The sequence below is a fragment of the Oryctolagus cuniculus genome, chromosome 4 (assembly GCF_964237555.1).
Source record: "Oryctolagus cuniculus chromosome 4, mOryCun1.1, whole genome shotgun sequence".
NCBI lineage: Eukaryota > Metazoa > Chordata > Mammalia > Lagomorpha > Leporidae > Oryctolagus > Oryctolagus cuniculus.
In genome coordinates this window covers 16,842,452-16,986,630 of record NC_091435.1, presented here as the reverse complement: position 1 = coordinate 16,986,630, position 144,179 = coordinate 16,842,452, and the positions used below count along the sequence as shown (strand labels likewise).

The window sequence follows — 144,179 nt, the reverse complement described above, 5'->3', positions numbered from 1 at the left end:
TATTTCAGGCATGGAAAGTCAAGACACTCTGGCAAAAAAAAAAAAAAAAAAAAAAAAAAAAAAGAAAGAAAAAAAAAAAAAACACCTAAATGAAAGATCTCCACGAGTGAGATCCTAGTGGAAAGAACAGGTCTTCAAAGAAGGAGGTACCTTTCTCTGAAGGGAGGAGAGAACTTCCACTTTGACTATGACCTTGTCTAAACAAGATAAGACTCGGAGAACTCAAAAGGCTTCCATAGCCTTGGGAACTCATGACTGGAGCATAGGGAGATTACTGATGCCATAGACAGGAGTGTCAATTTGTAAAGTCAACAACAGGAGTCACTGTGCACTTACTCCTCATGTGAGATCTCTGTCCTTAATGTGCTGTACATTGAAATTTAATGCTATAACGAGTACTCAAACAGTATTTTTCACTTTGTGTTTCTATGTGGGTGCAAACTGTTGAAATCTTAATGTATACTAAACTGATCTTCTGTATATATAGAAAATTGAAAATGAATCTTGATATGAATGGAAGGGGAGAGGAAGTGGGAAAGGGAAGGGTTGCAGGTGGGAGGGAAGTCATGGGGGGGGGAGCCAATAAGCTGTATTTTGGAAATCTATATTCATTAAATAAAAGTTAAAAAAAAAAAAGAAACATACCAGGGGATTCCAATTCAATCCCATCAAGGTGGCATGTACCAATGCCATCTCACTAGTCCCAGTGATCAAGTTCTGTTCACAATTGATCATAATGATAGGACTAAGAACCTAAGGGATCACATAAACAAGAATAGTGTCTGAAAATACTAGCTGATAGAACAAAAAAGGGAGAGAACGATCCAACATGGGAAGTGAGATACACAGCAGACCCATAGAATGGCAAATGTCCTAAACAGCACTCTGGCCTCAGAATCAGCCCTTAAGGCATGCGGATCCAGCTGAAAAGCCCATGAGAGTATTTCAGGTATGGAAAGCCAAGACACTCTGGGGGAAAAAAAAACCTAAATGAAAGATCTCCGCAAGTGAGATCCCAGTGGAAAGAACGGGTCATAAAAGAAGGAGGTACATTTCTCTGAAGGGAGAAGAGAACTTCCACTTTGACCATGGCCTTGTCTAAAAATGATCAGAGTCAGTGAACTCAGGGGGCTTCCATAGCCTTGGCAGCTCATGACAAGAGCCTAGGGTGATAGTAATAGATGCCATAAACAAGAGTGTCAATTTGTTAAGTCAACAACAGGAGTCACTGTGCACTTACTCCTCATGTAGGATCTCTGTCCTTAGTGTGCTGTACATTGAGATTTAATGCTATAACTAGTACTCAAACAGTATTTTTCACTTTATGTTTCTGTGTGGGAGCAAACTGTTGAAATCTTTACTTAATGTATGCTAAACTGATCTTCTGTATATAAAGATAATCGAAAATGAATCCTGATGTGAATGGAAGGGGAGAGGGAGTGGGAAAGGGGAGGGTTGCAGGTGGGAGGGACGTTATGGGGGGGGAAGCCATTGTAATCCATAAGCTGTACTTTGGAAATTTATATTCATTAAATAAAAGATAAAAGTAAAAAAATACTTAAGAAAAAAAATCAAAAAAATAAAATATAAATAACTAGAAATAAATCATCAGTTGCAATAAAGAAGCAAACACAGGGTCTGGCCTTGTGGCGTAGGGGGTTAGGCCTCCGCCTGCAACATTGGCATCCCTTAGGGGTGCTGTTTCAGGACCCAGCTGCTCTGCTTCTGATCCAGCTCCCTGCCAGTGTGCGTGGGAAAGAAGTGGAAGATGGTCCAAGTACCTATGCCCCTGCACCCACAGGGAGACCGGATGACACTCCAAGCTCCTGGCTTCAGCCTGGCCCAGTCATGGCAGCCCTGGATGTTGAGTTGTCACTTGTGGAGTAAACCAGCAGATAAAAGATCTCTCTCTCCTCTCCCTCCTCCCTCCTTTCTCCTTTCTCCTCTCCCCTCTTTGCTCTCGCTCGCTTGTTCTTTCTCTCTCTCGCTGTCTCTCCTCTCTCTGTGGCTCTACCTTTTAAATAAAAGAAAAAACAGAACCAAGTGATGCCTTTGAGCAGCATGAGCATCAGTAAGGGGAAGGTCCATCCAGAAGATGAAAGACTGCTGTGGCCGTGGCCATGGAGTGTAGAGTGTGCACATGTGGCTGATGCTTCCAATGAGAAAGAAGGGGAAAACCAAAGTCAAGGCAATGCCCAGATATTGGGGGTTCCTAGGACCTGGGGGAGAAAGTGTAAGGGGGAAAGGGGCCCAGCTTAGAGTTGTTCTCCAGGTCCCAGGTCAGGGCACCCACTTCATCCCCTTCTGATTCTTGGACTGCAGTCCAGGGGCTGAACCACACCAAACCCAACATACTCATCTGTGAGCATGTAGAATATAGCCCCACCTGCCCCATCAGCTTCTTTGAGTCTAGGAGGAATTTAATTGTGGTTTGCACATAAAGACTTTAAAACTTTCCAAGCAATGGGTGGTAATAGAAATACATATTAAAGTTGCTTTGCATGATCCTGTGTGGAGAAAACAAATAGCTGTATTCAGTCCTCAAAGAAAACATCCACAGGTGAACATTAAGTTAGCTTCTCCAGCCACAATACCCCCACACCATTAATGGTTTAAAATGGATTCTCATGTTATATCATTGTGAAAATTTTGGAGCCAAAATTCCCCTAGGTAACAGAAGTATAAGCCTGCTTGTGGACACACACACACACACAGGGAATTCAAACTTTTCATGGAAATGCTGTACATATTATGGGAAAAGCTATTCATGGATTTCCATTTTTTTTTTTGCAGTAAAATAATCTTAATTCCATTGGCCACTAACTTCTTTAAGTACCTTAATATATGCCTATATAAATGAGCTTTGAATATTGAAGTAAGTTCTTTATTTGACAGTTATGCTGTTCTTAAACCAAGTTCCTTCAAGTATTAGACCACGTGGGCTCAACTCTTAAGTTATTTTTAGAGGATTTTGTGAGGTTCAAGGATTATTGCTGCAATATATGACTTCTTAAAAGAAAATTCTGGGAAATCAAAAGGATTATGGGCACAAAATTCATGAACTGGAAACATAAAAATGGAAAGAAATATTCCATCTTCTGAGAAAACATGCAGAATTATCAAATATAGGACACAAACCTACATTTAAAAAGCAATTCCTTATTCTGTTGTCAGAGACAGACTGTGATTGTTTGAAATACTACTGCTTTGTTCCCTAGCAATTTTACAAAATTTCCATTTTATAGTTTGCTTTCTCCAAAAACTTGAAGAACAGCTGAATTGTTCATATTACTGAAACTATTAAAATGTGTATCCCACTAAATGATCTATATTGAAGAAAATTGATCTGTATTTTTGATAAATCTTGTATCATAGACATGATACACATGGTGATATTATCAGACCAGAGATGTGGTATTTTAAATTCCTGAAGCAGGTCATTCAGCTAACCCATGATGGGCTACAACTGGCTCTCTAAATTTGCTCTACTTCCTAACATAGCTATTGTAACAGATTCAGGCATTGGCCAAGAAGTTAGACTAACAACCCTTAAAGATTGCTTGAGAGGTAAGCATTTGACATAGTAATTAAGATGCAGCTTGAAATGCCCCATCTCATATGGGAATGCCTGGGTGCAAGTCCCACCCTGGAAGGCAGCAGGTGATGGCTCAAGTAGGTAGGTCCCTGCCACCCATGTCAGAGGCCCTGATGCAGTTCCCTTCTCTTGGCTTTTGCCCTAGTCTAGCCCCGAGCTATTGAGGGGATTTGGGGAGGGAACCAGTAGATGGGAGTCTCTCTCTCTCTCTCTCTCTCTCTCTCTCTCTCTCTCTCTCCTCATTCAAATAAAATAAAATTGTAAGGAACTTTTGAAAATAGTCCTTGGAACTTTAAGACCCTATAAGTCTATGCCTCCATTACAAACAAGATGATTTTCTTCTCAACAATAAAAATAATGATCATTATATTGTAATTATAATAGCACAATCTTTGTATGTTGTGAACATTGTGCCACATTCATATTAACTCATTCAATTCTCACAAGAATGTATGGGGTAGGATCTGGTGCTGTGGCGCAGTGGATTAAAGCCCTGGGCTGCAGGACTGGCATCCCATATGGGCACCACTTTGAGTCTTGGCTGCTTCACATTGATCCAGCTCCCTGATAATGTACCTGGGAAAGCAGCAGAGGATGACCCAAGTTCTTGGCCCCCTGTACCCACATGGGAGACTCAGAAGAAGCTCCTGGTTCTAGACATGGATCAGCTCAGCTCTGGCATGTGTGGCCATTTGGGGAGTGAACCAGGAAATGGAAGGCGCTCTCTCTCTCTCTCTCTCTTTCTCTTTCTCTTTCTCTCTTTCAAACAAGTAAGTAAAATAAAAATCTTTAAAAAAGAATATATGAGGTAGATATAATTGTTAACCCATGTTTTGGGAGGAGGAAGCTGAGATACAGAAAGTTGAAATAATTTCAAGTTTGGAGGATCCATGAGGCTCCCCTCCAGAGTCCACTGAAAGATCACTCGATAGCACAAGTCTGTTTTGTGGCATATAAGACACATCCAAAATTCCACACAAAATTCCTCACAGCCATGTCATCTTTTTAAAAGTTTAAGAATCCATTCAAAAAGTCTTTGGTCACCTTGAACTTGATCTTCAGAACATGACCCACTAAAGATGCAATCTTGCCATGACATGTACCTTGATGCCAGCACAAGAGGATCGTAATTTCAGGAGCAAAATGAACATTTAAATTGAAGCCTAAGAAAATATGGCTGTCAGCCAACATACTTTAACTGATCAACCTACTAAGAAATTAGTGAATAGAACCAGAGAGAGATACTATGTCTCACAAGAATTGCAATGGTGCTTCTATGGCTGTGTAACACTGTAATTCTCTTCCAAATACTGGTATAATCTCTAAAAGGACAGCAAATCATTTATTTACACACCAAAACAATCATTTGAGAAATAAAAATAAAAGTAATTGGTTGTGAAGTCATTTGTTGTATCACCGCTATTAACTACTCTTGATCATTGTTTTGCCAGAAAGTAGATAGCCCATGCTCACCTTAAGGTATAAAGGACTACTAGCCAAACAAACATTTCAGAAATACACAATGTATTTTGAACCACAGTTTTCATAACACTGTGAAAAAATATAATTATTATTGCACACAATGCAGCACATTAAGATGCCACTGGCAATGTGAGTATCCCATATCAGAGGGTTGCTTCAAGTCTCAGGTGCTCTACTTCTGATGTAGCTTCCTGCTAATGTGCTTGGAAAAGCAGCCAAAATGGCCCAAATACTTGGCCCTGCCACCCACATGGGAGACTCCATTGGAGTTCCTGGCTCCTGGCTTCAACGAGGACAACCCACAGCTGCTGAAGTCATTTGGGGAATGAACCAGCAAATGGAAGGTCTCTTTCAAATCGAAAATGAATCTTGATGTGAATGGAAGGGGAGAGGGAGTGGGAGAGGGGAGGGTTGCGGGTGGGAGGGACGTTATGGGGGGGGAAGCCATTGTAATCCATAAGCTGTACTTTGGAAATTTATATTCATTAAATAAAAGTTAAAAAAAAAAGGAAGGTCTCTTTCTCTCTCTGACTCTCCCTTTCTCTGTGCCACTCTATTTTCAAATAAATAAGTAATTTCTTTTTAGGGAAAAAAAGAAATAAAATTATGTATTTAGGAATTAACAAGAAAGAAGCACATGAAAATCTTACAGAATGAGCTTGAGAAAAAGTAAAACATCTAAGTATGTATGAAATTAGTTTCCCTTGAAAAATTTAATCTTTGGCTGCAAGGTCAAGTTAATCTATCATATTATCTATCACATGGTCATTGTGTGGAACATCACAGTATAGGGGCTGGCATTGTGGTGTAGTGGGTTAAGCTGCCACCCATGATGCCATCATCCCATACATACACCAATTTGAGTTACAGCTGCTCCTCTTCTGAGCCAGTTCCCTGTTGATGTGCCTGGGAAAAGCAGCAGAAGATGATCCAAGTACTTGGGCAGCTGCCATCTATGTAGGAGACCCAGAAAAAGCTCCTGGCTTCTGGCTCCTGGCTTTGGCCTGGTCCAGACCCAGCCATTACAGCCATTTGGAGAGTGAACCAGTAGATGGACTATCTACCTCTCATCTCTCTCTCTTTCTCTCTCTTTCTCTCTCTCTCTCTCTCTCTGCGTGTGTGTGTGTGTTTCTCCTTCCCTCCCTCTCTCTGTAATTCTGCCTTTCAAATACAAATTTTTTTAAAAATTCACAATGTAAACAGCTTAATAGAATAACTCAATAACTATGGAAATGGCCATAGATATTTACTAGGCCAAAGTCTTTTTTTTTTGTTGTTTGGAAACAAAGTCTTACAGAAGATAAGTGACGCTCCTAGCTCCACACAGATCATTGGTGTCAGATTGTGAACAAAAACAAGTCCCTCTTAAGAAAAGTTAAAGAATTTTTGCCAAAGAAATACACCCTAGCCTAAAATATTAGGTTAAAAACAACCCTTCAGCTGATTTTTTCGAATTCACTGTGCTTAGAGACTTCAAGGAATATTAAGATCTATTGTTCATCATGACGTAGGGAAATCCTGATGCAGTCATTACTTAGAACTTCTAAGAGCTGTTGGCTTCCTGTAAAATCTATGTAATCGTCTTAAGTGATTCTGAAAATGCCATCATCATGGCTGTTGCTAGTAAAAAATATCTATTGTTCAAAATGACATTGTTGAGCTTAGAATGACTGCCTTAGAAGATTGATATAGGAATATGTACCATATAATAATTAAAAATACTACTGTGGATTATTTTAGAAGTAGAAAACTAAATTTTTCTTTTCCTTTTTAAATTGGGAGTCTGAAAGCTGCAGTTGATTAAGAACAAAATTGATGTTATAAATTAAGACTTATTTAGATAAAATTAAAAGTCTACTTTTAACCTCCATGTATTTTTTCAGGACCACCGTATGCAAAATATTTAAGAAAAGCTTAGTTCATAACTGGTAGAATAAAAAATGGAGAGAATGATCCAATACGGGAAGCAGGATACACAGCAGACTCATAGAATGGCAGATGTCCTAAACAGCACTCTGGCCTCAGAATCAGCCTTTAAGGCACTCAGATCTGGCTGAAGAGCCCATGAGAGTATTTTAGGCATGGAAAGCCAAGGCACTCTGACAAAAAAAAAAGACCTATATGAAAAATCTCTGCAAGTCAGATCCCAGTGGAAAGAACAGGTCATCAAAGAAGGAGGTTCCTTTCTCTGAAGGGAGGAGAGAACTTCCACTTTGACTATGACCTTGTCTAAATAAGATCAGAGTCTCAAAAGCTCTCCATAGCCTTGGCAACTCATGACAAGAGCCTAGGGTGATTACTGACTCCATAAACAAGAGTGTCAATTTGTTAAGTCAACAACAACAATAAGGAGTCACTGTGCACTTACTCCTCATGTAGGATCTCTGTCCTTAATGTGTTGTACATTGTGAAATAATGCTATAATTAGTACTCAAACAGTATTTTACACTTTATGTTTCTGTGTGGGAGCAAACTGTTGAAATCTTTATTTAATATATGCTAAATTGATCTTCTAAGAGAATTGAAAATGAATCTTGATGTGAATGGAAGGGTAAAGGGAGCGGGAGAGGGGAGGGTTGTAGGTGGGAGGGAAGTTATGGGGGAGGAAAAGCTATTGCAATCCAAAAGCTGTACTTTGGAAATTTATATTCATTGAATAAAAGTTAAAAAAGTAAAGTTGATGGTAAAATTAAAAAAAAAAAAAATTTCCCGGATGACCGGGGTTCTATGTGGTGGGCTGTCATTCACTGAAGCTGTGTTATCAAGTACATAACTGAATGTAGTGTTTTCTGAGTAGTGAAATATTAAAAGTTTAATGTGCTACCAAAATAAAAAAAGAAAAGCTTAGTTCACAGACAAGAAATTGGAAAATAAAAAAGAACAGAAAATAAAACTCACCATGAGTAAAAACAACTGACTTAGTCTCTGGTTGCCACTCAATTTTTTAAAATCTCTAATGGGTATTTTTGAGCCCTGAAACCAACTTTTTTATTTGACAGGCAGAGTGGATAGTGAGAGAGAGACAGAGAGAAAAGTCTTCCTTTTGCCGTTGGTTCACCCTCCAATGGCTGCCACGGCTGGCACACTGCGGCCGGTGCACCGCGCTGATCCAAAGGCAGGAGCCAGGTGCTTCTCCTGGTCTCCCATGGGGTGCAGGGCCCAAGCACTTGGGCCATCCTCCACTGCACTCCCGGGCCACAGCAGAGAGCTGGCCTGGAAGAGGGGCAACTGGGACAGGATCCGGCGCCCTGACCGGGACTGGAACCTGGTGTGCCGGCGCCGCTAGGTGGAGAATTAGCCTATTGAGCCATGGCGCCGGCCCCCAACTTTTAATCTATTATTTCTCAGTGCCTGCTTGTCAGTAAATAGACTAGTTGTCCCAAAGCAAAATCACTCCCTTCTTACAAAGCTAAACAAACAGAAAATCAAAATAACTGGAAGTAGCACCATTAGTCTACTTATCTGGTCAACCTAGCATTAAGAGAGTGAATTATCAACCCTCATGAGAGCTCAAAAACAAATAAACACCTGTTATTTCAGTAAAGTGTGTTTTACTAGACTGAGACTTATCTGGATTGCAATGTCCTTACAACATATTTCTCATTTATGTGTGTAAGCCTGGTTTTCAACATATCTTAGAAACTTAGAAATGCCATACAATAGTCTTGAAGCTTCTTCTATTGTCATTTCTTGGAAATTCTCCCTCTTGCAATGTAAGTATGTGTTTTCCTTCCTCTCTCCAAAGGAAAAAAAATAGAAAAGAAAGAAAACAAAACACAAGCATTTTCTATTAGACTCATGGCTTACAGGTGTGCAGCCATATAGAGACAGACCTTACCTGGTTTGGGTACTCAGTACCCACACACAGAGCCCAGAACACAAAAATTAGCTGTCAGTGTCGCTCCCCCTCTTCGTGGAGGAACGACACTAAACCCTGCGCTGTTCTTTCGTCTGCTCGGCCCTCCCCGGGTTTGCTGCTGGTTCTTCCCGGGGTTGGCTACTATCCCTTCCACCTCCGTGGAAGGGCAGTTCCCCCTGGCCACATTCCCCACTTCCGCAGGGGAGCGGCACACCGCCGGCCGGCTTTCTCGGGGGCTGCACAGGTGTTCCTTCAGCTAGATGTTCCCCTTAGATGTTCCTGGTGCATGCCGTCTCTCTCCTCCTTTATAGTCCTCCTCCGCCAATCCTAACTCGGCTGCCCACACGCCGAGCACACCGCTCTCCAATCAGGAGCAAGTCCTACAGTTTATTGGTTGAACTGGAGGCAGCTGTGCGGAAGCTGTTTACTTCTCTCCCAGCGCCATATTGTGGGAGAGCAGATGCATAGAATAAGTCTTAATTCCAGTAACAGTCTAGTCCGAGCTGCTCCCCACAGTCAGTAATATGGGGACCTCTCTCAACCCTGTCTTTTGCTGGCCCTATGTTCTTGGGCAAATATCTCCACTACATGTAATTCTTTGATGGGGAACAAAGAGAGATAAGAGATACACACAAATCTGCATGCTTTATGGAGTTATTTTTAAAGACAATGAGTATGAGACAAAGAAAGAACGTAGAAGACACTATAAAATGGAAGGCTGTGTTGTTGCAATGTGACCTGTGCAGCCATGATTGTCCCAATGTCTTAGCAAAAGGAGCCACAGCAGAGACCAGGAGATGTGGTGCAGGTATGAGCAAGTGTGCCCTGTGCACAATGAGCCCATCTTTCTCCATTGGTGGTTGGCAGCTAAATGGGATTATTACAGCCTCAGTGGCACAGCAGTGACTTCTGAACTTAGCAATAGTGGTTCTTATGGTTCAGAGGTAGAAGGTTACTCAAATGTTTCCAGAATCCTTAGTGCCTACATTCTTAAAGTATGTGCTTCCCTCACTGTTCCAGGTGATCAGTTTCAGTTCACAGTTGGTCATGGTGGAGGGACTGGGAGTCAAAGGGAGCACATAGACAAGTCTAGTACCTGCTAACGCTAACTGATGGAGTAAATAAAGGGGAGAGTGATCCAACATGGGAAGTGAGATACTCAGCAGACTCATAGAATGGCAGATGTCCTAAATAGCACTCTGGCCTCAGAATCAGCCCTAAAGGCATTCGGAGCTGGCTGAAAAGCCCATGAGAGTATTTCAGGCATGGAAAGCCAAGACACTCTGGCAAAAGATCTCTGTGAGTGAGATCCCAGTGGAAAGAACAGGTCTTCAAAGAAGGAGGTACCTTTCTCTGAAGGGAGGAGAGAACCTCCACTTTGACTATGACCTTGTCTAAACAAGATAAGAGTCGGAGAACTCAGAGGGCTTCCATAGCCTTGGAAACTCATGACTGGAGCATAGGGAGATTACTGATGCCATAGACAGGAGTGTCAATTGGTAAAGTCAACAACAGGAGTCACTGTGCACTTACTCCTCATGTAGGATCTCTATCCTTAATGTGCTGTACATTGAGATTTAATGCTATAACGAGTACTCAAACAATATATTTCACTTTGTGTTTCTATGGGGGTGCAAACTGTTGAAATCCTTACTTAATGCATACTAAACTGATCCTCTGTAAAAAAAAAAAAAAAAAAAAAAAAAAGAAATTATCAATTCCCAACTTGACTCTCACTGGGATTAAACATGACAATAGGTCTGCTCTGATTTCATCATCATTTAAAAAAAAATCATCTATTATTTTTCACTTTATGTTTCTGTGTGGGAGCAAACTGTTGAAATCCATACTTAATGTATACTAAGCTGATCTTCTGTATATTAAGATAATCAAAAATGAATCTTGATGTGAATGGAAGGGCAGAGGGAGTGGGAAAGGGGAGGGTTGTGGGTGGGAGGGACGGTATGGGGGGGAAGCCATTGTAATCCATAAGTCGTACTTTGGAAATTTATATGCATTAAATAAAAGTTTAAAAAAAAAAAAAGTATGTGCTTCCCTGCATATGCCCAGAATAAATCACTCAGCATCTCCTAGGTTCACACCAACTCCAGGCCCATATGGGAGCAGAAACATTAACATGCTCAGCAACATTGATGAAAGGGTGCAATTGGTGCTATTGTGGCATCTGAAGGGAGAACAGTACCCAGTAACTTGTAAATCTCATATCAACCTTGAAGTAGATGGAGTGAATTCTCAGCAGTGACTTCATCTCCAGGGGTGACTACTCACAAACCTCACAGAATTAACTCCATAATGTTAAAAGACACTCTTATAAAACAACACTCTTTTGGAAATAGAATTTGGTCTGTTATTCTATTTATTGTTTATAAGCCTTTATTTTAACCATTATTATCTAGAAAAATGGTCAGTCTTTCAAACACATTCATACACACACACACACACACACACACGCACACAGAGAACCCTAATTTCTACTTTTAGGTTATGTTTCTCCATCTGAAAGGCATTGAAATTCCAGGAGTTACTAAATAGAAGCTCATGTTTTATGAAGCGCAAAAATAAAATAGTACTTTCTTTTCATCCTTTTTTATTTTCCATTTATATAAAATGAGCAAATTTTATATATTTCATATATACAGCTTTAAGAGCATAATGATATTTCCCACTCTACCCTCTTTACTTACTCCCCCTCTCCTCCTCCCTTTCTTAATTTTCTTTTGATTTTTACAATGACATACTTTCAATTTACTTTATAATCATAAGTCTAGCCCTTCACTAAAAAAAGAATTCAACAGGTAGTACATATTAAAACCACTGTTCCTCAAAAGTACAGACAAGGGCTATAAACAATAATCAAATCTGAAAATGTCAATTTCACTCATGTGCATTGTATTTTTTGTACTCTGCATATTAGTTACCACAAATCAGAGAAAACATATGATATTTGTCTTTCAGGAACTGGCTTATTTCACTAAGCATAATGGTTTACAACTGCATTCATTTTGTTGCAAAAGATAGGATTTCATTCTGTTTTACAGCTGAGTAGTATTCTATCATGTATGTACCACAATTTTTTTATCCAGCCATCAGCTGCTGGGACATCTAGGCTGATTCCGTATCTTAGCTACTGATAACTTTCATGTCCTGATTTCACTTCCTTTGGGTAGATTCCCGGGAGTAGAATGGCTGGATCATATGGTAGATCTATTTTCAGATTTCTGAGAAATCTCCATGCTATGTTCCATAATGGTTGTACTAGCTTTCATTCCCACCAACAATGGATTTTTATCTTTTTTAAGTGAAAGATAGTATGTTTCAGAAATAAAACAGGAAGCCTATTGGATTTTTTCATCTAGAACTTTCTAAAATCTTTCAGAACACTTTTGGAGTTGAAGCCTGTTTGCCTTCATTCCTGTAGTCTCACACCAGAGAGTTTAAAAAAAAAGATTTCATTTCTTTATTTGAGTGGTAAAGTTACAAACAGTGCAGAAAGAGAGAGACAAAGAGAAAGGACTTCCATCCACTGGTTCACTCCCCAAATGGCCACAATGGCCAGAAATGTACTGATCTGGAGCCAGGAGGCAGGAGCTTCTTCTGGGTTGCCCACGTGGGTGTAGGAGGCCAAGAACTTGGTCCATCTTCTACTGCTTTTCCAAGCCATAGCAGAGAGCTGATTCAGAAGTGGAACAGCCGGGTCTCAAACTGGCACTCATATGGGATGTCAGCATTGCAGACAGCAGCTTTACCCACTACACCACAGCACCAGCCTCCAGAGAGTTTTAATAAAACACTAGTCCCATATGTAACTTTTCTAGTTCCAATTCAGAAAAGCCCAGGGCCCCCTCACAAAGTTGATTACTTAACCTCAAAATGCCTAATATCCAAGAATAGCCACCACTTGTATACTGATGCATTCCTCCAAGAGAAGAAAAGAGTGGAAAGTAGAGAAAAGAACACAACATCATAGTCTCACTCATATGTCTAATCTTAAAAAGTCTTATGCAGGGAATCAGAAAGTGGAAATGTGGTTACCAGAGGCTGAAGCCAGGAATGAGGGGTCACAGGGAAAGAGAGGAAAGAGGAAAAAGAAGAGGCTGATTGTTGATTAGAATATACAGTTTTAGTTGAATTGTAGGAATATTTTTAGTGCTCTATTACATGTCATGGTGACCATGATTAATAATAAAGTATTATGTATTTCAAAAATACATTTTTTATATTTTCATCACACCAAGAAAATGATAAATTGATGAGGCCATGGATGTGTTCATTAGCTTGATTGAAAATTTCTATATTGTATTTATTTTTCAAATTCTTTTATATTTGAATTTTAATTAGTTTTTAACAAATTAAATGTGCTTTGCAGATACAATTCTAAGAATACAATGGTATTCTATTCCTCACTCCCTTCCCTTTTCTCCTTCCCACCCTTCTTTCTTCTCTCTTTTTTTTAGTTTTTGAGATAATATATTTCAAAATTACATTACAGTAAAAAGGCTTTACACTTCACCAAATAAGAAGTTTAACAAGTAGAAATCAAAAAGTATTTGTCAATTTTTAACAAAAAGAAGAAAGAAAGAAATCCAGACAGCATCAGCAGCCCATCAGCTCCTCCGGTAGCAAACAATAAATGCATCTGAGGAAGTTCTGATGAACCAATCAAAAAGGGAATTTGTTTCTGCACTTGGCCGAGCCCATCTCGTGCCTTGTAAATGTCAGTGTGTGTACGTGTTAGCGTCTGACATTACTCAGCAGCACATACCAATGGCCAAGAATTTGGCAAAGCCAGGCTGATTACAATGCCTAAAAATATTCTGTTTTATCAAAATCTATTCTGATGCCTTTTAGCTTGTGGACAAAATGCTAGAACAGCAGGATGTTTGGGAAGCGGAAATTCTGAGAGGCTTTCCAAAAACCCCAAGTGATACAACCTCATTGTGTAAGAAGGAGCCCTTCAGCCTCGGTTCTACTTCTGTGTCTATTTTTATCTCAACAGAATTTTTTCTTGCAAGCCATGTAAGGCAATGCTTTTTCATTTGTGAACATTTATAAAATATAACAATTCAGAAAATAGTTATTGAGGACAAACAGGCAGTTTGTTGGGAACAGTGGAGAGGATGAGGTCAAACAGTATTTTTACGTTCAATGTGCTTGCAATGAGAAAAGACTAGAAACCTTTTCTGAGAATATGTTCTGGGTTAGATAAACCATGATCCATGAATTAGACAAGGCAATCTTCCCTTCTAGGGAAGAAGAAGCAAGGAAGAAATTAATTTTGCTGCTAAAGATTGAGAAAGTCTTCTTCAGTGTAGTAGCATTTGATCTAGGCCTTTAAGAGTAGGTAGAGTAGCAAGACAGAGATGGGAAAGTGCTCCAGGCAGAGGAGTAGCACATGGTAGACATGGAAAGTGCAAGACATCACAAAAAAACAATGTGAGATCTTAAAAGGTCTTCATTATCACAGGTAATAAGCTTTTTCCAAAACAAGAAGGCAAATAACACCAAAAAAATGCACCACAGTGCAGTATACTCAAAATAAAAGGGAGAACATTGTAACTTAAACGTTTCCACAAGAATGATGATTTATGCTGGAGGTAGGCAAGTGTTCCTAATTTGTGACATGTTAGAGAGCTGTCCATCAAATATGTGTATGTATAAACTCCCCTGAGGCACTATACCACAGAGTCACTCTTTCTATTTCAGCAACTCAATTTCTCTCGGCCCTGGGTTTGGATTTAAATACCTCACATCCATTACAGTTTTACAATGAAGTTGCAACTCAGGGTTTCAACTGTTTCCAAAATAGGGTTTACATGGAGTAAATTCAAGAGATATTGTATCTTAGGTGGTAAAAGAGTTGATATACTTACTTAAGAAACCAACTTAATTTTTTCCTGTAAAATGATAGCTACTGAAGAATTATCTAGTACTTCCAAAGAAGATGAATTGTAACATTTTGACACTAGCAGATAAAGCCACTAGACATAGTCATTCCTCCAGCCATTAATCAATGCCCACTGTCTATACAGACATATGGTGATGGAGATTATGGCTGTGAGATATCTAACAAGTCTGAAATAAAGAGAAATGCCTTTTTTGAGAATAAAGGGTTGTCAGCCTGTTAATGGATTTGATAAGAGAAGGAACAGAAAGAAAATAGGGGGCCAGCACTGGGGCGTAGTAGGTAAAGCCGCTGCCTACAGTGCCAGCATCCCATATGGGCACCAGTTCAAGTCCCAGCTGCTCCACCTCCAATCCTGCTTTCTGCTGTGGCCTAGGAGAGCAGTGAAGGATGACCCAAGTCCTTGGGCCCCTGCACCTGAGTAGGAGATCCAGAAGAAGCTCCTGGCTCCTGGCTCCTGGCTTCAGATTGGCCCAACTCTGGCCATTGCATTGCTTTCCATGCCTGAAATACTCTCATGGGCTTTTCAGCCAGATCCGAATGCCTTAAGGGCTGATTCTGAGGCCAGAGTGCTGTTCAGGACATCTGCCATTCTATGAGTCTGCTGTGTATCCCACTTCCCATGTTGGATCGTTCTCTCCCTTTTTTATTCTATTGGTTAGTATTAGCAGACACTAGTCTTGTTTATGTGATCCCTTTGACTCTTAGTCCTATCATTATGATCACTTGTGAACAGAAATTGATCACTCGGACTAGTGAGATGGCATTCGTACATGCCACCTCGATGGGATTGAATTGGAATCCCCTGGTATGTTTCTAACTCTACCGTTTGAGGTAAGTCAGCTTGAGCATGTCCCGAATTGCACATCTCTTCCCTCTCTTACTCCCACTCTTATATTTAACAGTGATCACTTTTCAGTTAAGTTTCAACACCTGAGAATAACTGTGTATTGATTACAGTATTCAACCAAAAGTATTAAGTAGAACACACATTTCTAAGACCTGAATTGTGGCAACTGTAAGTCAAGGAACTTTAATGATTAGCATAGTTTTTTTTTGACAGATTATTTGTTTTATTTTGTATTCATTGTTGCACAGCATCAGAAGATGTTCCACACTGCAGTTCATTATTAATATCACTTCTTCTTTATTCTCCTGGCAAATCTGATGACATGCTTGATATTGGCATGTGGTGGAATGGTACTAAGCAGTCTGTTAATGAAGGCAAAATAGCAGTAGGATCAACCGGGCACTCTTACAGGTGGCTGATACAGTAGAACCCCTTTGGTTGGGTTACTTTGTGTTTCTGACATAAAGATGCATTTCCTTCTGGCAGGAGGGTCTTCCTCCTCATCAGAACTTTCTATTGTTAGGTCAGTAACATCACTTTCTTTTTGCTTACCTCACTGGCTACAATCAATGGACAAGGCTTACTGAGAACACTTGACCATTCTGTTTTTGTACTGGATACTTTCATAGTTTCTTTCTTCAGTCTCATTGGACACCAAAAGCCATCTCCTTGGAATCTGATTTCATCCACAAAGAACCGTCATTGGTAATTTCCATACAAAGCCCATCTAATATTAGGCTTTCATAGGCAGCTTTCTTGCCACACACAGGACAAATCCAGGTAGGCTTCTTTTCATTCATTTGTAGACAAAGGGCAGCATCAAAACACTGCAGATGTGAACAGGTCATTGCCCAGCATTGGATTTTCACCCACATTTTCCCGAAAGATCATATCAAGGACACCCGAGGGCTAGTTGTAGCAATTTCACTATCAAAATCTGCAGTAAGTTTTTCTTTAATTAGTGCTCTGGAATGATCAGGGTTTCTAATACCTTTCTTTTTTTCTTTTCAACTTTTATTTAATGAATAAAAATTCTAAAGTATAACTTATGGATTATAGCAGCTTTCACCCCATAATCTCCCTCCTATCTGCAACCATCCCACCTCCCACTCCCTCTCCCATCCCATTCTTCATCATGATTCATTTTCAATTATCTTTATATACAAAAGATCAACTTAGTATATACTAAGTAAAGATTTCAACGGACTGCACCCACAAAGACACATAAAGTATAGAGTACTATTTGAGTAGTAGTTTTACCATTAATTCTCATAGTACAACACATTAAGGGCAGAGCAGGTGCACAGTGACTCCCATTGTTGATTTAACAATTGACACTCTTATTTATGACGTCAGTAATCACCCAAGGCTCTTGTCATGAGCTGCCAAGGCTATGGCAACTCCAATCTTGTTTACACAAGGCCATAGTCAAAGTGGAAGTTCTCTCCTCCCTTCAGAGAAAGGTACTGCCTTCTTTGATGGCCCGTTCTTTCCATTGGGATCTCACTCACAGAGATCTTTCATTTAGGTCATTTTTTTTGCCACAGTGTCTTGGTTTTCCATGCCTGCGAAACTCTCATGGGCTTTTTAGCCTGCTGCAAATGGCTTAAGGGCTGATTCTGAGGCCAGAGTGCTGTTTAGGGCTTTTGCCATTCTATGAGTCTGCTGTGTATCCTGCTTCCCATATAGGATCATTCTCTCCTTTTTAATCTATCAATTATTTGCAGACACCGGTCTTATTTATGTAACCCCTTTGACACTTAATCCTATATTTTTGATCAATTATGAACTTAAACTGATCACTTAGACAAGTAATATGGCATTGGTACACGCCACCTGGATGGGATTGAATTGGAATCCCCTGGCACATTTCTAGCTCTACCATTAGGGGCAAGTCTGAGTGAGCATGTGCCGAACTGTACATCTCCTCCCTCTCTTATTCCCATTCTTATATTTAACAGGATCACTTTTCAGTTAAATTTAAACACCTAAGAATAATTGTGTGTTAATTAAAGAGTTCAACCAATGAATAGCTTTCATTTTTAATCTCTGTAATGCCAAGGCTGCAGTGATATATGGACATGGAGTAATTCTTTCCAATTTCTGATGCCCAAGAGATGGAAATCTGATTAGGCACAGCTGAAGATAACCTAACTAAAGACATAATATTCAAGGGCCATCCAGGGAGCTTCTGTTCCATTCCATTTTTAGGTGGTGGTATGTAACCAAACAAAGGAAACAGCTCCCCATTTACTTTTATACACAGACTATTGGGATAGTTTTCTTCTTGAGGACAGTTAGCCTCTTCCAGGCAAAGTCTCAGCTGAACTTGGACTGTATAATCTCTCCTGGCACCTGGCAAAAAAAAATCTCTGGATATGCACATCTGTCTAACTTGTTGAGGTGTCAAAGCAAAAATAAAAAGCTTCTCTTGAAATCATTGAATACGGCTTTGAACTAAACTTGGGGGCTTGACGAGAACATCAAGGACATCATAAAAGGGCAAGTTTTTTAGCTGCACATCAGGATGTGCAGAATTGGGGGAAATGGTTGCTGCATCTCAAATGCAGGCTTAGTGGCTGGCAGCAGCATAGAACCAGCAGGAGAAGATGGTGACTAAGAAGTAATGGAAATGAAAGGTAATGTGTGGATTCCAGCCGCAGCCAAGTCAGGCTCCATAGGAGAGGAGCCACCATCCATGCTGAAAATCAAGGATTTGACTGTGGATAAATCAGAAAGTCCTTCAAGAGTGCATGGATATCAGTGTGTGTGCAATTCTCGGATTTTAATCTGAACCGCAGGGCTACAGCCACTCTACAACAAATGCAGTGCCCTCATCAGGAAGCCATGCTTGCATCCACTTTTATTCCATCCAGCAAAGCCTAGTAACACTTGTAGTTCAGAAACCTTTAAACAGACTGGCGCTGTGGTGTAGTGGGTAAAGCCTCCGCCTGCAGTGTCAGCATCCCTTATGGGCACCGAGTCAAGTCCCAGCTGTTCCACTTCCAATCCAGCACTCTGCTATGGCTTGGGAAAGCAGAAGATAGCCCAAGTCCTTGGGCCCCTGAACCCACATGGGAGACTCTTCTGGCTTCTCATTGGTGCAGCCAATTGGGGAGGGAACCAGCAGATGGAAGATCTCTCTCTCTCTCCCTCCCCCACTTCCCTAACTCTGACTTTCAAATAAGTAAATAAAATCTTTAAAAAGGAAAAAAAAAAAAAACTAAAACTAGAAACCACATTCAGAATAGCTAAATTGAAAAACATTACTAAAGACATAATATTCAAGGCCACACCAATATTCAATATTCAATATTCAATTGCACACCAAATGCCAGCCAGGACCCAGAGAAACTGGAGCACTGGAGCACTCCATACATTGCTGGTAGGGATGTAATAGGGCATAGCCACTTTAACCGTGAAACTCTGAAAGCATTCCCTTTAAAATCAGGAACAAGATCAGGATGCCCCATCAGCTTCTATTCAACACTGTACTGGCGATCCCTCAACTCCTCGAAATCTGCCATTTTATACCACCTGCGGGCTCTGCTGCCGCTGCCACCAAAGACACTGCTGCCGCCTCTGAGGCGGCCACCGCCTCCACTACCATCCTGCGCTGGGCACCTGTGAAGATGATGCGGCCACCACCATCGCTACCTCCGGGCCCGCCGGCACTGTTTTAATGAGTATTACCCATAACTAAAGAGGCTGTAAGACAATTACTGGCATTTTATTCATTATCAGTGCCTACACATACACTTTCTTGTTCGGAGAAAGGAGTGAGTTCTTTAACCACGCATTCCCCATGAGCTGTGTATCTGCCCTCTCTGAGGGAGCCTAATGTCACAATCAATCTGACCTTAACTAGAACCACCACCTGGTAGTTAAGTTTATTGCTTATCTCTTCCTCACTGCACCTTTGTACACAGGCAAATGATTCATTCATCTTTTTCCCTGTCTTCCACCACCCTCTAGCCATTGGTGTCCAATGAAAGCAAATTTTTTAAACTTTTTTTCTATATTTCATCCTATGTGTTGCAAAAAAACTTTATCACCCCCATGATAAATCAAAATTCTATTTATTGTTTACCTCATATTTGAATATCAATGTGACATTATGAAACACCATAAATATTCATCATTGCATTTGATTTTTTCAGATCCTTGTGGGAAAGATATCACTTAGAACAATTTTATAGAGGAGAAATGTGCATTGTACCATATAGTTTAGCTAGTAAGTGGAAAAATAGGTATGCAACTCTAGACCTTCTGATTCCAAAATACTTTGTCCTTCTAGGACAAACAATGGTACTAATAATCTATATATGATAAAGAAAAAAGAAAATTTCTACATTTTGACATGCAGTTAACAGAATATGAAAACAGAACTTCCAACAGCAAAATCCTTTGCAACAATTCAGAGGTCTACTTCAGATATGGACATTTTGATTTGCACAGCTTTTCCTCAAGAAAAGTGATTAAGATAAGTAAATGTAATCAATGACATTTACGTACGTTAAAAAATGTATGTCCACTTCAAAAATCATGCTACTACCTTGACAAAATGCTGCAGGCTAGACACTGCTGACATTGATTATAGCTGAAGAACTCAGAGGTTATACTTCTGGGCTCAACCAGAACCAAAGTCAAAGCAACTATACAACTGACATAGAACATTCCATCTAAACAGAAAAGTCTTTTCCAATGAAATCTACTCCAGACGGAAAGACCTGTTACACCAGACATGCAGACATCAACTTAGGGACACAGGAAACATGAAGAAACAAGGAAATGTGACACCTCCAAAATATAGAATCAAAAAATGGATGTGTTGGAATAAAGTTGACATTTTAAGACTTGATTATTTTTATAGACCTTTCTATACTGCTGTGAAATAGTGGTCTTTCTACTTTCTACTTGTTGAATTCTTTATTTATAGTGGTGGATTAAGATTATGATTGCAGGGGCCAGAGCTTTGGTGCAGCAGGTTAAAGCCCTGGCCTGAGGCGCCGGTATCCCACATGGGCACTGGTTCTAGTGCCTGCTGCTCCTCTTCCAATTCAGCTCTCTGCTATGGCCTGGGATAGCAGTAGAAGATGGCCCAAGTCCTTGGGCCCCTGAACCCATGTGGGAGACCTGGAAGAAGCTCCTGGCTCCTGGCTTCAGATCAGTGCAGCTCTGGCCATTGCGGCATCTGGGGAGTGAACCAGCGAATGGAAGACCTCTCTCTCTGTCTCTACCTCTCTCTGTAATTCTGTCTTTCAAATAAATAAAATAAATCTTTTAAAAAAAGATTATGATTACAAAGTAACTTGAAAGTATATTTTGCCAAAAATTAAAGGAAAAAAGGAAGGGAAAAGAAGAGAGGGAGAATATGATGTATTATAAATTGATGTATTATAAATTGTATATATGAAAAACATGAAATCTGTTCTCTTGAAATAAATTAATAATATACATGTTACCTGCTAAGGCAGGTACCCTATGCTCTGCTTACATAGATTAATATTAGATTCATGTAAAGTACTTGACTTGTTTGTGTGTAAATTTCATATTGTTATATTTGGTTTGTTGTTTCAACCATATGAGAATTTGTTGAATTCTAATCTTATAATTCATTTGTAATCCTAATCTTATAATCTAATCTTATGATTCTAATCTTATATAATCTATAATTCAAATATAATTATAATCTTATATAATCTATAATTCTAATCTTATAATTCTAATCTTATAATTCATCCTTTCATTTATCAGTGTATACAGATATCAGCATAATAGCTGTAGTGAAAATGATTAATAATTTAGTGCTGAGGGAATGCTTTCTAAATTATTTCTCCTGGAAACTTTCTTCTACAATTATAAAAGTTCTTACCAAGCATTATTTGGATTATTTAACTAATTAAAATCCTCCTATCTGTGGCACCAGCCTACAGTTCTTGCATGAGGATGTCATGAGATTCTGGTCAGACTGACATCCTGTATCTTTAGTCTACTAGAGCTCCTTTGATTTCCAGTACACAGCACTTGAGGAAAAGGAAAGTGCAGTTATAGTTGTGTTATTCCGACTTAACTAATGTTATTCCAAGATAACACTATTTACTATGGAAACTGATTTTTAAAAATCTTTCAAATCAAAAAAGCTGATTGGAGATGTTAATGCTCTTTGAATATTTTACAACATAAAGAATTGCTGTTTTATTTTAAAATAAATAAGTAAATAAACAGCAAAAAGAATATCACAATAGTGCTCCTGCTAAATACTGATTTCAAGGAAAACTATGAAATGCCTGACAGAGAATTCAAAATAATTATTCTATGGAAAAAATGAGATGCAAGAAAATACAGGCAGCGCTCAGCCCTCTGCCTCTCTGCTGAGCTGCCCGCCTGGTCTGGCCAGGTGTACTCTCTCCACTCAACCATGTAACCTCGCTTCTTTCCCCCGCCCCCAGTACCAGTGACTGGGCACTCTCTCTCAGGTCCTGTCTGGAGAGGTGCCCATCCGTTCTTTGGGATGTCCCTTCCCTAATAAACTTTGCTACTTTTACTTTCCATTACTCTGCCTCACACCTGAATTCTTTCTTGCGCAAAGAACCCTCTAAATTTCTCCGGTAACATTTTGGCAACCACGAAGGGATTTTGAGAAGACATCAGAAGTCAGTATTCCTTCCCTCAAGTGGGACCGGATCTGTGGAAGTGACCGTTGAGTGTCCAGCACCCCACAGCTCTCCGAGAATGCGGAGTCTCCCGGCCATAGCTTAGCTAAGGCAGAAACTCCAGAGGGATTGTAAGGAATGGGAGGGAAAATAGGAAGGGCAGTTGGGTGAGAGCCTGGAGACCCCCTGAGCTCACTTTGGCTTCCCGGTGGCCGGACTGTGACCCGAGGACCTGGTCTCTCTCTTGGAGGGACGCCTGGTCATACTGCCTACTGCTACGTGAGCAGGGCTTAGCTTCGGTCGAGGCTAATATTGGCCCTCCAGGTAAACTCGGACAAGTAGGTAGTGGGCAATCTTGAGCGATAGGAGATTTCAAATCCCACTCAGCCCCCAGACATCAGGGCCTTTCCCTATGCTCTCCTCCAGCTGAGATTCGTAGGGGAAAGTGAGGGCAGTCGCTCACAACTTGTCCTCTGTGGCTTTCCGCCTTCCTCCTCCTCCCGGGACTCCCTCCCCCACACTCTTTTGGTCTCCATTCCTATACCACTGGCCTGGAGAAAGGGAGAGGGAAATTCCACAGGTCTCACCACCTAAAGGAAAAAGCTGTTACCAGTTAACCCTTTCCAACCTGGTAGAAGATTTTCCGTCTTTGCAACTTATGGTAGCTCTGGTGCGTCTTGAAGTTTTTGTGCGCTGTTACTATTGCTAAGCTTTGATTGTCTGAGGATTGAATCTGGAAAGGAGCTAAAGTTAACTATCTGTTTTAATTGACTGAGTGATTGCAGTAGTCCTGATTAGATCTGGTTTTGGTTGAAGTATTCGAGCAGTGTGGATTAAGATCTCACCTTGATGGCTGTTTTGATTATTCTAGATAGTTTGAACTTCTTTATTGCATTATAAAGGTTTTGCTAGCTTATATTGTGCCTACCAAGGGTCTGGTTCCTTATGTGCTGTTAATGGGATGCAGCTTCAGAGCTGACTTCATTCCCCCGTGGGTTTTTGTGTCAGGTCTGGCTTGCTCTGCGTGTTGAATTGTGCGACAGCAAGGGCAGTGTGCCCTCCCTCCTGGTGTCTGACCAGGGCCCGGTTGGCACCAGGACAGGGAGCTGGCTACCTCTCCCTGCTGCACTTCTGTCCTTACTAGTGGCCCTCCCCTGTTCCCCCTAGGCATAGGTCTGGACAGGGAGCCATCTGATAGACTTTGCTACCAGGCCGCACTCTTCCAAGTAAAAAGAGCACTTTAGTATAGTCCAAGCAGTTTTGCAGGCCCGGATTCTGTTGATTCAGAAGAAGGGCTGACTGGCTTAGCCAAATTAACATTAAAAATAGCCAGAGGCCATCAGGCCACGTCTGACTAAGGGATAGTACTGAGAATAGGATCCCAAAAGGGAGAGATTTAGAGACGTTTTGAGGCAGTTATGTGGCAGATACCAGATTACTGGGTTCCAGGAACCCCAACAGTGTTTGCAGGTTACATGGTAATACTAGTTAAGCCCGGCAACCCAGGCCCATAACCCACTGGCTACATAGTGAGCCAAGGAGTGATTTGGACATTTGTGGGGATGCCTGCTCCCTCCCTAGCATGGCAGATACCTCTGCCATGATTTCTCCTCTATTCTCTTTCAGATGGGAAACCAGCTCTCCTCACCACCACGTGACTCACCACTAGGATGCATTCTCAGGAATTGGTCTCGGTTCGAAAGGGTCTTAAAGAAGAAATTGCTAGTTTGTCTATGTAACAACATGTGGCCACAATACAAACTAAATGATCAGAGAGTGTGGCCAGGAAACGGGACTTTAGATTCTAATACCATTTCTTGTTTATACCTATACTGCCGTGAGCATGGTAAATGGACAGAAATCCCTTATGTACAGGTCTTTATGGCACTCAGGAAAGATCATGAGCTCTGTCAAAGTTGCAGACTGGACTCAGCAATGCTAACTTCATTTGAGTTATTATCAGGAGTCCACTGTAAAGTTAAGTCAAAGGAGCTGCCATCTAGTGCTCGCCTAGATGCCCCAGAGCCACCACACCCTCAGCCTCCTATGGAGCCAACCGCCCCACCTTGCCCAGCCCCAGCCCGAGGCCAGGCCGAGCACAAGCAGGAGCCCGAGCACAGGTGTGAGCTCGGGTGCTAGGGCAAAGGGTGCAGGAATGTTTCCCTTACGGGAAGTGATAGGACCCAATGGCCCCACCAAAATACGAGTCCCCTTTAAAATGCAGGATTTAAATAAGATGAAAGTAGAAATGGGAAGTTTCACTGAGGACCCCAACAGGTGGCTAGAGGGATGGTATAAGATTACCAGCATGTTTGAGCTTACTTGGAAGGACATAGTATTCCTTCTAAACACTACCCTAACTCATGGGGAAAAGCAAATGGTGTTGCAGCATGCCAATGATTATGCAAACGCCTTGCATAGGCAGGATGAGGGACACCCAATCGCAGAGGCAGCAATCCCAATTAAGGAACCTTCATGGAACTATAATACCCCTGAGAGAAGAAAAAGTAGGGACCACATGCTGGCTTGTCTTTTAGCAGGTCTAAGGGCAGCCAGTAAGGCAAGACCAAAGAACTTTAATAAGCTATCAATGATAGAACAGGGACCACAGGAAAATCCAGCTGCCTTTCTAGAAAGGCTCAAAGAGGGTCTTGATAAGTATACTGATTTAGATCCTGACTCTGCTGGAGGAAATACCATATTAGGGGATAGGCTCCTAACTCAAGCCACCTTTATATTAGAAGAAAGCTTCAGAAATTAGGGATGGGACCAAGCACCCCCTTGGCTGACATTATCAAGGCTGCTTCTGCTGTTTAGTTTAACAGAGACCAGGAGGAGAAGGAGTGAGACAAGCAGAAGGAACAGCGTAAGGATAGGCAGCAGGCCCAGTTGATAGCTGCTTTGTGCGGTAATCTGCCATCAAAGGGACCCAACAAGGCCAGCCCACCTCCAAGTAGTAACTGCTTTCACTGCGGGAAGCCAGGGCACTGGGCTAGAGGCTGCCGTAGCAGCGGTCAGCTTCCAAAGAAGCCCTGTCCGCTTTGCAAAAAGCCTGGCCACTGGAGGCGAGACTGCCCCGAGAGTCAAAGGACCCGCAGATCAGAATCACAAAACCTGCTGGCCTTAAACTGAAGGAGCCCTTCGCTCTGTCGAGCTCCCAAAGCAACCATCGCCATCGAGGGGGCAGAGCCTAGGGCCACAGTTGATGTCGCAGGTAGAACCATAAATTTTCTCTTAGACACGGGGGCCACCTACTCTGTACTTGTCTCATATTCTGGGCAACTCTCCTCACAGTCCAGCCAAGTAATGGGAGTCAACGGGGTGCCTTCCCTAAGAAGATTCACACCCCCTTTATGTCGCCTTTGGGGGAAGACCATATTTTCCCACCAGTCTTAGTAATGGCTGAGTGTCCCACACCCTTATTGGGAAGGGACCTCCTAAGTAAGCTGAGAACTCGAGTGACTTTCTTTGCACATGAGGATGGCCAGATTCCTATTATTGCCATGTGCCATCCCCTGTCTTCTGACATACCATGTGAAGAGATAGAGCTACAAGTTAACCCACAGGTATGGGCCTCAGACATACCTGGCCGGGCCTTGAAGGCCCGCCCAATTGTTATTAGACTTAAAGACCCTAATAATTTTCCAAATCGGAAGCAATATCCTATAAAGCCAGAAGCTAGAGAAGGCCTTCAGCCACTGATTGACAAGTTCCTAAAGCATGGGTTGTTGACACCCTGCAATTCCCCTTGCAATATGCCCAACTTGCCAGTTAGAAAGAAAGATGGGGAGTACAGATTAGTTCAAGACTTGCGGGTCATTAATGAGGCAGTCATACCCATTCACCCTATTGTGCCTAATCCCTATACAATACTGGGAGAAATACCTCCAGGGACTAAATGGTTCTCAGTCTTAGACCTTAAGGATGCTTTTTTCTGTATCCCTATAGACCCCTCTTGTCAGTTTTTGTTTGCCTTTGAATGGGTCAATAGACAGAACTTAAAGCAACAGCTAACCTGGACCGTATTACCACAGGGGTTCCGGGATGCACCATACCTATTTGGGCAGGCCCTTTTAGAGGACCTCAAGGATCTATCTCTTGAGGGGGGTGGGAGAATACTCCAATATGTAGATGACTTGCTTATCTGTTCTCCCACTCGAGACTCTGGCCTTAAGCATTTAGTCAAAACCCTTAACTTCCTGGCAGAACGTGGCTACCGAGTATCCAAGAAAAAGGCACAGCTAGTCCACCAGGAAGTTAACTATTTAGGGCTCATCCTCACTCCTGGGGAGAGGAGACTAGCCCCAGAGAGAATACAGGCCATACAGCAAATCCCCACCCCTACCACTTTAAGGCAACTCCAAGCAGTCCTCGGACTGACTGGGTATGGCAGGTTATGGATTCCAAAATATGGAGAAGTAGCAAGGCCTCTATACCAGGCTCTAAAAGATACCCTAGAACAAGGCCCTCTACTCTGGGAAAAAGAGCAAACTACAGACTTTGCTCAGATAAAGGATGCTAGGACTGAAGCCCCTGCGCTAGGACTGCCAAACCCAGAGAAACCCTACCAGCTGTATGTCACGGAGAGGCAGGGAGTCGCCTTAGGAGTACTAACTCAGGATCTGGGACCCGTTAAGCAACCGTAGGCTACCTTTCTAAAACCTTAGACATGGTTGCACAAGGATGGCCTCACTGCCTAAGGGTAATAGCAGCAGCCTTGCTGACAGAGGAGGCGTCTAAAATTACATTAGGACAAGATATTGCCCTTTATACCTCACATCAAATAAATTCTCTATTAGAGCAAAAGGGCTCTCACTGGCTCACAAATAGTAGAATACTAAAATATCAGGTCCTCCTTCTGGAAAACCCTCAGGTAAAAATAAGGCATTGCTCTACCCTAAACCCAGCTACTTTAATGCCAGTTCCAGGGGAAAGTGGTACCCTCCACTCCTGTACTGAGACTATAGACTTGATCTATGCCAGCAGAAGGGACCTAAAAGATAGCCCCCTGACTAACACAGATGAAATTTGGTTCACAGATGGAAGCAGCTTTGTGAGGGATGGAACCCATTTCTCAGGGTATGCGATCGTCACGGCACGGCACGTTATTGAAGCTCGTGCTCTGCACCTAGGAACTTCTGCTCAGTTAGCAGAACTGATCGCCTTAACCAGAGCTCTAGAACTAGGTAAGGCCAAGAAAATTAATGTATATACAGATTCAAAATATGCCTTTTTAGTCTTGCATGCTCATGCAGCAATATGGAAAGAAAGGGGGTACCTGACAGCTAGAGACACCCCCATCAAATATGGACCTCAGATCCTCAAGCTCCTTGAGGCTGTAAATCTGCCCAGAGAGATTGCAGTCACGCACTGCAAAGGCCACCAAAGAGGCTCTGACGAGATTTCCCGAGGTAACTCTTTTGCAGACTCAGAAGCTAAAAAGGCTGCCACTGCTCAGCCTGACCTCCTAGGTCCTATAATCCCGGCAGTCTCCAGAGAGGCCCTGACTCCCTATTACACCCCAGAGGAAGAGGCCAGGGCCAAAGAGCAGGGATATGCCAGGACAATAGAAGGATGGTACCAGCGAGAAGAAATAACATATCTTCCTCAGGCATTACAATGGAAAGTCATAAAAGGGCTTCATGATCCTTGTCATTTGGGGAGAGATAAACTTAAAAAGCTGTGATAAACTATTTTGTGGAAAGGGCCTAGCCAAAACCATCCACAGAGTCTGTCAGAATTGCACTCTGTGTGCTATAAATAACTCCCAGGGGTCTCGACCTCCGCCTTTAATTAAACCAATGCAGCGAAAGGGAACTTACCCCGGGGAAGACTGGCAAATAGATTTTACACAGATGCCACCCTGTCAAGGCTATAGATACCTGCTTGTACTTACAGTCACCTTTACTGAATGGGTAGAAGCCTTCCCAACCAGAACTGAAAGAGCTCAGGAAGTGGCCAAAATTCTCCTAAAGGAAGTTATTCCACACTTTGGTCTCCCAAAATCTTTACAAAGTGGCAATGGGCCTTCTTTCATCTCCCAGATTACACAAGGGATTTGTAAGGCCCTAGGAATAACTTGGCACCTTCACTCTGTATGGAGACCTCAGTCTTCCGGTAAGGTAGAGAGAGCCAACCAGGCTCTATGGAAAACATTTCCAGTATAGAAATGTGTGCTTGGTAAGAAAGGTTTAGAAGGAAAGAGTGTTGTTGGTAAGAAGGGTTAAAAAGGAAAGAGCTTTTTAAATAAGGAAAGGACATGGTCTGTAAGAATCCTGCTGGCTAGTTTACTGTAGACTGGAATGGAAATGATGGAATGTTTCAAGTAAGTTGAAGAAGGTGTGCAGAAGTCACAAAAGGTTATGAAAGAAATAAATACTGGACATGCTAACTACTGCTCCAGGAGGTATCTGTGCCATGTTCCAGGAAGAATGTTGTCTCTGGGTCAATCAGACTAGACAGGTACAAATCCAAATTCGTACTTTTCCTGGACAAAGCCAAACAGCTCCAGGACCAGGCCAAGCAGGGCTGGGATTTCTGACCTGACATCTGGTCATGGAAATCCTGGCTATTTCCTCTCCTTGACCCAATAACTTCTGTAATCTTGATGCTTCTCTTTGCACTGTTTTTAATGCCCTTGTTCGTTTTGTCTCTAACAGACTAAAAGCTGTCAAACTCCAAATGGTCGTCAGACAAGGCTTCCAGCCCATTCCATTGGACGACCTGAGCAGCCCTCTGGACTAAGCAGCACAGTCTTTCCAAGGCCACTGTTGCATACCATAAGACAGATAGCAAGAGGAAATACCCAAATCCCCCTCGACGCCCATATGCCAGCTTTGAAGAAGTTACAGAAAACGAACTCCATCCATAATTCCAAAGAAGAATTTTGGGTATTGCCTCTTGAGGGGGGAATGTTAGGTAGGAAGTCAGTTATGAGCTTATGTGTGTGTGACATAAAGGCCTAAAGAGAAGACATCTATGTCCAGCATATGCTGCATCTCAAAGTCATCCTGATGGTGTTTCAGGGGCAGCCCAGTATTCACATCCTGCCCTGCCCTGCCCCCTTCTACCTGATAACCTGCCAGGTGGGGGTTCTTCCTGACAAATCTTCCACAATTTCCCAAGTGCAGCCCAGTATCTGCATTTCAAATACCCTGCTCCAGATCCCAATTCTCTAGGGGGTCCTGCCCACCCTTCCTCCTGTCTGATAAATTTGCATCCATAAAGTCCTTTGTTTCAGACCTTCAAGAGAAAACTCAGAAGTTTTTCTATTTACATCCAAAAAGCCCTTTGTTTCAAGGGGAGCAGAGGTGGGGACGCAAGACCCATCTCCTTAAAAACCTCTGGCCTCAACCGGACTGTGCGCTCAGCCCTCTGCCTCTCTGCTGAGCCGCCCACCTGGTCTGGCCAGGTGTACTCTCTCCACTCAACCATGTAACCTCGCTCCTTCCCCCCCCCAGTCCGAGTGACTGGGCACTCTCTCTCAGGTCCTGTCTGGAGAGGTGCCTATCTGTTCTTACTGAAGTCCCTTCCCTAATAAACTTTGCTACTTTTACTTTCCACTAAAATAAAAAAAAAAAATACAGACAGACAATCCAAAGAGATGAGGAAAATTGCATGATATGAATGAGAAACTGAATAAAGAAATAGAAATAATTTTAAAAATCTATCAGAAACTATGAAACTAAAAACTTCAATTAATGAAATGAAAAATACAACTGAGAGCTTCAACAACAGAATAAACCAAGCAGTGGAAAGAATTTCTGATTCTGAAGATACTTCGGAACTAACTCAGACAAAAAGAAAAAGAAAAAAATTAAATGGAATGAAAAAATCTTACAAGACACATGGGATACCATTAATCAAACAAGCAATGATATTACAGGGATAAGTGGAGGAGAAAAGAAGTAAAAGGCATTGAGGACTTGTTAATCAAATAACAGCTCAATATTTCCCAAATATTTAAAGAGATAGGAACATCCAAACACAGGAAGCTCATAGAACCCCAATAAAACTCAACCAAAAAATAATCTTTTTAAGGCATATTATTGTCAAATTATCAAAAGTTAAACACAAGGAGAGAAATCAAAGACAGTGAGAGAAAAATGTCAACTTGCATATTAGACTAACAGACAACTTCTCATCAGAAACCCTACAAATTGGATGATATACTCAAAGTCATAAAACAAAAAATTTCCAACCAAAAATACTATAACCAGCTACCCTTTATAGTACAGGATAAAGAAAGTATTTTTCAAACAAAAACTGACAATTTATTGCTACCAGGCCAGCCCTACAAGAAATTCTGAAGTGAGTCTTACAATAGAAGCAAAAGGATACAACAATTGTGATAATATGGGACAGTACAAAATTCACTAACAGAGCGATATGTACACGAAACAGAAGGAAAAGACAATCGTGGGGGCCAGCACTGTGGCAGAATGGATAAAGCTGCTGCCTGTGGTTCCAGCATCCAGTTTGGGCCAGTTCAAGTCCTGTCTCCATTTCCAATCCAGCTCCCTGGTAATACCTCTGAGAAAATCAGCAGAAGATGGCCCAAGTACTGGACCTCTGCTCCTATGGTGAGTGACCCAGAAAAAGCTCCTTAATCCTAGCTTCAGACTGGCCCCGCTCCAGCCATTGTGGCCTTTTGGTAAGTGATCCAGCAGATGAAAGCTCTCTCTCGCTCTCTTGCTCTCTCTCTCTCTCTCTCTCTCCATTTCTGCTCTTAAATAAATACATGTATCTTTAAAAAAGAGAAGAGAAGAGAAGAGAAGAGAAGAGAAGAGAAGAGAAGAGAAGAGAAGAGAAGAGAAGAGAAGAGAAGAGAAGACAATCCAAATAGGACATGACAGAAGACTACCAAAACACAAAGTTAAATAAGAGAAGAAACAGAAATCTTTACTTAGTATATACTGTTAATCTTCTGTATATAAAGATAATTGAAAATGAATCTTGATGAATGGGATGGGAGAGGGAGTGGGAGATGGGATGATTGTGGGTAGGAGGGAGGTTATGGGGGGGGGGAAGCCACTATAATCCAAAAGTTTTACTTTGGAAATTTATATTTATTAAATGAAAGTTTAAAAAATAATCACTAATCAATCACCAAAATGACAGGATTTGTTTCTATCTATCAATATTAATCTTGAATATTAAAGCATTAAATTCCCCAGTCAAAAGTTATAGATTGGCCAAATGGGCAAAAAACAAAAAAGGAGACCCAACTGAATGCTACCTACAAGAAAGTCACTTCATAAGTAAAGATACACAGACTGAAAGTGAAGGGTTAGAGAAAGATATGCAAATGAAGACCAAAATGAGCTGGAGAAGCTATACTCATATCACATAAAAGAGAATTTAAATCAAAAATTTTAAAAAGCAACACAAATGACACTGTATCATTACATATTGATTAGAGTGTCAATTAAGCAAAAAGATGTAGTAATCATAGATATATATGCACCAAACACAACACCACAAGGATATGTAAAGCAAAATATTTTAGACATAAAGGAAGAAATAGACTCATGCAACAATGGTGGCAGACTTCATACCCCACTGTAATCAATAGATAAATCATCCAGACAATATAAAGACAGATAAGAGTTGAAACATATTATAAAGCAAATGGACCTAATAGTATTTATAAAACATTTCATCCAACTATTATTTATCAGCACACGGAACATTTTCAAAACAGATCATATATTAGCCACAAATCAAGTCTCAGTAAATTATTTTCAGAAATGTGTATTTTTGGCTTAAAAATATTCATCTCAAAATTCAACATAACTTTCTGGAACACTAAACAATTGTTTTGTTTTTAAAATAACATTTCATTCTGGGGGCCAGCGCTGTGGTTTAGTGGGTTAATGCCCTGGCCTGAAGTGCCGGCATTCCACATGGACACTGGTTCAAGTTACGGCTGTTCCTCTTCCAATCCAACACTCTGCTATGGCCTGAGATAGCAGTGGAAGGTGGCCCAAGTCCTTAGGCCCCTGCACTCACCTGGGAGACCCAGAAGAAGCTCCTGGCTCCTGGCTTCAGATCAGTGCAGCCCTGTGTTGCAGCCATCTGGGGAGTAAACCAGTGATTAAAAGACCTCTCTCTATTTCAGGCATGGAAAGCCAAGACACTCTGGCAAAGAAAAAAAAAGACCTATATGAAAGATCTCTGTGAGTGAGATCCCAGTGGAAAGAACGGGCCATCAAAGAAGGAGGTACCTTTCTCCAAAGGGAGGACAGAACTTCCACTCTGACTATGGCCTTGTCTAAATATGATCAGAGTTGGTGAACTCAAGAGGCTTCCATAGCCTTGGCAGCTCATGACAAGAGCCTCGGGTGATTACTGATGCCATAAACAAGAGTGTCAATTTGTTAAATCAACAACAGGAGTCACTGTGCACTTACTCCCCATGTAGGATCTCTGTCCTTAATGTGTTGTACTATGTGAATTAATGCCATAACTAGTACTCAAACAGTACTTTATACATTGTGTATCTGTGTGGGTACAAACTGTTGAAATTTTTACTTAGTATATACTAAATTGATCTTCTTCTGTGTATAAAGATAATTGAAAGTGAATTTTGATATGAATGGGATGGGAGAGGGAGTGGAAGATGGGATGGTTGCTGGTGGGAGGGAGGTTATGGGGGGGAGAAAGCCGCTATAATCCAAAAATTGCACTTTGGAAATTTAAATTTATTAAATAAAAGTTTTTAAAAAAAGAGAAAAAAAGAAAGACTTTTCTCTGTCTCTACCTCTCTCTGTAACTCTGTCTTTCAAATAAATAAATAAATCTTAAAAATAACATTTTATTCAAATTGCTTATAATTCAGTAATTTTTTTATATATCAAGCAATGTTTAAACCTAGGAAAATCTGTAAAAATAAGATTTTTTCACCCAAAAGAAGGAAAGAAAATTCTGAGGTATCACTCACACATACCCATTCATTATGATACACACACACACACACATCTGTGTGTCCACACAGACCCTTTTATTTTCACTCACAAAGTGGCTACAGCATAGGCAAAAAATTGTAGCTCCAAAGGAAAATAACTGCTTGTTCTAATAAAGAGTCCAAGTAGCTCAGAAAAAAAAAGTCCTCTCAGGAAATTACTACCTCAAAAAATGTTCTTGCGATGAATTTGAGATCTAAGCCAACGAAATTGCTTTTGCAAAATAGCTCCTCGGGATGCAAGGTGATTTGTGCAATTAGAAGGGATCAACTAAGGCTATTTCCTGTACTTTCTTTAAACAAGGGTGTGGGATGCTTGCAGGTGCCCAGGGATGCTCCCATCATGCCAGGTACTGCTGCAATGCCATCTTTGCCTTGTCACAAAAGTTTGAATTTGGTGGCTGATTCAGTTTTTGTAGAATATCTATGATTCCCAAGTCTCATAATTTATCCTGGGATTATTATGAACCTTCTTCTTCATTCCCTGTGAAGTTTGTTATACAAAACATGGGAGCAAGCTGCAGCTTGACATGTGAATGACCCATGTAGTAGTTCATCATCTGCAGGATGTTTCCATTGGTCATAATAAGTTCTTTTGCTATTGTGCTATCTGCTATGTTGGCTAGGATGCACAATGTTTGCTCTTTGACCTCAATGTTGTGCTCCCTTCCAGACAAGGGTGATAGCTTGCATAATATGCTTTCATGAGTACTCATTATTTTATCTATATAAGGAAAAATAGAGAGGAGATTTCTAAGAAGTCCCAAAGTCCTCATCAGCACATTCAAATCTGAATCTAATAATAACTGGAATAGCTGGTCGGTACTCAAGCTTTGTAAAATGTCTGCTTTTATTTTTTGTTCAGCCTTAAATGCTGTATTCATTAAGGCCCCAATTTCATTCACTCGTAAAGCAGGATTTTCACTTTGAGTTAATCCAGAAAGTAGCTCTATGACTCCCGATTCTAAAACTGGCTGTTCGCTTGGAAAAGATAAATCAAGAAAATTACATAGCACAAAAGGTGCTACTGAAAGGATTTCACCAGGTACATTTTGTAAAAACCTTCATTAAAGTTTTCCAAAAGCATGACCCTAGAAACTGTTTCAAAGTTGCTACACAGATCTGGATAGACCATGCAGACATCTGATAGCAGCTGACCGCACCTTGACACTAGACTCAGGCCAGTCACAATGATCTTCTTGGTATCTTCATCATGTACTCCAAGAGAAGCATACAGTTTGAATGCACCCTGGTGGAGTTCGTGAGCATGGTTTAAGTCACAATCAAGCTTTTTAAAATCACTGATGGCATTCCCTGAACTGGAATACTTGAAATAATCAGCAACCACGGCAATGAGCTGATCGGTTACGCCAGTGATTGTAGCTCAACATCCGGCTCAATTGATGAGAGTTTCTGCTCCTTCAACTTTCTCCTCTGCTTCTCTATCCTTATTGCACATTTGAACCAAACAAGGCAATGTATTTAATGCAATAGAGTGTCATCTGTCCAAATTGCTCCAGCTCTACCCATGTAGTTAAAAAGTCTGTTAACAGGGCCAGCACCGCGGCTCACTAGGCTAATCCTCCACCTTGCGGTGCCGGCACACCGGGTTCTAGTCCCGGTCAGGGCGCCGGATCCTGTCCCGGTTGCCCCTCTTCCAGGCCAGCTCTCTGCTGTGGCCCGGGAGTGCAGTGGAGGATGGCCCAAGTGCTTGGGCCCTGCACCCCATGGGAGACCAGGAGAAGCACCTGGCTCCTGGATTCGGATCAGCGCGAAGCGCCAGCCGTGGTGGCCATTGGAGGGTGAACCAACAGCAAAGGAAGACCTTTCTCTCTGTCTCTCTCTCTCACTGTCCACTCTGCCTGTCAAAAAAAAAAAAAAAAAAAAAGTCTGTTAACGTGGATTGTATCTCAATAGGCTTATTCCTCTGTAATATCTTCACAAAAATTTATAGCAATAATTCATCAACCAAAACATTCACAAGGGTCATCAATATCCGGGGGTTTTCAACAGCTAAATTGGAGAAGTACATCAGTGCTTGCATTTGAACCTTGCATGATAGTGAAGTTAATAAGTGAGCAATATTATGAACTGCATCATGGTGAAATAAAATTGATTATCTGCCCCTTTACAGCAGTGTGAGAGGATCTGATAGATATACTCCTGGATATAAGGAGGCCTAAGCAGTGCCATGAGGTGCAGTATCACTGTGGCATCATTATACAATAGCTCCTCTAGAGAAAGGGGACTGATGAAGATAGTAGGTAGACATGGGCATCAAAACGTCAATGAAGTTCAGGTCAGGGGACAGTAGTCCTTACAGTAAGGCAAGGATAATATAGCAGCCCAGTAGAGATTTGGCGTTGCTTTCAGTACACGTTGCAAAGCTTCCTACTACCACTGCACATTCTCTTTTCAGCTCTGTGCTTACGGTTTCTTGCTGAAGCAAGTTTAACAGTCTTGGAACAGCTCCTAAAACAATGAGGTTGACTCTCTGCTTGTTTCCAATTACAGCATTTTTCATGTCTATGACACCTTGTAGTACTTTCTGGGGATCAGGGTCAAATAGCCTGTCATCATGGTAGCAACTTCTAGCTCTTACTTCTGAGAGGACACTGGTGTGAACTGGAGTCTCTAACAGGCATCTTGAGCCTTCTCTCAGTAAATTATTTTCCTGAAGTAACCTTTTATTTAATGAGTACAAATTTCATAAGTACAACTTTAGGAATATAATGATTCTTCCAATCATACCTGCCCTCCCAACCCCCACCCCTTTTCCCTTTCTCATTCCAAGTCCCATTCTCCATTAAGGAAAAAACTGTTCCTCGACAGTCAACACAGGACTATTCAAGTCAGTGCTTCTCAAGTGTCAATTTCACTTTTACAGATTGGTTTTTAGGTGTCCATTAGTTATTACAGATCAGGGAGAACATGTGGTATTTGAATGACTGGCTTATTTCACTAAGTATGATGTATTCCAGATTCATCCATTTTGTTGCAAATGACTGTATTTCATTTGTTTTTACCACTGTGTCATATTCCATAGAGTACATATCTGATAATTTCTTTATCCAGTCTTCAGTTGACAGGCATTTGGGTTGATTCTTTGTCTTAGCTATTGTGAATTGAGATGAAATAAACATGGGAGTGCAGATAACTCTTTTATTTGCTGATTTCATTTCCTTTGGGTAAATTCGCAGGAGGTAGGTCTATATTCAGTTTTCTGAGGTATCTCCAAACTGACTTCCATAATGGCTTTACCAGTTTACATTCACACCAGCAGTGGATTGGGGTACCATTTTTCCCACATCCTTGCCAGTATTTGTTGTTTGTTGATTTCTTTTTTTAACTTTTATTTAATAAATATAAATTTCCAAAGTACAACTTTCGGATTACAGTGGCTTTTCCCCCCATAACTTCCCTCCCACCACAACCCTCCCATCTCCTACTCCCTCTCCCATTCCATTCACATCAAGATTCATTTTCAATTATCTTTATATACACAAGATCAATTTAGTGTATATTAAGTAAATATTTCAACAGTTTGCACCCACACAGAAACACAAAGTGTAAAGTACTAACTGAGTACTGTATGAGAGCCATTCTAACTGGGGTGAGGTGAAACCTCATTATGGTTTTGATTTGCATTTCCCTGATGGCTAGTGATCCTGAACATTTTTTCATGTGTCTTTGTGATGTATCACATTGTCAGTAAATTTTTAAAAACTGTAATTATGCTATGTATAATTTCAGGCCACAAAGGAATAAAACTAGAAGTTAACGAGAACAATAAAAAATTTTCTAATAAATAGAAATTGAACAACATGATCCTGAATGACCAATGGGCAATTGAAGTAATTTAAGTGGAAATTTAAAAAATTCTTTAAACAAATGAAAATGAAAACAGAATATATCAAAAATCTGTGTGACACAGCAAAAGCAGCATTAAGAGGGAAGTTTATAGCAGCAAGTGCATAACATTAAAAAAAAAGTTCTCAAATAAACAATGCAATGATGCATCTCAAGGACTTAGAAAAACAAGAGCAAACTAAACCCAAACTTAGCAGGAGATGAGAATTAATAAGTACCAGAGGAGAAATTTGGATTATTTGTATTGCTTTGAGTTCCATTAGTCAATTGCTATTCTTCTTTGAATTTGTTCATCAAATACTTAGTAATTACTTTCAATATAAAAGGTTATGAGCATCATTTTTAGAGATATTACATATGACAGAATAAGGCAATGGGATTTTAATCTATTTAAAAAGTGTTATACATGTTCAATACATGTCTCCTATGAATATTTCAAACTAAGAGTTACAGGGATAGAAAGAACCCATCTTTGGTTAAACTGTTAGAATAGATAGTGAAGACAGCAGGTGCATTTTCATATATTTGTAAAAAATACTTTGTAGTCTGGGAACAGAACAGGAGAAGAAATGATGAAGAAAAAATTTCATATCATTTCTTTAAAGAAATTTCACCTACATTTTTGCCTCTTCTGCTCCCTTGACTATTCAACAATGGTAGCAACAGCCCAGACACTAAGGGGAACCTCTGGCCAAATACAGATGCATGAGTAGCCTGGCTGAAGCCAACAGAGGAGCCAGCCATGCAGTCACAAAAAGGGGTAGTGCTATTTCACAGCAATAGAGAACTTACAAGAGGCAAAGGAAGTTTCTTAGGGATGCAAGGTCATAATGAAATATTAAGTTGTTCAGGTATGTTAGAGCAATGCATGGAGGAGAAATTGACCAGTAAAAGAATAAATGTAAGGCTGAGAGTAAATTCCCATGGTGAAGAGTGGAGAGAGGGTTATTGTGGGAAAGCAGAATGAATGTCCAGGAGCTTTCTCCAGGCATGGGAAAGACACTACGGGCAGGGGAGATATAGCTAGTGTGGCTCTGCATCGTGCATGAGCTCCATTCTATCATTTTCTTAGTGAATTGAGTAAAGATCTAAGTTGCATTCTATTGTTTATTCTTAATGCAAAGTGCTTTAAGATTCACTACAAATATGTGTTCTCAGTAATTCTTGTCACTCTAGGAGCAAAGGAGGTGTGGTGAATGATTTTCTTCTCAGCAGTGCAGAGGAGTTGGACAGATAAACTAAGTAGATTTTAAGATGATGGGAGATTAACACAACTAGAATGTGGTTCTAAAACAAAAGATGAAGGCACTAAGGCATTCAGACTGTATGGTTGCTTACTTTTGATGCTTTAACAATCTGATGTAGAAGGAAGGCTGACTACGAGGGTAAGGAAATAATTAAATAGGAGATCCAGGAGCCAAGATTAAGAATGATTTGCAGTGTAATCACTTTGGGTAGACAAAAGGAGAAAGTCAATGCTCAATTCAAGATCTAAACATTAGGAGAATCTGCTCAGAGCAAATGAGTAAAAGTGGAAAGGAATTTGGAAAAGACAGAAAAGAAGCTGGCAAGAACACTAACTCATTCATCGTAGAGAACCAGCAGGGTTGGCAGCAAATGACGGAAAGGAAATCTGTGTGGCAGTGAGGGGGCTCAGGAACTGGCAGGAGAAAGAGCTGTGAAGTTGGAGAAAACTGAGTTAGGAAAGGTCAAGGAGAAGGAGAAACAAGACTAAAAATAGAAATTCTGAATGGTAAGGCAACAAAAGCAAACCAGAGTGCCCTTGTTAATATGTATTGTTGTACTATATTACATTCTTTGAAACATTTCCTTTGAAACCAATCCTCAGGCATGAAAACTGCATCTCAGACCTGTCCACCATAGGTCACCTAAAAATAACTTCCAGGTACAAGAGAGAGCTGGCGAGCAGGTTGGAGCTGAGAGGTTTGTGGATCCAGACACGCTATTTGGATCCAGAGAACACACGATCCAGCAACTCACGCCAAGCCAGAGAAGCATGTGCTCCTGGTGGGGCCCCTCTCCAGGACTGCAAACTCTTACTCTTGGTAGTCAGCTGAAAAGCATAATAGCATTGCTAGTTTTCAAAATTCAACTGTCACAATCAATGAATAGGTGCCTTCTGGTGTTCCCTGGAGCTCCAAAGCCCTAGGATCTGGGCCAGTATTACTGGGCAAGTAGGCTGTGTATTTGCACAGACATCTGTAAGCTCATGGGTCCTATAATTCGTTTAATGGTCTACTGTTGTCACCTTGAAATTCTCAATAGCTTTTTTGAGTAAGTGCCCAATATTTTCATCTTCCTCTGGGCATCCCAAATTAGTTGGTCCTGCCTGGGATCTGTGTCCTGCATTCTGAGTAAACAAAGACTGAAGTGTTGTCACTTCTGTAATCTAAAGTGGCAGCTTCTTTTCTGGACTTCTTTCCTGAGAGCACAAACTAGCACATTAAATCTCAGAGATATGCAAGGCAGCAATCATTCAAGATCTCTTACTGTTTCTATCCGGGCTGAGAAGGAGAAGAGGCTGCAACAATAACACACCACTCCCAGAGTAGAAGATGATGAAAAGGAAATCCTTCTGAATATACAAGTTTCTTGGAGGTCTCTGAAGCTTCAGTTAGGCTTTGTATTATATTTCTAGAATCAGTTCTGAGAAAAAAATCAAGGCCATAAAATTCAACTTTTGTCACCACCTGAAGTCAGTAAACATTTTTCATGAAGAGAAAAAGAATAAATATTTTATGCTTTGTGGCTCATATGATCTCAACCTTAACTTCTGAGTTCTGACATGATAATGTGGAAGCAGGCATAAACATGTCATAAATGAGTGGGGGTACTCATACTCTGATAAAACATTGTATATGCTCTGTATCCATATGTGTACCCAAGTACCAATGGTGCTAACACTGAAAGAAAAGTATATTTTAGGTAGTTTGCAATATTTCTTGAGATTTCCTAAATTGCTTTGACAATATTGTTCGAAATGAGTAACATCCAATATCATGCATTTCACTTACTCATCATAACTTTGATTCCCTTTAATCTGGAACAGTTTTGTGTCTTTATTTACATTTATGACATTGATATTTTTGAGAGCACAGACTGTTCCTATGTAGAGTGTCTCATCTTGTGATGGTTCCTTTCATTCTTTATATGAGTCATTTATGTTTTTGTGATTTTTGTGATTTTTGACTGATCTAAATCCAATCTTGCCAGACAACCACTGAATTGAAAGCTTTTTTAATAAAACCAACTTGTGGTCTTCATTCTTTTTTGTATCTGTTTTCTATTTCAATAATTTCTGCTGTTATTTTCTTTATTGTTTCTACTGTCTTTAGGGTTGATTTGCACTTTTCCTTTCACATATTTACAGATTTATTTTTGTTTTATTTCTAGTGATTTGTAATGTTCAATGTAGTGCTATGTATTTTAATCTTAAATTATGTACAATCAGGAAAATAATGACAGTGATTTCATTTTTTGATTAGTTTTTGGTTTTGTGGGGACTTCTTTTAACACATCTATGATTCTTTTTGGAAAATGTGATGTTCTAAAAATGTAAATTTACTCCAGTTTACAGACTGGGGTTTTGTGAATTACCTGTGTCCTTCAAGAATCAATCCACAAGAAATAGTCAAATAATTTAGGTGAAAATTGACATATTTGTAACTTTTCCTTTTAACAGTTTGGGGGGAAATATGTGTATGTGTTTCTTTCATTATTTTGTACTATTTTACCACTTTTCTGTGAATATGAAATTGAAAAAATCTTAGAAGGCAAAGTCCAAAAAATTAAATGTAAAGAAAATTAATTGCAGTAACATATGATGGGCAGGACTTAGCTCAAGGGCCATTGTCTTCCGACCCCCATCCTACCTGAAGGAGTCATCTCATTGGATTAAAAATTTCAGTAAAAATCAGATTACCTGAAATTCTTCCCTTGTTTTCCTGTGTCATCTAACCCAGACTGAGTCCCTTATTCTATTGATGTCTAAGTTTCTCTATCTTCTGTATAAAGTTTTTCTTCAAATTACTCTGAGATACATGGGAAGTCTTGGGAAAACTGGCAAGGGCAAGCTTGCTAGTTTCTCTTCAGTGTGTACACCTCTACCACCGGTTGCCACATCACTAATGTGCTTTGCAAGACTTCCCAGAGGAAAGAACCATAGGGAGTAGGCAACAACAGGTTGAAGAAAAGATGAGGAATCAAGAAGATAAAAGGAAGGAAGGACTTGGAAGGAAAGACATAGACCATAAAATGGGGCAGCAAATTGGAAAGAGGGAAATTGGAATGAAGAATTTGAAGCCAAACCACAGAGAATTCAATCCAATGAGATCACTAAACTGAGGTAGGAAAAGAAACATCACAATCTACTTCCAAATGTGTTTCCAGTCTCTGCTCATTAGAAATAAAATCTCTACCATCGTATATTCCTTACACCCCCAGATAATTTGATACTCACCCTGGGGTAAAATTGAATATCTCAGTTTGTCCTGAGAAAAGATGTTGCCCTCAGTTTGCTGACAACCTGCAGGAACTCATGCAGGAAAGGAATGCTGTATGTGTGTTACTCCTGGAGATACTATCTTTAGTACATTATGTTTCCCAATCTTTATCATTATTGGCCCCTGTTGGACACATCACTCATTATCCCTGTCACACTTTTAAGATTTTGCACAAGAAAATAGAATATGCTCATAGATGTTTTGGAAATGTCTACAACATTTTCTGCTTGGCATATGAATCTTGTCCAAACCACAGTCTACACTGAAAATAAATAAGACTGAGATTTGCTTTATTTATTTACATCCAGCCCAGCATCAAAAGCAAGTCCTCTATCATCCGTCTCACACTGTTAGGGTTGAAAGAGTCACAGTAAATCATTGAATGAGAAGAATAATATCTGGAGAGAGTGTGTGTTTCATCTAAGGCTCTAGAGCTAGTCGGTAGTAGGGCTAAGATTCAGGAGACTTATTAAGCCTACTATGCAACTTTAGAGTGCTAGTGCAATGTCAGTTTGAGGTAAACAGGAAATTCAGAGACAGGAAGCCCAAACACAAATACCAATGCAACATGACTCCTCAAGTTAGATCATTCAACTTTGCAAAGTCAGAGCTTCTGCAAGCAAAACCTCTTTGGACCCTTTCCACCACTGGAGCCTCCTTGCTCTGTCATTAACCAGTCATATAATACTCAGAAATCGCTTGAATTTCTGAGTCTAAGCCTCCTCATCAGTACATAATAAATAAATTCAAGCTGAAGTGATGGAGGAATGGTGATATCTGACACACAGAGATGTAAAGAGGGTAACTGTCTTGATCAGAAGAAGGAATGAGTTGATGAGTATAACCATGTTCTTTTCCAGAGGCAAATTGAACTATGTTAAGCAGACAAGATAGGTACTCCCAAACCAATGATTTTCAACAGTAACTATCAGCCACTCTCTCCTTGAGGCAATGTGTGCCTTCAGGCAGCTAGATCCCTATACAATGTCCAGAATGGCCCCCTCCTAAAAGTTCTTGCAGATTTAAGTAGATGCCTCCTCTTGTGCAACTTAAGGCTGCATCTTTCAGGAAAAAGAAGGAGCTAGGCTCACCATTCCTAGTTTCTATTCCTGAGTGCTGAGAGTCAGGAACCCCATTTATTCTCTGTACATGTTTCAGCAAAGTATGGTTCTGCAGTGACAGCTGAAAGGAGCGGCCGAGAGCCGCCATAAAATGGCCTTAATAAAACAGTCCTGGGAAATGGGGAGTAAACTAAGTTCACAGAGAAAGCAGATAGCTACTAGCCAGAGATAAGGGCTACTAGCCAGAGATAAGGGCTACTAGCCAGAGATAAGGGTGACAGAACATCCTGGTATGCACATAAGCCCCCTCCCCTGTGCTTGTTCAAGCTTAACAAAGAAACCTCGAGACACGTAGGGCACGTAGCCACCCCTTTCTGCTCTTCAAGGACCCCCTCCCCTTGTCCAAGCTTAGACACGTAGGGCACATAGCCCCGGTTTCTGTTCTCTCCTCCTCCTCGACGACCTCCTCCCCTTGTAGTTACCCAATAAACTTACGCCACCCTATGGTATGTTAATTTTGTGGTTTTGCCCCTTAAAAGCTGTGTGAGATAGCTGCTCGGGGCTCCTCTCGCTTGCTTGCTGCTTGCAGCAGCAGGGGGCCCATTTGCGCAAATGAAATAAAAATTACCTCCTGCTCTATTGCATCATCTGGTCTGGAGTCTGTGTTTCTGGGGTCGTCACAAGAGGACACCGCTTTTGGGGTCCTACAACAGCTACATTTATTTCTAAATCTGACCTTAAGTATGATGAGTTTTCAGTATTATTATCAACAAACACTCTAACTTGGTTCCTTTCATCTACCTAATATGCATCATATTCTGATATTCAGTCTTGTGTGATCCCCTCCCATGAGTGCAGGACCTGTGACTGGTTTCTTATCAATACCACAAGACAAACGTTATGTCACATATACAATATAATTATGTATATTATATAAGTTTGTGACATCCTTCTTGCAAGGAAACGTCTGTTATTGCCTTTGAGGACACAAGTTGGGAAGGTCCATGTGGCGAGGAACTGAATGTGGCCTCCAGTCACCAACCTACAAGAAACTGAGGTGCTCAATCTAATATGCCACAAGGAACTGAGTCCTATCAGCAACCATGCAGAACTTGGAAACAGATCCTTTGTCAATCAGACTCCAGATGAGGCTGTAGTCACCACTGATAAGTTGATTATAGCCTTGTGAAGCCAAGGACCAGAGGCCACAGCTACGCCACCCCCTGGCCTTAAAAAACTGAGATAATAAATATGGTTTTAATCTGTTAAATATCTGGTAATGTTGTTACACAGCAATATATAACGAACATGCTAACTATGATCATGTACTGACTTACTGTCACTATATCCTAAGATTTTTACCATTTATCTTAAGTCCTAAAGAGTAAACCCTGTGATTTGCAAGTTATTGGATTTTTCATTGTCTTTAAAAAAATCTGTTAGAATGAAAAAAGCATGCTAAAAATGTTTTCACCAATTCACTCTTTGAATAAGTGATAGGAGGGCCCTGGCAATGGGCACATCCGAAGAACTGGAGAAGTCCCACTGTGCCTGGGGTAGGTTAGAATCAACCTGCAACAAAATGAGGTTTGGTGCTTTGTGCTCCATTTTCCTCACACTTGAGTTTCAAAAGAAATTACAAAGAAAGCTAAAATATAAGTAATGTCTAGCTAAAGATTCATGATTGGAAACAAAGGAGGCATGAGATTCTATAAAAAGAATCAAGTTTATGAAAAATTGGTGAGACTACGGTGCAATGACCAAACCTTAGGAAAACTCTGCACTTGAACTTGTATATAAATGTACATGATCAAGGGTGGTTGTCAAAGAAATGACAAGAGCAATAATATAAAAGAGGCCCCCCTTATCTGCAAGGGATACACTCCAAGACCGAACCATGGATGCTGGTGGGATGTGAGTCATCCCTTTGTTCACTGTATCCATGCTGGATGTACTATCCGTCCATTAATCACTTAGTAGCATTCTCAATGATAGGACTGCAGTGATATCCTAGTGCATGTATGCAGAACAAGGAACTATCTCAGTTCCTGGCGTTCTGTTTGCATTCATCATATGTACTGAGTCAGCTAAAAGGTGTTTCCCCACACTCAGAAACCTACCATCCCCACCATCCCACATCTTCCTTCGCACATCAACCTTGCTCTCCCAACCTTGCTCTCCCCTTCACCAACCTCCATTCAAAAAGCATCATGCTCCTCACATGCATCTGACCACTCATTCCTAGGTAAGTGGGCTGGAAGGAAAATGCAGCTCCTCTTTCAGGCTTGTCTAAAGCCCCTTAGCACAATGTCTCAGGATTACTGCAGTCAGTGGAGTGGGTTTCTTTCCCACCAATTTCTTGAGATATTGAAGGACATTGCTGTTAAGTCCTATCAGGGGCTGAACTGTGTTCCCCCTGAAATTCACATATTTTTTTAAAGATTTATTTATTTATTTGAAAGAGTTACACACAGAAGGAAAGGCAGAGAGAGAGAATATTTTGAAATAGGACCTTTAAGGAGATAATGAAGGTTAAATGAAAATATAATGGTGAATCCTTAATCCAGTAATGTTGATGTCCCTTTAAGAAGAGCGTGAGAGAGCAGGCATGTGTGTGCACAAAGGAAAGAGCACATGAGGACACAGCAGAAAAGCAGATATCTGCAAGCCAAGGAAAAAGGCCTCAGACCAGCGCTGTGGTGCAGCAGGTAAAGCTGCCGCCTGCAGTGCCAGCATCCCAAATAGGTGCCAGTTCGAGTCCCGGCTGCTCCACTTCCGATCCAGCTCTCTGCTATAGCCTGGGAAAGCAGTAGAGGATGGCCCAAGTCTTTGGGCCCTTGGACTCATGTGGGAGACCTGGAGGAAGCTCCTGGCTCCTGGCTTCGTATCAGCGCAGCTCCGGCCAGCTGGGGAGTGAGCCAGTGGATGGAAGATTCTCTCTCTCTCTCTCTCTCTCCCTCTCCCTCCCTCTCTCTCTCTCTCTCTCTCTCTCTGCCTCTGCTTCTCTCTCTGAATAACTGTGACTTTCAAATAAATAAATAAATCTTTAAAAAAAAGAAAGCAGCCTCAGGAGAAAAAAACCTACCAGCACCTCAGACTTCTAGCCTCCAAAACTGTGTGAAAATGTCTGTTGTTTACAACACCTGGTGGTCTGTTACCATTGGCCCTCTGTACCTGTGCATCTGTGTATCCAACAAACTGCAGATGGAAAATGTTCCCAAAAATATTGCATCTATAATTAACATGCATGGGCATTTTTCTTGTAGTTATTCCTTAAATAATATACTATAACAGCAATTTACATAGCATTTACTATTTTTATAAGTCATCTAGTGATGACATAATGTATACAGGAGGATTGCATAAGATTATATGCAAATACTTTACCATTTTGCACAAGGACTTTATGCATTACTGGATTTTGGTATCCTTGGAGTGGGATGGTCCTGGACCACTCTACTCCCTCCTCCAAAGACATCAAGGGCCAAGTGTATTTTGTTATGGCAGCCCTAGAAAACTAACAAAGGTACAGTTGTATTGAATGCACAAATTCCAATCTCTGACCCACAGATTCTAGTATTGCCCTGGGTGATTTAAAAGTACTTTTTCTCTTTCAAAAGTTTGATTCTGTGCTGTGTATTAGCTAAAGTTTGAGCAATAAACATTGGGATTTATCTTTCAGCTTGGAAACATCTAAAGGGCCCCTTTGTTGTCTTCCCAAAGTGAAATCTCAACAAAGCAGAATGAAGCCAGAGGCTTTGTTTCCAACAGCATCGTATGTGTGTACTAGGACACCCATATTTGGAATCCATTGTCTTTTTTATTCCAGATGGAAATTTCCTAGCATATTATTAAAAAGAGGTTGTGGGTTTCCTTGGAGATGATACAAAATAATTGCAGATGCTTTTAATCCTTAATTTAAATAATCCCTATTGGAACAGACATTTCCTGCTTGTCCATAATGATTCAAATGAGGGACCAGTGGACTGAAAATTTTCTCCCCAAAATCAGTGAGTGAAAGCTCTCTCATCCTTTGTGGCAAAGCTTGCATACACTAAAATTCTCTTGCTCAAAATTTAGCTGTCCAGTTTCTAGGACAAAACTTCAGAGCGTTCAAACCTATTTTAAATCATTTCTAAAGAGGCCTCCTATGTGAGCAATGGTTTCACAAAACCAGTTTTTTACAAAGGTTACATCCTCCATCTTAGCGTCAATGGATTGCATCATAAATTAAATCTGGGTACATTGAAATCATCACCCAGCATCCCAGGTACTCTGGGACAGTACTTCTAAACCAACAGTAACTATTGTCCAAGCATTGAATTTATCTTTAGAGTGGACCATAAATGAATATTTATATGCTATTCCTAGAGAATGGCATTTTTGAAAAGCTTATCACTTCAAGTTGTATTTTTGCTCACAGAGGTTCCATGAGGAGAGGGGATGGCCCCACTACTCATGCATTCCACAAACACTCATCAACCTCCCAACTCCTCAACAGGCCACTGTACTTATACTAAAGGGGAAAAGACCCAGGATCTTCCCTCTACACTATGGCTACTCAGACTCCTAAGCCCTTTTATTCCCTCTATTCTGAGCTGTTCTGGGGTTTTCCTCGCCTATTCAGTTCTACCTGTTTCCAGGTGAAAGAAACCGATGGGAAATGAGGCTTCCCAGGGATGAGTCCAATATCTACAACACCTTTCCAGGCACCAACATTGTACTCCTCTTGGAATATTTCCTAATTATTATTGTTAAATATCTCTGTATCCTTCCTCCTCTACTAAATGCTGTCTCTCTTCTCTTACCCTTGCCATGAGTCAGGATGGAAGAATAAAATTAACAATAACAACAACAAAAATATCCACTTTCAATTCACCAGAATTTATAGAGTACTTACTATCTACCATATGCTGTGAAAAGTGCTTGAGAAACATTATGCCAATTAATCCTCACAAACAACCCTATTTTTATAAATGAGTCTATTGAGACATGGGGACCACACAACTTGTAGGTGGTAAGCCAAGGTTTGAATCTCATGTTAAGCTCTCAACTATGTTCGCCAAGCAAGATTATGACCTCCAGGAACTATATTACAATATTGGAATGTGCACTCTGGAGTAACAATATTCCAGAATGGACAATTTGGGAGTATCAAGTCAGATATTTTCTGGTTCACCTCTCTGGGGATATTTACCAATGCATGGGAAAATTTGCAGCTGTCACACATGGGGACCACTACTGGCATCTGGGGAGTAAAGTCCAAGGGTGTTGCTAAACATACAGGATGCCACTACTACAAAGAATTATCCAACCAAGGATGTCAAAAGTGCCAAGATTTAGGGTGCTGGTATCCTTGGCATGTTTCCTATCTCCCAATCCATTCTTTTCTGTGGACTTTAATTCTCTATGTCCATTTCAACAGTCTGATTTCATGTTAATCTTTTGCTGTGAGGATGAGGAACCCTGTCTCTTTAGGAAGCAGAGAGAGTGACTAAAGGAAAATATGACTTTCAAAGAATCTCCTGAGCGACAGCACCCCACAAGGAACAAACTGCTCAGGGGGGCAGTAGTTCAGGAACAGTGACCCAGCAAGCCCACTGGCTGGCATTTCCACACATATCACTCTCAACCAGTGCTTCCTGGAATCCTGTCCCAAGAAAGTGGTTGGGGGTAGGCAGAGTGGTTACCCTGGAACATGCCGTTGCAATGAGAAATCTTGAAAGGCAAAAAAAAAATAAAAAATTGAAACAACAAACCTGTAACCTGAAACCAGCCTTAAATGCTCTCCACTAACCATAAGTCAAGAGAAAGTGAAATAATTTCCATCACACTCATACAGCATGTTCTCTGGGGTTTGAAAGAATCAAAGAAACAATGTGGAGAAAATGCATAGTTCTCTGGTATAATTAGTGAGAAGATAAATTCAACAGGCTTCAGTAATAAAACCTGGGTTCCAGCCATGCCTATGTTGAGCAAGTCCTAAAAGTCAAAGAACGATAAGGCAACTTGAGCAGAGAACATCTTTGTTTACATTACAGGACCCACATGTAAATTTTGAAAGCATGCTATTGACTGAAGAAAATATTTTAATTGGCCTTTAAAAATATTCTTACAGGGACAAAATCAATTTGTTTAAAGTGTTGCCTGGCTGGTCTCCGGTTTTGGCAGCTCATTACACTGTCTTAACATCATGAGAATTATTAATCATTATGTCAGTTTCTCTAAAATGCATTCCAGATTATATCCAATTCTGGGTAAAGATTATTTATACCTTAGAATGTTTTTAACTGCTTTATGTCAAAGGAAAATGTGGCATTACCTCATTGAACATCTTTTTGAATTATAATATTTTGGCAGATTTCATCATGTATGAGTAGTCTTCAAAAAGTTTATGGAAATGCATATTTTGAAAAAGCAATGCAAGGATTTCAAAAACAAAGCTGTACCAAAATTAACTTTTAAATTTATTTTTCCACGAACTTTTTGATGTACTCATACTTCTTTGAGCCTGGGGTGTCTTTTATCCCCTTGACAGTTTCCCAATACTCTTGTCATTCAAGGCCTAATTCACATACCACCTCCCCAATGAATCAGTCCCTAATTCCCTGCCAGCATTAACGAGAAGTGCCTCTTTGCAATATCCCAATGATATTGCTTCTACTTTAAGAATTTCTAATAGTTTTGCTCTATATTATTTAATCATTTGTATCTGTCTTTCTGAATTAAAACAACTTCCATGAGAATGAGAGCAATTTATACATTTGCATCCCAGAAAATTGAAAGGGTGCCTGGAATTAGTAATCATCCAATAAGGATTGATTAAATTATGTGAAGCTGTGTGGGTTTTATCAGAAAAATTGCTTTTCAGTTTGTTTTCATCATTTTTGTAAAGTGGCTTGCTGATTTCTACAACTAAGAGACCCAAACCTCAGTCAGTGAGAACAAGCAGTTCTAGTACCTTGCCTGCTCTGGACTTAATTTTGAATTCCAGTAGGTGATAGAAAATGAGCAAAAGATTTTCTGATGCATATATGGTCCCCAAATGGGACCACACCAAATATCATGATCCAATTAGGTGAATAATGTGCTGAATATTTGGCTTCATTCTAGGAGCTTACAGGAAAGCTAGCTAATAATTAAGGTGGGTTCTGCTATAAATAACTGTTTCAAAACTCCCCTACTCATTCTCTCACTCAGTAATCTCATTTATTATTAGCTAGAGACATTTAAACACTTAATGTAAACTAAACTTCTTCACCAGCAGGGTCTGGGATGGAAAGGATCCCAACTGTTTATAAGCTGGGCTGACCCCTTGGGAATCAAAAGTAAGAAAATTGATAGTGAAAAGAACCTCAGTCAAAGCAAGCTGCAAGTCTAGGGGCATATGATTGTTTTTCTGTCTTTGTAAGAGACCTTTAATGGTCCTATGTGTTCTTTCAATGATTGTCTGTCCCTGTGGGTTGTATGGGATACCTGTGGCAGACTGTATATTCCAGGATCTCAGGAAGGAATTAAATTCCTGTGATGTATACGCTGGCCCGTTATCAGTCTTTATGGTCCAGAGGACACCGAGGACCAGCATGGCTGACTTGACTGCCTTTATCACATTACTAGCCTTTTCTCCAGATTGGGCTGTTGCAAATACAGCCTTTGAATAAGTATCTACCACCACCTGGACAAACTTCTGTGTTGTTGCCAAATAACTCCTAAGGGGACCCTGAGGGTAAATATGGTTATGGCAAATAGAGGCGCCCAAGGGTCATATCTAAAGATTTTTAAATTTGACAACTGGGTGTTGATCTTTTCTATAGTGGATTTGGCTGCTGATGTCAATATGATTTTTGAGGAAGGGCTGTTCCCCTTAATAAATCAAATAGCGGTCTAAGCTCTGCAGGGGCTACAACCAATTGATTTGGCTGCATAGTTATTGAAGTTCATTAAGTGAGTATTTATGTTTGACTTTTAGGTTTGGGCCCATTGGAGATTTATGGGAGGATATTTGATAGCCCAGGAATTGAAAGGGAGGAAAATGTTGTACCTTTTCTGTGGCAATAGATAAGCCCAGGAATTGCAAATTTCTTACTGTCTCATTCAGACAGACCTTCAGAGTTGCTGCATTCTCATGAGCAAGTAAGACATCATCTACGTAATGTATGACCAAGCACTGATCTTTAAGCATACTCGTCACATGAGAAATGTATCTTTGGCAAATGGCAGGGCTGTTTTTCATGCCTTGTGGGAGTACTGTCCACTGAAATCTTTTTGCAGGGAGCTGGAAATTGGGCTCCCATACTGTAAAGGTGAAGTAGGCCTTATCCTCCTCAGTGATGGGAATGGAAAAGAAGCAATCTTTGATATCAATGGTAGCTATGTGGTATCCGTTAGGAATGGCCCCTGGATTGGGAATGCCAACCTGGAATGTACCCATCTTTTTTATGATTTTCTTGATGGCTCTCAAATCCTGTAGTAGCCCATATTTTCCCTGCTTTTTGGTATCACAAAAACAGGTGTGCTGTAAGGGCTAGTGGAGGGCTTTATGTGTGCCTTTTCCAATTGTTCCTGTACCAATTCTCTAAGGATGCCAAGTTTGAATTGTAATATTGGCCACTGTTCTACTCAAATGTTTCCTGTTTTTTCCCATTCAATGGGGATTGGGCCTGGCTTTTGTATGAGGTGAGCAGTGGCCCCTAGAATTGGGAGTGAATCTTATTTGTAGGCTCTCCATCAAAACTGCTGGCTCGTGGAGATTTGCAATCCGTAGTAAGGACTGCTTGCATTTGTGAGAGCACATCTCTCCCCCATAAGGTCATGGAGACCTCAGCAGTTAACAGAAAGGTGGTTCCCATATCTCCACTGTCATCTCACCACGATACAGGCATGATGACCTGATCAGCCAATTTTAATCCTCCAACACCTTGGAGGTCAGGCCTGGGCACTGTCTTCCATTGTTGCATTTTCCTTGTGTCCCTAGCTTTTAAGACAGTGGCATTTACCCCCATATCAATTAAACCCACAAAGGCAATTTCATCTAAGTATAGGGTCAATTTTGACCTCAGATTGAAGATAGGCATCGACCAATTAATGGTGGTGGGACTCCTTCTTACTCTCTGGGCTGAGGTCCACCCCATTGTGAGTTTAAAGGCATGGTCCTGCAATCTTTTGCCTAATGAAAGATTTTTTTACATCTGGGACACTGTGTAGGGCTTGCCCCGTCTGTCAGCATTTGGGCAGTTTCACCATAGGTGTCCCATTTCCTGACATCCCCAACAAACCAGAGAATCATTAGACTGTCTTGTGCTCAGCTTGTTAATGGCTGCAGTTAGGGCCTGTATGGGTGTATCAGCAGGGTTTGCCTCCTTTGTAACTACTATTCATTTAGAAAGGTCTTTATTATGGACCAGGGTGGTTGCAGCTTTTGCATCATTGGTAGCGCCTTCCCAAACTAATTATTTAACCAAATTGTCTTGATCAGGGCCATGTGGTAATCTTTTCTCTACTGCCTCCAAGACTCTGGTGAGGAAATCAGTGAACCATTCACCTGGGCCTTGAACTAGGTTTCTAAAGAGCTAACTATAATTAGGAGGATTTATATTTTTTAAGGCTCTAAGTGCCAAATCTCTGACCTGATCAAAATAGGCAACTACTCCTATGCAGGTCTGTTCATGGGGATATATGTAGATGCCGTGACCTGTAAGCATATAAAAGGTTACTGTAATTCCATAGGCAGCATTATTCCTCACCACAGTTTCAGCCTCTTCCTCATAGGAGGCTTTCCACTGTAAGAACTGTGGTCTCAACAAACATGCTTTGAGCAGTATAACCCAGTAAAAATGAGTTTGAAAGTTCACTGCCTATTGTGTGAGCACCTGTTTAAAGTAAGGGAGAGTCAGGGCCTGACTCTTGAGAAGCCTTTCTTAGCATAGTAAGGTCATTTACTGGCATTAGAATCCAGGGCCTGAATTCTGTGTCCACTCTGACTTTAACGGCAAAGATGCAGGTGGGATGGGGTCTAGGGGCTGCCCTGAGATCCCGGGGTGCCTAGGGACTGCCACAACCATGAGGATCCTCGCTGTGTGAGGATGGGATGACCTCACATGGGTTATCACCTCAAGGTTGCCTAAGTTCATCCCATGGATATTTGGGGGTTGTCTGCTGTCATGTCATTTTCGCTGTCAGAGCTCTCTCCCCTCAAGTCATCAACTGTTGCCTGTGAGGCAGTGGCCTGGAGTGACAGGCTCTTATCACTCACAGATTCATTGTTTGGCAATCACTTCCTAGGCTCAGGAACCTTTGAGAGCAGCTCCTATCGCTAGGAGAATCGGAAAGAAGTATGCAGGTAGCTTGAGGCCCTCCTTAACTTCTCCTCTGCGAGCTATGTACAAGATTCTCATCCAAATTTCTGGATCCCAAACATTTTCAGGGTCTATCCATGGCGCTAAGCTGACTGCTTTGGTCCAGAAGGCATTTAAGTCCTTAGCTCTGACGCTTAGGCCGCACTGCTCGAGTGAAATATGCAAGGCCTTAATCTGTGTGGGCTTCTGAGAGGGGGCTATGTTTCCCATGTTTAAGCACTTAAGAGCAGCATGCCATGTGAACTCTAGCCAAAGGAAAGACACCCACAGCACTGCTGCCATAACAAAACAAATTCCTAGCACTTCAGCAGCTGATGGCATTAAGCAGGGGGTTCCCTACATTAGACGAACAGATGGTGGTGTATCAGATTGTAAGTATGTCCTGTGCTTAGTGAGGAACTTCCTTGAGTTTCATGTCAACGTCATGTGCCCACATGGTGTCTACAGAACAGCAAACTTTGTTATTGAAAGTTTGTCACAGTTCTGATTCTGGAGTGAATTCACTGGGCAAACCAAAAGTAAAAGAAGAGGGGCCTGGAGGTGGCATTACACCTCCAGGCGGTGTGTGCCTAACACTGGGTCTCAGTGACCGAGGACAAGGACAAGGAAAGGGGCATAGGAGGGGGTTCTGTGCTCACCCTCACAGAACCATCAGCACACAAAACACCGAGGGGCCACTTACCGAATCTTCGGGGGGACACTCGCCAAATCCAAAGCTCACTCATGGGTGAATCCACGTTCGGCACCATATGTTGTCTCATCTGGGTTCTCCTGTGGTGGCTGGGGTAAGACGGCACCAAGTCATGACACAGACACAGGGAGTTGGGCAAAAGCAGGCTAGAGGCAAGCAGCTTGCAGACTCATTTATTTCAGTTAGTGCATCAGCTTATATAGGGATTCTAGCCAATCAGCTCAGAGAGTGTTTCTTTAGTCAGCCTATAGGTGTTACATGCTGGGCAGAGCACTTCTGTGGCTGCTCCCTGCAGCCATTTCCTGGTCGCTTGGTTGAAAATCGCTTGTGGTTGCCAGCGCCATCTTCTGTGATGGCTTGTTTTCCCCACAATCAGCCAGACATTCAGATTTCAGCAAGGACATACAAAAAAAAAGGTGTGATTTATAATATATAAATGCATATTTTATGAGGCTCTAGATTTCTGCATCTCAAAATCTGAATAATTGACAAAATTGTTTTAACAGGAAGTATTCACTCAGACATGCTTTGGGTGGGCAAAAAGAGTTTCTTTTTCAAGAAAGATAGGGAACATCCTAATAGTTCCATTTTGAATATATAAAATTTGCAAATCACAAATAACGCACAACAGTCATGCTTAGGGAGACTTAATACAAAGCTTAATCCAAAGACAATGGGTGGATTTTCCATCTCTGAGAAAAACTACTGAAATGACACTGTGCTGGTATTAAGTGATATGCAGAACAAGAGCTGATCAAGTCACTGTTTCTCATAGTGTCCATTTCACTTCAACAGGTTTCCCCTTTGGTGCTCAGTTGTCACCCATCGGGGAGAACATATGATATTTGTCCCTTTGGGACTGGCTTAATTCACTCAGCATAATGTTTTCCAGATTCCTCCATCTTGTTGCAAATGACCAGATATGCATACCACACTCTCTAAACCTTCTACCTCACACCCCCAACCCACAATTTTGTTAGACTTTGTTTTCCTAGCACTGATCCCTAATATCCTTCCATAGGAAAATTACTCTCAGGATGCAATTTGTGGCTAGGATTCTGCTTGCAAATATCTATAATCAGGGCCAGTGCTATGGTGTAGCAGGTGAAGGTATCCTGTATGTGCACCCATTAGAGTTCCTTGCTAATGCACTTGGGAAAAGCAGCAGAGGATGGCCCTGGATTCCACATGAGAGCCCTAAAGGATTCCACATGAGAGACTCCAGATTGCCACAGCTCTGGCATTTGTGGCCGTTTGAGGACTGCACAAGTGGATGGAGGATCTCTCTCTCTCCTCCTCCACTCTTTCTCTGTTACTCTGCCTTTCAAAGAAGTAAATAAATTTTTTACAACAAAGTCACAATTATTGGGGGAAAATGATCACAAAAAATTATATCAATAATAGGACAAATCTTTCTAAAGTAGTGAGTTTACAGCTGTAGAGAAGGAAACCAGGCACAATTTAAGAATAAATTTTCAAGTTTTCTTTTTCACTTGCATTTATAACCCTGCAACTCTGACCACAGGTTCTAGTCCTTTCTAGGTTTTCACAAGTTGTATAAATGTAAGCCCAGACCCAGTTTTCTCATCTTCAGAATAAAAGAGGTTGGCAAAGTAATCTCTAAGATCCACTCCAAATCTAAAGGTCTATGATTTTGTTGGTTTTTAAGTAGAGATATATCTGTTTCCTCCTAGAGCTAACAAGTAATCAGAAGAATCAAGCACAGTCACTAAAAACTGTTAGTAATATGAAAAATGCCCAAACACTTAGACATTCAGACTTTCCTTGAAATGTTGTAAATTAAGTTGTTATTCCATTCCTCTGGTGATATGCTGATCTCATATGGACATTACCAAGGTCAGTAAAAGTAGAAACATTTGCTCCTTCAAATCTAACTTTGGGCTGGCGCCATGGCTCAATAGGCTAAACCTCCGCCGGCGGCGCCGGCACAGTAGGTTCTAGTCCCGGCCGGGGCACTGGATTCTGTCCCAGTTGCCCCTCTTCCAGGCCAGCTCTCTGCTGTGGCCCGGGAGTGCAGTGGAGGATGGCCCAGGTCCTTGGGCCCTGCACCCGCATGGGAGACCAGGAGAGGCACCTGGCTCCTGGCTTCGGATCAATGCGGTGCGCACCGGCCGCACCAGCCATTGGAGGGTGAACCAACAGTAAAGGAAGACCTTTCTCTCTGTCTCTCTCTCTCTCTCTCATTGTCCACTCTGCCTGTCAAAAAAAAATCTATCCTTGAAGATGCAAGTATTATTTCCTTTGTTCCTGAATCACATATGTATTTCCCACTGGTATATAGTAATCAAAAAATAAGCATTTTTTTCATATTTAATTTTCACAAGCATATAGCTTCAATTTATCCCCAAGAAGCTTCTAAGTTTAGATCCATCTTGTTTTTAAGAAAGAATTTTTTTTTTGACAGGCAGAGTGGACAGTGAGAGAGAGAGAGAAAAAGGTCTTCCTTTGCCGTTGGTTCACCCTCCAATGGCCGCTGCAGCTGGCGCACCGCGCTGATCCGATGGCAGGAGCCAGGTACTTATCCTGGTCTCCCATGCGGGTGCAGGGCCCAAGCACTTGGGCCATCCTCCACTGCACTCCCGGGCCACAGCAGAGAGCTGGCCTGGAAGAGGGGCAACCAGGACAGAATCAAGCACCCCGACCGGGACTAGAACCTGGTGTGCTGGCACCACAAAGCAGAGGATTAGCCTAGTGAGCCATGGTGAAGTCAGTCTGGAGATTCCTCAGAAACCTGAATATAACCCTACCATACAACCCAGCCATAGCACTCCTTTGAATTTACCCAAAGGAAATTAAATTGGCAAACAAACAAGCTGTCTGCACATTAATGTTTATTGCAGCTCAATTCACAATAGCTAAGACCTGGAACCAACCCAAATGCCCATCAACAGTAGACTGGATAAAGAAATTATGGGACATGTACTCTATCGAATACTATACAGCAGTCAAAAACAACGAAACCCAGGCATTTGCAACAAGATGGAGGAATCTGGAAAACATCCTGCTGAGTGAACAAGTCAGTCCCAAAGGGACAAATATCATATGTTCTCCCTGATCAGCGACAACTAACTGAGCACCAAAGGGGAAACTTGTTGAAGTGAAATGGACACTATGAGAAACAGTGACTTGATCAGCTCTTGTCCTGACACTTGATGTACAATGTAATACTTTATCCATTTTAGTATTTTTTTTGTTCTAGTACCATTGGTTTAACTCTGTAATTAACACACAATTATTCTGAGGTGTTTAAATTTTAACTGAAAAGTGATCCCTGTTAGGAATTTGGAAAACATTATGCTGAATGAAATAAACCAATACCAATGGGATAAATACCACTTGTTCTCCTTGATAGGAGACAACTAACTGAGCACCTAAAAGGAAACCTGTTAAAGTGAAATGAACACTATGAGAAATGGTGACTTGATCAGCCCTCACCCTACTGTTGATGAGCAACTTGACTTAGTATTTTTTTTGTTTGTTCTACTTAATACTTTTGGTTGAATACTGTAATCAATACACAGTTATTCTCAAGTGTTGAAACTTAACTGAAAAGTGATCACTGTTAAATATAAGAGTGGGAGTAAGAGAGGGAAGAGATGTGCAATTCGGGACATGCTCAAGCTGACTTACCTCAAACGGTAGAGTAAGAAACATACCAGGGGATTCCAATTCAATCCCATCAAGGTGGCATGTACCAATGCCATCTCACTAGTCCAAGTGATCAATTTCTGTTCACAATTGATCACAATTATAGGACTAAGAACCAAAGGGATCACATAAACAAGACTAGTGTCTGCAAATACTAGCTGATAGAATCAAAAAGGGAGAGAATGATGCAACATGGGAAGCGAGATACACAGCAGACCCATAGAATGGCAGATGTCCTAAACAGCACTCTGGCCTCAGAATCAGCCCTTAAGGCATGCGGATCCGGCTGAAAAGCCCATGAGAGTATTTCAGGCATGGAAAGCCAAAACACTCTGGGGGAAAAAAAAAGACCTAAATGAAAGATCTCCGCGAGTGAGATCCCAGTGGAAAGAATGGGTCATCAAAGAAGGAGGTACCTTTCTCTGAAGGGAGGAGAGAACTTCCACTTTGACCTTGGCCTTGTCTAAATATGATCAGAGTCAGGGAACTCAGGGGGCTTCCATAGCCTTGGCAGCTCATGACAAGAGCCTAGGGTGATTACTGACACCATAAACAAGAGTGTCAATTTGTTAAGTCAACAACAGGAGTCACTGTGCACTTACTCCTCATGTAGGATCTCTGTCCTTAGTGTGCTGTACATTAAGATTTAATGCTATAACTTGTACTGAAACAGTATTTTTCACTTTATGTTTCTGTGTGGAAGCAAACTGTTGAAATCTTTACTTAATGTATGCTAAACTGATCTTCTGTATATAAAGAGAATCGAAAATGAATCTTGATATGAATGGAAGGGGAGTGGGAGTGGGAAAGGGGAGGGTTGTGGGTGGGAGGGACGTTATGGGGGGCAAGTCATTGTAATCCATAAGCTGTACTTTGGAAATTTATATTCATTAAATAAAAGTTAAAAAGAAAGAAAGAATTTCATGAAGAAAACAAGGCAGAAAAGAACATTACAAACAGAAACTGATGTATTCCAGAAAGGGAGAACTTTACTTCAATAATGAAAAGTTTAGGCCATAAGGAAGAAGAATATTCATGCAAAACTCATTGCAAAATCCCTTTTATTAAATTTTTTATACAACTGTAGAACCAAATGTAATACAAGAGAAAATCTAAGGAAACCTTATTTTGGAGATTGGGCATTGAGGCCATACTTTATAGTTTGGGCAATTGGATGACTAGTTTTGCCATTTACTGAGATTGGGAACCATAGAAGAAAATGTGCAAGGGGATAGGGAGAGGAAAGATCGTCAGTTGAGGATTTGGCTTTGAGTTGAGATGCCTGCATAATGTGAGTCAAGATGTTGAGAAATTAGAGGGATACAGAGTCCTTATACTCTGGAAAATTTTACATGTTTTGTATGTGTGTATAAACCATTGAAGTATATACCTATGTATGAAATTAATTTGTGAACAGTTATCTATACCCACATTGTAGATAAGGGATTTTTTTAAAAGAAATGCCTTTAAAGGAGTCACAGAGAGAACAAAACCCAAGCACCATAAGAAAAACATCAAGATCATGGTTCCATACAAGTAAAAAGATATGTACATTTTTAAATTTTTTATTAATATAAATAGATTTCATGCATTTCATAGGTACAGTTCTAATATGATAATTATACTTCCTTCAATTCCCCTGTCCCTCCCTCATTCCCCTTCTTCCTTCTTTCCTTTTTTTTTCTTTCATTTTTACAAAGACATACTTTCAATCCACTGTATAATCACAGGCTTAATTAACCACTAACCATAATTAACAAGTAAAAAGTAGAAAAACCACAGTTCCTCAGGAGTATAAATAAGGATTAAAAACAACAATCATATCACAAGATGTCTGTTTCCATCCCATACATTTTTTTATATTCTATATTAACTGCCACATATTAGAGAAATTATATGGTCTTTTTGAGACTGGCTTATTTCACTAAACATAATGGTTTCCAGTTGCATCCATTTTATTGTGAAGGACAGAATTTCATTCTTTCTATGACTCAGTAGTATCCAAAAATGTATATATGCCACATTTTCTTTATCCAGTCATCAATTGATGGCTATCTGGGTTGATTGCATATCGTAGCTATTGTGAAATGAGCTACAATGAACATGGGGATACAGAAAACTCTTTCATGTACTGATTTCACTTTTTTGGGATAAATTTCCAGGAGTAGAATGGCTGGATAGTGTGGTAGATCTATTTTCAGGTCTCTGAGGAATCTCCATAATGACTTCTGCAATGATTGTTCTCTTACATTCCTACCAACAATGGATTAGGGTACCTTTTTCCCCATATCCTTGACAGCATTTACTGTTTTTTTGTTTTGTTTTGGTTTTTGGATGATAGTCATTCTAACCTGGGTGAGGTGAAACCTCATAGTGGTTTTTATGTGCATTTCCCTGATGGCTAGTGAACCTGAGCATTTTTTCATGTATTTATTGGCCATTTGAATCTCATGCTTTGAAAAATGCTTGTTCTTGTTCTTTTCCCATTTCTTAACTGCATTGTTGTTGTTGAGTTTCTTGAGCTTTTATGGATTCTGGAAATTAATCCTTTATCAGTTGCACAGTTTGTAAATATTTTCTCCCATTCTATTGGTTGCTTCTTCACTTTGTTGAGTGCTTCCTTTGCAGTGAAAAGGCTTCTTAGCTTGACGTAATCTCATTTGGCTGTTTGTGCTTTTTTTAAAAAAAAATATTTTATTTATTTGAAAGTTAGAGTTACAGAGAAAGGTAGAGACAGAAAGAGATGTCTTCCATGTGCTGGTTCACTACCCAAATGGCTGCAATGGCTGGGCTGAGCCAGACCAAAGCCAGGAACCAGGAGCCAGGATCCAAGAGCTTCTTCCAGGTTTCCAATGAGGGTGTAGGGGCCCAAGCACTTGGGCCATTTTCCACTGCTTTCCCAGGTGCATTAGCAGGGAGCTGGATAGGAAGTGAGCAGCTGGGACTTGAACCAGCACCCATATGGGATGTAGGCACCACCATCTGGGTCTTTAACCCACTATGCCACAGCACCAGCCCCTATCTGTGTTTTTATTACCTGTGTTTCTGGAGTCTTTTCCAAGAAGCCCTTGCCTATGTCGATGTCTTGCAAAGTTTCCCCCACATTCTCCTCTAGTAATTTGATGGTGTTAGTTTGTAAATTTAAGTCTTTGATCCATTTTGAGTTGGTTTTTTTATAAGGTATACAGTTGGGTCATGTTTCATACTTCTGTATGCATAGATCCAATTTTCTCAGAAATATTTGTTGAAGAGACTGTCCTTTCTCCAGGGATTAATTTTAGCACATTTTTCAAAGATCAGTTGGTTGTAGATGTATGGATTAATTTCTGGGGCTCTATTCTGTTTCATTGGCCTACATGTCTATTTTTGTGTCAATATCAGGCTGATTTTATTACAACTGCCATACAGTATGTCTTGAAGTCTAATTTTGTGTGGTGCCTCCAACTTTTTTTTTTGTTATTTAAGATTTCTCTAGCCAAACGATCCAACATAGGAAGTGGGATACACAGCAGATTCATAGAATGGCAAATGTCCTAAACAGCACTCTGGCCTCAGAATCAGCCCTTAAGGCATTTGGATCTGGCTGAAGAGCCCATGAGAGTATTTCAGGCATGGAAAGCCAAGATACTCTGGCAAAAAAAAAGGGGGGGGGGGAAGACTTCCACTTTGACTATGACCTCGTCTAAATATGATCGGAGTTGGCGAACTCAAGAGGCTTCCATAGCCTTGGCAACTCATGACAAGAGCGTAGAGTGATTACTGACGTCATAAACAAGAGTGTCAATTGTTAAGTCAACAACAGGAGTCACTGTGCACTTACTCCCCATGTAGGATTTCTGTCCTTAATGTGTTGTACTATATGAATTAATAGCATAACTATTACTCAAACAGTACTTTATACATTGTGTATCTGTGTGGGTGCAAACTGTTGAAATATTTACTTAATATATACTAAACTGATCTTCTTTATATAAAGATAATTGAAAATGAATCTTGGTGTGAATGGAATGGAAGAGGGAGAGGGAAATGGGAGGGTTGTGGGTGGGAGGGAAGTTATGGGGTGAAAAAGCCACAGTAATCCAAAAGCTGTACTTTGGAAATTTATATTTATTAAATAAAAGTTAAAAATAAATAAATAAGAGTATCAGTTGTTAAATCAACAACAGGAGTCACTGTGCATTTGCTCCACATGTAGGACTTCTGTCCTTAATGAGTTGTACTATGAGAATTAACAGTAAAATTTGTCTTTAAACAATACTTTATACTTTGTGTGTCTGTGTGGGTGCAAACTGTTGAAATCTTTACTTAGTATAGAGTTTATCTTCTGTATATAAAGATAATTAAAAATGAATCTTGGCCGGCGCCGCGGCTCACTAGGCTAATCCTCCGCCTAGCGGCGCCGGCACACCGGGTTCTAGTCCCGGTCGGGGCACCGGATTCTGTCCCGGTTGCCCCTCTTCCAGGCCAGCCCTCTGCTGTGGCCAGGGAGTGCAGTGGAGGATGGCCCAGGTGCTTGGGCCCTGCACCCCATGGGAGACCAGGAAAAGCACCTGGCTCCTGGCTCCTGCCATCGGATCAGCGCGGTGCGCCAGCCGCAGCGCGCCAGCCGCGGCGGCCATTGGAGGGTGAACCAACGGCAAAGGAAGACCTTTCTCTCTGTCTCTCTCTCTCACTGTCCACTCTGCCTGTCAAAAAACAAAAAACAAAAAAAAAAATGAATCTTAATGAAAAATGGGATGGGAGAGAGTGTAGGAGGTAGGACAGTTTGGAAGTGGATATAGGAGGAAGAACCATTATATTCCAAAAGCTGTATGTATAAAATTTATATTTACTAAATAAAAGCTTTCTAAAAAAAAAACAAACTGTTTACATTTTCTAAAAAAAAAGATTTCTCTAGCTTGTTGGGATCTGTTGTGTTTTCTAGATCTGAGAAGAATATTGTTGGCATTTTGATTGGGATTGCATTGAAACCATAAATTTCATTGGGCATTATGAACATTTTGATAATATTAATTCTTCAGAATAGTTACATATTCTATTTCTTAAATTAATAAGTAGAATAGGTTCCTTTTTAATTCAAGTAATGGCAAGAAAAATAGCAGAGATTGTATGACAAAGATAGGCAATATTGAGAAGAATTTATACTTCAGGGAGTTTCAATTATGACATCTCAAAGCTGGGACTAGGATAAGCAACCCAGATTTGTATTTGTTTCCAAAAAATGAGACAAGGAGAAAACATGGGAATAATCTCCTGTGCCTTCTATATGTAGCCTGGCCAAGTCAAGACTTACACTTCTTTTAGCATAAGAATAAATGCCACAGAGCCAAGGGCTTATCTGCCTGGTGGTTCAGCTGCACCAGCTCACCTTAGACAAGAGAAAATGAATTGAAATTCAGAGCATTATTGTCCCACTAGTAAACTGCTGTGTATGATACTATTCTAAGAAAATCTCACACAAGTTTGGTAAGAGTAGGAAAGGACTGTGAAGAGTGGTTATTTATTTATTATTGAACATGTTTTTCACTTAAATTCATTCATGTGGTTTTCTGTATGCAATAAGTGTATCTGTTAAAATGTTTTTTGACATAAGTCACAGAATATCTAATTCGGAGTAACAAACAATAATAAACCATGTGATCAAGAAATGCAGGATTCTTTAATTCAGTAGATAAACAATGTCAGCAAGTATCCTAAGGTGGGACTTTGGCATATTAAGACACAGATTATGGTGTCCATATCCCATCAGAGTGCCTGAATTCCACTCCACTCTAGCTCCTGACTCCAGCTTCCTACTAATAATAGACCCTGGGTAGCAGTGGTGGTGGCTCCAGTGGTTACATTGCTGCTACCTAAGGGAGACAATTGGATGGAGTCCCTGGCTCCCAGCCTCATCCCCAGTCCAGTCCCATCTGTTGTGGACATTTGGAGAGTGAACCACTAGATGGAAGCCCCCTCTCTTCCTCTTCCTCCTCCTGCTCCTCCTCCTCATCATCCTCCACCTTCTCTTCCTCCTCCTCCTCCTTCTTAACCAGCTAAATGAAATATTTTCAGACAAGGATCCTGGTTTAAGGAGAGGCAGGCATTTGGTGTGGTGGCTAAGATGCATTTAAGATGCCCAATCTCTTACCAGAGTTCTTAGGTTTAAGTCTCAGCTACACTTTGGATTCCAGCTTCCTCCTAATGAACAGCCTGAAAGAAAATGATGACACAAGAATTTGAGTCTCAGATTGGACTCTAAGCTCCCAGTTTCAGCCTGACTCAGCACCAGTTGTTAAAATCTTTCTCTCTCTCCCTCTCACTCTCTCTCTCTTTCTCTTCCTCTCTCCCACTCTCCCTTTCTCCTGCTCTCTTTTTCCCTCTCTCCTGCTCTTTCAAATAGATAAATTTTCAACAGTTCTGGGAAAACATAAATTATCTTTTAATTTCATTTTTAATGAACTTTTTAAAGTACTCTTGTATTTCAGTTTTATTCTCTCTAGTGTGTCACATGACTCCCTTTATAATTCACACATGACTGCAGAGGCTTCAGCCAACAGCTCCACACACAACAGTATCCAATGGCCAAAAGATGTATTTCTTCCTATGTCTCAATTATTTCTAACAAGAAAATTTCAGAAGCTCCCCAACTGACTTCTATTAGGTTTCTATTGGCTAGATTTAATCACATATCCATGCCCAACAATATCTGTAAAGGGAATGAGTACTGCAATTGCCTTAAACCAATCATAATTCACTTCCTAAGGTACATAGAAGTTGTCACCTAATCTGAGCTTACAGGAAGGTGAAATCAGGACAAAATCAAGCCTCTGCCCTTAAGGAAAAGGGGATGAAATGGCTCAGGCCATAAAAACAGCTGTCACAGCAGAATTAAAGAACAAATTTGGGAGGGAAGGGTGTCAGGCCACAAATGAGGGACCTCTGTTATTAAAGTATAAACCATTCTTGACCTCCCCATGATGAGCAATTCAGTCAACAAAGAGGGTTTGATTTCAAAGAGATCTTCAAAAGCCTAGCTAGTGAATTAATTTATTTATTCAATAAATTTAATGAGTATTTTTATATCTATGAGATATGATGAAAGTTCTAAAGCAAATTTTCCAAATCTAAATAACATTTTTACTTGTGAATAATACCTCCTAAATTCCTGAAAACAGTTATTTAAAAAACGTTCAGGCTTGAAAATATTCTCAGTAGTACTAAAAAATTGTCCTAAATCTTTTTTTTCTAACAATAAATAAAAATTACATAGACTTATTGTGTACAGCTTGATGTTTTGAAACATGCATACATTGTGGAACAGTTAAATCAAGCTAAACAATATATGCTTTACAAAATATCCTTTTTTGTGGAAAGAAACTTAAAATCTAGTCTCAGCAATTTTTAGTACACTACATTGCTGCTTTTTTTTTTTTTTGCATTTTAGGCTTTTATTCAGTGTGAAAGATGCATAAGAGTGAGGGCCCTGTCTAAAGGAGAGAAGTAAATCTGGGTTCATACCAAGTACCAGGAACCAGCCACAAGGAGGAGCATCTATGCCAGGAAGCATAGGGAGGTTTGGCCTGAAGGCCATGTGCCCTGAGGGGCAGGGCTGCAGCCAGCCCCGTACTGGCAAGAGGTCAGGTAAAGAAAAAGGGCCGGACACATCATGTCCCAGGCTTTTAATCCACTTTCAAAGGGGAGCGGTCAATTAACCTGATTGGCCAATGGTGTTCAGGTATGGCCAGCACTATCTTGCCATTAACCATAGTCAATGTGTTGTACAACAAATATCTTGAACTTAATTCTCCTGCATAACTGGAGTTTTGTATCCTTTGACTTCCCACTCACCAAACCCCTGCCACATCACGTCCTGGTAACCACCATTCTCCACCCTTCCACTCTCTGCTTCTATGATCTCAGACTTCTTAGATGATGTATATAAGTGAGATCATGGGGTATTTGTCATTCTGTGCCTGGCTTGTTTCACTGAGCACCATGACAGGTTCATCCATGTTGTCACAAATGACAGATTTCCTTCTGAATTAAGACTTAATGTGGTCAGTGTTGTGCCATATTAGGCTGAGCCTCCTCCTGCAGCTCCGGCATCCCATATGGTCACCAGTTCATGCCCCAGCTGCTCCTCCTCCAATCTAGTTCATGCTCATGGCCTGGGAAAGCAGATAGAAGATGGACCAAGTGCTTGGGGCCCCATACACAATGGGAGACCCAGAAAAAGCTCCTGGCTCCTGATTTCTGATCAGACCAGCTTCAGCCATTGTGGCCATTTTGGGAGTGAAGCAGTGGATGGAAGATGTTTCTCTCTGTCTCTCCCTCTCTCTGTCTGTAACTCTATTTCTCAAATAAATAAATAATCTTTAAAAAAGAAAAGATAGAATAGTATTTATTTGCATATATACACATTAGTGGGGGTGCTGACTGTTCTATTTTTGTCTTAAATATTGAGGTTGCAATTTTTTATCTCAATCTAGGTTAATTTTCTTATATCTCAAAATCTCAAAGAGCAAATAATTTTGATTACCCAAGTACCTACATATTTGAGTCATCATCTGTTGGCTTCTGAGGGTGCACGTTAGCTGGAAGCTACATCAGAGTGGAGCCAGGATTTGACACAGGATAAAGTAGTCTCTTAATGCTGGACAGTAAGACTGGCCTGCCTTGTTCTTCAACAAACTAAAAATAAAGCTACCATATGATCCAGCAATCCAATTTCTTGATATATGTTCAACAAAATGAGATCAATGTGTCAAAGATACCTGTACTCCAATGTTCATTGCTATGTTCACAATAGCCACAATATAAAATCAAATTAAATGCTCATAAGTAGAAAAATGGGGAAAAATGTGGTAAATACACACAATCAGATATTATTCAGGTATTATTTCCTTATAACAGAAGGAAATACAACAACATACAAAATGTGAATAAACCTGAACATCATGCTAAGTACAACAATCCAGGCACAAAAAGGCAAATGCCACATGATCACATATACATGCAATATTTTAAGTAGTTGAGCTCATAGAAGTAGAGAGTGGACTGGTGGCTCCTAGAGGCTGAAAGGAGAATTTGAATCAGAGTGATGTTTTTAAAGTTTCAGTTAGAAGGAATAAAGTTTGCAGATTTATTGTACAATAGGGTAGCCATGATTAATAATAATGTATTACATATTATAGAATTACTAACAGAGTACATTTCAAATATCTTACCACAAAAAAAAATGGCTGAGGTAATGAATCTGTTACTTAGTTGTTATTTTTTCTTTTTGACAGGCAGAGTTAGTGAGAAAGTGACAGAGAGAAAGGTCTTCCTTTTTCTGTTGGTTTACCCCCTAACTGGCTACTACAGCCAGTGTGCTGCGCCCATCCAAAGCCAGGAGCCAGGTGCTTCCTCCTAGTCTCCCACGTGGGTGCAGGGCCCAAGGACTTGGGCCATCCTCCACTGCCTTCCCAGGCCACAGCAGAGAGCTGGACTGGAAGAGGAGAAACTGGGACAGAATCCGGTGCCCCAACTGAGACTAGAACCTGGGGTGCCGGTGCCGCAAGCGGAGGATTAGCCAAGTAAGCTGTGGCGCCAGCCTGTTACTTAGTTTTAATCATTACATACACCTCTATTATTTTATATATATATATACACTATATAACTATATATGATATACTATAATTATATAGTATATAAAATATATATACTATATATATTAAACATTATCTTGAAGGTCATGAATACCCCTATAAATATAACTATGATTTCTCATTTTAAAAGAATATTAATTAAAGGGCAGGTGATTTGTCTACTGCTTAAAATGTGATTGGCACTTCTACAGCCTCTATCAGAATGCTTAGGTTCAAGTCCCAACTCTAGTTTCATTCCCATCTCTAGTTTTCTGATAATGAACACCACGGGAGGTAACAGATGATGGTCAAGTAACTGGGTCCCTGCCATCCATGTGGAGATCTGATTGAGTTCCTGGCTCCTAAACATCTCTCTCTCTCTCTCTCTCTCTCTTTCTCTGACTCTAAAATTTAAAAATATTAACATTGATTTTAAAATATATATATTGTATATATACTATATATAAATATATATAAAGTGAAGACCCTTTTTAGATATGAAGTTATTTTACAAACATTACTTATTTCCAGTAAGGTATTTCATGGTTTACTGTTAAAGAGTTTTAAAATAGTAACAAATAAATAAATAAATAGCTTTCTAGTACATAGATCAGTAGGAAGAATGCTGAAGAGAGTATCTAGAAGAGCTCAAGTGTGAGGGAGGAGGCAAGATGGCGGAATAGGAAGGGAACACACTGATAGTCCGGGGAGAGACAGTTTAATAAAAGTGGAGATACTGCAGATTCAAGGAAGAGTAGGGGAGGAAACAGCAGAAGAAACTCTTCCGGAACGCATGATTCACAGTGGACCTGCGTGGAGAGCGTGGGAGCCCACAGTTTGGGACACCAGCGGCAGACTCAACACACCAGCGCTGGAACAAGAGGTGAGCCGAACCTCAATAGCCCGAGACACCGGCAGGCAAGCGGAGAGAGGAGACTAGAGGGAACGACCCCCAGGGGGGAAAAGTTCACCAGGCTAACTGGAAGAGAGAGAGAGAGAGAGAAAAAAAGTGACTGGTACAGACACGGGTTTCTCTCTCTCCACTCACCTCTCAAGGGCGAGCAAGACAAAGAGCAGGCACCATCTTGGACATACGTCATAAGCAGAGTGACCTCAGGTCTGCACCAGCCCTGAGCCTAGCAGAAAAACCTGACTCTGGGCGGGGCGAATTAGGGGAGATTAGCACCTAGTAAATTTGTGGTGCTACTGACTGAGACTGTGAAAAAAGAGACGGTGGGGGAGAGAACTCACAGAATTCACGTGAGTACTCTCCAGAGACGCTACAATTCCGTAACTTTGGCAACCCAGTGGGAGACTGAAGGAGAATCTGAGCCCACCCTGAGGGCAGAACAGATTCCCTGTGTGGTCCTTGGGAAAGAGCTTCCTATCTCTGGCTCCTGTGGGTATATCATTTGCCTGCTAACTACCTCCAACTTCGTTCAGCTGTGTGGAATTACTTCCCTTTTGAATCAAAAAAAGAAAGACAGAGAGAGAGAGAGATCTACCACGCCTAACCTGGGAGTGTCACCTTTGGCACACCAAACAGAGCTCTCAGGCCACACCCATCTCAAGCCTCTAAGGCTCTGTCAAAAACAGACAGTCCACTTAATCTAGAGTCTTAGTATAACAAGAAAAAGCACCACAGTGAAGAAACCAAATATCTCCAATATGCCAAATAACGAACGCAAAAACCGAGGTAATAAAAACAAGGAAGTCACCATGATGCCCCCAAATGAAAATGACACCCCAATTCAAGATTATGAAGATGATGACATAGAAGAAATGCAAGAAGCAGATCTCAAAAAATTGATAAGAACATTAAGAAGTTATCAAAAACAAATTCTTGAACTACAGAAATCCTTAATGGACAAGATAGAAAATCTCTCTCATGAAAATGAAATATTAAGGAGGAATCAAAATGAAACGAAACAACTAGTACAACAGGAAACTGCGATAGTGACGAGAAATCATAATGAAGTGAAGAATTCAATAGATCAAATGAAAAACACAATAGAAAGCCTTACAAACAGAATGGGTGAAGCAGAAGAGAGAATTTCGGACTTAGAAGACAGAGAACAGCAAAGGATACAGTCAGACCAAAGAAAAGAAGAGGAAATTAGAAATCTAAAACATATTGTCAGGAATCTTCAGGATACTATTAAAAAAACCAACATTCGGGTTCTAGGAGTTCCTGAAGGCATGGAGAGGGAGAAAGGATTAGAAGGCCTTTTTAGTGAGATATTAGCAGAAAATTTCCCAGGTTTGGAGAAGGACAGAGAAATCCTAGTACAGGAAGCTCACAGAACCCCTAATAAACACGACCAAAAGAGATCCTCACCACGACACATTGTAATTAAACTCTCCACAGTGAAACATAAAGAAAAGATCCTAAAATGTGCAAGAGAGAAACGTCAGATTACTCTCAGAGGATCTCCAATCAGACTCACAGCTGACTTCTCATCAGAAACCCTACAAGCTAGGAGGGAATGGCGAGACATAGCACAGGTGCTAAGAGAGAAAAACTGCCAGCCCAGAATATTATATCCTGCAAAGCTATCATTTGTGAATGAAGGTGAAATAAAGACTTTTCATAGCAAACAGAAATTGAAAGAATTTGTTGCCACTCGTCCAGCCCTGCAAAAGATGCTTAAAGATGTGCTACACACAGAAACACGGTCATCAATATGAAAGAAGGTAAAGGAAGGAAACCTCACAGCAAAAGATCACAGGGAATTCAAAGCATATATTAGAACTTATCTTTGGCAAATGGCAGGGCAAAGTTACCACTTATCATTAGTCACATTGAACGTTAATGGCCTGAACTGTCCAGTTAAAAGACACCGATTGGCGGATTGGGTTAAGGAACAAAACCCATCTATTTGCTGCTTGCAAGAAACACATCTTTCCAACAAAGATCCATACAGACTGAAAGTGAAAGGCTGGAAAAAGATATACCATGCCAACAGAAAAGAAAAAAGAGCGGGCGTAGCCATCTTAATATCAGACAACATAAACTTTACCACAAAAACTGTTAAGAGAGACAAAGAGGGACACTATATCATGATTAAGGGATCAATTCAACAGGAAGGTATAACAATTATCAATATATATGCAGCTAACTACAGGGCACGGGTTTATCTAAAAGATTTGTTAACGGACTTAAAGGGAGACTTAGACCCCAATACAATAGTACTGGGGGACTTCAATACTCCACTCTCAGAAATAGACAGATCAACAGGACAGAAGATCAACAAGGATACAGTAGATTTAAATGACACTATAGCCCAAATGGGTCTAACAGATATCTACAGAACTTTCAATCCTACAGCTGAAGATTTTACATTCTTCTCAGCAGTACATGGAACCTTCTCTAGGATTGACCACATACTAGGCCATAAAGCAAGTCTCAGCAAATTCAAAAGAATTAGAATCATACCATGCAGCTTCTCTGACCATAAAGGAATGAAGTTGGAAATTAGCAACTCAGGAAACCCCAGAAAGTATGCAAACACATGGAGACTGAACAACATGCTCCTGAATGAACACTGGGTCATTCAAGAAATTAAAAGAGAAATCAAAAACTTTCTGGAAGTAAATGAGGATAACAGCACAACATACCAAAACTTATGGGATGCAGCAAAAGCAGTGTTAAGAGGAAAGTTTATATCAATAGGTGCCTACATCAAGAAATTGGAAAGGCACCAAATAGATGAGCTTTCAATTCACCTCAAGGATCTAGAAAACCTACAGCAAACCGACCCAAATCTAGTAGGAGAAGAGAAATAATTAAAATCAGAGAAGAAATCAACAGGATTGAATCCAAAAAAAAAAAAAAAAATTACAAAAAATCAGCCAAGCGAAGAGCTGGTTTTTTGAAAAAATAAACAAAATTGACACCCCATTGGCCCAACTAACTAAAAAAAGAAGAGAAAAGACCCAAATCAATAAAATCAGAGATGAAAAAGGAAACGTAACAACAGACACCACAGAAATAAAAAGAATCATCAGAAATTACTACCAGGACTCGTATGCCAGCAAACAAGAAAACCTATCAGAAATGGATAGATTCCTGGACACATGCAATCTACCAAAATTGAACCAGGAAGACATAGAAAACCTAAACAGACCCATAACTGAGACAGAAATTGAAACAGTAATAAAGGCCCTCCCAACAAAGAAAAGCCCAGGACCAGATGGATTCACTGTTGAATTCTACCAGACATTTAAAGAAGAACTGATTCCATTTCTTCTCAAACTATTCAGAACAATCGAAGAAGAGGGAGTCCTCCCAAATTCTTTCTATGAAGCCAGCATCACCTTAATCCCTAAGCCAGAGAAAGATGCAGCATTGAAAGAGAATTACAGACCAATATCCCTGATGAACATAGATGCAAAAATCCTCAATAAAATTCTCGCCAATAGAATGCAACAACACATCAGAAAGATCATCCACCCAGACCAATTGGGATTTATCCCTGGTATGCAGGGATGGTTTAATGTGCACAAAACAATCAATGTGATACACCACATTAACAGATTGCAGAAGAAAAACCATATGATTATCTCAATAGACGCCGAGAAAGCATTTGATAAAATACAACACCCGTTCATGATGAAAACTCTAAGCAAACTGGGTTTGGAAGGAACATTCCTCAATACAATCAAAGCAATCTATGAAAAACCCACAGCCAACATCCTGTTGAATGGGGAAAAGTTGGAAGCATTTCCACTGAGATCTGGTACCAGACAGGGATGCCCACTGTCACCACTGCTATTCAATATAGTTCTGGAGGTTCTAACCAGAGCTATTAGGCAAGAAAAAGAAATTAAAGGGATACAAATTGAGAAGGAAGAACTCAAACTATCCCTCTGTGCAGATGATATAATTCTGTATTTAGGGGACCCAAAGAACTCTACTAAGAGACTATTGGAACTCATAGAAGATTTTGGCAAAGTAGCAGGGTATAGAATCAATGCACAAAAATCAACAGCCTTTGTATACACAGACAATGCCATGGCTGAGGAAGTACTTCTAAGATCAATCCCATTCACAATAGCTACAAAAACAATCAAATACCTTGGAATAAACTTAACCAAGGACATTCAAGATCTCTACGATGAAAATTACAAAACCTTAAAGAAAGAAATACAAGAGGATACCAAGAAATGGAAAAATCTTCCATGCTCATGGATTGGAAGAATCAATATCATCAAAATGTCCATTCTCCCAAAAGTAATTTATAGATTCAATGCAATTCCAATCAAGATACCAAAGATATTCTTCTCAGATCTAGAAAAAATGATGCTGAAATTCATGTGGAGACACAGGAGACCTCGAATAGCTAAAGCAATCTTGTACAACAAAAACAAAGCCGGAGGCATCACAATACCAGATTTCAGGACATACTACAGGGCAGTTGTAATCAAAACAGCATGGTACTGGTACAGAAACAGATGGATAGACCAATGGAACAGAATTGAAACACCAGAAATCAATCCAAACATCTACAGCCAACTCATATTTGATCAAGGATCCAAAACCAATCCCTGGAGCAAGGACAGTCTATTCAATAAATGGTGCTGGGAAAATTGGATTTCCACAAGCAGAAGCATGAAGCAAGACCCCTACCTTTCACCTTATTCAAAAATTCACTCAACATGGATTAAAGACTTAAATCTATGACCTGACACCATCAAATCATTAGAGAGCATTGGAAAAACCCTGCAAGATATTGGCACAGGCAATGACTTCTTGGAAAACACCCCAGAAGCACAGGCAGTCAAAGCCAAAATTAACATTTGGGATTGCATCAAATTGAGAAGTTTCTGTACTGCAAAAGAAACAGTCAGGAGAGATAAGAGACAACTGACAGAATGGGAAAATATATTTGCAAACTATGCAACTGATAAAGGGTTGATAACCAGAATCTACAAAGAAATCAAGAAACTCCACAACATCAAAACAAACAACCCACTTAAGAGATGGGCCAAGGACCTCAATAGACATTTTTCAAAAGAGGAAATCCAGATGGCCAACAGACACATGAAAAAATGTTCAAGATCACTAGCAATCAGGGAAATGCAAATCAAAACCACAATGAGGTTTCACCTCACCCCAGTTAGAATGGCTCACATGCAGAAATCTACCAATGATAGATGCTGGAGAGGATGTGGGGAAAAAGGGAAACTAACCCACTGTTGGTGGGAATGCAAACTGGTTAAGCCACTATGGAAGTCAGTCTGGAGATTCCTCAGAAACCTGAATATAACCCTTCCATTCAACCCAGCATCCCACTCCTTGGAATTTACCCAAAGGAAATTAAATTGGCAAACAAACAAGCTGTCTGCACATTAATGTTTATTGCAGCTCAATTCACAATAGCTAAGACCTGGAACCAACCCAAATGCCCATCAACAGTAGACTGGATAAAGAAATTATGGGACATGTACTCTATCGAATACTATACAGCAGTCAAAAACAACGAAACCCAGGCATTTGCAACAAGATGGAGGAATTTGGAACACATTATGCTGAGTGAATTAAGCCAGTCCCAAAGGGACAAATATCATATGTTCTCCCTGATCGGCGACAACTAACTAAGCACCAAAGGGGAAACTTGTTGAAGTGAAATGGACACTATGAGAAACAGTGACTTGATCAGCTCTTATCCTGACGGTTGATGTACAATGTAATACTTTATCCATTTTAGTATTTTTTTTTGTTCTAGTACCATTGGTTGAACTCTGTAATTAACACACAATTGTTCTTAGGTGTTTTAATTTTAACTGAAAAATGATCCCTGTTAGGAATTTGGAAAACATTATGCTGAGTGTAATAAGCCAATCCCACAGGGACAAATACCACTTGTTCTCCTTGATAGGTGACAACTAACTGAACACCAAAAAGGAAACCTATTAAAGTGAAATGAACACTATGAGAAATGGTGACTTGATCAGCCCTCACCCTGACTGTTGATGAGCAGCTTAATATGTTATGTTCAGGTTTCTGAGGGATCTCCAGACTGACTTCCATAGTGGCTTGACCAGTTTGCATTCCCACCAACAGTGGGTTAGTGTCCCTTTTTCCCCACATCCTCGCCAGCATCTGTTGTTGGTAGATTTCTGCATGTGAGCCATTCTAACCGGGGTGAGGTGAAACCTCATTGTGGTTTTGATTTGCATTTCCCTGATGGCTAGTGATCTTGAACATTTTTTCATGTGTCTGTTGGCCATTTGGATTTCCTCTTTTGAAAAATGTCTATTGAGGTCCTTGGCCCATCTCTTAAGTGGGTTGTTGGTTTTGTTTTTGTGGAGTTTCTTGATTTCTTTGTAGATTCTGGTTATTAACCCTTTATCTGTTGCATAGTTTGCAAATATTTTTTCCCATTCTGTCGGTTGTCTCTTCACTCTCCTGTTTCTTTTGCAGTACAGAAACTTCTCAATTTGATGCCATCCCAATAGTTGATTTTGGCTTTGACTGCCTGGGCCTCCCGGGTCTTTTCCAGAAATTCTTTGCCTGTGCCAATATCTTGAAGGGTTTCTCCAATGTTCTCTAGTAACTTGATGGTGTCAGGTCGTAGATTTAGGTTTTTAATCCATTTTGAGTGGATTTTTGTGTAAGGTGTAAGGTAGGGGTCTTACTTCATGCTTCTGCACATGGAAATCCAGTTTTCCCAGCACCATTTATTGAACAGACTGTCCTTGCTCCAGGGATTGGTTTTAGATCCTTGATCAAATATAAGTTGGCTGTAGATGTTTGGGTTGATTTCTGGTGTTTCAATTCTGTTCCATTGGTCTATCCATCTGTTTCTGTACCAGTACCATGCTGTTTTGATTACAACTGCCCTGTAGTATGTCCTGAAATCTGGTATTGTGATGCCTCCGGCTTTGTTTTTGTTGTACAAGATTGCTTTAGCTATTCGAGGTCTCCTGTGTCTCCACATGAATTTCAGCATCATTTTTTCCAGATCTGAGAAGAAGGTCTTCGGTATCTTGATTGGTATTGCATTGAATCTATAAATTACTTTTGGGAGAATGGACATTTTGATGATATTGATTCTTCCAATCCATGAGCATGGAAGATTTTTCCATTTCTTGGTATCCTCTTCTATTTCTTTCTTTAAGATTTTGTAATTCTCATCATAGAGATCTTTAACATCCTTGGTTAAGTTTATTCCAAGGTATTTGATTGTTTTTGTAGCTATTGTGAATGGGATTGATCTTAGCAGTTCTTTCTCAGCCATGGCATTGTCTGTGTATACAAAGGCTGTTGATTTTTGTGCATTGATTTTATATCCTGCCACTTTGCCAAACTCCTCTATGAGTTCCAATAGTCTCTTAGTAGAGTTCTTTGGGTCCCCTAAATAAAGAATTATATCATCTGCACAGAAGGATAGTTTGACTTCTTCCTTCTCAATTTGTATCCCATTAATTTCTTTTTCTTGTCTGATGGTGCTGGCTAAAACTTCCAAAACTATGTTAAGTAGAAGTGGTGAGAGTGGGCATCCCTGTCTGGTACCGGATCTCAGTGGAAATGCTTCCAACTTTTCCCCATTCAACAGGATGTTGGCTGTGGGTTTTTCATAGATTGCTTTGATTGTATTGAGGAATGTTCCTTCCAAACCCAGTTTGCTTAGAGTTTTCATCATGAACGGGTGTTGTATTTTATCAAATGCTTTCTCGGCGTCTATTGAGATAATCATATGGTTTTTCTTCTGCAGTCTGTTAATGTGGTGTATCACATTGATTGTTTTGTGCACATTAAACCATCCCTGCATACCAGGGATAAATCCCAATTGGTCTGGGTGGATGATCTTTCTGATGTGTTGTTGCATTCTATTGGCGAGAATTTTGTTGAGGATTTTTGCGTCTATATTCATCAGGGATATTGGTCTGTAATTTTCTTTCAGTGCTGCATCTTTCTCTGGCTTAGGGATTAAGGTGATGCTGGCTTCATAGAAAGAATTTGGGAGGACTCCCTCTTCTTCGATTGTTCTGAATAGTTTGAGAAGAAATGGAATCAGTTCTTCTTTAAATGTCTGGTAGAATTCAACAGTGAATCCATCTGGTCCTGGGCTTTTCTTTGTTGGGAGGGCCTTTATTACTGTTTCAATTTCTGTTTCAGTTATGGGTCTATTTAGGTTTTCTATGTCTTCCTGGTTCAATTTTGGTAGATTGCATGTGTCCAGGAATCTATCCATTTTTGATAGATTTTCTTGTTTGCTGGCATACAAGTCCTTGTAGTAATTTCTGATGATTCTTTTTATTTCTGTGGTGTCTGTTGTTACGTTTCCTTTTTCATCTCTCATTTTTTGATTTGGGTCTTTCCTCTTCTTTTTTTAGTTAGTTGGGCCAATGGGGTGTCAATTTTGTTTATTTTTTCAAAAAACCAGCTCTTCGCTTGGCTGATTTTTTGTAATTTTTTTTGGATTCAATCCTGTTGATTTCTTCTCTGATTTTAATTATTTCTCTTCTCCTACTAGATTTGGGTCTGGTTTGCTGCAGTTTTTCTAGGTCCTTGAGGTGAATTGAAAGCTCATCTATTTGGTGCCTTTCCAATTTCTTGATGTAGGCACCTATTGATATAAACTTTCCTCTTAACACTGCTTTTGCTGCATCCCATAAGTTTTGGTATGTTGTGCTGTTATCCTCATTTACTTCCAGAAAGTTTTTGATTTCTCTTTTAATTTCTTGAATGACCCAGTGTTCATTCAGGAGCATGTTGTTCAGTCTCCATGTGTTTGCATACTTTCTGGGGTTTCCTGAGTTACTAATTTCCAGCTTCATTCCACTGTGGTCTGAGAACCTGCATGGTATGATTCTAATTCTTTTGAATTTGCTGAGACTTGCTTTATGGCCTAGTATGTGGTCTATCCTAGAGAAGGTTCCATGCACTGCTGAGAAGAATGTAAAATCTTCAGCTGTAGGATTGAAAGTTCTGTAGATATCGGTTAGATCCATTTGGGCAATAGTGTCAATTAAATCTGCTGTTTCCTTGTTGATCTTCTGTCTGGATGATCTATCTATTTCTGAGAGTGGAGTATTGAAGTCCCCCAGTACTATTGTATTGGAATCTAAGTCTCCCTTTAAGTCCCTTAACATATCTTTTAAATAGACCGGTGCCCTGTAATAAGGTGCATATACATTTATAATAGTTACATCTTCCTGTTGAATTGAACCCTTAATCATGATATAGTGCTCCTCTTTGTCTCTCTTAACAGTTTTTGTGGTAAAGTTTATGTTGTCTGATATTAAGATGGCTACGCCTGCTCTTTTTTCTTTTCTGTTGACATGGTATATCTTTTTCCAGCCTTTCACTTTCAGTCTGTATGGATCTTTGTTGGAAAGATGTGTTTCTTGCAAGCAGCAAATAGATGGGTTTTGTTCCTTAACCCAATCCGCCAATCGGTGTCTTTTAACTGGACAGTTCAGGCCATTAACGTTCAATGTGACTAATGATAAGTGGTAACTTTGCCCTGCCATTTGCCAAAGATAAGTTCTAATATATGCTTTGAATTCCCTGTGATCTTTTGCTGTGAGGTTTCCTTCCTTTACCTTCTTTCATATTGATGACCGTGTTTCTGTGTGTAGCACATCTTTAAGTATCTTTTGCAGGGCTGGACAAGTGGCGACAAAGTCTTTCAATTTCTGTTTGCTGTGAAAGGTCTTTATTTCACCTTCATTCACAAATGATAGCTTTGCAGGATATAATATTCTGGGCTGGCAGTTTTTCTCTCTTAGCACCTGTGCTATGTCTCGCCATTCCCTCCTAGCTTGTAGTGTTTCTGATGAGAAGTCTGCTGTGAGTCTGATTGGAGATCCTCTGAGAGTAATCTGACATTTCTCTCTTGCACATTTTAGGATCTTTTCTTTAAGTTTCACTGTAGTGAGTTTAATTACAATGTGTCGTGGTGAGGATCTCTTTTGGTCATGTTTACTTGGGGTTCTATGAGCTTCCTGGTCTAGGATGTTTCTGTCCTTCTCCAGACCCAGAAAGTTCTCTGCTAGTATCTCACTAAAAAGGCCTTCTAATCCTTTCTCTCTCTCCATGCCTTCAGGAATTCCTAGAACCCGAATGTTGGTTTTTTAATAGTATCCTGTAGATTCCCAACAATATGTTTTAGATTTCTAATTTCCTCTTCTTTTCTTTGGTCTGACTGTATCCTTTGCTGTTCTCTGTCTTCTAAGTCCGAAATTCTCTCTTCTGCTTCACCCATTCTGTTTGTAAGGCTCTCTAATGTGTTTGTCATTTGATCTATTGAGCTCTTCATTTCATTTTGATTTCTCTTCACTATCACACTTTCCTGCTCTATTAGTTTCTGCGTTTCATTTTGATTCTTCCTTAAAATTTCATTTTCACGATAGAGATTTTCAATCCTGTCCAATAAGGATTTCTGTAGTTCAAGGATTTGCTTTTGAAAACTTATAAATGTTCTTATCATAAATTTTTTGAAATCCGTATCTTGCATTTCTTCTATCTCATCATCTTCATAATCTTGGCTTGGGGTGTTTTGTTTATTTGGAGGCATCATAGTGTCATCGTTGATCTTGTTCCCTTGATTTCTGTGTTTATTGCTTGGCATGGTTAATTCTGTTTCCCTCACTGTGAGGTTTTTTTTTTTTTTAATTATACTATGTCCGTGTTAAGTGGACTGCCTGCTGTTGGAGGAGCCTTGGAGGCTTGAGATGGGTGTGGCCTGAGAGCTCTGCTTGGTTCTTCAGGGTTACAGGTGTGCAAAGGTGACACCCTCAGGTTATGCGTGGTAAATCTCTATTTATTTATTCATTTATTTATTTTATTTTATTTTATTTTATTTTATTTTTTTGTTCAGGAGGTAAGTAATACTGCAAGGCTGAGCAGAATGGATGGTATTTAGGTTCCGCTGGCTTCTACCCAAAGAGTCTGTGCAGGCTCCGTTTCTCCTGCGGACTCCCACTGGGTTGCCTAGGCTACTGAATTGTAGGCCTAACTCTCCCCTTTTATTATGTATATCCCAGCTCTTTGTCTCTTGCTGGCCTTTGCAAGGTTGGCGGAGAGTGGAACTTGTCTGTACCAGTATGCCCCCACCTTTTTATTTATTTATTTATTTATTTTTCCTTCTCTCCTGTAGTCTGTTGTACTTTCCCGCTTCAAAACCCGCGTCCCTCTAAAATTCTGTCTGCCATTTCCCCGCCAATGTCTCCGGTTACTGAGCTCACCTCCGCTTCCAGCACCGATGTGTGGACTCGGAGCCCTTGGCATCCCTCCTCTCCCCGCTGGTGTCTTTGTCACCGTCAATGCTTCTTTCAAAGTGGTTCTCAAAAATAACCTTTTCTATTTCCAATCATTAATACCCAATTTCAATCTCTTCATACTTTTCTCCTGATTGCTCCAATAGCTATCTTATTCTTTACTATTTTTTGCTATTTTTGAGTGATTTTATTAAACACCTTTACTGATTTATGAAACAATAATTTTTACAACAATAACAGTGCATATTTAAAATGTATCATTGGATGAGGTTTTTTTTTTTTTGACAGGCAGAGTTAGAGAGAGAGAGACAGACAGACAGACAGACAGAGAGAAGGTCTTGCTTTTTCCGTTGGTTTATCTCCCAAGTGGCCGCTATGGAAGGCGTGTTGCAGCCGGCGCACTGTGCTGATCTGAAGCCAGGAGCCAGATGTTTCCTCCTGGTCTCCCATGCAGGTGCAGGGCCCAAGCACTTGGGCCATCCTCCACTGCCCTCCCGGGCCACAGCAGAGAGCTGGACTGGAAGAGGAGCAACCAGGACAGAATCCAGCGCCCCAACCAGGACTAGAACTGGGGTGCCAGCAGCGCAGGAGGAAGATTAGCCTATTGAGCCACGGCACTGGCCATGGGTGAGTTTTGACGTACATATGCATTGACTGAGACAACTTGATCAAGATGTTGAACATTTCTTCACAGTCCACCATGAAAAGTTTCTCTGCATCCTTTGCAATCAATTCTTCTCTCCACTCCCTTAATCTCCAAGCACATAATGGTCTGCTTTCCGTCACTATACAAAAGTTTTCACTTTATATACTTTTATGTAAATAAGATGGCACAGTGTGTATTCAGAATAATGATTTCAGAATTTATCCATGTTATTACATGTATTTGATCATTTTGATTATTGAGTGATAGCCCCTTATATGGATATACCACATTTTGTTTATCCATTTACCTACCAATGGATGTACAAGTGTTCTATTTTGGAGTTATTACACATAAAACTGCTATGAACATTCATGTAGAAATCAATCATAAAGAAATTTCAGTCTAACATGTTTAAAAATTGAGGAGTAAACACATAATTGCATGACAGAAGAGACAGGAAAAAAAATCAAAGAGTATCCTTCATTGTCATTGGGATTACAGAGATCTAAATAACAAAGATGAGTCCCACAAATAAAATAACTTATAATCACACAAGACCAAGACCATTACAAGGAATATATGACAGTGGAAAAGATGAGGAAATGGATAAAAATCACAGGGTATGGGTTACAGGCTGGTCATTATAATATGAGTACAGTAATGATCACTTACCAGTGGAAGGAAAAGAAATAATTTGAAAAAGAAGAATATGTGTTATGTTTTCAGAATTATCCAAGCAACAAGGAAGCCTGCTCCAAGATACACCACTGTTAGAAGTGGAAATACAAACAGAAGGAAAGAGAACATAGTTTTATTGAACAGCTACATAAGTCAGACACAGAGCTTGGCATCTACATGTGTTCTCTTACCTGATCATCACTACAAACTTGTGCCAGTTATTATTGATTCCATTTTTGTAACAATTTAATGAATGCTTCGGATGTGCCAGGGATTGCACTAAGGTTTTGGCTCAGACCACCTCTTCAAACCTCACAGTTCTGTTGAATGTTAATGTTATCATATTTTACAGAAACAGAAACTGAGATTCAGAAGGTTAGATGACTTGTCTATGATCATGCATGTATTAACAATGAAACTGAGATCTCACAGCCCTGGGATCCTTCCTAGCCCATGATATTCCCACCAAACTAAATATATTTAAGGAAGAATGAGCTGTAGAAAGTATGATGAAACTGATCCAGGCAAGGTTTCTCATCCTGGAAAGGAGAGGCTCTAATGAGAAGTCACTAAAAATCCTTCTAGGAATACTTTTCTAAATAAGTTCAACAGACATTCAATCAATAAATGGTATAATGTGCAATCACATTAGCTAGAATATGCCAAGCTGCCCTGACCTGAGCTAGTCCAGGGCAGGAGGCAACCCATGATAGACAGCATTCACCCCCAGAGGCCAGAAAATAACCACAGGTCAGATAACTTACATCACTTCATCCCTCTGCACATGAGAAGAAATCATTGAATGAGCACATCTCAGCAATAAGACTTAAAATATCAATCTTTCTTGAGAAACATCAAGAGAGATGTTCACTGATGATTAGCATAAAATGGAGGCTCTTCCTAAAACTGAGATATGATTTTCCACAATTGGTTCCATGGCCACTATGTAGTGATCAAGTATCAGGTTGTGTCTGCCCTCAGAGAGGTTACCTAGCAGCAGAGGCAGACATTGAATGAATATAAAAGTTACAAAAGCTATACCCAGGAACAGTTATGGAGCATGGGAGCCTAACAAAAACTGGAGCCAAGGGCAGGTAACTCATCCACTAAGGCTTTCCTGGGGAAGTAACGTTTAAGATGAAAGCTGGAAGGCTACCAACGTGTGTGTGTGTGTGTGTGTGTGTGTGTGTGTGTGTGTGTGATGGGAAGTGGAGGTTGACAGTATAGAATATCCTTGGAGAAGGGAACAGCATATCAGTACATACACAGGAATTAAGGAGCTCAGAACATTCAAGAATTGAAAGAAAATTCATGGAACTAGAACAGAAAGAACAATGGAAGTGAAGTTGTGAGAGGTTGGAAAGGTAGGTAGAGTCATTCTGGTTTCTTTATCAAATTCATGGGCTTATTTAACAAGTCTGCTGTTGATAGACAGATTTGCTCTCAGTGTTCTGCCAAAACCCAGTTTAAGAGTGTGCAAGACAGAAGACCAGGCCAAACCATGAAATCCACCAAGGCTATGATGCCATCCTATTGGCTCCACAAGAAACAGCCCACCAGCCCTTTATCCTCAGAGGTGATATGGTTCTGCCACATGGCTATCGAAGCATTTTCTTCTGTGGTTAGTCACAGCATATCAGCATAGAGGCAAAAAGATTCTTTATGCTTTTTTGTAAGAAATATTTTTACACATTTTGGTAGAAATCTAAACATCCATTTGTTGGGTTTTCCACATTGGCCAAATATCCACCTCCTTAACCAGAAATGACATTGTAACTGATCAGCATAAGTTTCTTTGCTTCCAAAATCCAATCAATAGGATCCTTGCAGAAATTCAATGCATTCTCTAAAATAACTGTAACTGATAATATAATCTAACTTACTGATGGTAAATACACTTATGTTAAGCCCTCATAAGAATTTTACAGAATATCACTTAACAAATTCTGAACCAGAAGTCCTCTTCCCCAAGAAAAGCTGATGAAAATCTCAAGCTCAAAATCTTTCTTGCAACTCTGCCAAAAGTCTGAACACAAGTCTGAAAAATAAGTTGCCATGTCTAATGATTACAATTTCCATTCCACAGACAATTCCAGAAGCAGATGTGGCCCCAAAACATGTTTAGAATTTTTCTACAGTTTACTACATATCCATTACTAAACACTGAAAACAGTGAGCTCAAAACTGATATTGAATATCCAAACATTGAATGTATATAAATAAAATACCCAGAGTTTTCTAACTGAATTTTGTAATTTAACTTTGGTACCATTAGATGTATCCAAACATATGCAGAAATTCAGAAGAATGAGGTCAAGCCAGAAAGGGAAGCTGAGAACCAATGGTAGAAGAAGCTAAGCAGAGAAAGGATTCGGTTAATGTACAGGGTGAATATCCCTCGTGGCATGTTCCACTTCCTAAAACAGCGGGGTCAGCCTGGAGATGACCAATTTCCAGTAGAGCTCAGTGGAGGACAAATAAGATATTAAACTCTAATTTATGTAAACTGAACATGTAACTGTTGAAAAGCAAAACCTGTGCTTGGCTTATTTTAATTAACAATGTCCTCCAAGGTCATCCACGTTGTCACAAATGCCACAAAAATGTTTTCTTTTTTCTTTTTTCAATAAACTTCTTTTTAATTTAAGATCATTTTTATCCTTACCGAAAATCTGCAAAGATAGTTTCCATAAACTCCACACACACCTAGTTTCCCCTATTGTAAACTCCTTTATTTCCATGGTATATTTATCAAAACTAAGGAACCAACATTAGTATATTGCTATTAACTAATCTCCTCATTCTGTTCAGATTTCACTAGTTTTTCGCTAATGTTCTCTTTCTCTTTTTTCCAGAATTCCAACCATGATCCATATTACTTTTAGACAAGTCTAGATTTCCCCCATTTTAGGCTGAAAAGTATTACACTATGTATATATACCATGTTTTCTTTATGCATTTATCTGTTGATTGACACTTAGGTTGTTTCCATATCTCTCTTGGCTATTGTGATTAATATTGCAATGAACATTGGCTTTAGACAATTCATCAACATTCTGAGTTATTTTTTACTACTTTTAGATCTCAGTGGTATTTACAGTTTTTTTATTATTTTTTAAAGATTTATTTATTCATTCATTTGAAAAGCAGGTTTACAGAGAAAGGAGAGACAGAGATCTTCCATCCACTGATTACCTTGCTAAATGACCCCAACAGCTAGGCCTGAGCCAGGCTGAAGCCATGAGCCAGGAGCTTCTTCCTGGTTTCCCATGTGGGTGGCAGGGCCCCAAGCACTTGGGCCATCTTACACTGCTTTCCCAGCCATAATAGCAGGGAGCCAGATTAGAAGTGGAGCACCTGGGACATAAACCAGCACCCATTTGAGATGCTAGAGTCACAGGTAGAAGCTTTACCTGCTATAACACAACACTAGCCCCAACATTTTGAGGTCAATTCCTCTGTATATATATTCAGAACTGGAATTTTTGTGTCATCTAATAGCTCTATTTTTAGTTATTTGAGTAACCCCCATACATGATCTCATGTGTTTGTGGAATCTCAAAAGGTCAAACTCATAGAAATAGGAAGTAGAGCAGTGATTAGCAGAGGCTGGGGCGGATAGAGAATTGCAGAAGGATAACAAGGTATTCATTGAAGGGTTCAGTTGACCATTGGATATGAGGAATAAGATACTGAGATTATTGCACACCATGAGGACTATGGTTAATAAAAATGTCATGCATACTTCAAGATGGCTGAGAGTAACTTTTAGTGTCCAGAACAAAATATGTGAATTGATGCATATGTTAGCTATCTTCATTGAATCATTCATAATATATACATATACCAAGAATGTTGAGCTTGATAAATATATAAGATTATGATATATCTGGCCGGCGCCACGGCTCACTAGGCTAATCCTCCGCCTTGCGGCGCCGGCACATCGGGTTCTAGCCCCGGCTGGGGTGCCGATTCTGTCCCGGTTGCCCCTCTTCCAGGCCAGCTCTCTGCTGTGGCCCTCGAGTGCAGTGGAGGATGGCCCAAGTACTTGGGCCCTGCACCTCATGGGAGACCAGGATAAGTACCTGGCTCCTGCCATCGGATCAGCGCAGTGCGCCGGCCGCAGCAGCCATTGGAGGGTGAACCAATGGCAAAGGAAGACCTTTCTCTCTGTCTCTCTCTCTCACTGTCTAACTCTGCCTGTCAAAAAAAAAAAAAAAGATTATGATATATCAATTCAACTGTTCAGCTTCTGAAGATGACACATGGGGTGGTTAAGTAAAACACAAATGTGTATTTCAATTTGAATTTCAGATAATGATGATTTCAAATAAGTTTTTATTTGCAATATCAGCAAAGTTTTTGTTTTCTAAATTGTAGGAGACAATATTTTTATTTTTCTGCATGCCTGCTTGATAAGGGACTGAGAATGAAAGTTTGGCTGTGAGTTGCTGAGACAAGGAGAGAGAGATAATTGCTCAACTGAAACCTAGGAATATTCACACAAGCAAGGAAAAGCCAAGAATATGAACCACCGTTTGTGATGGAATGAGAAGGCCATGCCAAGGTGGCCACTGGCAAGCGAGTGTCAGTTACTCAGGAATGGCTTTGAAACTCACCTGGCAATGGAGCCTGCCTGGCAACAGGCTGTGATTGGATGGATTTGAAACTGCCTGGCAACAGGCTGTGATTGGTTGGGGCATAGACCGCCCCTTGACCAGATTGGCTGGTCTTGGCTATATAAGATGTTGTACCAACTGAAATAAACGAGTCTGCGGGCTGCTCGCCTCAAGCCTACTTTCACCCGACTCCCGGGGTCTGTGTGCTGACTCCGCGCCTCTTGCCCCCACCACACTGCTCCTCTCAGAAACGAATCCACTGCAACATTGTTGAGAAATCAACAGCAACAACTGTTCAATGATGGGGGACACAAGAATTGATATTTATGAAATGCTATGCCACTTTACTGATGTGTAAAATCATACTCCTATCCTCTACAAATTCATAGTGAAGATTTGGATTGCTCACTAATGAATGCTTTGGGGTAAGAGGAAGTAAATTCTTTCTGGAATGGATTCTTCCATGACACTTAAAGGTTCTGAGTGTTGCTTGAAGTCTCATAAGCAAGTCCACATCTATTGGTTTCAGACTCTAAACCAGCAGGTCTTCAAAACCTGCTGCATCGATATGAGCCCCAGCAGACATGACCCTGCTTGGGACTAGTAAAGGACAGCTCCCAGCAACTAGCAGCAGGGCTTGGACCCAGATTAGACTAACATCATTAACTTCCTACTCTGAAAAGGCTTCAATGATATCCTATCCACGAAAGACTAAAACAATCCCCATAGGAAGACTTTTTTATTATTGTTGTTGTTAAACATTGGACTAATGCCAGGTTACAAAATAAAATTTGGAAATATGATTCCATCCTGATGAATAACACCTGCAATAAACAGAATATTTTTCTAAATCACTCTCCCAATTCCATCACACATCAAATTGTTACTTGGCTAGGTGGAGGGGCTGGGGGATATTGTTGTTATTAAAACATCAAAGAAGGAGGTACCTTTCTCTGAAGGGAGGAGAGAACTTCCACTTTGGCTATGACCCTGTCTGAGTAAGATCGAAGTCAGCGAACTCAAAAGGCTTCCATAGCCTTGGCAACTCATGACTAGAGCCTAGGGAGATTACTGATGCCATAAACAAGAGTGTCAAACTGTTAAGTCAACAACAGAAGTCACTGTGCACTTACTCCCCATGTGGAATCTGTCCTTAATGTGTTGTCCAACATGAAGTAATGCTATAACTAGTACTGAAACAGTATTTTACACTTTGTGTTTCTTGTGAGTGCAAACTGATGAAATCTTTACTTCATATATACTAAATGGATCTTCTGTATATAAAGATAATTGAAAATGAATCTTGATGTGAACGGAATGGGAAAGGGAGTGGGAGATGGGAGGGGTGTGAGTGGGAGGGAAGTTATGGGGTGGAGCCATTGTAATCCATAAACTGTACTTTGGAAATTTATATTTATTAAATAAATTTTTAAAAAAGGAAAAGAAAAAAATTGTTTTATAAACAATGAAATCCGGTCATTTGCAACAAAATGGAGGAATTTGGAAAACATCATGCTGAGTGAATTAAGCCAGTCCCAAAGGGACAAATATCATATGTTCTCCCTGATCAGTGACAATTAACCAAGCACCAAAAAGGAAACCTGTTGAAGTGAAATGGACACTATGAAAACAGTGACTAGATCAGCCATTGTCCTGACTATTGATGTACAATTTAATACTTTATTTTTTTTTTGTTCTAGTTAATACTATTGGTTGATCTCTGCAGCTAAAACAAAATTATTCTTGGGTGTTTGGATTTAGCTGAAGAGTGATCCCTGTTGGATATAATGTGGGAATGAGAGAGAGAGGAGATGTACAATTTGGGACATGCACAGTCGGGCTTGCCCCAAATGGTGGAGTTAGAAATGTTCCAGGGGATTCCAATTCAATCCCATCAAGGTTGTATGTAGTAATGCCATTTCACTAGTCCAAGTGATCAGTTTCAGTTCACAATTGATCACACTGATAGGACTAAAAGTCAAAGGGATCATACAAACAAGACTAGTGTCTGCTAATACTAACTGATAGAAAGATCCAACATGGGAAGCGGGATACACAGCAGAATCATAGAATGGCAGATGTCCTAAACAGCACTCTGGCCTCAGAATCAGCCCTTAAGGCATTTGGATCTGGCTGAAGAGCCCATGAGAGTATTTCAGGCATGGAAAGCCAAGACACTCTGGAAAAAAAAAAAAAAAACTAAATGAAAGATCTCTGTGAGTGAGATCCCAGTACATTTCCACTGAGATCTGGTAGCAGACAGGGATGCCCACTCTCACCACTGCTATTCAATAGAGTTCTGAAAGTTTTAGCCAGAGCTATTAGGCAAGAAAAAGAAATTAAAGGGATACAAATTGGGAAGGAAGAACTCAAACTATCCCTCTTTGCAGATGATATGATTCTTTATTTAGGGGACCCAAAGAACTCTACTAAGAGACTATTGGAACTCATAGAAGATTTTGGCAAAGTAGCAAGGTATAAAATCAGTGCACAAAAATCAACAGCCTTTGTATACACAGGCAATACCACGGCTGAGGAAGAACTTCTAAGATCAATCCCATTCACAATAGCTACAAAAACAATCAAATACCTTGGAATAAACTTAACCAAGGACGTTAAAGATCTCTACGATGAGAATTACAAAACCTTAAAGAAAGAAATAGAATAGGATGCCATAAAATGGAAAAATCTTCCATGCTCATGGATTGGAAGAATCAATATCATCAAAATGTCCATTCTCCCAAAAGTAATTTATAGATTCAATGCAATACCAATCAAGATACCAAAGATATTCTTCTCAGATCTGGAAAAAATGATGCTGAAATTCATATGGAGGCACAAGAGACCTCGAATAGCTAAAGCAATCTTGTACAACAAAAACAAAGCCGGAGGCATCACAATACCAGATTTCAGGACATACTACAGGGCAGTTGTAATCAAAACAGCATGGTACTGGTACAGAAACGGACGGATAGACCAATGGAATAGAATTGAAACACCAGAAATCAATCCAAACATCTACAGCCAACTTATATTTGATCAAGGATCCAAAACCAATCCCTGGAGTAAGGACAGTCTATTCAATAAATGGTGCTGGGAAAATTGGATTTCCACGTGCAGAATCATGAAGTAAGACCCCTACCTTACACCTTACACAAAAATCCACTCAACATGTAGACTTAAATCTACGACCTGACACCATCAAATTATTAGAGAGCATTGGAAAAACCCTGCAAGATATTGGCACAGGCAATGACTTCTTGGAAAACACCCCAGAAGCACAGGCAGTCAAAGCCAAAATTGACATTTCGGATTGCATCAAATTGAGAAGTTTCTGTACTGCAAAAGAAACAGTCAGGAAAGTGAAGAGGCAACCGACAGAATGGGAAAATATATTTGCAGACTATGCAACTGATAAAGGGTTGATAACCAGAATCTACAAAGAGATCAAGAAACTCCACAACATCAAAACAAATAACCCACTTAAGAGATGGGCCAAGGACCTCAATAGACATTTTTCAAAAGAGGAAATCCAAATGGCCAACAGACACATGAAAAAATGTTCAAGATCACTAGCCATCAGGGAAATGCAAATCAAAACCACAATGAGGTTTCACCTCACCCCGGTTAGAATGGCTCACATGCAGAAATCTACCAACAACAGATGCTGGTGAGGATGTGGGGAAAAAGGGACACTAACCCACTGTTGGTGGGAATGCATATTGGTTAAGCCACTATGGACGTCAGTCTGGAGATCCCTCAGAAACCTGAATATAACCCTACCATTCAACCCAGCCATCCCACTCTTTGGAATTTACCCAAAGGAAATTAAATTGGCAAACAAACAAGCTGTCTGCACATTAATGTTTATTGCAGCTCAATTCACAATAGCTAAGACCTGGAACCAATCCAAATGCCCATCAACGGTAGACTAGATAAAGAAATTATGGGACATGTACTCTATCGAATACTATACAGCAGTCAAAAACAACGAAACCTGGTCATTTGCAACAAGATGGAGGAATTTGGAAAACATCATGCTGAGTGAATTAAGCCAGTCCCAAAGGGACAAATATCATATGTTCTCCCTGATCAGTGACAACTTACTGAGCACCAAAGGGGAAACTTGTTGAAGTGAAATGGACACTATGAGAAACAGTGACTTGATCAGCTCTTGTCCTGACGATTGATGTACAATGTAATACTTTATCCATTTTAGTATTTTTTTTTGTTCTAGTTCCATTGGTTGAACTCTGTAATTAACACACAATTGTTCTTAGGTGTTTTAATTTTAACTGAAAAATGATCCCTGTTAGGAATTTGGAAAACATTATGCTGAGTGAAATAAGCCAATCCCAAAGGGACAAATACCACTTGTTCTCCCTGACAGGTGACAACTAACTGAGCACCAAAAAGGAAACCTGTTAAAGTGAAATGAACACTATGAGAAATGGTGACTTGATCAGCCCTCACCCTGACTGTTGATGAGCAGCTTAATATGTTATCCCTCTTAGTATTTTTTTGTTTGTTCTACTTAATACTTTTGGTTGAATACTGTAATCAATACACAATTCTTCTTAAGTGCTGAAACTTAACTGAAAAGTGATTGCTGTTAAATATAAGAGTGGGAATAAGAGAGGGAAGAGATGTGCAATTCGGGACATGCTCAAGCTGACTTACCTCAAACGGTAGAGTTAGAAACATACCAGGGGATTCCAATTCAATCCCATCGAGGTGGCATGTACCAATACCATCTCACTAGTCCGAGTGATCAATTTCTGTTCACAATTGATCATAATGATAGGACTAAGAGTCAAAGGGATCACACAAACAAAATAGTGTCTCCAAATACTAGTGAGAGAATGATCCAACATGGGAAGTGAGATACACAGCAGACCCATAGAATGGCAGATGTCCCAAACAGCACTCTGGCCTCAGAATCAGCCCTTAAGGCATGCGGATCCAGCTGAAAAGCCCATGAGAGTATTTCAGGCATGGAAAGCCAAGACACTCTGGGGAAAAAAAAAAACTAAATGAAAGATCTCCGCAAGTGAGATCCCAGTGGAAAGAACGGGTCATCAAAGAAGGAGGTACCTTTCTCTGAAGGGAGGAGAGAACTTCCACTTTGACCATGGCCTTGTCTAAATATGATCAGTGTCGGTGAATTCAGGGGGCTTCCATAGCCTTGGCAGCTCATGACAAGAGCCTAGGGTGATTACTGACACCATAAACAAGAGTGTCAATTTGTTAAGTCAACAACAGGAGTCACTGTGCACTTACTCCTCATGTAGGATCTTTGTCCTTAGTGTGCTATACATTGAGATTTAATGCTATAACTAGTACTCAAACAGTATTTTTCATTTTGTGTTTCTGTGTGGGAGCAAACTGTTGAAATCTTTACTTAATGTATGCTAAACTGATCTTCTGTATATAAAGAGAATTGAAAATGAATCTTGATGTGAATGGAAGGGGAGAGGGAGCGGCAAAGGGGAGGGCTGCGGGTGGGAGGGAAGTTATGGGGGTGGGGAGCCATTGTAATCCATAAGCTGTACTTTGGAAATTTATATTCATTAAATAAAAGTTTAAAAAAAAGAATAACAAAAGCAAAAAAAAAAAAGAATTGGGCCATCAAAGAAGGAGGTACCTTTCTCTGAAGGAAGGAGAGAACTTCCACTTTAACTATGACCCTGTCTGAATAAGATCAAAGTCAGCGAACTCAAAGGCTTCCACAGCCTTGACAACTCATGACTAGAGCCTAGGGAGATTACTGACACCATAAACAAGAGTGTCAAATTGTTAAGTCAACAACAGGAGTCACTGTGCACTTACTCCTCATGTGGGATCTCTGTCCTTAATGTGTTGTCCAATGTGAAGTAATGCTTTAACTAGAACTGAAACAGTATTTTACACTGTTTCTGTGTGGGTGCAAACTGATGAAATCTTTACTTAATGTATACTAAATTGATCTTCTGTATATAAAGATAATTGAAAATGAATCTTGATGTGAATGGAATGGGAGAGGGGGTGGGAGATGGGAGGGGTGGGAGTCGGAGAGAAGTGATGTAAGCCATTGTAATCCATAAACTGTACTTTGGAAATTTATATTTATTAAATAAAAGTTTAAAAAAATTGTTTTGTATTATTGAGAGAGAATTGAAATACATGAACCTGCACGTGTCAGGCATCTTGCAGACTGCCACAGATGTGCAGGTGTAGATGTTTTGCTGATCCTTTGTTCTGGACATTGTGACTGTTCTTTGGTCTCAACTTTGGCTACACGTTACTATTACCTCAGTTGCTTTCTTAAAATCCCGACTCTCAGACTACACCCCACATCATTAAACCAAATTGTGTGAATAGAATCTAGGCATAATTTTTTTAAAGATTTTTTTATTTAAAAAAAATAAGATTTTATTTATTTGAAAGGTAGAAAGAGAAAGAGAGATCTTCCATCTGCTGTTCACTCCCCAAATGGCCACAATGGCCAGGGCTGCACCAGGCCAAAGCCAGGAGCCAATAGCTTCTTCCTGGTCTCCCACATGGGTACAGGGGCCAAAGCACTTGGGCCATATTCCACTACTTTCCCAGATGCATTAGCAAGGAGCTGCATCTGAAGTGGAGCAGCCAGGGATCTAACTGGCACCCATACAGAATTCCAGCACTGCAAACTGCAGCTTAATTAACTCCACAACAGTGCCAGCCCCCAAATTTTTTATTTTAATTTTTAAAAGGAATCTCATTATGCAATCAAAATTGACAATGTCTTATAGACTCTGGTTCTCCTCCATTCCCATATAAAAGTGACCCATTCTAGACAAGGAGTGAATAAAATCCACCATCCATTTTGAGCTTGAGGGCATTGCCCTTCTTGACTTAGACCAAGTCACCTTCCTCATTGCAATCCCAAGGTAAGGCAGATAAGGCAGCCACCAAACCTCCCCCCACACACACACCGCATACAAAGAAAAGTGGAGGGGTTGCATGAGGGAAGCTGAACAATCTGTCTTCTCTTTCAATGAAAGAGAGTCCTAGGAGGAGGGTCCTAGGAGGAGCGTCCTGGGCTAGCACCATGCTCCGCAGCCAGGCCCACATCTTAGATGGTTGTCTAAAACAACCACCACACGGTGTGGCACGTTTCCAGATGCCAGCCCACCCTGGGCTTCCAGAGAAATCGACTCATTCTGCACCCACCCCAACCCCCTGCCCTCAACACCCCTCTGTGGTGTGCAGAGTTGTTTTAAGGAGAACAACAGCCTTTACACACACACACACAGGAAACGAAAAATTCCAGGTAGACCAGCTGTTCGGAGACTGCGTTTTTCATGAAAGCTTCCCCTGAGATCAAGGAAGCTTAAACCAAGCTTGAAGGACTAAAGATTTCTGCCGCTGAAAGGTGCTAATTTATTGATGTTTGGTGGAGACTTTTTTTTGTGGGTAAACAATTTCATTCCTTATTTGCAATCTGATGCTTTTCCTGGCACTTTCCAAGGCTTGGGAAATAATTTAAAGGGATTCAACATATCAAAGACTAGTAAGGTTGAAAGCCTTGAAGAGAGATGAGACCTTGAAAAATGGCTTATTTGCCCTCCATGACTTCAGGCAGGATCTCATTTAAACTGTCTCAAACAGAAACAAATTCTAGATAGCTTGAAGAAAACCGGAAACCTCTTGAAACTGGAAATCTCTTGAGACCATCTGGAAGAAATTCCCACGGTGAAGATTTTGCCATCCCTGTGTTGTTTCTGGAGCAATAGCCAATGCCCAGACCTGATTCAGCATGACTTTGTGAAAGGAACAAATTCCTGTCATTGAGCAACCAGAGGTCTGTAATCACTGTGGAGGAGACTTCAAGCTTCATCCTTAGTGTGCATGAGAAAAAAATCTAAACAGAAATAATTCCGGAAACAGGAAAATAGGCTGGAAGTCTTCATCTGTAGGAGGAAAGCTCTTGGAGGAATCCGGGGAAGCCCCGATGGAGAGACCTGCTAATCAGAGAGCAGTATTTGTTGGACATGGGAGGATTCTCACATCAGTAAACTCAGTGTCCTGGATAAAGAACATCTAGTGTGATTGCTCATCCCTCAGTCAACTTTAGGATCGTGATACTGTGGACAGACCAGCACCTGTTTCATTGTAGAGAGGTCAACCAACTGTGGCGTTCCCATCAGAAAACTCATATTGGGAAGAAATGCAATAAAGAACCCTTTAGCATGCAAACTGAGCAAATAATTTGGCTTCTTGTCAAATGGTGTTACTTAATGGAGATTAAACACATAAGTTATAAAGTGCTGAAGGAAATGTTGAATGCACAAATGATGACAAGTAATACGAAACAAGCTAGCTTCAATAGATACATGCTCACATGTATGTATGTATGCATTAAGTGTTGCTGCACAATTGTGTTGTATTTGTCTTCCTAAACCAGAAAATACTATGTTGAATAAAAAAATGGGCCATTTTGCCTTTAGTAATACCAAGAACAAGAGATTTTTCCTAGAATATTCTATTTGATAGAATCTTATGAAAGTCAATATTCAAAAGAAACATATGGTGTGGGCATTTGGCCTTGTGGTTAAGATGCCTACATCAGAGCTGATGCCCAGCTCTGGCCCCTGACTCCAGCTTCCTGCTAATATAGACCCTGGGAGGCAGCAGTGATAGCTCAGATAATTGGGTTGCTGCCATCCAGGTGCAAGACCTGGATTGGCTTCACAAGTCCTAATTTTGGTCCCAGCCCGTTCCTAGCTGTTGTAGGTATTTAGAGAGAGAACTAGTGGCCAGGAGTTCTCTGCTTCTCTTTGCTTCAAATAAATAAATATAGGCAATTATTTTTTTTTCACATTCACAGATGTGTTTCTTTTTTTTTTATTTAATGAGTATAAATTTCCAAAGTACAGCTTATGGATTACAATAGCTTCCTCCCCCCCGTAACTTCCCTCCCACCCACAATGCTCCCCTCTCCCACTCCCTCTTCCCTTCCCCTTCACATCAAGATTAATTTTCAATTATCTTTATATACAGAAGATCAATTTAGCATATATTAAGTAAAGATTTCCACATTTTGCTCCCACACAGAAACACAAAGTGTAAAATACTATTTGAGTACTAGTTATAGCATTAATTAAACACCTAAGAGTAATTGTGTATTAATTACAGAGTTCAACCAATAGTTTTAAGTAGAATATAAATGCAACTTTTGTATTGTTGTGGCTTCCCCCCCCCAACCTCCCTCCCTCCCGTGGCCTTCCCCTCACTCACTCCCTCTCCCATCCCGCCCTTCATCACGTTTCATTTTCAATTACGTTCATATACTGAAGATCAACTTAGTATATACTAAGCAGGGATTTCAACAGGCTGCACTCACACAACCGCACAAGGTATAGGGTATTGTTCTACTAGTAGTGTTGTTTTTGATTTCATAGTTAAACACATTAAGGACAGAGATCCTACCTGGGGAGCATGAACTCAGTGACTCCCGTTGTTGATTTAACAATTGGCACTCTTATTTATGATGTCAGCAATCACCCGAGACTCTTGCTATGAGCTGTCTAGGCTATGGAAGCCCCTTGAGTTCACCAACTCTGAACTTGTTTAGTCAAGGCCATATCACAGTGGAGGTTCCTTCCTCCTTCAGAGAAAGGCGCCTCTCTCCTTGATGGCCTGATCCTTCTGCTGGGGTCTTGTTCACCAGGATCTTTCATTTAGATTGTTTTTTGCCACCGTGTCATGGCTTTCCATGAATAGGCAATTATTTTTAGGAAAGTTCTAATAGAAATATAATTTTCTGCCAGTCAAGGTCAAAGTTAAGACCTGCTGCTCTAGTGTCTTCTGCTTGAGGACTTAGCAGTGCCTGAGCTGACTATGAGTCAGTTGCTAACAGTGTTAAGCAACAATAGGATGATGGGCCAATCTACTGCCCATAATGTGCCTTGAGTCCTCACAGATGGGAAGGGTGAGACTAATAGGGAGAAACTCACGGACTCTGTATCCCATGCATTGGAAGGTCCTCTGTGCCATGACTTTGTGCTTGTAGGAACCAGAGTCCCACAGTCTGTCTCAAGTCATGAGGTTTTTCTGGGTGGATAATTAAGACAGTAAGAGAAGCATGAACACTATAGGAAGTTCCAAATTATGAAATGGTCCTACCAAATAGTAGCTGTTTGTTGAAATTTTGTCCCTAAGGTAATGTGGCCAATTCTCTGCAATGTGGCTTCTACTTTCTCAGTGGTAGTGCTATTTGCCAACCCCCATCCCCTCTGTACTGTATCTTTCTTCCATCTCACTCTCTCTGTTTACCCAAGACCATAGCTTCTTCTATCTTTCTAGGAACCCAACTGTCTTTTGTCTCTGGATCTTTTCAGAATTTGATGAGAATGCCCAGGCAAATCAAATTTTCTTATGGGCACTTAGGCTCCAGGAACCCTTAAAGCTCCCCACGAGGATTCCAAGGTGTGTGCAAGGCAGAGAACTACTGCCCCAAAGAAGAGTTAGTACAAGCAAAGCAACATGGATTTATGACAGCCTCAATTCAAAACAAAAACAATGCATGGAAATCCTATTGTCCTTGCATTTTTGCTTATATTCAGTGTCTTATTTCTCTTTTTACAGAGTATACAAGCATATATATATATATATATCTTAATATTTTAACTGTTTTCTTGTACGTGGGAGGAAGCAAAATTTGCTTTATTAAGTGATAGTCTCTAAGCAATGACTTCCATTAGTCAAGACATTGGTACTTTCTCATGAACCAAGACTGCCATCTAGTGGTGACTACCTCTGAATTGCAAATACAGAGTTCAACTTTTAACTCTTGGGGAAGTGACTGGTTAATTCCAACAACTACCTAAAACGAAATGCATCTGCTCACAAAAGGAGCTTTGCCAATTTCAAGCTGTGTGTGTAAATATCCCCAGGATAAATTATTTTTATTTTACTGAACTTATAAAGAAAAAACAACTTCTGGATTCTGTCAAGTATGTTTATTTTAGTGAATTCAGAGGTTTTAGGATTGATAAAAATAAACAGTTTTTATAAAATAGTTTACATACTCCCAAAGTGAAATGATTATTCATAAAATCAGCATATAGTGTGGGTTTAATGGTGACCACTGAAAATATCATATCCAAACTCTGAAAAGCTGTGGGTGTGAACTTATTTGGAAAAAGGGTCTCTGCCATTGTAATTCAGCTAAGGATCTTGAACCATATCCTGGTGATCCAGGCAGGACTTAAGTCCAGTGAAAAATCTGGAGGAGATACAGAAAAGGAGAGAAAGCACAGGGAAAAGGAAAAGACAGTCATATGGAGACAGCAGCAGAGACAGGAATTGATGCACCTATGAGGCCAGGGACACCTGAAACCAACAGAAGCTAGAAGAGCAAGGAAGGTATCTCCATGGAACCTCTAGAGAGAATGTGCCCCTGCTGACCCCTTGACACCTTGACTTCAGATTTCTGGCCTCCAGAACTTTGAGAGAATAAATTTCTGTTGTTTAAAGACATCTAGTTTGTGGTCATTTATTACAGCAGCCCTGGGAAACTAATATAATTTATTCTACCTCCATTTTCTTTTTTTTTTTTTGTCCTTTTTTCTCCTTCAGGAAAGAAAATAACATGCTTAGAAATGACCCAGGCATCTAAATTTCATATTTTTTATATATATATATATATACACACATACACACACACACACACATATAGAGAGAGAGAGAGAATGCACGTAAATTCATTAGTCTACAACAGTATAGGATACTATCCAATTAACAACATAAATACTTCACTGCTACTCACTGTCTCCAAAGGTAATTTGCATATCAAAAATTTCATTTCAAAAGTTTTTCACTAAAGATACCTAAATGGAAAGATTAGTCAACCAAAATTCCTCTTTCTAACATAGAACACAAAGCAACCAGAGTTTTGCCTAAATATGGATATCTGTAATCAGAAAAACTCAAATGTCAGGCCCTGTTGGGACAACATAGTAAACTCAACAGGAATGTTCATGAGCTGCCCTTCATGTGAGGTATTTGGAAGCTATGTGAACACTTCAAACAACAATGCCAATACAAGTGAATGGAGACATTAATAAAATTGTCATTTGGATCAGCAGATAATCTTGTTACTCACTATTTGGGAATTTGGGGGAAGGAACTATACAAGTAACCAAAGGCAGCAAATTCCCTTTAGAAAATGTGGTATCCACACATTGTGGCACAGGTTTGGTTCAACTGAATAATGCATGAAGATGTCTGTTTTAAATTACACACTGACTAAAGAGTCGACAAGGAATTGCTGAATAACAATTGGATGGCCACCAGAAGCCTCTATCTCATGTCTGCCTCTGTGAAGGTGGTTTTTCCCCTAGGTTACTGGGGATTCTGTATCATATGGGGCTGGAGAAACAAGCATGGATTCTGCAGTTTGCTCAGGAGACAGCTCTGTTAAATGTGAATTGATAGAATTCTGGAGCTGAATAGTCTAAAAACGGGACTCACTGAAAGCCACCTGTTACTCCAACACTGTCATGTGTCAAAGAGTTAGGTTCTGACTTTTCCTGGAATACATATATCCAAATATATCTACTTACAACTTTAAGGTACATGGTAAGCTCAAATGAACCTTTGGGCAGAGAGTGAATAACACACTAGGAGGGGAGAATAGTATCTTTGTTGAATTTATTTCATTATTTCTCATCTACTTTGTTTTCAAGATGTTTGGAATACATTGAGAAAGAAAGGACACTGGAGCTGGCACTGTGGCACAGCAGGTTAATGCCCTGGCCTGAAGCACAGGCATCTCATGTGGGCGCCAGTTAGAGACCCGGCTGCTCTCTGCTATGGCCTGGGAAAGCAGTAGAAGATGGCCTAGGTCCTTGGGCCCCTGCACCCTCGTGGGAGACCCAGAAGAAGTCCTGCCTCTCCTCTCTCTGTGTAACTCTGACTTTCAAACAAATAAATAAATCTTTAAAGAGAAAGAGAGAGAGAGAGAGAGAGAGAGAAACTCTGATAATGATGGCTTCCCATTATAAATCCTTGAAAAATAAAATTGACTTCCCCCTTAATAGAGGAGAAATTTGAAGTTTAAATTGGTTGAGAAGGTGGCCTGAAGATTCCACAGCCAAAATATAAGGTCCTTCTTGCCCAGAATTTGTGCTACTTCATGGCCTTTCTGACCAGCTGACCATGAGCTGTGGGCCTGCCTTTCCAGTTCCAAACCAGTCGGCTGCAAATTCATGAAGAGCAAGGACGTTGTCTTTCTGTCATTTCATCAGCAACACCTCACACGATGACCATGCACAATAAAGCACTCGGCGAGTATTGACTGGATGAGCAGGCAAGAGGTACACAAAAAGATGCACTTGGGGAAAAACACAACATCAAATATTCCACAAGTACTTGCCATTCGCATATGTAAGTATCTACCACAGACAAATATTCTAATCATAAAATATATTAAAATCTGGGGCCGGTGCCATGGCTTACTTGGTTAATCCTCCACCTGCAGCGCCAGCATCCCATATGGGTGCCAGGTTCTAGTCCCAGTTGCTCCTCTTCCAGCCCAACTGTCTGCTGTGGCCCGGGAGGGCAGTGGAGGATGGCCCAAGTGCTTGGGCACCTGCACCCACTAGGGAGACTGGGAAGAAGCTCCTGGCTCCTTGCTTCAGGCCGGCACAGCGCTGGCTGTAGCAGCCATTTGGGGAGTGAAACAATGGAAGAAGACCTTTCTCTCTGTCTCTCTCTCTTACTGTCTATAATTCTACCTGTCAAAATTTAAAAAAAAAATGCATTAAAATCTGTAAAATGCATGAAAAGCAGCCCAGTGTTCGATAAATGCAAACTATTTTCAGTGCATTTAGGACATACTTTCAGCAACTGAGAAGCTGATCAAGTAAGAAGTTTGCCTCAGGATTTGTAACATTCAGGATTGTGACCAAAATTAGTTATCCTAGTGATGTTGAAAGCTTTGTCTGTGTATGATGAAGATATTAGAAATCTGAATTAAGGAAATGATCAACAGTTTGACAGTTTAAAGGTTTGTTGATTATTCCCTTGGATGTGAAGATTAATATTGATGCACTAGTAAGCTTGAGCTAAGGGTTTAAGTTTTTCCTAGGTTCATTATTTTACCTATTTATATTTTGGGCTTATCCATAGTTTTTCTAGTTGCACCTAAGTATAACCTAAGGTCATTGGTTGATCCTTCTGACAATTTCTAGGACTAAAAATATGTCTTTCTCATAGTAGAGCTGAGGAGTTGGTAAACTGTCTTCAAGATTGACATATGCATGTTTAATGAGCATCTTACAGAAATCATCCACAATTATCTGCAAACATTAACTCTTCACCTACATCAATGGCCATCGTCATTGTTGAATGTACCTTGTACCCTTGTTCTTAAGGGACCAAGGAAGGTCAGGAGATGAGTGATGGTACCAGGCTAGGAAGTCAGCAAGAAAGAATCTATAAATGTAAGTTTTAAAAGACAAAAGTAGGAATGTAGAGGCTTAAAAATCCAATTCTGAATATTAAAGGGTAGGGGGAAAAACTTGAGTGAAAGCTAAAAGCTAAAAATAGACACAGGAGAATAGAACACAATTTCATCATAGCAAAGAAAACTGGCTAGTGTAAAATAGGTGATGATAGGTTGATAATAAAATGTTACTGCCTGTTGTTGGTCAAAAGTGAAAAAGAGAGAGAGAGAGAAAGTGGGAATTCTGTGATGTATGGGAGGAAAAGGAGCTACTGAAAGGCTAAACAGAGAACAGATGGTCCCCAATTTATGATAGTTCAACTTGCAATTTTTTGACATTACAATATGGTAAAAATAATACACACTCTGTAGAAATGGCACATTCCATTTTGAGTTTTGATCTTTTCCTAGGGGCCATCCTCTCTCGTGATACTTGGCGGCAGCAGCAACCACAGCTCCCAATCACCCTGCAACCGTGTAGTAAAACAACTCTATAGTGTGTTGTGTTACTGAACTAGGATGTGCAGTAGGTGAGGTGAATTCGATGCATTTTCAATTTGTGATGAGTATGTTGAGATGTCACCATATGGTAAGTGTAGGAGCAGCTGCACTTGGAACTGATATAATCAATCAAGATTTCTGGGGGAAGCATTTAGCCCTGCAGTTAAGATGTCACTTGGGAGAACCTCATCCCGGATCAAGCCTGGCTTTAAGATTTAACTCCATTCCGACTTCCAGCTTCCTGCTAAGGCACACCCTAGGAGGTTGCAGAGGAAGGCTCAACTATGAGTCCCACCTACCCTTGTGAGCAATTCAAATTGAGTTTCCCCCTCCTGGCTACAGCCTGGCCCAGCCTTGGTTGTTAAACATTTGGGGATTGAGTCAATGGATACAAGCAATCTCTCTCTCTCTCTCTTTCTCTCTCTCCCTCCCTCCCTCCCTCCTCCCTCCCTCCCTCCCTCCCTCTCTGTATCTTTCTCCTTCCCCTCCCCTCTCCTCTTCTTCCTTTACCTCCCTCTCCCTCTTCACTCCATCTCTTTTCCTTTCTCTTCCTCTGAAATTAAAAGAAAAGTCCATTGATTTCTATCCATATGGCTAAAATTAAAAGAAAAGTCCATTGATTTCTATCCATATGGCTAAAATTAAAAGAAAAGTCCATTGATTTCTATCCATATGGCTATTTGGTATTCTACCAAATACTCCTTGATTTCTGCCTGAAGCCTCCTCTTGGGCTTAATTTTTGCCGGAAAATCTGTCAGCAAAGCCAGTAATCCTGTCTTGCTGGAAGCCATCTCAAGCATCCCCAAACCATCCTGCTGTACCTGCTTGGAACTGCCTCTCCTTTGCTCATCAAGCAGTAGCCATCCACTGCCAGGGCTTCTCTGCACACACATCACAGAACGTCCCTGAATTTGTGAACCTCAGGTTGGGCTTTGGGTTGACTGTTGGGTGTTGGGTATTGTATTAGTCCATCTTTCACTACTGCAGTGTAATACTCTGAGATGAATGACTTTATAAGGTTTATCAGCTCACAGTTCCAGCGGTTCGAGGGCATGGCCTTGGTATCAGCTTGGCTCTAGTGAAAATCTCACGATGGATGGGATCAGAATGGTGGGATAATGTGCAAGAGGAAGAGTTTATGTCATCAGGCAGAAATTGGGAGCACAAATCAGGCATTTATAACTTAGCCTCATGAGAACCGACTCAGGGATCCCACAAGAACTGCTAATCCCTCCTGAGGTAAGAACTCCCAATGACCTAAAGATCTCCCCCTAGGTTTCTCTTCTTAAAAGTTTACCAACTCCCATTATCACCACAGCAGGGCCAAGCTTCCAAGTCCCCAAAACAATGGTTCGGGGACAAACCACTGGGGACACAATTTTTTATTGCCACATCAGATTATTCTTTTAATGATAGCATTTATAGTACATTGATGATAAACTACTTATATTTCTAAGTAATTTTAACATTTAGAAAGGTGAAGAACAATAAACTCACAAGCACAAATGTGCGTGCACACACACACACACATAGTGAGATAGTGTGGTATTATTTGCTCTTTGAAATATATAATTTTAGGCCATAGTTTAAAATCATTATCTCCATAACTCTTTTTTTTTTTTTTTTTTTTTTTTTTTTTTTGACAGGCAGAGTGGACAGTGAGAGAGAGACAGAGAGAAAGGTCTTCCTTTTGCCGTTGGTTCACCCTCCAATGGCCGCCGCTGCAGCCGGCGCACCGCGCTGATCCGATGGCAGGAGCCAGGATCCAGGTGCTTTTCCTGGTCTCCCATGGGGTGCAGGGCCCAAGCACCTGGGCCATCCTCCACTGCACTCCCTGGCCATAGCAGAGAGCTGGCCTGGAAGAGGGGCAACCGGGACAGAATCCGGCGCCCCGACCGGGACTAGAACCCGGTGTGCCGGCGCCGCAAGGTGGAGGATTAGCCTATTGAGCCACGGCGCCGGCTCTATCTCCATAACTCTTAACCTGTTCTAGATTAAATCCAAAATAAGCAGAATATAAACAAAAGATCATTGAACTTTGGAGCTTTACATCTTTCACTTAGTAGCTTTTTGATATTGGACAATTTAAATTATCTGTGTTTCGGTTTCCGCATCTGTGAAATGGGGACAATACAACTATCCACTCCAGAGAACTGAGAGCAACACTGGATGCTATATGTTCACCAGTCACTCTGTGTTAGCCCATACTAATGACTAGATAAATTATACCAATTATTTATATTTATTTTTATTATCATTATTCTATTTGATAGCAATAAATTTTGAAATTCAGAACCTAAGTGGAAATTAAAACAAGAGGTATAGGGCCACCCACATTTTTTCCTTTTAATCCTCACCCTATACCTTTTGGGGCCCTAGGCAGGAAAAACAATGGCAGGGGTAGGGTTGTCAACCAACCCCCAGATTAAGAACAATAGTGACGGTGGTCAGAGAAGGAATCGTGCAGTAGAAGCTGTGGTAATATCTGACATAACTAATATTCTGTAGGTGGCTTTGTGCCATAGGCTGTGTTAAAATTCTAACTGTCCACTGCATCTCTCATTGCTCCTACTTTGAAAGCTAGAGATGTGACTGATCTTGGAGATGTCACAGCTCCAGCAAGAAGCATCCCTGTCCATCACCCGGTAAAATTTGAGATGGCTGTGCTTTCCTGAAGATCCTTCAAGATGCTCTGACTGCCTGATAGAACCCTAATTTGAGTGCTGTCCTAAGATTATACATAAACACACAGCTGGTAGGAGTCAAAATGTATGATACACTCCATGAAAATGTCCAGTTTTCACAGCCACTCCCTAGGCTTGGAGTTGGGAAAGATGACGTGGTCAAGAACTTGCCTTCTAAAACTCAGACATTTTAGACTCAGAGAACCTTTGCTTTTATCTCTTTCTGCATTGACCTCCCTTAACCATCACCTCATTCATAACGCTGTAGACAACCTCACAGATTCATAGACTTTGAAAAACTGTGGTAGCCACTAAACTCGGTTTCTTCATATAAAACAGTAATTCTAAACCCCCTGCAGTATTTTGACAACTAAATAAGTATTTAATTCTTGAAGGTTTGGAAAGTCCTGTGAAATTTGAAAGACTGCTCCTTATGTGAATATAAAATATTATTTGTTCACCTTTAAATCCTCTGACTATATCTCTATTGAGCACTATCTTTATACGTTGTTTGTGATCAAGTATAAAGCTGGGTATGACAAAATTTTGAATATTTTATGATTTATTTTTATGTGATTCAAGGAGGAAAATGTCCAGCTTCAAGGAAACAGCTGGATGCCCACTTTTTGATTTCTCTAAGTAATAGCATTTTCCAAGAACACTTGAGTCTTTTGGTGTACATTCAGAGACTTACATGATAGCTTTGCCAATCTTGTTTTAGCATATGCTGTGACAGTTCATGTGCGATTGTACTTTCCAAGACAGCAAAACTCCTATGGTGGTATCCATTGGCCCAGACCTACAATTGATTGGAAGATCAAAACAGGGTCACCAAGTCTGAATTATTTGCCTCTTGCCTCCAAGTAGGCTCCTTTGTTTTAAAGCAATGATGTTTATATAAACACCAGAGTGAGCCATCTTATTCTGACATACGTGTGAAATTCTCAAACTACACAACTTGGACTGCTTAGTGTTGTGACAGAACAACTAACCCAACCACTGAAAAGTTCAGTTAAAAGCAAAGACTTAATGTAATATTTTTCTATTTTAACATAATGCAAGCAAGGAAAGAACACATAAGTTCTGTTCAGGATACACTCAGTCCCTCCCCTGTGTGTATCCTGATTTGACTGATCCTGCTCTGTGCCTCTACATTGAAACTCTAAACCCTGTTTATTCACAGCCATAAAGAAGTCTCCAAAACACATGGAAAATACATTTGATGAAAAAAGTTGTGCATGTATTTCAAAAAATTACACCAAAATAAACTCATATTCTAATTCTATTTACCAAAAACTTTTTGAAGTACCTCGTGTGTGTGTGTGTGGATGGATGGATGAATGGATAGATAGATTGGTTGATTGATTCATATATGTGTATTAAAGGATTCTGAGGCCTCTAAAGATTTGAAAAGTGCTAAATAATCCCTGTATTTAAAAAAATAGAGTATTATTGTCAATTTCTGGGTAAATTTTCTTTTAGAAAAGTCCAGTTTTCAATGCCTTCAAATTCATGCTGTTTGCTAACTATCTCATGCTTTAAAAGTATAAAAAAAAAAAAAAAAAAAAAAAAAAAAAAAAAAAGAATAAATAGGTATCCTAAGTAAAATGAACTGTGGCTCTTTATTGACTAACCTTTCACTCACCTCATATAGACTCTCTCCCAGTAAAAATAAGGCAACACAATGAGAAGAATAGACACAAAGGGTATATAGAAATATGTGTAGAGCAGACAGATACGTGTGCCAGATTAGGAACAGTTGCCAGGAGAAAAAAAAAAAGGGAGGCACCAGCCCCATACTAGTGCCCAAGGCAAATTCTGGCAGCAATACCCTACACACAGGATGTACTCTCTAGACATGCATGAATTACTCACACAGAAGAACATGATACTAAGAAGGAAATGTAAGGTTTAAAAAAAAAAAAGGAAACATAAGGTTAAAAAAAAACTAATCGTAGTTTTCACCTAGTTCCCTCAGTATTATCCAGAGAAACATAATAAATAGGCTCTATATTTAGATGGAGAAGCAAAAGAGCAGGTGGAGAGGGAGGCAGATTTACTTTAAGAAAGGACTTGAAGGCTGGAGCTGCGGCTCACTGGGCTAATCCTCCGCCTTGCGGCGCTGGCACACCAGGTTCTAGTCCCGGTCGGGGCGCCGGATTCTGTCCCGGTTGCCCCTCTTCCAGGCCAGCTCTCTGCTGTGGCCCGGGAGTGCAGTGGAGGATGGCCCAAGTCCTTGGGCCCTGCACCCCATGGGAGACCAGGAGAAGCACCTGGCTCCTGCCTTCTGATCAGCGCAGTGTGCTGACCGCAGTGCGCCAACTGTGACAGCCATTGGAGGGTGAACCAACAGCAAAAGGAAGACCTTTCTCTCTGCTCTCTCTCTCACTGTCCACTCTGCCTGTCAAAAAAAAATTTTAAAAAAAAAGAAAGGACTTGAGCAGTTGTGGGGGGCTGGCATTTCTGAAATACATAGGCAAGCCAGCAAGAGGGATATCCAGGTCACAGTTGATGTGACAGCCTTGAGTCCCAAATCCATAGGACAGGATAGGCTGACTGGAAACTCCAGCAGGATTTCTTGAAGCAGCAGTGGATCTGCTCTAGCAAAACTGAGACTTTGGTCTTAAGACCTTCAACTGATTGGGTGAGGTCCTCCCCCCACCCCACCCCACCCCCTGTTATGGAGAGTGATCTGCTTTACTGAAAATCAACTAATTGTAAAAGTCAATTAAATCTAAAAAATATCTTCACAGCAATATCTAGACTCATGTTCAAGCAAGGAACTCAACAGCATAACCTAGCCAAGGTGAAAAGGCCTGTTCACAATCTCACTCCATTCTCTTTTCTACTTTCTACTACTGCAAGTCAGCTTCTATCACAAATACCCTTGGCACAAAACTGTTTACACTTGACTTTTATGTCCTTATTGAAACTATCATAAAGTTAAGATGACAGATTGCCTTTGCTGACACGTATTTTCTCTCTTGTGAGATGTTGTTGTGGGTCAGAGTCGATCTCAGTAGCTAAAGCATATGATACCAGCACATGAAGAGATACAACAGAAAAAAAAAAAGAGAGAGAGAGAGAGAGAGAAACAGGGGGCCAGCGCTGTGGCTCAGTGGGTTAAAGCCCTGGTATGCAGTGTTAGCACCCCATATGGGCACTGGTTTGAGGCCTGGCTGCTCCACTTATGATCCAGGTCTCTGCTATGGCCTGGGAAAGCAGCCCAAGTCCTTGGGCCCCTGCACCCACATGGGAAACCCAGAAGAAGCTCCTGGCTCCCGGCTTCAGATCAGCACAGCTCCGGCCATTGCACCCATTTGGGGAGTGAACCAGCAGATGGAAGATCTTCTCTCTCTCTCTCTGCCTCTGCCTCTCTGTAACTGCTTTTCAAATGAATAAATAAATATTAAAAAAAAGAGAGAAATCAAAGTCTCTAAATAAATCCACCTCCTTGCAGGTAGTCACCATATGATCCAGATGGCGTATCAAACCAATGAACGGAAAGGTCCTATTGAATTAATGGTTTCAGAAAAACTAGGCAGACAATTAGAAAGATTAAAATAAGATAAATTTAAAAAGCAGAAGGCTGGCATTGTGGCTCAACATGTTAAGCCCATATCAGAGCTGGGCTCGAGTACCAGCTGCTCCACTTCCAATCCAGCTCCCTGCTATGGCCTGGGAAAGCAGCCAAAGATGACCCAAGTGCTTTGAGCTGAAGGAGTCTGCGACTATTACAATTCTTTTTCTCCATCAGGTTCATGTCTCTCATCCATGAAGAATAGAGAAGGAAGAATGGACATCCAAGTGTGTAAAACTGAAGTAGTTTATTGAAATAAGTTAGAGAAAGCAAAAGTGAAAAACTTCCAGTTGCGCCAAAAGGGGTCCCTGGAGTGGAGAGCCATTGAGAGCTGATTATCCAGGGGTTTTCATAGGCTGTAAAAGGGGAGCTCTCATTATTGGCCCAGGAGAGGGATACATTTTATTGGTTAATTGGGTGAAAGTTCCAATCAAACTTGATAGACACAACAGAAAACACATGAAAAGTTCCCCCAAGATGCATAAAATTCTCAGTACCTAGATCAGTTACAGCAGCACACAAAAACCTTGATTAAAAGGACTAGCACATAACACCAACATCTTTCACAGAACTCAGCTGCTTGACTTTCCTCAGCTCCCTGAAACTCCAGATGGTGGGGAGGGACTCATTGTCCTGATCTACCTAGCCAGCAGTCTCTCTTTTTTGGGCCCTGCTGCCCACATGGAAGACTCTGATGGAGTTCCAGGCTCCTGGTTTTGGCCTGGCCTACCCTCAACCATTGCAGCCATTTGAGGATTGAACCAGCGGAAGGAAGAGCTGTCTCTCCCTCTCTCTGACATTTAAATAAATAGACACATATTTAAAAAAAATAAAATTGGATCCATAATTCACATTTTTTAAGTGAGACAAATTACAAATGGGCCAAAGACCCTTAAGGCATACGGATCCGGCTAAAAAGCCCATGAGAGTATTTCAGGCATTCTGGCAAAAAAAAAAAAAAAAAAAAAAACCCTAAATGAAAGATCTCCGCAAGTGAGATCCCAGTGGAAAAAACAAGTCATCAGAGAAGGAGGTACCTTTCTCTGCAGGGAGGAGAGAACTTCCACTCTTACTACGACCTTGTCTAAATATGATCAGAGTCGGTGAACTCAAAAGGCTTCCATAGCCTTGGAAACTCATGACAAGAGCCTACGGTGATTACTGATGCCATAAACAAGAGTGTCAATTTGTTAAGTCAACAACAGGAGTCACTGTGCACTTACTTCTCATGTAGGATCTCTGTCCTTAATGTGCTGTACAGTGTGATTTAATGCTATAACTAGTACTCAAACAGTATTTTTCACTTTGTGTTTCTATGTGGGTGCAAACTGTTGAAATCTTTACTTAATATAAGCTAAACTGATCTTCTGTATATAAAGAGAATTGAAAATGAATCTTGATGTGAATGGAAGGGGAGAGGGAGCGGCAAAGGGGAGGGCTGCGGGTGGGAGGGAAGTTATGGGGTGGGGGGGGGGAAGTCATTGTAATCCATAAGCTGTACTTTGGAAATTTATATTCATTAAATAAAAGTCAGGCCGGCGCAGCGGCTCACTAGGCTAATCCTCCACCTAGCGGCGCCGGCACACCGGGTTCTAGTCCCGGTCGGGGCGCCGGATTCTGTCCCGGTTGCCCCTCTTCCAGGCCAGCTCTCTGCTGTGGCCAGGGAGTGCAGTGGAGGATGGCCCAGGTGCTTGGGCCCTGCACCCCATGGGAGACCAGGAAAAGCACCTGGCTCCTGGCTCCTGCCATCGGATCAGCCTGCTGCGCCGGCCGCAGCGCACCCGCCGTGGCGGCCATTGGAGGGTGAACCAACGGCAAAGGAAGACCTTTCTGTCTGTCTCTCTCTCTCACTGTCCACTCTGCCTGTCAAAAAAAAAATAAAAATAAAAAAAATAAATAAATAAATAAAAAATAAATAAAAGTCAGAAAAAAAAAACACAAATGGGCCAAAGATTTTTATAGTTAAAAAATTAAATCACAAATGTCCTCTTTTAAACAGAGAAGAACCCTTTGTTTCAAAACTCTTATGACTGTCCTGGTGAGATTCAAGCCTGTGGTGGCTGTTCTTTGCAGCACTGGGCATTTATCTCTGCATTCTCTCCCAGCTAAGTGTATTCTACCTTCCCAAGGAAGATTCGATGGACATGGACATAAGCTCCCTCAGGCCCTAGAACTATCTTTTTGATTGTGAACTACAGGCTAACAGATTATCACTTGAAAGTGGACCATGTTGAAATGAGCACCAGTCATCTTAAGAATGGTCAGTCTAGATATTGGTGCAAAGGATGAACTGCACATTGTTGGAGCAGAGGCAATGAATCATGAGGGAGGGCCAACTACAGCAAAACTGTCAACTTTGAAAATGTATGTACAATCAACTGTTTCCCTTGGGGGCTCAGAAATAACATTGCCTAAAGTCTTCAGTTTGAAATGTGGTTCAGGGCCTATGCAAAATAGTGGGCAGCACTTAGTAGCTATGGAGGAAGATGCCAAGTCAGAAGATGAAAAGGGAGATGTGAAGCTATTAGTATATCTGGAAAGTGACCTACTCCTGAAGGTGGCAGCAAGTTGCCACAGAAAAAAATAAAACTTCCTGTTGGGGAAGATGACAAAGAAGATGATAATGATCATAATGAAGATGATGACGATGAAGATTTTGGTGATGAAGAAACTGAAGAAAAAACTCCAGTAAAGAAATCTATATGAGATACCCCAGCCAAAAATGCACAAAAATCAAACCAGAATGAAAAAGACAAAATCATAACCAAGATCAAAAAGTTAAAAGTTCCAAAACACCAAAGGGACTTAGTCCTATAGATATTAAAGCAAAAATAGAAGCAGTCTTGGGCTCTAGTGGTAAATTAACCTCAAAGAGTGAGAGAGGAAAATGAGCAAAATATTGACCATAATGAGTATCACCACCAATCCACACCGAAGTCTTCTGTTTTAGTCTCCGTACTCCTTCCTGATTTGTCATCCACACCCCCTCCCAGACTGGAAGCAATTTCTTGACTAAAGCACTTTCCTTTCCCTTGCTGTGATTCAGTGAACATGTCACATTGCTCTCTATTACACATGCCTATGCCTCGTCTCTTTAACCACATTTTAATCATCTTCGTATCTCCTTAGCTGCTTAAGAAATGTTTCAATGATAAATAAAAGTCTTGTGACATTCAAGATTGCAACAGCAGAGCATTAAGATAATAATGGGTCCCCTTGTAAGCATGGGCTTCCATGACTGCCCCAGTCACCCACCCATGCGGTTGGCCCTGGAATTACTGGATTCCAATGCATCCAATTCAAAATCTGGGAGTAATAAAGAACTCCCTTTGTAATTTTGGGCCGGAGATGATCTTCTTACTTCAATTTAAAATCAATAAATTGGGCTAGATGCTGTAGTATAGCCAGTAAAGCTGCCACCTGCAGCACCAGCATCCCATATGGAGGCCAGTTAAAGTCCTGACTGCTCCACTTCTGATCCAGCTCCCTGCTAATGGCCTGGGAAAGCAGAGAAGGATGGCCCAAGTTCTCGGGCCCCTGAATCCACATGGGAGACCCAGAGGAAGCTCCTGGCTCCTGGCCTTGGATCAGCCCAGCTCTGGCAGTTGCAGCCATTTGAGGAGTGAACTAGAAGATGGAAGATCTCTTTCTCCCTTGCTTTGTCTGTAACTCTGCCTTTCAAATAAATAAATATATCTTTTTAAAAATCAATAAACTATATAAGGAAAAATTTGATGACATAAAACTTCTGCACAAATCTCAAAAGCAAATCGAAGGAAAATGAGTAAAAAATGTGAAACATATTTAAAAAGGCTAATCTCCCTTACACAAAAAGATCACCAAGAAATCAATTAGGAAAAGACCAAAACAATATGGATAAATTATACAAAGAGATAGTACAGAAAAAGAGTGTTATATTAGGTTGTTTCATTTGAAATTGTAGCCTTTGTATGTCAAAAATGTATGAAAACTGGGAATTTCATATGATTCAAATTAATTGTTATTAAAGATGTGAACCAATGTTCAACTCCACTCATAATAGAAGAAACACAAATCAGAACATCACTATTGGATTAGCAAACCAAAAACCAAGAAGTTTTGAAACACATTGGTGAGGTTAAGGGAAACTGAGGAGCTCACACATCACACATTGGTATAAATTAATCTATCTTAGAGGCCAATTTGACACACCTATTGAAATTAAACATATATATAATTTTGAAATATTAGATGGAAAATTTAAGCATAGAATAGTGTGTGTTGGCCAGCACCGTGGCTCACTAGGCTAATCCTCTGCCTGCAGTGCCTGCACCCCAGGTTCTAGTCCCAGTTGGGGCACCGGATTCTGTCTCACTTGCTCCTCTTCCAGTCCAGCTCTCTGCTGTTGCCCAGGAGTGCAGTGGAGGATAGCCCAGGTCCTTGGGCCCTGCACCCGCATGGGAGACCAAGAGGAAGCACCTGGCTCCTGGCTTTGGATTGGCACAGCACGGCGGGTGCAGCACGCTGGCCTTAGCAGCCACTTGGGGGGCAAACCAACAGAAAAAGGAAGACCTCTCTCTCTCTCTCTCTCTCTCTCATTGTTTAACTCTATCTGTCAAAAAAAAGAATAGTGTGTGTTGTTACATCTTGCATAAAATAAAAAGAAGAGAAATAAGATTCTACAAGTATATCTACAAGTATATTTCTTTTGTAGGCTTAAAGAAACTTTGGAAGATTATAACACAAGAAATTATAACACCAGAGGGAAGGTATTAGAAATAGGGAGCAGAGAATTAAAAAGAAAAATCTTCTTACCAACTGCTTAATAATTTTAGCATTTTGAAGCAGGGGAATATATTGCCTATTCAAAAAAACCTTAATTTAAATAAATTAGTCTTGGGACTGATTTAAAAAGACTATGTAGTAGATATCTATTTGTATCATCTATGCCTAGGGTTACTATTTTTTTAACATTTATTTAATAAAAATAAATTTCCAAAGTAGAACTTTTGGATTATAGCGGCTTTTCCCCCCATAACCACCCTCCCACCAGCAACCATCCCATCCCCCCTCCCTGTCCCATCCCATTCTTCATCAAGATTCATTTTCAATTATCTTTATATACAGAAGATTGATTTAGTATATACTAAGTAAAGATTTCAACAGACTGCACCCACACAGAAACAAAAAGTATAAAGTACTGTTTGAGTACTAGTTATACCATTAATTCACATAGTACAATACATTAAGGACAGAGATCCTACATGGGGAGTAAGTGCACAGTGACTCCTGTTGTTGATTTAACAATTGACACTCTTAATTGTGAAGTCAGTAATCACCCTACGCTCTTGTCATGAGTTGCCAAGGCTATGGAAGCCTTCTGATTTCACCAACTCTGATCTTATTTAGACAAGGCCATGGTCAAAGTGGAAGTTCTCTCCTCCCTTCAGAGAAAGGGACCTCCTTCTTTGACGGCTCCTTCTTTCCACTGGGATCTCACTCACAGAGAGCTTTCATTTAGACTTTTTTTTTTTGCCAGAGTGTCTTGGCTTTCCATGCCTGAAATACTGTCATGGGCTCTTCAGCAAGATCCAATTGCCTTAAGGGCTGATTCTGAGGCCAGAGTGCTGTTTAGGACATCTGCCATTCTAAGAGTCTGCTGTGTATCCTGCTTCCCATGTTGGATCATTCTCTCCTTTTTAATTATATCAATTAGTATTAGCAGACACTAGTCTTGTTTATGTGATCCCTTTGACACTTAATCCTATCATTATGATCAATTGTGAACTGAAACTGATCACTTTGACTAGTGAGATGGCATTGGTACATGTAGGGCTATCTATCTGTAGGGCCTAGTGAAAATGAAAATACAGGGCCTTGTGTGAAAAAATTCTTACAACTTTCATAGCGGTGACAGAAGAGCATTAACATAATCATGTGGTACCTTCTAAGTATGTGCTTCCATGGGACTTCCCAAGTCATGCACCCAAGAAGTTGCTCCTGAAGGTACACATGACCGGCCTCATCAATATGCCCATTTCAAAATACCAATGTAGCTCCACAACAGAAAATAGCTTGTTTCCCAGAAGGTCTCAGAAACAGAAGTCTGAAAATTTTATTTCCTTCATTTTCTCATGTTCCATATTATTTTCTAAACAACTCATCTGAATATATATATTGACAGTAACTCAATGGGACTGGCATACATATCCTTAAATCTCAGGCTTTGGAACAAAATTGTCTTGGATCACAAGTTTATCATCATCCAAAATGATAGAAGTTTTAGCATTATGGTACAGAGGGTTAAGCCACTGCTTGGGACACCTGCATCCACATTGGAGTGCTAGTTGAAGTCCCGGCTATTCTACTTCCATCGAGCTATCAGCTTATGTGCCTGGGAGGCAGTAGGTGGTGGCTCTAGTAATTGAGTTCCTCCCTGCCGTGTGGGGGACTCAGGCAGAGTTCCTGGCTTCTGGCTTTGGCCTGACCCATCCTAAATATTCCAGCCATTTGAGGAGTGACGCAACAGATGGAAGATCTTTCCCTTTCTCTGTCTCTTTCACTCTTTGTGTCATTGTTTTTCAAATAAATGAATAAATCTTTTACAGTTATATAATTTTTATAAATGGTATTTGTATACATCACCAGATTTTTCAAAGTAATAAAAAAGTTTTTATTGTACTGCATTCAACCAAGTTGTGAAACCCAAATAAGTCCTGGAGACTAATGTGATCCAATTTCAGTCTAGTGCTGCAATCAAAGAATCATAGTTTGGCAGCCAAAAAAATAATAGAGAGAACTTGCAAGGTTTTCGTTCAGCCTCTTACAGAAAGAGACACATCCTTAGCCAAAGAAAGAAACACATCCTTAATGCCCAGGAAAACATCTTCAAAATTATCTCTCATCACTGCCTCTCTCAGATGCCTCTACTCAGCTGCTTCTCAAAATTCTCTTCTTTCCCATCACTCCTCATTCCCACCTACATAGGTTTTCCTTTCCCTACCCCATTCTTCCTATCTCCATCACTATATCTTCTTCTCATATGGTCACATGTGAATCATTCATCTGCATTTCTTGGGGACCCTGGTTATGGAGGAATGGGAGTTACAGAGCAAGACCAGAATTGTCTTTCATGAGCATGAAATTATGCATACTCATAAGCCATAATTTTTGCCCTTGATAAAATTGTCACTGCCAATATTGTGCTGTTAACAGAAGTTCTCCCAAAATGAACACAGTGTATTCCTTAGGAAAAAATCAAAACTGAAAATTGTTTTGGAATCAAGTAATGAAGAACAAGTGTTCTAAAGAATGAAGTCAACATTTTAAATGATCTTGTTAAATTAGCATGTGGTATTTATTAGCTTTGTCTCCAAAAGATAAATGCTATCTTCTCATAAGCAAGCTTTGTTTTTTGCCATGTCTTCTAGAATCAGGAGGCACAGGCAAATTTACTTGATTTTGCAATTCAGACCAGACCAAGAATTACCATATGGTACATTTGTACCACATAAGTTTAGTTAATGGTGTTCCATTAAAAAGAAAGAATAGGAAAAAGTGCAAAATAAAACATGAACATTTTGTAATTCAAAACAAAGATAAGGACAGCTAGTTTTTTTCCAGCTGTTAACAGAAAGATTCCAGTGCTCTTCATTGCAATGCTACATAATAATTTTCATTGTTCCTCACTTGCAGAAGCAAGAAAGCTGAAGCATCAAGAACTGAACAATTTCTCAGGGCATTTAAATGATGTAGAACAAAGGTAAATGTTCATTCTCAACTAAGTTGACTTCTAAGCCTATTTTATTACTGTTCCATGCTGCGGACCAATGAAATCCTATTTGTGTTTCCGAATTCTGAGCTTGAATAATAACTCTAATGCCAAGTTCACAACAGTGCTAGCTCCCTTCTACATTTTTCCTTCCCACCACCTGCCCATAAAACCCAGTATCATTTAGGTTCCCGAATTACATTATTAGCTATTACATGACAAAATTTAGCTTACTACCTTGCATAAAAAGATAAACTAATGAGCATGAGCTTTTCCTAATTGCCTTCAACCGTATCAACTTGTCAGGAACCTGGAGGCTGCCATCAACTAAGTTGCTTCTCAAACAATGCAACCTCAGGGGCCTGTGCTTAGGTGTAGCAGGCTAAGCCTCCACCTGTGGCACTGGCATCCCATTTGGGCGCTGGTTCATGTCCCAGCTGCTCCTCTTCCAATCCAACTCTCTACGTATGCCCTGGGAAAGCAGTGGAAGATGGCCCAAGTGCTTGGACTCCTGCACCCACATGGGAGACCCGGAAGTAGCTTCTGGCTCCTGGTTTCCAATTGGCCCAGCTCCAGCCATTGTGGCCATTTGGGGAATGAACAAGCAGATGGAAGACCTTTCTCTCTCTCTCTACATCTTAAATAAATGAATAAAATCTCTTTATCTTAATATACAGAAGATCACATTTTTAATCGAAAATGAATCTTGATGTGAATGGAAGGGGAGAGGGAGTGGGAAAGGGGAGGGTTGTGGGTGGGAGGGACGGTATGGGGGGGAAGCCATTGTAATCCATAAGTCGTACTTTGGAAATTTATATTCATTAAATAAAAGTTAAAAAAAATGCAGTACCAGTCTCAGAGTCCCCACATCTCAAAGCTGGGTACTATCTCCATAGAGACTTCCCTGAGACTTTACATTGTTGTAAAGTTCTGCTTTTCCTCTGAAACTAGTGTATTTATAGGTGCTACATGCTTTAAGCTTGTACAACCATGAAAACTGAAGTGACAGCTAAACAAGCAAAACCTTGACAGAAAGTTGAAAATGAAGTTGTCCAAGAACTCAGTGGTACATTGTTTCTGCCTACTGTGGTTCTTCAGCAGTTTGGGGAGCTCTTTTCTCTCTCACTTGTTTTTGAGTATGTGCAACAGTATGCACTGTGGCGTAGTGTCTGTTTTCCAAAACTCCAGAAACATGAGTCAGCTGTTCAACTATTATCCACAATTTTGGTAAAGTACCGTATTGATATCATGTGAACATGTTTTCCAGGAATTTCATCTCCAGTGCTTCCATAATGCTGTCATAATGACTGTCTTGTTGGGCATGAGAAATATATGTGTTGACTTTCAAGGGAAATTTGTCAAAATGGATTATTATGGGCTCTATTTATTTATTCAGATAGGCTATACAATGCACTGATTTAATGAATTTGACATCTTTGAGCATGTAAAATGTCACATGCCATATGCAACATGACTGTAACTTAATGATATACTTTTAACTCAGAATACTTGGTAGAAGATACTTTTAGCAGGCTATTCCCAGTTGAATTGTCTTCCCTCAAAAAAAAGATATGATGAAGTCCAAACCCCCAGTAACCCAGAATGTGACCTTGTTTAGAAATAGTATTGTTGTGGACTTAATGCATACTAAACTGATCTTTTGTAAAAAAAAAAAAAAAAAGAAAGAAAGAAATTATCAATTCCCAACTTGACTCTCACTGGGATTAAACATGACAATAGGTCTGATCTGATTTCATCATCATTAAAAAAAATCATCTATTATTTTTCACTTTATGTTTCTGTGTGGGAGCAAACTGTTGAAATCCTTACTTAATGTATACTTAGCTGATCTTCTGTATATTAAGATAATCAAAAATGAATCTTGATGTGAATGGAAGGGGAGAGGGAGTGGGAAAGGGGAGGGTTGTGGGTGGGAGGGACGGTAAAAAAAAATAAATACTTGATCAGCATAGCCCTGACTGTTAATGAACAACTTAATACATTATCCCTCTTAGTAGTTTTTTTGTCTGTTCTACTTAATATGACTGATTTAATTCTGTAATTAATACACAGTTATTCTTAAGTGTTGAAATTTAACTGAAATGTGATCCCTGTTAAACATAAGAGTAGGAATAAGAGAGGGAAGAGATATATAATTTGGGACATGCTCAAGCTGACTTGCCCCAAATGGTAGAGTTAGAAACATACCAGGGGACTCCAATTTAATCCCATCAAGGTGGCATGTACCAATGCCATCTCACTAGTCCAAGTGATCAATTTCAGTTCGCAATTGATCATAATGAAAGGACTAAGAGTCAAAGGGAGCACATAAGCAAGTCTAGTACCTGCTAACACTAACCGATAGAATAAATAAAGGGGAGAGTGATCCAACATGGGAAGTGAGATACTCAGCAGACTCATAGAATGGCAGATGCCCTAAATAGCACTCTGGCCTCAGAATCAGCACTAAAGGCATTCAGATCTGGCTGAAAAGCCCATGAGAGTATTTCAGGCATGGAAAGCCAAGACACTCTGGCAAAAGATCTCTGTGAGTGAGATCTCAGTGGAAAGAACAGGTCTTCAAAGAAGGAGGTACCTTTCTCTGAAGGGAGGAGAGAACCTCCACTTTGACTATGACCTTGTCTAAACAAGATAAGAATCGGAGAACTCAAGGGGCTTCCATAGCCTTGGAAACTCATGACTGGTGCATAGGGAGATTACTGATGCCATAGACAGGAGTGTCAATTGGTAAAGTCAACAACAGGAGTCACTGTGCACTTACTCCTCATGTAGGATCTCTGTCCTTAATGTGCTGTGCATTGAGATTTAATGCTATAACGAGTACTCAAATAATATATTTCACTTTGTGTTTCTATGGGGGTGCAAACTGTTGAAATCTTTACTTAATGCATACTAAACTGATCCTCTGTAAAAAAAAAAAAAAAAAAAAAAAAAAAAAAAAAAAAAAAAAAAAAGAAAGAAAGAAAGAAAAGAAACTATCAACTCCCAACTTGACTCTCACTGGGATTAAACATGACAATAGGTCTGATCTGATTTCATCATCATTAAAAAAAATCATCTATTATTTTTCACTTTATGTTTCTGTGTGGGAGCAAACTGTTGAAATCCTTACTTAATGTATACTAAGCTGATCTTCTGTATATTAAGATAATCGAAAATGAATCTTGATGTGAATGGAAGGGGAGAGGGAGTGGGAAAGGGGAGGGTTGTGGGTGGGAGGGACGGTATGGGGGGGAAGCCATAGTAATCCATTATTCGTACTTTGGAAACGTATATTCATTAAATAAAAGTTAAAAAAAAAAAAGAAGTTCCATGAGAACCCCCTGGGACAGCAGAGGTGGGAAGAGAAAAGTAAATAAATAAATAAATAAATAAATAAAAAAATTTTTAAAAAAAATCAACTCATACTACAGTAGGGTAGAATCCTTGGCCACCATGACTGGTACACTTATGAACAGAGGAAATTTACACACAGACTAGACATGCACAGAGAAAAGACTGGGCAGAGAGACACACAGGGGGAAATGATCATGCGAAGAAGGAAACAAAGATTCAGGTTGTGCTATCACAAACAAGGCCTGGACCCGACAGAATAAGGAACAGACAAGAAGGATCCTCCCCAGTGCTTCAGAGGGATCATGGCTTCGCCAACACCTTGATTGCAGACTTCTAGACTGTAGAACTGTGAGACAAGAACCTTCTGTTGTTCTCAAGCTATTTAGTTTGTGGTATTAGTTTCATAGGGCTTCCATATCAAAATAAGGAACCCTTGACAGTGCTTCAAGTATGATTGTTAGAAACTGCCAGAGGAAGCCAGGACTGAACTGAGATTCCTGCTTAAGTGGACTTAACTGGCTCAGAACTTTGCCATTTACATCATATGATTTCCAAAGGTACTTACTGTCTATAGTCATTGTCTCTCCCTGAACTCCAGAATCAGATCTCATTCTGGGTTGCTCCTCTTGTCTAATGCATCTCAAAATTAGTATAACAAATGAAGGCCCCCAGCCTACTCCATCTAAGTACATGACAACACTATCTTCTAAATTATTTCTGCCAAATCCCTGAAGTCACCTTCTTATTGCCCCACCAGATCCAACCCTCTGTGAGTCCTAATAAGTTCTACCTCTAGGTCAGTTCCCTGGGAACCCACTGTGAAATGGGGATAATGTGGAGGATCTTCATTAAGGATTGCCCTCCAAAACACCTATAGAGGGAGAGGCTGAGCTGCAATGCAGTCATCACAAAGAATGCAGTTCACCCAACAGAGAGCTCTGGAGCTGTGTGAGCCCTTTAGAGTATTCCATATTTAGTTAAAGATACCTCCTCTTTAACCTCATCCCACTTTCACAATGGTGAATATGAGATGTCCCTGAGAAAGAAGTCTGGCCTTGGCAGAGAGGCTCTATTTTGGCAGAGAACAATTCCCAGAGAGGGTCCTTAGCCAAGGGCCATGAACCTTCAAAATTTCCAACAATTGGGGGAATAAGCCTCTTAGTTCAGAAAAGACATCTGGGTAGCATATCACAGCAACTGCTACACTAGAGGGGAAAGAAGATCCATCCCAATCCAGCTAAATCTCATGAAATCAAATACCTATGAAACTTTGGGAACAAATGCAATGACGTGATTGCAAATGGGGCAAGATAATAAATTATAGCCAATGATTGCTTTTCTTCTGGCAGTTCACTTTTTTCTTGTCCTTCCCCTCCCATCTTTTACTCAAACAGCCAGACTTTCTGTTGTTTTTGCAGTAGATAGCTGTGAAAAGTTCCTCCAGTATGACTCTCCATCAACCGAGGTTTGCTGGGATAGTAGGAGAACTTACTGTCTAGAAATAACATTTGAGAGAAAAATTGGGTTCTGGTTCAAGCTAAGCTCACTGCCCTTTAGTCAGACAGGATTCAGCCAGCAAAGCAGAAGCTGCTGTAAGCATTTCAACCAAGAACTCATTTAATAGGAAGATTCAGAGACTGGCAAAACTGTTAAAATTACTGAGAGAACAACAGTCATAGAAGCCTCCATTTACATTCAATAAATCAGAAAGAACATTCTTTATAGTGGACAGTTAAGCTTATGATTATACAATAAACTGAAAGTACATCATTATGAAAATTAAAAGAAAAAGAAAGGAATGAGGAGGGAGAGTGGAAACATGGATGGGAGGGAAAGTAGGGTGAGAAGTATCACTGTGGTCCTAAATCTGTATTTATGAAATACATGAAATTTGTTCACCTTATATAAATAAAAAATGAAAATCTTTACTTAACATATGCTAAATTGATCTTCTGTATATAAAGATAATTGAAAATTAATCGTGATGTGAAGGGGAAGGGGAGAGGGAGTGGGAGAGGGGAGCGTTGTGGGTGGGAGGGAAGATACGGGGGGGAGGAGGCTATTGTGGTCCTTAAGCTGTACTTTGGAAATTTATGCTCATTAAATAAAAATAAAAAATAAAAAAGGATGAATAAACTCTATATGAACTGAAAAAAAAAATAACCCCAAGACAGTCCCACTAGTATCAGAATGGTTACTACTAAGGAAGCTGTGCAGGGCCTTTGGTGCAAAACCTCATTTCTGTCAACTGCTGATGTTCATCCATCTTCCTAGCGAGGCAACATTGAACCTTAGTGGGTCAAGGCTATTCACAATAACTAATAGAAAAACATCCAGCATATATGTCACGCCTCTATAATCCACAGCCAAAACCAAAACTGGAATCACCACTCATTCCTCCACAGTATTTCCATCACGGTGATTTCCCTTCAGAGACTCAGTCAGTGTGCCTCCTTCTCCACTCTGTGTTTTTCTGCTCCTTCTTGTAATCATAGCTTCTTGTTCATGGAAAGTAACATCTCTCACACCTCATCTTCTAAAGAGCCACTTTTCCAGAGTTCAAATAACATTGTGGAGGCTACTGTGGGTGGAAAGGTGGAAGGGAAGTCATGTGGAGAGACTTTCACTAAACCCAAGATTAAGGCTCATAACATGAAAAGGATAGGTTGTGCAATACATACTAAACAATGTTCCAATGATCCAGCCAAGAACATACAAAAAAAATCCAAAAGTGTGTCCAGTACTTTGGCATATTCCAACACAAAGGAAACCCACAAAGTGAGTAGAGATGTAGGAGTGGCTTATCCTCACCATTCCACTCATTTATAATAACTCTATATAAGTAAGATTCTTCATGTTTCTGACTCTCATACTAAGTTGTAATTTACTTGAGCATAAGTACCATTGGGTTGCTAATCTTTTTGTATTCTGGTATATAAAATGATACCAATTACATTGCAGGATTTCATTATTATTATTATCTATTTGAAAGACAGAGTTACAGAGAGAGGTAGAGTCAGAGAGAGGTCTTCCATTCTGGTTCACTCCCCAAATGACCACAATGGTCAGAGCTGAGCTGATCTGAAGCCAGGAGCCAGGAACTTCTTCTGGGTCTCCCACATGGGTGCAGAAGCCTAAGGAGTTGGGCCATATTCTACTGTTTTCCTAGGCCAGAGCAGAGAGCTAGATTGGAAGAGGAGCAGCTGGGACTTGAACCGTGCCTGTATGGGATGCTGGTGCTGCAGGCTGGAGCTTTAACCCATTGCACTACAGCACCAGCCCCTCAGGATTTCTATAAGTAAGTGGAATGGTAAGATGAAGCTAGAAAAGTTTTCTACCACATTTTCAACTGACTGTATAATGGGGTACATTTAAAAAGTTTGTGAAAATGTATGTTACCTTTTATTCAATTTTTTCATGAACTTTTTGAAGTATCCTCATGTATTCCACTTAGTCACTTTAAGCATCATACATCTAAAATAAAATTAATCTGTTCCTTCAAACTTTCTCCCCTTAACTAATAGTGATTTTTAATAATGTGGCTCATCAAAAAAGTAGATAAATCCTAAGGTGTCTTATTGATCTACATGGCTGTTAAACATATTTAGGAAGTGATCTGGGAATAAAAACAGTAGGAGGAAAAATTCTCAGGAAGATAAAATAAACATTTTTGGGCATTAGACCATTATCTTTAGTGTAGTCAGAAATATTCATGACATTCTTAAAAGTATTTGAATATCTGGAATTATTGAGTGATAATGTATGGCATTGCTAGGTTTATTTCGTATGGATAGAAAATCTCTTGAGTAATTACAAACATATTTTTAAAATTTTTTGGTCGGCGCCGCAGCTCACTAGGCTAATCCTCCGCCTAGTGGCACCAGCACACCGGGTTCTGGTCCCGGTCGGGGCGCCGGATTCTGTCCCGGTTGCCCCTCTTCCAGGCCAGCTCTCTGCTGTGGCCAGGGAGTGCAGTGGAGGATGGCCCAAGTGCTTGGGCCCTGCACCCGCATGGGAGACCAGGATAAGTACCTGGCTCCTGCCATCGGATCAGCGCGGTGTGCCGGCCGCAGCGCACTGGCCGCGGTGGCCATTGGAGGGTGAACCAATGGCAAAAAGGAAGACCTTTCTCTCTGTCTCTCTCTCTCACTGTCCACTCTGCCTGTCAAAAATAAAAAAAAAAAATTAAAAAAAATTTTATTATGTGTTCCTATACCAAATTTCATGAAAGCCAAAAAAAAGACATAGAAAGAGATAAACTCACCATGATGTTGGAAGGAAAGAAAGTGTACCATCTGAAGACATTTTGAAGTGTCTCTAAAAGACAATAAAGTGGCTGGCAGTCAGAATCATATCTCCAGAGTCACAAAACTCAAAAGAGCTCCTATTAAAATACCTGCAGGAGAAGGCTATAATTCAGTCCAGGAAGTTCCACAGTTAATACACAAAATAACAGCAAAGTTCTGAAGGAAGCCTTAAAGATGCTAAGTAAATTAAGTCCCTCCTACAACCTACTAAACAGCTGCTAGGAGAGACACAGGCAACCAGGCTACAGTACTAGATCAGCTCCAGGGCCCGAGACACAGTCAGTGATCAAATAAAACTGGCCAAGGAGGAACACGGCTTCACCTTACTTAGCACCTGGCACCCAACAGGATAGTCCATACTCCATCCCTCCAACACCATTACAGAGTGTGAACTGTAGTTGCCACCATCAGCATCCTCAAAGATGAGCAAAGATGAGTAAGCAACCAAAAATTAGCAAACATTTGCATGGTAACAAAATTAAAGAATGGTAGCAAATATAATCAATTGAATAACTGACATCTGAGAAAACAGAATGACTAGAACAACCAACATAGGAAGGTCTGTGAAGTAAATTTTACATATGGTTGTTTGCACAGAATGGTACCCTCTGAAATTCACATCTTTGAAGCTCCAACTTGTATGTTGAGGTAGGATCTTAAAAGACATAATTAAGGTAAAATCGATTGGTGTGGGCCCTAATTAAACCTGATTGAAGGATAGGGTTTACAAAGGGACATAGGCATGTACACACACACAGGGATGGAACATGAGAAGGGACAGGATGAAGATGGCCATCTGTAAACCACAAAGAGAGGCCTCAGGAAATCATCCTGCCAGCACTTTGATATGGACTTCAGTTCTCCAGAACTAGGAGAAAATAAATTTCTGTTTAAGCTACTCAAGCTGTGATATTTTGTCCTAGCAAACAAACACAATAGTGATATTTTCAGAAAGAAGTCAAGGGGATGCTGCCACTTGGAAAAATAAGGCGTTTGGAAATTTAAAATGTTATTGCAGAGGGGCCAGTGCTGTGACGTAGCAGATAAAGCCACCACCTGCAGTACAGGCATCCCATATGAGCACCCATTTGAGTCCCAGCTGCTCCACTTCCAATCCAGCTTTCTGTTATGGCCTGGGATAGCAGTAGAAGATGGTTCAAGTCCCTGGGCCCCTGTACCCATGTGAGAGACTCAGAAGAAGCTCCTGGCTTCTGGCTTCAGATCAGTGCAGCTCTAGCCATTGCAGCCATCTGGGGAGTGAACCAGCAGATGGAAGACCTCTCTCTCTCTCTCTCTGCCTCTCCTTCTCTCTCTATGTAACTCTGACTTTCAAATAAATAAATAAATCTTTTAAAAAATGTTATTGCTGAAATTTTTTTAAGTTTTCTAAATAAGGTGCGCATACCAAAAGCATGAATTGGTATACCAGATCAAGCTAAGCAATTCTTCCAAAATGCTGCGTGAAATGGAAAGCATGAAGGAAGGGCAGACAAACGGAGTCTCAGCAGCTGTACGACAGTTATCTCAGAGGGAAACACAGACGATAGGAAACGAAGATAGCAGAGACATCACTGTAGAAACTTCCCCAGAGAGCAAGAAATACGTGCATCTTTTCATTTGCACAGATAATCCATTGCCAAACTGAGTGAACAAAAGAACTACAAAACACATACAAATGAAATTGAAACTACCTGATGAAAAATAAGATCTGAAAATCCTAAATCCTTCTGGATGGGATTATTAATTTATGAATAAGAGCTTAATCTCTGTAATCTCAACAGATATACCAGATACTAGAAGATATTGAAGTACTACACTCAAAAGTCCAAAGAAAAAATAACATTGAACCTTCTGTATATTAAGATAATCGAAAATGAATCATGATGTGAATGGAAGGGGAGAGGGAGTGGGAAAGGGGAGGGTTGTGGGTGGGAGGGATGGTATGGGGGGAAGCCATTGTAATCCATAAGTCGTACTTTGGAAAATTATATGCATTAAATAAAAGTTAAAAAAAAATGCAAAAAAAAAAAAAAAAATAACATTGAACCTATAATCCTATTCCCAGTCACATTTAAAGCCTCAAATAAAGACATATAATGACATTTTCATACATGCAAAAGCTCAGAAAGCTTCTTTGTTCATCTTTTTTGAAATAATTTCTCAAAGATACACTCCAAAAAAGTTAAAAGTTAAATATAAAAAAGATAAATATAGGGAATACATTAAATTAGAAAAATCAGAGAAAAGAGTAGCTATTTCAAAAGTTATTGGCACCAGTGCCGTGGCTCACTAGGCTAATCCTCCACCTGCGGCGCTGGCACTCTGGGTTCTAGTCCCAGTTGGGGCGCCGGTTCTGTCCCAGTGGCTCCTCTCCAGTCTAGCTCTCTGCTGTGGCCCAGGAAGGCAGTGGAGGATGGCCGAAGTCCTTGGGCCCTGCACCCACATGGGAGACCAGGAGGAAACACCTGGCTCCTGGCTTCGGATTGGCACAGCACTGGCCGTAGCGACAATTTGGGGTGTGAACCAATGGAAGGAAGACCTTTCTCTCTGTCTCTCTCTCTCTCTCTCTCACTAACTCTGCCCGTCAAAAAAAAAAAGTTATTGGCATATTTTTAAATTTTAGAATCATTTATCACAAAAATTACAAATGACCTCAACACAGTAGATATGGAATTAGGCAAAGAGGATTAAAGTGGGAAAACACTTTTCTTCTTTAGGGATAATATTTAGATATTTATAGCCTCTACATTTCAATTGAAAAATGTAAACTTAAGTATTCATCTTGGAGAAATATACTCCTTATTGGCATTATTAAAGAAGAGAAACTATAGCTCCTATTTTTTGTAAAGATTTATTTTATTTATTTGAAAGAGTTACAGAGAGAGGTAGAGACAGAGAGAAAGGTCTTCCATCCACTGGTTCACTCCCCAGATGGCTGCAACAGCTGGAGCTGTGCAGATCTGAAGCCTGGAGCCAGGAGGTTCTTCTGGGTCTCCCATGCAGGTGCAGGAGCCCTAGGACTTGGGTCATAGCAGAGAGCTGGATCAGAAGAGGAGCTGCTGGGACTAGAACCAGTGCCCATATGGGAAGCTGACACTTCAGGCCAGGAATTTAACCCTCAGCACCGACCCCTATAGCTCTTGTTAACATTAGTAATTTGAGCATTGTAGTACAGAGGGTTAAGCCACCACCTGTGATGCCAGGGCACCAATTCAAGTCCTGGCTGCTCTGCTTCTAATTCAACTCCCTCCTAATGTGCCTAGGAAAGCAGCAGAAGATGGCCCAAGTCCTTGGGTGCCTGTACCCACATGGGAGACCCAGATGAAGCTCCTGGCTTCAGCCTATCCCAACCCTGGTAATTGCAGCCATTTGTGGAGTGAACCAATGAATGGAAAATCTCTCTCTCTCTCTCTCTCTCTCTCTCTCTCTCTGTAACTCTACCTTTCAAATAAATCTTTTAAAAAAGAAAAAACAGACTAGTAATTGCACCAAGTAGTTAAAAGATGTCTGATGGAATAAAGAAAATGCCTCCTTGAAAGCAGCAAGAAGCAACAACCTTTCTCAATTGCCTTTTGCATCTTTTGGGCATTTGTGTCAGGAGACAGTATAAAGATCAAAAATATATAAGGGGCCTCAAACTCCAGTTCCTCCTTTAATAGCTGTGTGGCCTTAAGCATGATTCTTCTCAAAGCTAGAACTTGTCCAATGTTAAAAAGGAATTAATGTCACCTTGTAAAATTGCTGCACAAATAGTAAGTTAAGTCTCCCTTGGTGATGAACCATCTGTATTTATGGACAGGAAAACAGACCGATGTTTAGATAGAACCTGAGACCCTCCTTCCCTCCAAACCACCTTTGGCTTTTCCCTTCTTCCCTTTCTTTGCCCAATCTCTCCTTGGGAATTTTCAGACAATCCAAAATCTCAGGCAGTTGTAAGAAGTCATCGAGATGGGTTTGCTGCAGTTGAACCCCTTTGTGTTTTTCTGCAACCTTATATTGGGCTCCACATAAAGTTCTGTCAGCATTAGCTGAGAGTCTCCCACTGATTGCTACCACACTGAAGCAGAGAACTACTCTTTTCAAATCCTCCTCAAATCATGTCAAGTAGATTGGACCATACAGAAAGGCACTAGGATCCATTCCTTAAGATCGAAAGTGATAAAATTATAGAGGTACATTCTTTCTTATTTAAGAGTTGCTCCTGGGTATGTTGACCTATCACCTATATTTGTCATCCTAAATGTGTCTCCTTACTTGTCCTTTTCTTACCATTGCCAAGCCTAAGAACTGTGGGTTATCTATAATCAGTCATTAATGTTTTAGTTCTCAGTTAGTGAATACTTGAAGAAACTAGGAATTCTTGAAGCTCTGGTAACTGCTCAAGAGAAAAAAAAAAAAAAAAAAAAACAGAAAATAGTAGGGTACAGAAAAGCCTCAAGTAAAACTAGATGGGTACTGTGGATATCCATGACGTAAGGACGCACAAAGGCTTTTGTGTTGTGGAGGCAAAATGTACCATCTAAACGAAATGAAAACCATGTAGTTTATTAGCTAAACAAAAGCCTCCATCATTTAAATCTATGCCATTAATTTGTTTACAAGTATTTTATATACTTTACTAATGAAGACTTTTAACTTTTTGGACTGAGGAATAGGTAAGTCATACAGCTTTAAAAAACTTAACTCAGATATGGATATTTGAGCAATTTTTTTGCTTCTCAAACTTCCAGGCAGTGGAGGGTTTACCCAATAGTTCCTCTAGCTTTCCACATTCATTCTCTAATGACTTCTTTAAAAAATCATCCCATGTCCCTGACTCAAGATGTACATTATACATAAAATGGTGCATAAAGTTTTTCACCAATGAGTTCTTATCTTTAAATCCTTCAGAAATATTCTGGCTTTCAATTTATTGAAAGTGATATGAATTCAGGGGTAGAATACAGAAAGTTAAGTAGATAGGATACTTATCATAGATAATGACATATGTGGGCTTTTCTAAAACCCAGACAAGAATCTGTTGGCATTTTATCTCATTTTTGTAATAAGTTAAGCATAGTAGAAAATTGCCAGATTTCATCCTGATGTCCAAGCTCATAACTTCTGATTTGTTATAGTTCTGACACTTATTTTTGGCCTGTTTGCAATGGTGGATTTTCTTTGTGTAACAAAAATATGGGGAAGCTAAAATGTAGGTAATCTGAAGCAATCTATATGTTTTTGCTTGACCTTGTATTTGAGATACCCAAGTAAAGTGGCTTGTCCAATACACACATCAGAGGCTGAATTCCAAAGATAGCCCATTTGTCTGAACACTTTTCACTGCCTGCAAATATGTTCCCTGTTTTCAAGCCACCACAAACCCAGTGTTTTCCTTGTATTCACATTCTTAAGGAAGATGGTAAAGAAATGGTAAGTGCCTTTATAGTTTTGGTCTACCTTGAGCCTCAATCAGCTAAGGAAGATTCTCCCCACCCCCTCCATCCCACCCATCAGCATCCCATCCCAACCCCACCCATTCGTTTCCCTGGCAACTTCTGAAACCTATTCCAGCATCTAGCATTAGTCTTTACCTGCATGGGAGAGGGTGTAGGTTCTGGAACCAGTAACCTTGGTGTGAATCTATGATGCCCCACTATGCTGGGGTATAGGATTAGGCAAGAGATTCAACCTCTCTGAGGCTCCACTTCCTCATCTGTAAAAATGGATATGATAGCACAAATTCAGGAATCTCCATGAAATGAAAGTCCTCATACTAGATGCTCAATAAATCCTAGTCTTGATGAAGGTAGGGAAGTGGCTTGCAAGGAGGAGCTGAGGAATCCAGCCCCTCGCTGAAGCCCTGCCTGCCCTGCAGCCCCGCTTGCACTACACCAAATCACCCTACTTTCCACGCAGCAGAAAAACCACAGCTTCCATGAAACCATCACTTAAAACAGTACCGACCAAAAATCACCAATGTGGCTGCTAACCAAGTCCTCATGATGGCCTTTAGCTCATTATAATGTCATTATAATAAAATTTACATGACTGACACTTCTGTATCTAACCTGTATCTGACAGTATGACACTTCTGAGATTTACAAAAAAGGGCAAGGAAATGGGCAGTGCTCAAACCCTATCCCAAACTTTCCTCTCTGAGTATTCAACTAAGTCCCACATTCCCCCAGAAATCACCTCCTGTGCCTCCAGATCATAGTAAGAGATGGCCTCAAACCTCACTGAATACAGTCATGCTGACATATGCCCACACTCCTTCTTGACTGTGTACTCTTGCTTTGCATGCAAATAAATCTTCTCTATTTTCCTTTAACTACATATCATCCTTGCTTCCATCAAAGAACCCAGACCCAGCTACCCCATGACAGTCTGAGGAACTTGAAAAGAGGAAGAACAATAGTTGTGTCTATAAACTCATACTTCTTGACTACTACAACCCTTTATCTTAACAATCCAAATGAAAGTTCAATGGCAAAGTACCCAAAGCAAGAGGTTAAAATGTTTGTCTAAAAAAAATCAACAAAATCTTCTGCCAAATTTCCAGTTTCAGCAAACCTATGAATATTCCTCCCAAGAATTTCCACTATCCCTCTCCCAACCTCTAATAGTAAGACAAACAGTCCAGACATTTGTTTGTTGGTAGAGTAGTGGCTCAAGCTTCAATCAATTTTTATTATAACCAAATGTATCCCAGTTAAAGCATAATTTAAAACCATTTTACACGTTAGAAGGTATTTTAAGACCTTGTCCTATCTCCATTTCCTGAGAATCATTCATTAGTGATTTATTCTGGTTCTTTATACAGCCAACCTCTATGGAGCTTGTTATTGGAAATGCACTGTAGTAATGTCTACAAAGAACCAAAAAGTGAGATAAACACAGTCATTAAGGTAACTCAGTGAGTGAATATGAGCAACAAATGCAAAGAAGAGGGGTGGTCTGCCTTACAGGATATCACATTCCCTGTTGCTTTTTTATGGACATTTCATCCTACCACAGAATTCCAATCACCAACTTAGCCACAGTCTGAAAAGACATTTTCCTACTTCAAATCATAGCAGAGCCAATAGGTTTAGATGCACATGGGGTGGGGGTGGTGCTGTGGCACAGCAGGTTAAAGCCCTGGCATGAAGCGCCGGCATCCCATAAGGGCACCGCTCTATTCCTAGCAGCTCCTCTTCTGATCCAGCTCTCTGCTGTGGCCTGGGAAAGCAGTAGAAGATGGCCCAAGTCCGTGGGCCCCTGCACGTGGGAGACCTGGAAGAAGTTCCTGGCTCCTGGCTTTAGATCAGCACAGCTCCTGCTGTTGCAGCCAATTGGGGAGCAAACCAGTGGATGGAAGACCTCTCTCTCTCTTTCTCTCTCTCTCTCTCTCTCTCTCTCCATCTCTCTGTAACTCTGTCTTTCAAATAAAATAAAATAATTATTTAAAAAAAAAAAAAAAGCAACAGCAGTACATGGGGAGGAATCTTATTTACCATCTGGGATAAAGAAAATATTTTCTTCATTTCCTTAGCAAATACGAATTTATCAAATGATATCAGCTCAAATTAAGCAAGGCAAAATTATTTTAATTGTTTGGCAAATGTACTGTAAGAACAATATTAAATACCCACAATTTAAAATAACAAACCTTATAAAATAGCACCTTGCTTTTAAAATACTGGGTTTCTTGGCTTGTGTTATAAAAATATATTATAAGGGACTTTGTAAGCAAGGTCCTGCAGTAAGAATTTTATAGAACATTTGTGGAATAAAATATGTGAGGAATTTCTCTAGTTTATTTCCTTAAAATGAGCCACACCATAAAACTGGTTACAACACACTTTTATATATATAAACGTCCCTGGGCCCTCATAATTGTTGGATTGTTAGAGGAGCTTTGCTGTGAAAAAGTTGAGGAATTCCAGCTGGAATCTTTCCCCAATTGTTAGTGAAGTTTCTATTTAATTATCTAGCAGAGCTGCTGTAATCAGCATCAACAAAGCCTTGTGCCATAATGACTTCATATGCAAACTTTTGGGAAGCCCATTACAGTTTGGATGGACTTCTAAAATATAGCATTCCACCTGGCAGCTAACCCCAAAAATAAACGTCCATTCGATTTCCACCCCCCCTCCTAATGTGTTTGTGTACTGCTCGTTGACAACTGTAACATGTTTGCAGTACAAATAGTACTTTGAATTTGGGGTTTAAAGCTGTTCAGCCTCTCTCATGTGGTTGGAATGTTGGCATGGCTTAGGAAACAAAAGTCAACTTTAAAAAAAAAAAAGAAAGAAAGAAAAGGCTGATTCCTCCAAGAAGAGAGAGATGACTATCGACCTTGACAAATGCACTGTAATGTGAACAGGGCAACAGGGCTCATGCTGTTGAGTGATTGCTATAGGCCTTTGCTGTCATGGACTTTTAGTCTTTTGGTGCAAACAGAGTTCGGCTTGTTAAACTGCCAACTTGACAATTTCTATCCAAAGGCTTTTGAAAATTCTATATTCAAAAGTTGTGCTTTTCTGTTGTTGTTTTTCAGCAGGAAAACTCCAATGCTCTGGGGCTTTTGTTTCTGAGCCCATGATGATAACCCTTAGCCAACTCAATGGGTCATTGTTCACTGAGTCCAAGCCTAGAAATTCTAAAAGGGGAAAAAATGATTGAATAAAATCATTGATTTGGATATCACACTGCACTCTGATAATTTCTTTCAGATCTCTGTTTCCACAGAACTATCTCAGAAACCGAAACACAAAACGGGGTTGGAAACTAATCTTGGTGTGAGGTTATCTCCCTACTGTTGGGCATTTTCCAGATGAGTAAGGATCCAAATACTATGGAGATGTATATTGATATCTTACATTACCTCGTTTACTGTAGGCCCGGTGCTCTACAATCTAAGAACTGGAAGCACTGTCACTCAATGGACACAAACCAGCAAAGCTTATTTAGCAGATATTTATTACATACCTGTAGAAAACAAGGTACTGTCTATAAAAAAAAAGTCAGAATTGAAGAATTGAAGATGTCTAAAAGTGAACTGATCTGCCAACCATCTCCAACAGACTCCATCAAGTAAGCTTGTGTCCTAAGAAGATTCCAGCATGCCACTCCAGACATACTTAACCAGATTAAAGGTGGGGTCTACTTTTGCGTGGACAGAGGCTACCATAGATTTCCTCAGTATCTTGTAAGAGACATTATGTTCCCTTTGGAAAGTGTTCCTGGGTTTGTTATTGTTAATCAAATGACATATTTATATAGCATCCTTCCAAGAAGCAGAATGGTTTTATAGACACCACTTAATCTCACTTATCCTCATTTATCCCCGAAATGTAATTAGAAGACAATTTTATTACCATCAAGATTACAGATAAAACAAAAGATCAGTACTTTGCCTGAGATCACACAGCAAGTTCATTCTAAAAATTCTGGCTCCACTGGGTTGCCCCTCCCCCAGAAAAATTATTTGAACAGTGCTGGTTAGAAAGTTAACTATTTGATGCTAAAACTATTCGAATACATAAAGCAAACCCAAGCCTGAGTCATCCCTTTGGTATTTCTTTCTTTTGTTTATAAAGGAAGGGATACCCTGGATGGTCAATAATCCTCTATTTCTCCATTTCTATGTTTTCATAAGTCAATATCATCAAGTACATTAATGGACTTTTCATCCATTCCAGTTTGCCTGGAATTCCCCAGTTTTGGCATTTCAAGTCCCATGCCCATGAAACCCCTTGGTCAGGGGCAAACACGAACAGCCCTTGAATAAAGGTAAACAGTGCTTTGGACATCTATATAACAATGGGAATTAAAGGTTAGTTAGGAAGGAGATGCTAGACCATAAATAGGGTGAGAATAAAACAGTGAGGAGATTTTGTTATAAACTAGGACTTGCCATGTGATCCAGCAGTCTCGCCACTGTGTATAAACCCAAAAGACTTGAGCACAATGTATCAAAGAGATACCTATACCGCCATGTTTATAGCTGCACTGTTTACAATAGCCAAAAAATTTTGGAATCAACAAAGGTGTCCATTGTCAGATGAATAGATGAAGAAAATGCAGTATATATACACAATGGAATATTATTCAGCTATTCATAAGAATGAAATTGTGCCAATTGCAGCAAAATGGCTCAACTAGGGGACATCATATTGAGTGAAATAAATCAGACACAGGAAGACAAATACCACATGTGCTCCCTTATATGTGTCAGCTAAAATTTTGAAAACAAACAAAAAAGAGAGAAAAAAAATGTCTGTGTGTATCAGTACTGCTGCAAATATAGTTTTGTAAAACTTGTTTTATACCTTTGTCAAACAAGTGGTTAAGAATATTATACTATTGTAGTTTTGATTACCTGTGATTACTTTAAAATTTATTGTATATGGGTGAAATGATCTTCTTTCCATTTATTTAATGTTTATAGCCATTGTCTATATTCCCACTGAACTAGGGTCTTTTTGCTTTTTACTTGTTAAACTTCTTATTCAGTGAAGCACTAAGCCTTTTTATTGTAATGTAAATTTAAAATATATTATCTCAAAAACTAACAAAAGAGAGACAGAAAAAAGGGAAAAGGAAGGAGAGTAAAAAGAAAAGATAGGGAGGGAGGGAGGAAGAGAATTTCATTATGTTCTTAGATTTACATAATGTTCTTAGATTCATTATGTTCTTAGTATCTACAAATCACACTGAATCTGTTAAAAATTCATTAAAAAATAAAATAAAAAAGTTTAAAAGCATAAGTTTATTTTGGTGCAAAATATTTTGAAATCTATCCATGGGGGCCAGCGCTATGGCACAGCAGGTTAACCCTCTGGCCTGAAACTCCGGCATCCCATATGGGCACTGGTTCAAGACCCGGCTGCTCCACTTCCAATCCAGCTCTCTGATGAGGCCTGGGAGAGCAGTAGAAGATGGCCCAAGTCCTTGGGCCCCTGCACCCATGTGAGAGACCCAGAAGAAGCTCCTGGCTCCTGGCTTTGGTTCTGCACACCTGTGACCGTTGCAGCCAATTGGGGAGTAAACCATCAAATGGAAAACCTCTCTCTCTCATTCTCTCTCTCTTTGACTCTTCTCTCTCTGTGTAACTCTGACTTTCAAATAAATAATTAAATCTTTAAAAAATTAATCTAAGATTATAAAATATAAACTGAAACATAAAATATACCTAATTAGAGAGTAAATTTGAAATCTTCAAAAAAAATAAATCTACCCATGGTTTTTTCATAACAGACATTTTCCGTGAGCTTGTTGAAGACTCCTCATATGCATGGATTTCAATTTTTTTAAATAAATTTTTAATTTTCAGAATAGTTTTAAAAATACAAAACAAAAATTGTGATGTGAGTTCGGATATATTTCAACTCAGCTTCACCTATTACTAACACCTCATATTATCATGGTGTATTGGTCACAATCACCCACACCCAGCTTCCACTTTTTTTATATTTATTTAAGGTATACAAATTTAATGTATTTCATATCTACAGATTTAGGAACATAGTAAGACTTCCCACCCTACCCTCTGCCTGCCCACATTCCCATCTTCCTCCCTCCTTCCTCTCATATTCGCACTCTTAATTTTTACAAAGATCTATTTTCAGTTTATACTCATAAGATTAATCCTACACTAAGTAAAGAGCTCAGCAAAACACTGTGGGTTATTTTGTGCCAAAAGAAATTTATCTTTTAATTGCATTTTCCATGTACTTTTTGAAGCACCTTCATTTGAGCAAGACCTTTCTGTCCAATGAAACAGATTTAATGTCCAATCGCTGGAACTACTGAACTAGGAATTCTTAAGGATTCCCTGGCAAGGACAAAAGTAGAGTGACGAGTGACCAACCACCATGATTCTCCTAGGATTTTCCTGATTTTAGTCCTGATAGTCCTTGGGAAATGCCTCAGTCTCAAGACAGCTGGAAACCCTAAGAATATTTCCAAGAAAGTAGAGCCTAGATTCACCTGTATGTCCTGGTCAGGTGGCTGCAGCCATGAGAGAGGAAAGTACGAATGGGAAGAGGGGACCCAGTTGGAGAAAGAGGCAGAGAGCTAGGGTACACATTGCAACCTATGGCTTTTAACACAGGAAAAAGACACCCAGAAATATGGTCCATTAATGCTGAAACATGCTTGCTTTAAATGGTCAAAACATGTTAAATGATTCCACAGGCCTAGAGTTTTTCTAAACTCATGAAAGTGGAAAAGTTCAGCACAAACAGAGCAATCCAGACACCCCATAGATGGAAGTCACTCTCGCCGCCTTTTGACACTCATCAGACACACTTCAGATCTAATTGTAAGTGTAGCCTTAAAGGGCTGTGATGTTCACAAAGCCTGGTAGGAAAAAAAATTGTAAATATTAGCAGAGAATCCTATGTTCTTTTAGTTCCCTCTATTTAAAAAAAAAAAAAACTATAATAAGCAAAGTGGAATGAACACAGTTCAAAAATGGTGAAAACACTGAGGAACATTTGAATCAGGAAACAATCTCCCTGGCTGGAATGTGAATCCAACCTAGGGCACTCAGAGCCATCATCCAGCATGTCAAAGCCATTTTTAATGCCTTCCAGGACCAAATATCAGTGTCATTCCACCAGAATGCGAAGTGAGAGGACTACTGTTGACAACTCCTACAAACAATGATAGCTGTTTGGGGCCAGCATTGTGGCACAGAAGGTAAAGATATGGGATGCCAGCATCCCATATCTGAGAGCCCATTTGAGAACTGGCTGCTCCACTTCTGATCCAGCTCCCTGCTAATGTGCCTGGGAAAGTAGACAATCTCAATGTGCGGGCCCCTGCTACCCATGTGAGAGTCGCAGATAGAGTTCCAGGCCCCGGGCTTTGACCTGGCCCAGACCTGGCCATTGTGGCCATTTGGACTCTCTCTCTGTAACTCAACCATTCAAATAAGTAAATAACTTTTTTAAATGATTTTAAGCTGTTTGAGATGCTCTTCACTAAGGCCATCCACATACTGTAAAAAAAAAAAAATAAGTGAATGACAGAAAGTATTTTGACAGTAATAAGAAACACCATCAAAGGGATTAGTGCTATGGGGCAGTAGGCCAAAGCCCTGGTCTGCAGTGTTGGCATCCCATATGAGTGCCAGTTTGAGTCCCAGCTGCTTCACTTCCGATCCAGCTCTCTACTGTGGCCTGGGAAAGCAGTGGAAGATGGCCCAAGTCCTTGGGCCCTTACACCTGGGTGGGAGACCCAGAAGAGACTCCTGGCTCCTGGCTTCTGATCAGCATAGCTCCGGCCATGGCGGCCATCTGGGGAGTGAACCAGCAGCTAGAAGACCTCTCTCTCTGCCTCTCTGTAGCTCTACCTTTCAAAATAAATAAATAAATCTTAAAAAAAAAAAATCATCACCAAGGAAAGGACCAGATCCAAAACCAAATGCTAAACTACTCTGTCCTCTGAGTAATTAAGTAAATCTTGCAAAATGCTACCTATGTAGGAATAATCTCCTCAGTTACATTTAACATATTCACTATGACGGTGAACTTCAGCCCCAGTGAGTTACGACAAAGCGTGTTCCAAATGCCGAGTCTCCTTGACTGAGGAGAACACAGCATAACCATGGTCTTCAAACTCCAAGGATGTCCTTCCTGAATAAGCGGTATCATCCCTTCAACACGGACAGAGCAACCCCAGGAGGAGATTCCCCCAGAGCCTAAATGGGAGATCAGAGCCGAGTGGAGAAGAACCTCCCTGAAAATATAACAGAAACACTAGAAGAAACAAGCGTGTAGAGCTGGGGTTTGACACAACACCCGCATTCCACACCCGAGTACCTGCTTCACTTCCTCACTCCAGCTCTCGTCTCCAGCTTCCTGCAATGCACACCCTAGAAGGCGGTAGTAATAGCTCAAGTACTTAGGTCCCTGCCATCTAGGTGGGAAGCTTAAATCCAAGTGGGAGACTTACATTGAGTCATGTGCTCCCAGATTAGCACAGCTCCAATTGTTGCAAGTATTAGGGGTGTGAGCCAATGAGTGAGAGCTGTCTCTCAAATAAATAAATGAATATTTTACTTAAAAACAAGAAACACAACTTTGCTCATCTAATCATTCAGTCATTCAACAAATGGTTATTATATGCTTTCTACAAGTTGCACCACATGCTAGGTAAAAAGGCCAAAAAACTTAGTATAACTGCTTTCTAGGCATTCATAATCAAACAAGGAAAACAAATTTACAAATAACTACAATATCTCTAGAATGCAGTATAACAGAGGGCCCTAAGCAACCTCACTGAAGAGATATACTTCTTTTAAATCTTTGTATTGTTTTTAGTGCAGCTGTTTTAACACCAAAGATTTAAGATCTTCCTTCTCAGGTGCTTGTTATTTGAGGCACTCATGAAAAAAAATTATTGCTTTGAGGAGAGATCAGATGCTGATCAAAATATGTTTGTAGGATTGTCAACAACTACCTTTTACTGGGCATTTATTATGTCCCAGGTATACACTAAGTACTTTGCACACTTTATCCTACTCAATGCTCAGTCCTACGTGACCAGCAACATACTATCGCCACTTCTTTAATTAAGGGGAAATGAATTACAGCAGGGTTAACTAGTTTACCCTGCACCAGTCAGTGATGGGGCCAGAAAGTGAGCCCAGACCTAATCCACTAAGATCTTAACCACTGTGTTGGCACCACTTACATAATAAATGTTCAGAATTTTATAGTGATTACTTTTCTATTATTAGAATAACATGTATGATTTTTGTTTTTGATGAGCTCTTGTGAAGAATTGTAGTCTGTTTTTAACTGTTTTATTTGAATTGATAATTGAACTTTTTTATTTAAACCAATTTCTGCTGGTCTTAACCACAATAGCTTCAAGTTTTTGAAAGCTTGTTCTGAGCCAATACTTGTATCTTTTTCCATTCCCTCGGGCCCTGAGTGGTGTGTACATAGTATCTGTGTATACTTATATACTTATAGTTACACACATGTATATGTAATGTGGATTATGAATTGGCTTATTCATGGCCACAGGCACGCATATTGAAGCTTAGCTGCAAACCCCCCACTAGCACAGGCCCTTCCAAGTTCCTGAAAATGATGCTTAGAAATATGTTTGCATGGTCATACATTTTTACATACATTTTTAAAGACATTGCAAAACGTGTATATGTTAAGAAGACCTATAAAGCCTGATCCACCCTGAAGGCCTCAGGTAATGGAAACAGGGTTTGGGTGCAGGTGTGCTTGACCCTAAAGACCCAAGGTTCAAATCCCATGAGACAGTGAGTGGGGAAGGAGGGGAAGAGCAGCAGGGAATCAGGTGGACGTTAGGCTTACTCATTTGCCCTCATCATTGGAGATTGCAAGGTAAGGTGCATGGACAGTTGACTTCAGGGACTTGACTCCCTCCTCTAAAGTGACTTGGAAGTCCTCATTTTAACACTTCATTTACCACCAGAAAGTGGGAAATCCAAGTGATTCTAACACTTCCCAGGCTCTAAGACATACTGGGTGGTTACTCACAATAGTGGCCCCTATTCTGGACAACACATTTGAAAAGAAAAATCAGAGCCTCCTATTTTTTCCAAAAGGAGAAGTTATTGGACATGAAGCATGTCATACAGAACACAGGCCACTGAATTTATGGAGAGGTTGGCCTGTCAATTCCTCATAACTCAGAAACAGTGGAGCCAAGTTCAGCATGGACCAATGTGTTGGACAATGTTCCCATTCCTTCCGGAAACCGTACACCTGCTCCTACGGTAGAAATTTCCATCAAGCTCAACGACCTTTGACCAACCCAAATAGGCATCCAACAGCTTACAAATACCCACCTCTCTATAAAAAGCCACACTCACTTAAAACAACCTGTTTTGATTCTTCAAACTCATTAAGCTATAAAGCATCTTTCTTCACAATAGGTAGGCATGACATTTAATAAAAATACATACGGTGTTAGTTATAAGCAGAGAGAAGCAAGGCTGAAAATGAGTGAGAATAACAAGTACTTTGACAATTTTAGTGGAAATACATTTTTTTTGACAGGTAGAGTTAGACAGTGAGAGAGAGAGAAACAGAGAGAAAGGTCTTCTTTCCTTTGGTTCATCCCCTAAATGGCCGCTACGGCTGGCACACACTAAGCTGATCCAAAGCCAGGAGCCAGGTGCTTCCTCCTGATCTCCCATGTGGGTGCAGGCCCAAGCACTTGGGCCATCCTCCACTGCCTTCCCGGGCCACAGCAGAGAGCTGGACTGGCAGAGGAGCAACCAGGACAGAATACGGCGCCCCGACTAGAACTGGAACCCCGGAGTACCAGCACCACAGGCGGAGGATTAGCCTAGTGAGCCGCTGGAAATGCATTCTTTACATTCCTGTGTTTCCCAAACTGCTGGAGTTTAAAGTTCATCTGAGGGTTGGTAAAATCGCTAACTCCTGGAACTGTTCTCACATTTTCTAATTCTGCATGCCTGCTGCGACCCTCAAGAATCTTTTTTTTTTTTTTTTTTTGACAGATAGAGTTAGACAGTGAGAGAGAGAGACAGAGAGAAGGAATCTTCATTTTTAACCATGATTTTAATGAACATGGTCTGTGGCTGCCCTTAAGGAATCCTTCAGAACCAGTTAAACTGCTAATTACATAGTACCGTCTTAGGCATCTCCCATTACCAAAGTCTTGGTTGTGATTTGCCCCTGGGTGTCTCATACTCAGCTGCAACAATTCTTTCAAAAACGCAAAGCAGCAAAGATTTTAAGTCTTCACGATAAGAAGAGCTAATTACATACCCTCAAAGATGTATTTCCTTTGACCAATCAGTTTACAAGGATCCATACACTCTGTTCCTAGTTCTTTGGAAAACAGAGATGTGGTTCCCATTGGAGCAAAGGTTTCCTTGATACCCATTGTTGTGAATATGTTTGATTCTGACCAAGTGGCAGGAAATATTCTGCGTCTTTGGAGAGAATCCCTGGAAAGGTGGCAGGCAGAAGTCCTACCTCCCATGCCTAAAGGGCAGAAGATCTGCCGGCTCCCAGTCAGAATGGGGCTCCCCTACACTGAGGTCTTAGCCATACTTCGCCTTTCTGAATCCTTGTCATAGCCTGGACCTCCAGGCTGTGTGTTATCCCAGTAAGAGTCATCATTTTGTTTCTTTACCAAAAATAACTGGAGTCAAATTCTGATATTTATTTGAAAGCAAAAAATTCTGGGTATTGTGCATCCATACACTTACAGCAGAAAATGCCTTTAAAATGCTAAAAAAGGAAAGAGGAGGGAAGTGAGGGAAGAAGGAAAGAAATTTTAAAATGAAAAGAAAGAGAAGGATGAAAGGAAGGGAGCACAAAGGAAAGAGAGGACTAATGTTCCATCCATGAACACATGTTTTTGTGTTCCGTTCTGACTTCTTTTGTATTGATTGATTAGCCCACAACTACTGATATTAGTAAATAAGTAAGAATCAATTTGTGGGAGAAGAAAGGATGAAATATATTGCAATAGCTACTCAAACAACAGCAGCTTGAGGATTAAATATTACAGGACAGAACACTAACACCTTTCAAATGATAGCTAGGTCCTGGCATCCAGGTGCCAATTATTGTGAGATTCATATCTCATAGCTATTTCAGTTCTATGTCATTTTTACTATCTGTGCACAAGACAGAAAACAAAAAGCACAGTTCAGTTCAGGTTTTGAAAAATATAATGTGCATGGCATAACAGCTTGCTTAAAAATCATATTTGCAAAGGGAGCGGCGATTAATTTATTAATAAACTGTTAAAGGGAATTTATTATTTTTCAAGAAAAATTTCTTTAATGTATCAATGCATCACTCTCAGACTTTAATAGCTCCATTACTGTGCATATGGTTTTTTATTTCCAGGGTTTTTTTCTATCATAAACTCAGCCTAGCACAGCCCAGACACTGGGCATATTTCATTGGAGTCACTGCTTTATTATCATGACTGGACTTAAGTGTCCTTCCCTGGAAATGGCACACGATCTCACATTATAGGACAAACATTCTGGAGTCAGTACAAAGAGGCACAGTAATGATTCAGGATGTAGTTTCTGCCAAGGGTGATACAATCACAAGGCTGGTTTGAGAGAGGAAGTGACAATTTGGAGCTGTCCTGAGTGTGTCCCTGTTACCTGGAGCCTGCCTTACCTTTTCACCTCTCTGATTCAGAGTCTCAATTTCCATTGATGTAAACAATTTGTAATCAGAGCCGGAAGCAAAAGCATTGGAATACATGAGCTCTTGGAACACCAATGTAATAGCAGTAGGAAACTAATAAATCAATCACTGAATTGAGGACAGGTTCTATTGCACAAAAGATCTTGCATTATGACATAAATTGAGAAGGTTGTCCTGAACTGAACATTATATTAAGAATTAACTTTCCCCAAAACATCATGTTCCACCTAAAAGTTTATTATGGTTTGAATAAGATTTGGCTTCCCAAATTCATATAGATGTGTATAGCCAAAGCTTTTCATTAATAATTAATAGATTGATGGATTAAATAAGCCCCCTTTAGGGGGCTGGCACTGTGGTGCAGCAGGTTAATGCTCTCGCCTGGGGCGCTGGCATTGCATATGGGCGCCGGTTCAAGTCCCGGCTGCTCAAATTCCCATCCAGCTCTCTGCTATGGTCTGGGAAAGTGGTGGAAGATGGCCCAAGTCCTTGGGACCCTGCACCCATGTGGGAGACCTAGAGGAAGCTCCTGACTTCTGGCTTCGGATAGGTGCAGCTCCGGCCGTTGCGTCCAACTGGGGAGTGAACCAGCGGATGGAAGACCTCTCTCTCTCTCTCTCTCTCTGCCTCTCCTCTCTCTGTGTATGTAACTCTGACTTTCAAATAAATAAATAATTTTTAAAAAAAAAGACATTAGTAGCCAGCATTGTGGCATAGCGGATAAAGCTGCTGTCTGTGGCACCAGCATCCCATATGGGCACCAGTTCAAGACTCAGCTGTTCCACTTCCAATCCAGCTCCCTATTAATGTCCCTAGGAAAGCAGCAGAAGATGGCCCAAGTACTTGGATACCTGCACCTATATGCAAGGCCCAGTAGAATTTTCAAGTTCCTGGCTTCAGCCTGGCCCAGCCCCAGTTGTTGCAGCAGCATTTTGGAGAGTGAACCAACAGATGGAAGAGCTTTCCCTCTCTCTCTCTCTAGAACTCTCTCTCTCCCTCCCTCCCTCTCCCTCTGACTCTCATCTGTTTCTCCCCCTCTCTCTATAATTCTGCCTTATAAATAAATCTTTTTAAAAATAATAATTTTTAAAAAGGCTTTATGTAATTATGGTTTCTTGCAGGTGGGCCTATTGGGAGGTCTTTAGTACACTGCAACATGCTCTCAGAAGGCCGTTCTCATGAGAGGGCCTGGATATAGAAGCAGAGCATGCTGCTTGCCTTTCTCTGCTCCCAGGCTTGCCATTGCTTCCTGGCTCCCCATGTGAGTGTTCCTCCAAACACATTCTTCCATCACCAGCCACCACCAGATGCCAGACTAACGGGGCCACCTTATCTTGGACTGTGAATCTCCAAACTGTGAACTGAAATAATCCTCTTCCCTATTAAGTTGCTCTTCTCAAGCATTTTAGTTAAAGCAATGGATATCGGCTAATACAGAGCCATTAACTCTCCCATCCTCACTGCTTGGGTTACAAATATTCACATTCTCAGTCTTTGGCTTGTCTCATTACCCATTATTAGAAGATGCAACATGCAGGTGTTGCACTACCTACGAACAACCATGGTAACCATACTCATTTGTAGATTCATTTCAGCAAGAATTAGAGATTATTCTTCAGTAGTTGAAATCAGTGCTTCTTTGATGCTGCTGAACACAAAATTCGTGGCATTCATCAAGAAAAAATAAATAAGTGTCTATAATTTTTAATTACTGTTGTGAAGGGTTGGTGGTGAAAAGGAAATATCCACACTTAAGACACATTACCTCTAGTGAGACCCAAAAGATTTTGATTTTGATTTTATGTTATGTGGCCAAAGAGAAATTCCACATCCTACACCTTTGTCTAAAACTTGAGTAAAAGTGCTTCTAAAGTGGAATATGCATTTCATAATTCCATTTCTATATGCTATAACCGCTCTGAACAATGCTAAGTTCTCAATCATCTTTTTTGTCTCTGCTAAATAATTAGTAAAGAGCAAAATAGCATCCCTTATTTTTCTTCCATAAGAAAAATCTTCTGAAGTTGATGCTGACAGGACACTTGTACCTTAGGAAACATGTGACTTTCATTCTCCATATTCCTTGAAAACCATTCTATAGTACAACTTTAATTCTAAACAAGATTTTCTGAACATAGAAAGTAAAAAAAGAAATGAATCCAACAATCACTGTGTAAGTATAAGCAGAAAATTTTGTCAGAAAATTTCATCAATCTAAAACAAACTACTAATTTTAAAAGTAAACCCACTGGAGGGAGGGAGCGTTTGGCCTACTCAGCAATACATCCATATTGAATATCAAAGTACCTGGGTTCCATACTTGGCTCCAGCTCTTTGGTTCCAGATGTCTGGTAATGTGAAGCAATGATGCCTCAACTAGCTGAGTTCCTGCCACATCTAAAGACCTGGATAGAGTCTGGCTCGTGATGTCAGACCCTTCAGCCATTGTAGGCATTTGGAGAGTAAACCAATGGATAGGAGAGCACTTTCACTCTTTCTCTGTCTCTGTCTATCAAAAAAAATAATAATTAATATAAAAGATACAATTGTAAATGTAAAATAATTATCAAAATATTTTTCAAGTATATCCCTTGATTATCTGCTTTATTTCCATCTAATAAAAGTGTCTACTACTTAGCATGACCTGGAAATTGTAGTTTTCATGCTTCCTAAGCCCTATGGGGGAAATAGCAAACACTATTTTAAACTGGTTTTGGTTCATAGACTCTAAGATTCTTTTCAAAACCGTTTTTCAGGTATTGTGTCAAGAGCAATATCCAATTGTTTCTCTTCTATTGCTCACTCTCCTCCCCTTCCCAGTCCCCAAGCTATCTCAGGAGCCACCACATACCTTTGTTCCTGTTGTATTATAATATTATTTTTGAAAGCATGCCGCTCAACAACAGGAGTCACTGTACACTTACTCCCCATGTAGGACCTCTGTCCTTAATGAGTTGTACTATGAGAATTAATGGTAAAATTTGTCTTCAAACAGTACTTTATACTTGTGTGTCTGTGGGGGTGCAAACTGTTGAAATCTTTACTTAATATAGAGTTGTTCTTCCATATATAAAGAGAATTAAAAATGAATCTTAATAAAGAATGGGATGGGAGAGGGAGTAGGAGGTAGGACAGGGTGGGGTGGGAGGGCAGGTATAGGGGTAAGAACCTAAAGCTGTACCTATGAAATTTGTATTTATTAAATAAAAACTTGCTAAATAAAAAAAGAAAGTATACTGTTTATCAATATATTTGTGAAAGTGACAGGCATTTGGGAAGTAGCTGATAATTGTTTCTTTTGCTGCTTATTGGCCTATTTGCTTGTCTGTTTTTGTATTAATAATATAAGACATTAATCCTATTTAAATACATTCTAATTCCATGTATATTTTTTCATGAATCACCATAAATTAGTAGTATGAGTCTCAGAAACACTTTCTCCTCTCTCTAAAGGAGAAACAATTCAGATCGATTGTGTAAAACAGATCATTTCACATTGATTGACTATGCTGCTACTCACATGCAGCTGTCCACACTGAATTCACTATCTACTATTTCATAGTAGTTGTAAGTGCAGGCTTTGAAACAGAGAGGAAAGGTGTGGATTCTCCCTCTATCCTTTTTTCACTACATTTGAAGTAGGTAACGCAACTTCTTTTAAACCTCTACTTCCTCATATGTAAAATGAGTAAAGCAATATCTACCTGTGCAGGAAAGAGTTAACAGAGCAGGCCTGAAATGCTCCAATTGTACACATTTCCAAGAAGGGTTTGTTTTCATGACTGGCCCTTGGCCAGTTCCTGGAAATTGAGCCGTTAGAATGTTCCAAGAATTAAGAGTGTTTTGCACATTCAAAGCCTTGAGCCAATGTGTACCAGTTTGTCCAGACTGTTGTGCAAGCATTGTGATTTATGGTAAACACCTGCTTGCCTTTGCGGGTGGGGAGCCTCAGAGTCGTGGTCAGTCAGACACATACATGGAAGGCACCGATAAAAAAATAAAAAAAAAAAAAACTGGTTTCTTAGGCACATCTGAGCTTCTCTGGTAGATAACACTTATGTGTTGTCTCAGTTCATTA

General features: G+C 40.3%; 3 pseudogenes; 1 reads left to right on the top strand and 2 right to left on the bottom strand.

Moving 5' to 3' along the window:
• Nucleotides 1-15,719: 15,719 nt before the first annotated feature.
• LOC100352342 (E3 SUMO-protein ligase PIAS2-like) lies at nt 15,720-19,236 on the bottom strand (annotated as a pseudogene).
• A 14,368-nt stretch (nt 19,237-33,604) lies between these two features.
• LOC100339164 (armadillo repeat-containing protein 8-like) lies at nt 33,605-35,867 on the bottom strand (annotated as a pseudogene).
• Nucleotides 35,868-53,490: 17,623 nt separating this feature from the next.
• Nucleotides 53,491-123,576, top strand: LOC108177911 (nucleophosmin-like; annotated as a pseudogene).
• Nucleotides 123,577-144,179: the final 20,603 nt, after the last annotated feature.